General features: G+C 47.3%; 2 protein-coding genes across 7 annotated transcripts; one reads left to right on the top strand and one right to left on the bottom strand.

Moving 5' to 3' along the window:
- Positions 1 to 829: 829 nt before the first annotated feature.
- Positions 830 to 74503, bottom strand: ARHGAP17 (Rho GTPase activating protein 17). 6 transcript variants are annotated; one of them, XM_063143152.1, is made up of 21 exons: positions 74421 to 74497; positions 43918 to 43957; positions 31383 to 31487; positions 30165 to 30241; positions 28698 to 28809; positions 28481 to 28557; positions 25281 to 25392; positions 23831 to 23899; positions 23618 to 23699; positions 19536 to 19663; positions 18466 to 18577; positions 15780 to 15861; positions 15157 to 15237; positions 13517 to 13630; positions 12932 to 13023; positions 12322 to 12475; positions 9450 to 9692; positions 7516 to 7676; positions 5760 to 6392; positions 4191 to 4233; positions 1682 to 1769 (listed from the first exon to the last, which is right to left on the bottom strand). In XM_063143152.1, the coding sequence occupies exons 1-20, from the start codon at positions 74471 to 74473 to the stop codon at positions 4226 to 4228; spliced, it is 2535 nt and encodes an 844-aa protein (XP_062999222.1). In that variant the 5' UTR covers positions 74474 to 74497; the 3' UTR covers positions 1682 to 1769; positions 4191 to 4225. The 6 variants fall into 6 exon arrangements, with proteins under 6 accessions (XP_062999220.1, XP_062999221.1, XP_062999223.1 ...); XM_063143150.1 differs by lacking the exon at positions 4191 to 4233 and having other exon boundaries at positions 830 to 1769; XM_063143151.1 differs by lacking the exon at positions 4191 to 4233 and having other exon boundaries at positions 830 to 1769; positions 7516 to 7673.
- Positions 74504 to 77581: 3078 nt separating this feature from the next.
- LCMT1 (leucine carboxyl methyltransferase 1) lies at positions 77582 to 98846 on the top strand. The gene is made up of 11 exons (XM_063143100.1): positions 77582 to 77745; positions 79036 to 79127; positions 79307 to 79428; positions 79939 to 80015; positions 84406 to 84467; positions 88983 to 89085; positions 91622 to 91742; positions 93379 to 93480; positions 93845 to 93936; positions 96069 to 96166; positions 98127 to 98846. Exons 1-11 carry the CDS (start codon positions 77657 to 77659, stop codon positions 98147 to 98149), a joined length of 981 nt encoding a protein of 326 aa, XP_062999170.1. The 5' UTR covers positions 77582 to 77656; the 3' UTR covers positions 98150 to 98846.
- Positions 98847 to 121896: the final 23050 nt, after the last annotated feature.

Raw genomic sequence — 121896 nt, 5'->3', positions numbered from 1 at the left:
TTGGAACCCCATTTCCATCTTTTCCTGCCTCCTCCCCCCCCCCCCAAATACACCCTAGAAGCTTACAAGTTCTTGCCAGGCTGCTTTTATGGAGTGTTCACCCCTCCCCCAATGGCTTTTCAACGACACCCATATAGTTCTTGTACTGAGAAAGACTCCTGGGTATGTAGAAACAACTCCAATTTTTAGGTGGCCCCCTTTCTTCCAAACTAATAGGCAACCAAACACCTGGATTTGTTATAACAGGAAATGATGGGTCTTGAATAGGGCAGTTGTTCTGGCTGGAGACTAAGGGCATGTCTAGACCAGGTGATATCCCAGGGATCGCCCTGGGATCATCCCTGTGCGTCCAACATGATGCAGAGGGGATCCCAGGGGCAGAGAGGAATGATCCCTCCCTTTCCCTGGGATAGTCGGGACGGCTTTAATTCTGACTTTTCCTACGGTCTCGGGATCGTCCCGGGACTGCGGGATGTGTGGGCAGCCATCCCGGTTTCTTCCTGGCTCCTCGCAAGTAAATGCAAGGAGCCAGGAATCGGGCATGGGGCATGGAACTCTTCAGGAGCTCCGTGCCCATTGGGGGTGGGGTAGGAGGAACGGGATCTTTTTTTTAAAAAACAACTTACGGTAGTGATGGAGCGCTCATGCGCTCATTTTCGATAAAAACAAACGAACCCAAAATGGCAGGTGCAACGTCCTCTTCCTCCCAGGACATCGCGCACCGCATGTAGACTGAGGGGGAGGATCTCGCAATATGGTGACATCTCCCCCTCCCTTCCCTAGGTCTAGACGTGCCCTAAGTAGGTAGAATAATTTTTTCTTACAGCAATGAAAGTGAGAATAGTTTTACTCAGTAGATGAATCTAAACAAAGGTTCAAAATAACTTTCAAATTTCAACTCATTTTATAACAACTGAAAGCAATAAACATTTTCCAACGTTTTCAGCTTCGCATCAGCTGTCTATGGATGTTACAGAAACCAAAGCAGGATGGTTAATACAAATAACTATGAAAAATAAAGGTGTAAATAACAATACTTTAAAAAAAGAGTAGCACTGAAATGGTTAGAGAGACAGTATGTTTCCTTCTACAGTATAACAGTCCATCAAGGCACAAGGGATACATCCACCGTTTGGAGAAGTGACCGATAACCAGCAGTCACTCCCTGCATATGTGGCGATTATTTGGTTCATACTTTAACAAAAAGTCTGCAGCATGTCGGAGACGGGAGTGTCTCTTGCGAGCCACCTCCTTGGTAAGAGCAAAGAATGAAGAAGAAGAGTTCAGCAGAGGCCTTTAAAAGGAGGTTATTTCCATTATACATGCATTGCTTTGGATTCTCTTGGAATTTTTCGGCGAATGCCATCTTGGTTAACAGCAGCAATTAAGCTTCCTATACAAGTTTCAGCAACAGCCAGATCATCATAGCCTCCACGTAGGCACCTTTGTCAAGACACAGATCATTAAACTTCTCCCGATATGGGTCAGGGTTCTTTTCTGGAGACACAAGTGGAGATGGTTACCTTCCCTGCCATATCTTTTTTTTTCTCTCTCTTTAAAGCTTCTCACTGTTGAGACTTGACTAGTTCGGTTCCCACTGTGTCTTGGAGTGGTTTCTTTCTTTTACAAAGCAGTGCTTTCAGAATCATGATCAATGTCGAGCACTAGGTGGTTGTGTGAATTCTGATTCGGCAAAGTCGCCGACTCTGTTGTAGGAAGCTCCATGCCAGGGAGGCCTCGTGGCTGCTCTTGGACAGTGGAATTGGAGTCTGTGCAGAAAAGACATTAAAAAGACACAATGCAAATGTTGAAACGGCACTCCCGTGGAAACACACACAGAGAGAGGAAAGCAACCAGACCGAAGCTTATGCACAGGACTCTGCATTTAGTAAACCCTTCTCCTCTCCAACACTATGCCAAGACAACACTGGATTCTGCAAATTAAACTTCTTTGGGGGGTAATTTTCTCTTCTAGTCATACAAGGGGAGTTGCTGGGGCACGGATCCATAGGAAGTCTGGCTCTGCACTTCCCATCTCTGACAAAAAAATGCCACCATTGCACACTTTTAAAATGTATCTTTGTAGCCATATGGACTAGAAACTAGTTCTTCATGGAACAAACCAGAAAATTCTCAGGATGATGGGAGTTTGCCCTGATCCTAATTTCATACTTGCACAGTTTAAGTATGGAAAAGCATACAGGCCTATTCCTGGGCTTATACAAGAAAAGAGAAGCCGATAGAAAGCCATTGGCTAGAGACACTGAGCTGCCATACATGTCGACTGCAAGATACTCCACCTATCTGGGGTCCCGTTATTGCCAACTAAGAGGTTACCCAAAAGGCACAGACCGTTTTGGCATGAGAAGCAGCTCCCCTGTCTGTGGAAGCAGGGCTCCGTTTATTCTTCTGGATGTGCTCATGCTTAGGGAAAAGCTGGCTGGCTTATGGAGTCACAATGCGGGGCCCTTGTGCTGCGGGTGGCGACTCTACCAGTACCTGGAAGCAGGCAGAGTTGGAACTGCCAAAGCAATAACAAACACATCCCTAACCTTCTATGGCACAGAAAGACAGTTTTACACCAGCAAATGTCATCTTTGTCCAGTGAAAAGCTGGGAGGACATCAGGCGTCTGTCTCATAAGTAAGCAGCACTTGTTTTCACAAATGCGAAGGCCTGCGTCACACGTTAAAAAAGGTGTCATGCCCCTTTAAACGTTGTTCTTTTAAAAATAATTTTAGTATGTTTTTATTCTTTTATTCTGTTTGTTGTTCACTGCTCTGAAATCTTCTGGATGGGGAGCGGAATATAAATATTGAAAATAAATGTAAAACCCTTGCCTGAAGGTGACAGAACAAGGCCCTTATGCAAACACGCTGTGGTGAGTAGTACCATAAACCTGGCTCTGCCTGCACCTCCGGATTTCCATGCCAGCGGAGGCACAAGTGCAGCCTCCCCTTGTTCTACTACGACCGGCCGCAGCTGCCTGGCCATCTCCTCGTGAGCACTACAGCATAGAGGGGCAGGGCTTGACATCGCACGTGACTGTTGCTCAGTTACGTCAACCGGAATTCATTCACTCCTATTGGAGTACGTTCCACAGACACTGCTTTCCACGCAATTAGCTGAGTGGCCGTGGCCCCCAAAACATGGAAATGCACAAGCGGAAACACTGCCTCAAAGGGATGTGAAGCTGCTCCAGCGACTCGGCTGGACTGAATAAGTACTGAGCCTGGAGATCAGAGTGACCAACCTACAGTTGCCAATTTCTCTGGAGCTGCTTTGGCAAGTGGCAAATCCAAAGCAGAAGACTTGTCCTGCGAAGAAGCACTCAGGAATTGGCTGCTTCATCTTCTCTATTGCACCAGAACGGTTCTAAGGCATGCGACGACCTCCTCTCTGTCTGCTTGGGCCACAGCATTAGCTGAGGAGAGGCGGCGGCAGAGGCTATACAGAGCAATGCTACTGTAGCTGCACTTAGAGCTCTCCTCCCTTAAAAGGTTTGAGTCCAAAAGTCAGAGTGCTCTCTTGCACTCTCTTCCAGGAGAAGGGGCGCCCACACCTGCCCACTCCGCTGCTTACTGGGGGCAAAGATCTTCTTGCTGCTCAAGAACTTTCAGTTCATGTCATCTTTCAATTCATACAAGCAGCCTCTTTCTGAGCCTCCCTGCAACCCCGTGCTGCATTCTGGGGTCTTGAATAAGGGGAACAGCATCAAGTCTAGTTAATGGAGTACAAGTTAACACACATAGATCTTCAGTGCTGCCTTTTGAGCCCTGAGAGGTTGGGCCTTTATTTCCACCGGACAAGAGATCACCCCAAATACCCGACCCCAGTAAAGAATGGAGAAAGGGAAGGGATGCCATGTGTGTGCATGCGCATTGTGACCTATGAGAAATTTGTTCCATATTCCAGAGGGGATGGAGACATCCCCACCCCCCGCTGCCAATGACAGAAGGGGCAAAACATGGATGGGGCAGTATCCTGGAATATATCCAGTGAGTGCGTTAAGATTGGGGGGGGGGAGAGGAAAGAACCACAAGAGAAGCGTCACTCCTTTCACATGCAGGATTAGTCCAGGTGCAAGCAAGCCATGTTACCACGGTGACCAGTTAGTAAGGAACAAAGCTGCATCCATGATTATGCATTTGCAACATTTCTGGCCAATCGGTAGGCCTCATTTCTTCTTACCATTTCCAATCTCAGTTCTTACTGAATAATGCTGGTCAAACATCTAGATTATTTAATAAAATTCTCAATTAGAATATTATATTCAGTTGTGTTACCACCTAGAGGGGATTCAAAGGGTTATTTGTGCAGCTAAATATCTCATCCAGCAGCCCGTTAAGGTTCAGCACTGAGTTAGAGGTCTGCTAAAATTAAGAGAGGGCCATGAGCTGCTCCAGCCTGCAAGAAGTCCAGCTTTTATTACAATAGTGTTATTTAAGATTAAGCACAAGGAAGACTAAATCCAGTCTAAGAATTAGCATAGAAGTGAGCATGTGGAAATGGATGCAATTTGCCTTCCAAATGTACGACACGTGATTGCATCAACACGGAAACTGTTGTGTTAGCTAGCAAGGGTGGGTGTGCTCCGAAGGACACGTCAGCCTCCTCCTCTATACGCACGGAAGGGGAATCCAGCCCCAACCTGACGGCAATGGAACTCTTCCAGCTTTCTTAATGTCCATATAATTGCATGGAATGTTTCTGGATGCAAGTTTACATTTCTGAAATGGTCATTGGCTGGGGAGCTTAAAGTCTGACACAGTGGAATGAGCAACTCATGTGATACAGCAAAAACGGACCCTGCCTATTTGTGAGCTTCATGACTAGCAGAGTTGCTGTGATGTCACAGAATGCTGAAACATTCTGAATATTGAGAAGAAAGAGTCAAGTCATAGAATGCTGCTATTCAATGCAGATGTTGTGAAGGAGTGCAGTCTTGATGCAGGGGGCCGGGGAAAAGGAAGGGTTGTGCAGTGTTGGTGGGAAGTAGGAATGGAGAGAAGTGAAGAATGGTATGTAAAAAAAACCCCAAACCACACACCAGAAATGTTGCTGCAGTTGTCCGGCAGTTAAAAATTTCTCAGTTTTCCAATAATGGGAACCATTACCTCTGAATGTCAAAACTCAGGACAGCATTTGCTGATTTATGCTGAAATCTGCAATCTAGCTGATAGCTAAAAATGCTTGGTGTCGGCTTCTAAAGATCTACACCTTTGGCATTTCTGTCATCACATTTAAAATGTGTATGTTTTAAATTTCATAAGGCCGCCTTGAGGCCCAGTATTGGGCAAAAGCCGGGATACTACTACTACTACTACTACCAATAATAATAATGAGAACTAGAAACTTGAGTAATTGCAATTCCATCAGACTTTTGGCAGCTACTGTCACCCTTCCTCCTCTGAAGCCAGAGTGCTGTCCTGATTTAAAGGCAGCTCTGGGTTGGCTTCCACAAAACATCAAAGGAGTTTTGTTTTTCTTTTTGGCCGTTTTGACTTGACTAATTAATCCCACCTGGATCAGAACTCATTTCCCCCCAGTTTGGAGCCTCTCTTCTTCTGGGGAAGCCCCCCCCCCCTCCTGCTGCTTTCCCCCTTGGCTTCCTCCACATGTTATTCGCATGCTTCCTTGAGCAATTATCAGCTTGGGGCCTCACAGCAGTGAGGACTGTGTGGCTACTCGAGCCGTATCCGGTCCCCTCCACACACGGTTTCTGCTTGTTAAGGGACGATATGTTCAGCAAGTCCTTACCAGTCACTACGCGGGATGCAGTCAACGGGGGTCCTCCCGGAAGAGCACTGTCTCCAGCCAGGTGAGGAGCGGGAGGGTGGGGCGGAGGGGGGACGGTGGGGCGGTTCCGCGGCTTGGGCACCGGCCTCGGCCTCGGCAGCGTGCCCGTCTGAGTCGGCGACTGAGCTGGTGGCGCGTCCTGGGTAGGAGGCTGGGGGGCCAGGGAGCCGGCGTTGTGCTTCTCAAGGGGCGGTGTGTCGGGGGGCGAGGGCGTGGCTGGAGGGGTGGGCGAGGGCTGCTCGGGTCCATGCTCAGAGCCAGGCGCTACAGAAGGGGGGGAGCCGGGGCTGCCGGTCTTCGCCTGCAGAGGAGGCGTTGCCGTCGCTTGGGTGGGTGGCTGCGGGGGTGGGTGGCTGGGGGCCTGGATTGGGGACAGGCTGCTGGAGTACCGCCGAGGGGCAGAGGCCTGGGAGGGAGCAGCAGGGACTGGGGGGCCACCTTGGTGTGGATGCTGGCTGGGCGGGGAAGGGCTTCTTGTGGGGGGCTTAGGAGACACTGACGGAGGCTGAGGGGCTGGGGGGGCACTTTGGCTGGCTGGCTGCCCGGGAGGTGGGTTAGCTGGCTTGGGAGGGGCAGGGGCAGGCTTCTTAACCGCTGCAAGAGATGCCAACAAGAACACGCATTAGCAGACGTGGCTGAAATCGCTCTCAAGCACAAGGCCTCCTCACGAGCGTCCTGCCGCCCCACAGACCAACATTAAGTAAACTTTTCAAAGCGTGCAGGTTCTCTGCCCGGGGGGTCCCGTGCCCTCGGGGACCCACCAAAAACACGCCGCTCATCTCCATCTCACTGCCCAGAGGGCTCATTCAGAAGAAGCATGCCACCCATGAAAAGGTTAGGTGGAAGTCACGGGGCGGCTACGTTATCACAGGCGGCAGCATGTGGGCTAAAACCAGCTGCCTCCGGGTTGTTCCCACCGCCTCCTCCTCCCCTTGCTAGGAACTGCAGTTGAAAGAGCGGGAAAGGGGGAAGAGGGGTTTTGGAGCAGGCACTTGCTGGGAACCGCTTTCAGAAGGGGGATGGTTGGTTGGTTGGTGTACCACCTTCCCTCAGACCCCCCCCCCCGCCCCCCATGGAGGAAGGGCTGCAGGAGAATGGGCCCCCTCCCGGCTCTCTGCCTCCGTTTCTCACACCTGCTGCCATGCTGGGCAAAGCCCCCTCCCTGCCCCCTCCATTTGCCACTCCCCAAGCCTGGCCTGAATCAGTCCAGCCTCATCACTCGTCCGCTCCTCTGCAGGGGCAGAGCTCCTCTCTGTGCCCTTCCCACCTGCCCTTCTCCTCTCTGCGCCCTTCCCACCTGCCCTCCTCCACTCTGCGCCCTTCCCACCCGCCCTCCTCCACCCTGCTTTATCCCCTAAAGAGTTGGTCAGCAAAATGAAAACACACGCACAAAACGAGCACATTAAAAACGCCTAACACGGCCCAAATATCGGTTTTCTATTGGTGCAGGATAATAAGCAGCTGTAGCAGCCACTGTCCTGCCAGACACTCCAGGAACCTCCTCCTGGGCAGCTGCCGTTGGAAGGAGGACCGCTGTCCGCGCTGGGGTCCCCCCTCCCTTCCCCTCCCACCCCCGCAGTGACGCTACTGTTGTGGAAGAGCAACGTCTTCACAGGTCCTTCCAAGGCAGAGCCTGGAGAAGTGGCAGCAGCTTGTTCTTAAGACACGGAGGCCTCCGCCAAGCCCTTCCCTGGAAAGAGGCCTGCTTGGCACCAACCTCGCCGGAGGGCATGTGGGCTCGGCCCAGCAGCGCTCTGCGACTGCCCGACGGAGAGCTGGCCGGCACTGCTGCCGGCAGGCGGCGCACTGCTTCCGGGTCCACCGTTTCTGGTGGGCGGAGGAGTCGTCGAGGGTGCGGAGTCCTTGGCCTTTGAGCTGCTGGAAAGAGAGAAAGGCCTAGGTCAGAGGCAAGAGCTGCGTCTTCTGTCCTCGAGCGCTCACACGTCTAGAAGTGGTGTTGATTCCTTTGATACTAATCAAACCCCTGTAGCAGGAGGAGACCTGCCGCCTTGGCGCTCAACGCAACGCACTGCTGGCCCTTTCAACACAGCTGGCTGGGGTTAGGGTCATCAATACAGGGTGGGTCTTCCTCAAGCTGAGCCTAAGGGGAAGCATCAGATCCGCTTGGCGCAGCAACACCGTAGCTCCAACAGGAGGGGAGGGGAGGGGAGGGGGACTTCAGCTCCGCAGTCTTCTGGATTTTGCCACAGCTGCCTGCAGCAGCAGTTCAAGGGCTGCTACCAACGGAGCAGAGAGAATTGCTAGGAGACATGCAAGCTCCTCCCCATCCTGCACTGCTGATGCCCATTCAGGCCTATGGAGCGTGGGCTCCGCCCCTGAGCTCTGGCTCCTGATGGACACAAATTACAGACATCAGTGCATCCACTCACTGTTCCCAATTATTTATTTATTATTTATTTATTGCATTTATATCCCAGCATTTTCTTCCAAGGAGCCCAAGGCGGCGTACATAATCCTCCTCCTCCCCATTTTATCCTCACAACAACAGCCACCCTGTGAGGTAGGCTGGGCTGAGAGTCTGGGACTGGCCCAAAGTCACCCAGTGGGCTTCCAGGAAGGCCGAGTGGGGGCTCAAACCCAGATCTCCCAGTCCAACACTTTAGCCAGTGCACCCCCTGGCTCTCCAGCGCTTGGTGAATTCTGCTTCACAATGAATGGGGCGGGGGGACTCCCTCCTTCGCCCCACCCCGCCCCACCCCGTTTTGCTTTTGACAGTCATAGGTGGGTAAAGCGAGTGGAGCGACCCTGTTTTCGCCCATCACCACAAAGCTGGGCCTGGGCTCAAGCACGAGGCCCCTGCTGACACTGTCCCGGAGAGCTCACTCAGAGGCTTGAGCCAAAACTCGACTTCGGAGTTGCTGGTTCCGCCTGCTCCCCAAAATGACATCTACACACTTTCCACACAGACATGCATCAGGGGTTGTGTGGACACAAAGGCGAACTACTGTAAGTATTCATGGGGGTGGGGTTGTTATTCAAGGGTACATACTTCACTACTGCGCTATTTGCAGCTACAAGAGCACACAGTCACAAACAGACAAAGGAGCAGAAGAGCACATTCCTCTTGAAAGAGCCCATGCCTCCAGTCAGACCTCCCTGCTTTCAGCATGAACGGAAGAGCTGAAGTGAAGCAAGGACTCCAGAACGCTGGCTGGGGAAGGCACACAGCCTGCACCACTCCGGCATAAACGACGTTATGCCTAAGCTACGGGGCCTAGCTACAGGGTCAGGAGAAGGAAGCTCTTAGCTGCTCAAGGCTGGGAGGGAGAAGCAATGACGGTTGCTTGATGCAGCTGCAGCCATCTGGTTTGCAGGTATTCAACTGGAACACACCTGCGCTCTGCTAGTGGCATACTATATAGCGTGGATCTATCTGCACTGACCTGTTGAGGGAAGAGCACGAGTCACACTAGGTGACCACAGATCTGTTTCAGTTCTGCCATGGTGTACACATTCACTCCTTTTGACAGAGACTAATTATGGGCCACACTTTGACCCAGAGGAATGTTATCGCTTGCAGGTACTGTCTGTATCAAGGGACTTTGGCACCACCCTTATCTAAGAGACTCAGGTGGACTCAGGACCGACACCTCCACTAGAGTTGCTCTGTCTGAACTCCATCCATCTTACCTGCTGTCCTCAGTGCCTTGGCTTTGGGACTGCTCTGCTGGGCCAGGAAGGGGGGCAGAGGCAGCACCTAAGAGGCCGGATTCAGCCCCCAGGCCCTGCGGGTGCTGCTCCACCAGGGCCTGAGCCAGCGGGCTAGCCTCAGTGGGCGGAAGTGGCGGCTGGAAAGCTGGGGCCGTGTGCTTTCTATTAACAGTGCCACCTCTCCGGGGGTTCGGCTGGAAGTCCATAACCTTGACACCAAAGCTACAGAGGAGAGAGAGAGTAAACACACCATGCAGACTGGCTACACAGAAAGACAAAAAAGGGGCAGTGCAGCTACAAGGGCTGGAGAAGAGGCTAGTCCCTGCTGCTTGTCAGGCGAAGAAGCAACAAGGGAAAACCCTCAAACTCGGTCTGAATGGCGCTGTTAGAATCAAGGCATGCAATGCCCCTTGGCTCAATCGCACAGGCGGGCCAGAAGGTGAGTGATGGCCAGCGAGACAGGCGATTCCACAGCCATTTCAACTGTGTATATATTTAGTTGCAGGAGCAGAGGAGAAAATGTCCATGCCAGAAAATATCATACAATTGTATCTCCTGACAAATACCAATGTATATCTGAGGGTTTTTCTCTTTTTCTTTTCTATTTAGCGGTGCAAAAGGATTCTGGTTTCCAAATGACTGGTAGGCTCATGCTGCCGCCACAATTAAGCCAAGGGTACTGCATTTGTACCTCTATAAATATTAATGGCAAGGCTGTGTGCGTTCTGCAATCCCATGCAATCCCAGGAAAAGCATGGGATGTGGCCCTGGCCACAGAATCTAGCTTCCTGAGAACCAGGACGTCCAGCTTCTAGCCTTTAGAGCTGGCTTTAAAACATGCAGGCAAAATGCACAGTGAAATCTTGGCAGTCCATTGGGGCGACTGACTGAGATCTCCAATGGCAAGGAGGTGGAACTCAGGTGCCATGCAGAATTCTTTGCCTCTCCTCATGCCTATCACAAGGAGAACGATGCAAAGCAAGCCTAAATAGGCAAATCTGCTTAATTTGCATATTCTAATATGAAGAATTCCAATCTTTTATCTCATTCATATATATATATATAGACACACACACAGAGTACACACAACCCTGATTAATTTGCAATGACAAAAGCATGAAAACAGAAGTTACGTTTACGTTTACTTAACTCTGGATAGATGGTGCATCCCCATTAACCCATTATAGCACTTCAAAATAACCTCCAGTATAGCCAGTAGTAAGCCAAGCCAACACTAAAAAGACCTGCGTTTTGAAACGGAAGCTCTTCCACTCTGCTAAGAGGAGGGAAGGCCTGTTAGGGTGGAATCGTGCCAGTATGAATTCAGGAAGTACAAAGAAAAGCAGCACATGCCTAACTATAGTGTGAATCTAGGTAGCAACAAATTCCTAGGAGCTTCTCAGAACCACACGTGGCTGGAGAAGTCCTCAGGAACTTGACTGACACGACAAGACAAGCTACAGAAGGGTTATTGGTAGTAGAGGTATTGTTATACACGGGTTCTTGGAGAGTTTTCGCCCATCAGATGTGGCCCCGCCCAATCATAGAATCATAGAATAGTAGAGTTGGAAGGGGCCGACAAGGCTCAATGCAGGAAGTCAGAACTGTGTTTATCAGGAAGGCTTGAACCCTTCCTTGGAGCACTCAGGCAAAAGTACAGTATTACGGGCACTGTGCAACTGCAAAGGCCATAAACTCTGGTGCCCGTTGCTTCAATGGCCGTGATTTGTCCCCTTGGCTGCTATCATGCATGAACACGAGAAGGAAATGCTACTACGTTACCTTTGGATCTTCCTCAGGCTGCAGCAACAAGGGGGAAAGGAACCACTAAGGGCTTGTTGGCAATCATCATACCACCCCCGGCCCCGTCCTCATCCTCCACCAGGGGCTTCCTGAGGAACTGTTGGCATGATCAGCCGCCCTAGGAAAACTGCCCCTTGACCCACATTAGGTTCCTATCCGTATGCATTAGCAGATGAATGGTGACATTTCAGGACTTTGAGGAATGCCGTCCTCTGGGAAATCCACTGGACCCCTTTCTCCCCCTTTCTTTTCAGATGGGTGTTAGAGTCTCATTTATTCAAGGAGGCTTTTAAAGTCTAGCGGGTGGCTCCTGGAAGCAACTCACGTTTGCTCTGCTGCTGTGGATGGGCATGCTGGCAGGAGCATAATCAAAACAGATCCACTGAGAAACAAGAGGAAGGGGCCAGCATGCCTGGGGAGAACCCCGAGGTTTGCAGAAGTACAAACCCTATTAGGAAGATAAACATTAAGGGGGCATTGACACCCCCCCCCACTCAGCCCAATGGTGACTGAGCATGTTCAGTGGCCACAGAGGAGAAGGAGCGGACTACTGTGGAAGAGGTTATGGCTGGATCTGTGAACAAAAGTACCCCTTGCTAACATTTTGTGGCAGATTCCACTGATGAACAGATAATGTGCACACGTGAATGTTGACAGACTCAGATGCGAAGGAATTTTGTGAGTGCTCCAGCATTCAAAGACTTGTCAACATTCACTGGATTCCAGATATTACACACACATTCAAGGAGAGTCTGAAATGGGGGCAAGCTGAAAGTGTAAAGCATGACCCACATGCTCTGGGATCTCAACTTGCTTCTCTCTGCTACAGGAATACAGACCTGCTGCCCTCCGTAGTCAGTGGAGTTGACAAAACAGATCCAGTTTCTTATTTAGGTAGACAGCAATTTCTGTTCCAGGGCAACACTGCTGGCTTAATGACTCTGAAACCATCTAGCCTTAACATGGCAGAATCCAACACCTGTCCAAAGGCGGGGGGGGGGGGAGGGGGAGGGGGAGGGGGAGGAAGAGGGGGCCATCGCTGCAGTACCTTTCCTTCCTCAGCAGCTCCCCATCCATCACAGCCATGCTAATGGGCCTCTTCCGCTCCAGCGTCCCAGAGTCATAGTCACTCCCCGTATGCAGGTGGTTTGAATTCACAGCAGGCTGCCCCACGAACGCTCCTGACACGTTGAAATCCATCTCTGGAGCCGAGAAAGATTGGTTTTAATCTGTTGCGTTGGTAATTTGCCTTTCTTTCAAGCAGTTCAAAGGCATCTCTTCATTTCATAGTAGGTAAGGAGTCATTACATAAATATGGTAAGACAATATATACATGATGAGTATTATCAAAGTACCTTACAGCTCATACTCATCAAGGAATATCCATTCCCTGTCTAAACGTTCAGACAAAACATAGCTCATGACGTCACAAAACACTGCGCAAACCTCTGGGTGTGGTAGGTAGGATGAGAGAACGACGGTCCCAAAGGGAGCTGTTCAGGGAGCTTCATGGCCCAGTGAGGGGCGTTAACCCATTTCCAATCTCACCGTCCCCCACTGGCTTCTTCAAGCCACAAAAGTATCAGCGCAGAGCACTAACCCACCCAGCGTGCCTCAGACATTTCATAGCAACACATTCAAAGACAAATGGTATTTACCTTCAGGAAAGAACCAGGCAGCGTGCTGGATTATGGGTTCAACAACCGCCACCACGTGCACGGAAGTTGCTGCTGCCATTTCTGCAAGAGAGCTGGGGAGAGATGGGAGGAAACGGTGCTGACGCCTTGAGGGGATTTTCAGCAAGCAAAATTTCCCCCTCCCTCAAACTCTCAACGTATCACCAGTTCCCTACTGGAGCAGGCAACTCACCCCCAAAATCAAATAAATGGGACAGAAATACTGGTGCAGGTTTCATCCAGTGTGATTGATTTGGGGCTGTGGTCAACCCACCAAAAACAACAACGGAGTCTTGTGTCACCTTAAAGACTAAGAAAATGTATTTTGGAAGGAGCTTTTCATGCACTAGGGTCCACTTCAGCAGGTGCCCATAGCCCATGAAAGGTTATGCCAAAATAAAGCTGCGCATCTTTAAGGTGACACAAGACTCTAAGTTGTTTGTGCTGGATCAGACTACCGTGGCTCAGCCTCTGGAAATTGCTACCCATGACAAATCTGTAACGGTTTTCTGAGTAAAGTGTTCGCAGCTGCAGCAAGGGGTTCACCCGCCCCGGTCAAGCACTTACCCTTCATTCTTGGCCCATAACAAGTTTGGGCCCAGCACGATGGCAATATTGCTGGGCGTCATCTTATTAACATCACTATACTGGGCGAGCTTTGCAAGGAATTTGATTAGGTACCTGCAAGGGATGATCACGGAGTTAGGGTCTGCATGGGACAAAAGGGTTGTTATGCAGGAAAAGCTCTCCGCTCATTCCCTGTGCTGTCTACTCCCAGGAAGAAGGGAAGGCACAGAAGTCCCACAAAGCATCTTGGGACTTGGATTTCTGTTGGGCTGTGCACAGACGGCAGCAGAAAACTTGTTTCAGGGCTCCCCCATAACATCTCAATGCCGGAGGCAAAAAAGGGAAGGGAAAAAGAGCCCCACTAATTAGCATGGGAGCCAGGTCCAAGCTCTTGCACAGCTCCCCTCCGTTTCAGTGGGGCTCCAGCAAGAGAACTTCTCGGTGGATTGTGCCACGGTGCCATGGTAGAGCCCCTGCTAGGCATGCAAGAAGTCCCTGGTTCAATGCTCAGCATCCCCACAGAGGGCTGGGAAAGACACCCCCCCCCCAAAAAAAAAAACCCTCCCAGAAAGCTGCTGCCAGTCACACTGTGGACTAGGGGCTGGCAACTGTGGGAGGCCGGGGTGGGGGTGGGGGCATTTTTGCCCTTTGGCACCCCCTTTCCCCCATGGAAAAGCAAGCTAAAATTGTTTGTTTGCGCGTTAAAAAAAGGTCTTTAAAACCTGAGGCCCCCACTGGGCAGCAGGGGCGGGGAGGCTGCGTGAGGCCCGTGCCTCGCCCACCCCTGCAGCAGACAAGGCTGGTGTAGAGGGACCCATCTGACTAGGAGCAGGGCAGCTGCCCATGTTTCTATGTCCTGGTGTGTCAGATCTGCTCTGCTCCTGGCTCTCCAAAACTACTGCCTGACACAGCCTCATCGCCACCCTTCTCACCGTAGGAATGCTCCTTAAAAAAACCATGAACACTCCTCAATAGCTTATATGCCTATTCTCTAATAAAACTTCAAAGTGATATACAATGCAAAATATAATATACAGACACCCTCCCACTCAAACAACCCAATGTTAAAACAAAGAGAAGCTGAAAGAACTGGGCATGTTTAGCCTGGAGAAGAGACGGCTGAGGGGAGACATGATAGCACTCTTCAAAGACTTGAAAGGTTGTCACACAGAGGAGGGCCAGGATCTCTTCTCGATCCTCCCAGAATGCAGGACACGGAATAACGGGCTCAAGTTAAAGGAAGCCAGATTCTGTCTGGACATGAGGAAAAACTTCCTGACTGTTAAAGCAGTATGACAATGAAACCAATAACCTAGGGAGGTCATGGGCTCTCCCACACTAGAGGCCTTCAACAGGCAGCTGGACAGCCATCTGTAAGGGATGCTTTAAGGTGTATTCCTGCATTGAGCAAGGGGTTGGACCTGATGGCCTTAGAGGCCCCTTTGATCTCTACTACGTTGTGATTCTATGAAATAACTACATTATTCTTCTAGCTTTCAAACCACACAGTACTCCAGTTGAAAAGCAAAAAGTGTACTCTGGAAAGAGACGGCTCTCAGGGCAGGGAGAGTGGACTGCTCTAAAGATGGCTGCCCTTCTGCGCAGGGAATCAAAACCTGCCACAGCCACTTGCCACCTACCTGAAGTTGGCCAGGTTATGCTTTGGCAATTTCTGACAAATCCTCCACAGGTCTTGCAGTTTCTTGTCCTGATCCTGTATACTGTGGAAGAGAAGAGGTTCAGTGCTATGCAAATGTGCAAGGTCTCATTCAGCTGCCACAGCTCATTCCCCCTCTGGGCTTGCAAGGGACCTCAGCTCATTTTACAGATCTTTCAGGATGAGACCAACATCACAGCTGCTATATACCGAAGGCCACACTGAGCTGTTTCATCACAACTGAACATGATGCCCCCAGATGTTATCCTTGCTGAGCACTGCAAGCTTTACTTGATGAAACTGAAAGGCAGGTACAAAATTGGAATCTTTCCTATTAATTAAGCACTTAAAATACTAAGCACTGTATAGAAAAATAATGCAAAGGCAGTCTCTGCCTGGAGACAGAGTAGCTAAGAGACCCAAAACAAAAGGGAATGGTGAACAGCAACTGGTCAAAGTAGGGTTGAGAGAAGAAGAGAGTCTTGGGACAGCTTTTAGAAACAGCAAAAGAAATGTGAAGCGCGTAGCAAGAGTGAGGGCACGCGTCCCAAGGCTTTGAGAACTCCCAACACCCACACCAGAAAGCCCTGCACGTGCTTTCCCTACTTTGCAACTTGCGTCCATTCTTCATACAGGGCGTAGGTCATTAATGGTTCCGGCAGCTCCCTCAGGTAAGACTTCAGGGCACCTGAAGAAACAACAGGGCAGAACAGTGTGCTTGAGCTCCATTCAAACCCGTCTTGACTTCCACCCTGTGACTGCACTCACTGCTTTGGACATGGCGTGCCTAAGACCGCTGCAGCAGTCTTTGTAGTTGTACCAAGCAGGGACTGCTTTTACGGTGAACGGCAGGGGCCCACTAACAAGCCCAGCGGTGGCAGCGGCATTCCCAGAAGATTTGAAGAAATGGGCCCATTGCCACCTTCTTTCAGCAATCGGACATTTAAGAAAAGAGCACCCTTCTGTTCATGTTCCCCAGCTATCGATATTCAGAGGCATTCAGCTGCTGATACTGGAGATAAAACACAGCTGCTGTTAGCTCGTCCCCCATGAATCTGTCTAACTTAAAGCCATACAAGTTGGTGGCCATGCCTACATCCTGTGCACCGTATGAGGGAGCCCTTCCTTCGATCTGCTCTGAATCTCTGGCTTCGTTGGGTACTGGAATTACGGGAGGGGGAGAAAACCTCCTCCTTAAGTCAATTTCTCCACACCATGAATACTTATATATGCCGCTATCATGATTCACTTGCTCACTGTTTTTCCTATGCTAAAAAGCCCCAAACAAACATTGCAACCTTCATAGGGTAGATGGTTTAGCTCCCATATCATTCTGTTTGCCTTTTTCTGCACCTTTTCCAGGTCTAAAATATCCTTTTTGAGGTGCAGAGGCCAGAACTGTACAGTCTTCCAAGTGTGGTCTTTGTCGGTGAGGTATAAATCTTTCAAAGTAAGGAAGGAAAGGAACCTCTCGTGCAAGCACTGAGTCATTCCTGAGTCTTGGAGGGACGCCAGCTTTCGCTGACGTTTTCTTGGCAGGCTTTATAGAGGGGTGGTTTGCTGTTGCCTTCCCTGGCCGTTATTACCTTTCCCCCAGTTAGCTGGGAACTCATTTTACCAACCTCGAGAGGATGGACGGCTGAGTCGACCTGAGCCGGCTGCTTGAAACCAGCTTCCGCTGGGATCGAACTCAGGCCGTGGGGAGAATTTTAAAAATAAACATTTATATATTTAAGGGAGGCTAAAAGGTAATGCGTGTGCATTTTTAATGATGCACCAGTACCCAGGCCATCCGCTAGGTGGCGCTCTAAGCAGCCTCCACACTTCCATTCAGTCCATGCATGAAGCTTCCATCTGCCACCAACCAGGTCCTAAAGGGGACAGCCGGCCAATGGCTTTTAAAATATGTGAAGAATGCACAAGGACTAATGTGTTTTTTTCACCCAGAGAAAAGAGGCATGCCCGCGTGATGGTGGTAAGTGGGCTGTGCTTGTGGAAACACATGCACATTTAAACAGCAAGGACTCTTGAGAAGCACATGTTTAACAACGAGGGGAGCTTGGCAAAGCACACGTGCCGGTGGGGCCTCCCCACCGCCTTCAGCCAAGGGCTCGCTGAATCAGGCCAGCGCCCTCCCGGCAGCAAACACCTTCAAAAGCAAGGCACAAGGGTGCACACATCTGAGCTGCCTTCGACAGCTGGTCCCTGCTAACCCTGTCCCTGGCTCAGCAGAGGAGCAGCAGCACCACCAGGCTCCCTGCGCCTGAACTAATTGCACTCTGCTTTGGCAGCACTCTGAATGCCTCCAAAGCCTGGTGTGAGGTCAGAGATGACCCTGGAACTCGGGAGATGAGCGGCAGCTTCTCCTGCACGTGGGCGGCGCGTCGGAGGCACTCAAAAGCACCCACACGTCTCGCTCTTGAGGTCAGTGCAAAATCAAGGAGGAGGGGGGGGGCATGCTTCCTGTCACACTGAGTGCTCACTCAATGTCAAGACACGGCTGCCACCAGAAATCTACCGTGCACATTTGTGGCTCCCCGATGGTGAATTATGCATGCTTACCACGTTGTGCAAATACTACGCAGTAAAGCAATGGAATAAATATTGCTTTTATTTCTACTCAAATAAGAACTGAACAGAATAGTTTATGCTAATTGAACTCTAAATTGTGGACTTGCAGCAACACACAGCACTGAATAAACTAAACACTTATAGTATTCCTAGCAATGCTGGCCTTTCCCTGTTTTTAATTAGAATCAGGGTCTGAATGACTAAAAACATCCATTTTAATGTTTTGTATAGAGAGCAAAAACACTCTCAGGGCAGCAGCAGAGTCAATAAGACCAGTTAAAAATAAGAAACATGTTGCAAGATTAGTGGGCTAAACTAAATTCAGCTGGCCTTTAAAAACGCTGGCCCATTTATTTATTTGCATCTGGAGCCTCTTGTGGGGCCAAACGCACAACAGCTTCAGTGAGATGTTTAATGTTGCTATGAAACCTGGACTCCTTCTGAAATGGAAAATACATTGCCGCGGCTCGCTTTGTTCCCTGAAAAGCCGCCCCATCCAGAGGCATAACGAGGGAGAGTCTTGCATTCAGAGCGCGCTCCACGGCCCGCCTGGCTCGGCCCATGAACAGCTGCGGGTGCTTCCTCACCCCCTCTGATACTAATTTCCATGAGGAAGCAGCAGCCCTCCCCCCCCACCCACAACCTCCCCATGTGCTACTCTGACTCGGGGAGGCCCAGAAGGACAAGGCAGGCCCAGCTCTCTGGGGACCGGCCAAATTACCTGCTACTGCGTGCGGGTCCGAGTAAAACTCGTCCAGATGCGATGTGGAGCAGTCCAGTGCTGCTTTCAACTTCTTTAGCTTGGAGGCTCCAGCAGCAATGCGGAATAAGCCCTGTGTTGGGACAGTCAACGCAGCATCCCCTTAACTCCCTGCATCATAATCAATGCTCTCAGCACTTACTGAAGTTGTACATTGTCACAGACGGCATCCAACAGCCCAGAGAACGATAAACTGGACCAATACGCCCCATTTATTGTTCTTGGTAAAAGGCTTTCAGGTTTCCTGATCCAGGAGGAGTGTTCTTACTCTCCTGGGACTGGAGCTCCAAAACCATAGTCCGCCCTGCATTTCCCATGAGGAGTCACAGCAGATGGATTCCGCTCATGCTCAAGGAAGCAGACGTCTTCCATGCAGAAGGCGTGTGCACTACTACACCACCTGTGCCAACAACACTGGCAACGTCTTCTCTTGCCCCCAGGGCTGATTACAGAATCAGTGATGAGAGGGGTGAAGAGACCACTGAGTGCAAGGTCTTGCTCCTCCCCGCCCGGTGATCAGCAGACACAATCCAGGCTGCAGGAGGTTCTGGCAGAGCAAATGAAAAAGCCAGGACAACTTACACAAGTGAGCCAAGCTGTACACTGCAGGGGAGAGGCAAGAGGCCCCTTTCCAGGCTTCTGGGGCTACTTTACCCACAAGGACACGGCCACATCAGGTCCCCTGTGTGAGCAACGCTGTCCACCAAGCCCTCCCAAGGAATTCGCTTTAATTTGGCCGACAAATCCACAGCATGACAGTTTCCTATTTCAAGTCCTGTGTGCCCAATGGGGCGCTTCAAGATAAGGACAGAGGACAAGCCCGTGCTCGCCCCAACCTCTCATTCTGGCTATCCTCGAGTGAGCCACCTGAAGGCGCACGAGGCCATCAGCACCTGTCCCAGTCCCTGCAACTGCAGTTGGGGAATGCCAGAGGAGATGTGATGGCAACCCCCAGCCCAGCAGTGTCACCTGTAGCACACAGAAGAGGAGAGCGAGCGAGCGAGCGACAGGAACGGGATGGGCAGCCTCACCTCCTCCTTCATGCCCGTTTCCAAGAGCATCATCACACACGCCTCGATTGGGAGGGCAATTTCTCGGCCACTGCGTTTGAGATGCTCCTCCAGGAGGGTTCCAAAAGCCGGCTTTTCTGTCCATTTATCTAGTGAGAGAGGCAGCATTAACTGTCAGCAGCACAACTGAGAAGTAACAATTTGGAAAGTGGGAGGTGGGAGACTTAAAGGTATGATAATTAGGAATCATTCAAGAAGATGGGGACCGTTTGATTGGCCAAGCCCTTAAATTTTGCCCTGGGTGAGAAGTTAGAATGCCAAGCCGGCAGAAGTTATTAAAAACAACAACGAAGAGCACAATTCCTGGCAGCCAATATATTGAATACTGGCCCTTCTGCACAGCAGGCTGATGCAGGTCTTTATGCCAGAGCTCACTTGATTCTGGGCCAAATTCACATGACTACCTGGGCGAACAGTGGAGCGCCATCATTCTGTGAGATGTGCGAGGCCACCTGAAATTGCTATTAGCAAAATCCAATGATCCGCCCGTGGTGGCTTGTACCTGCGTGCCACCTGTGTAGCTGCTTGTGAACAGGCTTCCTTCTATACGCCCTAATGCAATTCATGGAAACCAGGCTGTTTGGGGCTACAAATTAGAACAACGTAATGGTAAACTGCAGCAATGATATAGGAGCACTGATCAGGTGCCAGTGAATCACACGGTGAGGTTTTTTTTTTAAAAAAAAAACACAACACCCCCTTTTCCTTTCCATATGGATGGAGTTCTATGTAGGATCTGAGGCTTTTTATTTGGTGTCCACAACTCAAAGCCTTTCTGTTGAGTGATGCTCAGCAGAACTTCTTGCCCCTGGCACAGAAACAGGCCGCTCTGGAGGAAGAAAGGCTTAATCCACATTTGTTTCCAAATGACCTCCTGCACCCCTCCCCCTTAGTCAAGGAGATTCCCACACTCAGGTGGATGAACCAGCCTTTGGCAAGAACCGATCAGCAAACGGTCAAATGAGCACTCGCACTGGCGCCAGGAGGGAAGCATAGCCTGGCTTCACCTGGTTTACCGGCGGTAGGATTTGCCCACAGCCCCTTGCCCTTCTGGGCCAACATGAAACTATAATTTGGGCAGATTAAGCATTTAGAAAGCTAGTCAATAACCTCTCCAATGTGTCGCCATATTTACGAGGCTGCTGTCAGTCTAGCAATCTCAATTAGCCGTTGTCACCAATATAGTCTGGAGGAGAAATAAAAAGTGGTCCGTGCAAATGGTTTTACATAAGCCAACTCTTCTCTCTCCAATTTGTCCAGTAAATTCAATTGCTTTTTAACTCGGATTTGCTGTTCTAGTTGAAAAGAGTGGAACATACAAGCATTAGCAGACTGTTAGTTATTCAGGAAGTTCTGGAAAGGAAAGGTCTGGAAGCAGTCAGAGGTGCTCAGTGCTCTGGCCACCTTGTTTTGCCCATGGCACTGTATGCACAGACAGCACCCTCAACTGGACACTTTGCAAGGCCCTGCACGCCTTGTGGCAAAAAAGAACAGGACCAAAGGTCAGATCTTCTCCAGCCTCGTCCCTATACAACATGCAGCGTTCTGGCAGAGCTGCAAGAACTGGCCCAAGCAGCAGCAGCAGCGTCCCCTCCCACGCACACACATACACCCCTGGGTAAACTGCCACCACTTGTCCTTCTAGAGGCAAGAAGGTCCCCTCTCCTGAACATTCCAGCAGGATCTGTGGAAGGTTTGCAAGAGCCACTTGCAGCCCACAGGCTGAATCTGCCCCACTGCACCTTGGCTCACTCCTCTGACACCCACACTTTCTCTGCTAGCTCAAGGAGTGACTGGCCTTGCCTCCCGGGGCTCCCGGCTTCATGCACATGCAAGAAGCCTGATAATGGCACAGGGCAGCTGGGACGGGGGCACAGGGCAAGCGGCTGCCCTCAGGGGCTCTCTCCTTCGGTCGGCCACAGCTGAATCTCCCTTGTGAGGGCACCTCCAAGAACAGTCAGAGCTCCATACTGGTCTCCTGAAACTGACTTATGGAATTCACTGCCACGAGACGTGGGAGTGGCCTCTAAATGACAGTGTCTTTTAAAAAGGACAGGTCTGCCACAAGAGACTATTCAGCCACAGGAGACTATTCTGTGATTTCAGAGGGCTTATTTCAGCTTATAGGGCTTTTTCTTATAAGGATGTTTGGTTTTTATACATTTTGTTGAGCATTTATAACTCTTATTTGATTTTTAGATGATTTCATAATCATTGTTACATTGTTTTTTAAGTTACAATTTTATTAATACTTGCCTTGGGCATATTTTATGGAATTACATAACTAAATATAGTAAAATAGAATAAAAAGGATTGGGCATATTTAGCCAGGAGAAGAGAAGATTGAGGAGAGACATGATAGCACTCTTCAAATGCTTGAAAGGTTGCCACACAGAGGAGGGCCAGGATCTCTTCTCAATCATCCCAGAGTGCAGGACACGGAATAACGGGCTCAAGTTAAAGGAAGCCAGATTCCGGCTGGACATCAGGAAAAACTTCCTGACTGTTAGAGCAGTACGACAATGGAACAAATTGCCTAGGGAGGTGGTGGGCTCTCCCACACTAGAGGCCTTCAAGAGGCAGCTGGACAACCACCTGTCAGGGATGCTTTAGGGTGGATTCCTGCATTCAGCAGGGGGTTGGACTCGATGGCCTTAGAGGCCCCTTCCAGCTCTACTTATTCTATGATTCTATGACAGAATTTTAAAAAGTGTAACAAGGAGCTCCTGCAGCCAAACTGTGCTGCTGCACAGAGGGTGCTCCAGTTCAGGGTTCCACTCAGTCAGCCCCACCCTCTTCCCCAATACCCCCCTCCATCCCTGCCAACTGTCAGACAGTTTTCCTTGGATGCGGAGTCCAAACTGGGAAGGCTTTTGGGGTCCCCCCAATTAGGTTTCCCCCCCTAAATATTGTTTTGCTTTTGTTTTCTGTTTTTTAACTTCTGCAAACCACAGGGTTCCCCCAGGCCTCACAGATGGTGCTGTTTTGACTACATGAGGATTGGCACTCATCTGTGAACTTCAGAAATAGAAGGAATGATTTCAGCTACAGGGAACCTCCACATGCTGAAGCAGTCTACCCCTGAAGATCAGATGCTGGGACCAAAAACAGGGAATGGCCATCACCTTAATGACCTGGTTGTCAGCTTCCAGAGGTACTTGGCTGGACTGGGAGTCAGGAGATCCGGGTTCTAGTCCCCACTCGGCCATGGAAACCCACTGGGTGACTTTGGGCCAGTTACAGACTCTCAGCCCAGCCTACCTCACAGGAGAGGACGAGGAGGATTGTGTACGCCGCCTTGGGTTCCTTGGAGGAAAAAAGGCGGGATATAATAATAATAATAATAATAATAATGACGATGACCTTTGGTCCATTCCTCTGTTCATCGATAGGAGGCCTGCGGAGTCCTCTGAGTCAGCCGCTGAAGCCTCCGCTGCTTCTCCTCCCCCTCACTCTTTGCTACTGGACCTTGCCCAGCAGCTCCCAAGGGCACCTCGCTCCCGACAGCCATGCTGCTGAATGGCACCTTGCATGCGCAGCACCTTACGGAGGGCCAGAGTGCAAGGCCGCAGGCTCAGCCCTTGGCACCTCAAGGCTGGGAAAGACCTCGGAGAGCCTCCGCCACTGAGAGCAGATAATACTAGGCTGCATCACGTAAGGCAGCTTGATATATCCCTAAATACGGCCACCTGGAAAGCAACAGGTGCGCAAGGGAGGCGATGGCTCTGGTCAAGAGGCTTTGCTGGCACACCCAACCCATTCCATGGACTGGCTTTGCCCCAACGAGTTTCAGAGAAAGTCACCATGGTTGGTTAGTGTATTAATAGAGGCTTGGAAGGATGTCAGAAATGCAGTTGCAGAGGGGATGGGGGGTGGTAATTTTGGAAGATGTGCCATTGAGAAAGCTCCCCTGTACTTATTGAAGAAGGGCGGCATGCCAAAGGAGAGGAGGGGGGAATCAAAGGAGGAGGAAGAGGAGGAGGAGGAGGAGAGCGCAGAGGTGGCACAGGCAAAGCATGAGGCAGAGCACAGGTTTACTTTACCTTGATGGGCCTGGATTTCGGGGAGCACCTTTTCTAAGACTGCTAATGCTTTTCTATGGTAATCTGCTTGGGCTTCTAATAACTGAGAACAGAACCCACATTTTAAAACAAAAGTTAGCATTGGATGAACACAACAACACACAGACAGAAGGATCAAGCATGTGAAATGTATGTTTGAGAAAGGGAGCGTTGTAAAAGGAAGGGGATACTCACAGAGACAAAATATCTGGCATAGTCACCTTCTTTGGAAATGAAATTGTACATGTCTGCAGCAAGTTGATCCTTTCAGGTAGGATGGGGGTTGGGAGGGGGGAGAAAGACAAGCCGTAGGTTAGCAACAGCAGTGCCCATAGAATATTCAAGTAGAAGACATTTCTGTGAGGTCCACAAAAATCCAGCAGATGAAGGCGGGCCATTCCACCTGTTCATGAGCCATATGGGTACAGGGAGATCTCAAGTCAGGCCATGTACAGGGTAAAATGCACAATCCCATCATGCGGCGTGCATTTTGCACATTGATGATCACATTGGACATTTGCACACTCGAGTATCAGACATAGAATTCAGTAGCCCAACATGAATTTCCATTTCACTGAATCTAAAGTTTCTACCTAATAATAATAATAATAATAATAATAATAATAATAATAATATCATCATCATCATCTATTCAGATTATTATGGCTGCAAAAAAACAAGTGTGACAGCAGAATGTGCCACTGGCCATGCTGGCTGGGGAAGATAGGAGTTGTTGTCTAACACATTTGGAAGGCATCAGGTTGGGGAAGTCTGGCCTATCTCTGAAGTGGAGAACTGAAGTGGGTAAAACTCTGCATAACTCAATGGCTGCGTTCGGACAATACAATAGTCAATGGTGGGTTAATAGTCAACTCCACAGTTCATTATCGAGGCGGTACTCCCCACACGACATGATTATAATGGATTAAGGCCAACGTCTAGTTGACTATTAGTCAATGATGTGTTTGACACATCCCCTTCCCTGTCCCCACCTCAGTCCTCCCGCCGGTATCCCATCAGCCATTGCAAGTTCTGTCGGCTGGACTAGAGCGATAGCCACCACTTTGGTCACTGTTGCGAAGGGACTCTGTAGTCGCCGAAAATAACCAACTGTGTGCGACGAAATAGTCAATGGTGGCCAACACACGACACGATAACCAACAGTTGTTCAAATAATCAACTCTGCACAGTGTTGGTTATTTCAGCTGAATAACCAACTGTGGTGTGAAAAAGTCCCGACAGATAACACAATAACCCACTGTTGACTATTTAACCCACCATTGGTTATTGTGTTGTCTGAACCCAGTCAATGTCTCTTCCTGAGGCTAGCAGAAACTCAATAAATTATACAAAACTCATAATAAATACAAAAAGCAGGAGAATGTAATAATAATAGTAATTATATGCAGAGTGGCTTAATTCTGAGTGGGGGATTTGGCTTTTCTTAGCACAATTTTGGAGTGTGCATATATAAGCATAAATATTCATGGGGGAGAGGGGCTTTTCTGGACTGATGGCAAAATTGGCTCTGGTTAAGCAGATTGGGGTTGCATGTGAGCAGTGAGCATGACCACAGATCTGTGACCAAGATGGGAAGACAGGTACAGATCTTTTGCAGGTCAAGAGTTCCAAACATAAAACCTACCTTGCATTGCTCAACTTTATTTCCTGCTTCATCCATCTCCTCCTTAAGAGAATCTATCTTAGATGGAAGCCCTTGGAAGTTAGTAGCTGATGTTTTGTGGGCCTGGTTCCATCTGTACAAGAGAGCACAAAATTATCCTTCCTGCACAAAGAAGGGCACGAAGGAGGAAAACCATTAACCCTAACCATTAACCCTCACAATCAACTGCTCTTGCAGGATAAACCCCTCTGTTCACCATTCAGAAAAAGCAAAGTTAGCTATGTTGGTCCACAAGAAAACAACAACCGAAATCCAGAGTGTGTCCTTTATTAGGACACACCAAAGTGTCAAAAAAGAGAGTGTGCACATGTCTTGTGCATCTACCAACACTCCTTCCCACCAGTTACACTCTCTCATGACAATGCACATGGCGCACATGAGCATTGGTGGTCAGGACTGAGGGCCAGAAGACACCCTCGGCAGCAGAGGAAAGCAAGGAGACAAAGCCGATGGCAGCTTCTCCAAAGTTGGTGAGCAGGTTGGAAAAGTGGAAAGGGCTGGTGTGGCCTCAAGATCACTGAAGACTAGGTTTTGAACAGCTTCTGGGACTGGAAATGCTCCTAATGCTGGAACGTGTGGTGGCTTCACAACTCCAAGCCATTTTGGATGAAACTGATTACCTAGATCCATTCCAATCTGTTTTCAGGAAGGAATAAAGCACTAGGAATAGATGGTATATCAAGAGATGTTACAAGCTACTGAGATGGAATATATCCACACTGTGACAAAAAATTGTCAACAGATATGGAAAACTAAACAATGGTCCAGACACTGGAAGCATTCAATATACATCCCGATTCCAAAGAAAGGGAATTCTAGGGAGTGTAGTAACTACAGAACCATAGCATTAATTTCCCATGTTAGCAAAGTAATGCTGAAGATTTTACAACAAAGGTTTTTTATCATATATGGAGCAAGAAATGCCAGAAGTCCAAGCTGGATTCTGGAAAGGCAGAGGCACTAGAGATCGTATTGCAAATATACACTGGATAATGGAGCGGACTAAAGAAATCCAGAAGAAAGTCACCTTCATGGACTACAGCAAAGCACTTGATTAGTTATGGAATGTTTTAAAAGAAATAGGAGTGCCACAATAACTGATTGTACTGATGCGTAATTTATACTCTGGGCAAGAGGCCACAGTAAGGACAGAATCTGGAGAAACCAAATGATTTCATATTGGCAAGGGTGTGCGACAGGTGTATCTTATCACCCTTTTAGTTTAATCTATATGCAGAACATTTCATACGGAAAGCTGGTTTAGATCAAGATGAAGGGTGGGTGGGTTTAAAATCGGAGGGAGAAACAATAACAATTTAAGGTATGCTGACGACACCATATTATTGGCAGAAAACAGCAACCAGATTTGAAATGTATGCTGAAGGTTAAGGAAGAAAGCACAAAAGCAGGACTTCAACTGAATATCAAGAAGACTAAAGAGATAACAACAGAGAACTTATGTAATTTTAAAGTTGAAAATGAGGAAATCGAACTAGTCAAGGATTAGCAGAACCCTATGAAAAGAAACTGAAAGAAGGAGGGCCAGGATCTCTTCTCGATCCTCCCAGAGTGCAGGACACGGAATAACGGGCTCAAGTTAAAGGAAGCCAGATTCCAGCTGGACATCAGGAAAAACTTCCTGACTGTTAGAGCAGTATGGCAGTGGAACCATTGACCAAGGGAAGTTGTGGGCTCTCCCACACTAGAGGCCTTCAAGAGGCAGCTAGACAACCGTCTGTCAGGGATGCTTTAGGGTGGAGTCCTGCCTTGAGGAGGGGGCTGGACTCGATGGCCTTATAGGCCCCTTCCAACTCTACTATTCTATGATTCCATGATCATTATCTTGGCACAGTTATTAGATAAAATGGAGAGAATTGTCAAGAATTCAGAAGAAGGTTAGGATTGGAAAGGGGGGCTATGAGAGATGTGGGAAAAATCCTTAAAAGTAAAGTTATAACATTGGAAACCAACGTCAGGATTATTCAGACCATGATATTTCCGATCTCCATGTATGGATGCGAAAGTTGGACAATGACAAAAGTGGAAAGGGGGAAGATCAACTCATTTGAAATGTGTTGGAGGAGAGTTTTGCAGATTCCATTTCTGTGGACGGCAAAAAAACCCCAAATAAGTGGGTTCTAAAACAAATTAAGCTAGAACTCTCAGTAAAAGTGAAAATGCAGAAACTGAGACTAACATACTTTGGACATATAATGAGAAGAAATGACTCATTGGAAAAGCAATAATGCTAGGAAAAGCAGAAGGTAGAAGGAAATCAGGAAGACCAAAAGAGATGGATTGACTCCATAAAGGAAGATACGGACATGAAGTTCCAAGATCGCTGATTCATAGGGTCACCATAAGTTGAAGACACATAACTACTACTACTTTGGGATGGAAACAGCCGTGGGCGCCCTGGTTGATGACTGGTTGATGATCGGAGAATGGAGGGGGGGGGCGGGGAGTGCTGAACAAGCTGAGGCTTAATCCAGACAAGACGGAGGTACTGTGGGTTGGGAAACCAACTACTTTGGATGGAGGTTTACAACTAGTCTTAGATGGGGTTGCACTCCCCTTAAAAGACCAAATACACAGTTTGGGAGTCCTCATGGACTCTGAACTAACTAGGGAAGCCCAGGTGGCTGCTGTGTCCAGGAATGCATTCTACCAGCTTAGGCTGACTTTGAAGACAGTTTAGAAACTTCAGCTGGTGCAGAATGCGGCTGCTGCCCAAGTACTGGGAGAGGTGAGGTGAATTGATCACATAATGCCTATACTAAGCCAGCTGCACTGGCTACTGGTGTGTTTCTGAGCCCACTTCAAAGTGCTGGTTTTGACCTTTAAAGCTTTAAACGTTTTGGGACCTTGTTACTTTTTGGGACCTAGTTACTTGCTGCGATTGTCCTTGCTGGTATTGTTGCTATTGTTTTTGCTGGTTCTATTGTTTTAAATTGTTATTTTATGATTATGTTTTTATTGCTTTTAATATTTTAACTGTTTTTATGTATTTTATTGTTGTAAGCTACCTTGTGAGGACTTCTGCCCTGAAAGGCGGCCAAGAAATGTTCTAAACAAACAAACAAACAAACAAAGCAACAACCCAGTGACGGGAGTCTAGCATTTCCTGCACTCCAGAAGGAGCAGGAGCCTTCGTGCTTTACCTGGCTCTTGCAGAATCCCAGTCCAGCACCATCTTTGCAAGCTGCTTTCTCTGTTTCTGAATGTTGGGGATTTCCATCTGAAAGCACAGAGGGCAGGAAGCAGGCCTTTGAAAATGGTCGTGCACACAGCGATATTAAACTGAAAGGCACAGCATGGTGCTTCACCTACTGTTTTCTCTTGTACTGCAGTCAGTTGTGGCAGGCTGAAGCAACTTACCTCTGTCAGTTGGTTCAGTGGTTCTAAAATATCCTTTTCAACCTGGACCTCATGGTGAGAGAGTTCCATTGCAAGTTTGTTCTCTGCTTCACCGCACGTGTCCAGCATTTTCCTTAAAACAAAGAAGAAGCCCGCTCTATCTCACATGTCCAACCACCCAAAAACATTGCATGGGAGAAAGAAACAAAGAAGGGTAGCTCCTCTGTTTAAATAAGGAGGACAATCCGCGAGCAGAAGAAGCTGATGTTTTCTTCATTTTATTTCGTTTATATCCTGCCTTTCCTCCAAAGAGCTCAAGCAGACATACATGGTTCTGTCCATTCTCTTATCACCACCCATTTTATCCTCACAACCATCGGGTGAGATAGGGGAGGCCGAGAGAGAGAGAGACTGGCTGGCTGACTGCCCATGGTCACCCAGTGAGTCTTATGGCTGAGTGGGGATTTGAATCTTGGTTTCCCAACTCCACATGCTAAGCATACTGGCTCTCTTTTGCCCACTCCACTCCCAGTTTGTCTGGCTTTACCAGAAGATTAGGGGAAGCATTTTGTCCACCAATGACCCCAGATAGTTCAAAGGAAGCTCCTCTAGGTATCTCTAAGAGCTGAGCTGCAATCACACAAAGTAATGAGCATTGAATATTTCTGCAGGCAAGCTTTACTTCTGCAGTGCTCACACACTGTTTGCATTCCTCACAAAGAGGATCACTTTCAGTCATGCGAAGAACCGCACAAGCGTTACAACTTTAGCAGACTTTTTTTTTTAAGGTATTCAAATTTAATACTGTTCCAAAGAGCTGATTTAGGACTGCACAACATTTTGGGAATATCCAGTAGGGGTATTTTTTTTTTTTTACATTTCCACCCCATTGGAACAGATACCCCTATGCCAAATAATAAGCTATTTTTGAAAGCCCCCTCAGTTTCAAAAATGGCTTGCAATGAAGGTGGCCGGGGAAGAGATGGCTGCTGTTTAGGGGAAAAACACAAAACGTGCTGAGCTCCTTGCCCAGTTCTTTGGATCCCGCTGTCCTATATGTACATTTTCTTTTGTGCAGTATATTCTTGGGAGTGTTCCATCCAACTTGGCATCCCATAACAAATACGGCTTTCTCCTCTATAGTATCGATGGTAACAGTTTTTGTCAATCGACAAAAACAGCTGTGAAATGCTACAGCAGTTTTAAAAATAATTCAGTGACTATTCTTTCTGCAAACTGAGCTCTGCATTTATAAAGTTAGTTAAGCAGGTTTTTTTTTAAAAAAAGTTTCAGAATATGACAAAGATGCTACAAACATACTGGAGCAACAGAATTACCCCCAACATTGAGGCTTCATGCACACTGACGTATATCAGCCAGCAGCTAAATTGGATAATGACCACATGCAGTCTGCAGGGCCCTTTCCAAGACCCCAAATGGCAAATGCCCACGACCAGTCCAGGAAAGTAATAATAATACAAGCCTTACCCCAGTAAAGATTCGTCACTTAGCTGCAAAGCACCTTCTTGCATATTCTGAGCAAAAGCAGTGAGGGGGAGCTTTTTCTGCAGAGGAAAAGAAGTCCAGCTTAGGATATGTAACTCACCATCACTCAAAGCAGCTTAACTATCACTCATCATTGGAGGTCAAGAAACATGGGTTGGGCATCAGCAGTCCTAAGCATCAGGGAAAGATGAGGTGACAGTGGTGACGGCAGGCCGAGGGAAAGGAGGTAGAGGCTTGGTGATCAGACAGAGCTGATGCAAAGGGTTTTTAAAAAGAGAGGTTCTGGGAGGTCTCAGACTTGACAAGCGGACGTACCAAGATGCCTAAGCAGACCGTGTCATGTGAAGAAGTGCAAAGCAGCACCTCTTTCTTCTCATCTGTTAGTAAACATGCTTGTTTGTAAAATGGTTCAAAATGGCCATTTGCCTTTCAGTGGAAGTAAGATTACTGAAATGAGGGGTCAATATTAAGGACAAATAACTCTTTGTAGGGGTGTCTTTCTTCAGAGAAGCCCAAATACACATTGCAGGAAGCCAGCCAAGAGGACTGGAGGGAGGCCCACGAGGGCTGAGCCACCCTGCACCTCTAGATTGCAGAGGGGCTGAAGCAGGATCCCCCTAGATCAGAGGGTGCGTTTTGACCTCCCTGAAAGGAGCAGTGGGGGGGGGGGGAGGCACACCACGTGCAACCTCCCTTCCCCTGAGATCAGCCACTGTCTGCAGTGCTTGACCTTCCCACCCTCCCCACGGCAAAGGGAGCTGAGAAAGGGCACTTGGCATGTGTGGAATTGCAGAGCAGAGGGAAACTCTATGAAAGAAGCGTATGGGGGTGGGGGGATGATCTGTGGAAGGCACCCAGAGCCTTGTATGCAAGTTAGAATTGAAATCTACATCATGACGCATACAGAAATAATACGAGCGCACAGCATGATGCCAGGATGGTCCAGGCCAGAGGAACGCGGGAAATCTTGCCCAGCTATAAAGCTGCTGGGGGTGGGGGTGGGGTGGGGCATACTTGCTTGCCAGTATGGGCCAAGCATCCCTTGCTATTTCAACTGGAACCATAGCTGTGTGGTAGCACTTTTAAATGAGCTTGGAAGAGAACGAGCAGCTCGTTGGCACGGGGGGGGGGGGCCTTGGGCTGGAAATGGCGGCCCAGAGGAAGAGCGCTGAAGGGCTCTTAGAAGGAACCAGTACTCACATGTCTCTTTTCAGCATCGGTTCCATACTGCCCGTGCAAACACCCAGCTAGCCGCTTGCAGGAATTGTGGCACACGGACCTCACATTGTCAAGTCGCCGCTCAATCTGGCCAGGGAACAGATAGGGACGGGGAGAGAAAGGGAATAGCAGATTAGGCACTTGATGCCGGCCTTTCCATCGTCCTTCTACTGGTACTACATCCCTCCCCCCTCCCATGCTGAACGAACCTGTGCCCAACCTTCCTCCAGGTAGACTCCTGGAAACAAAGCAATGTCAGACCAGACTCATCCACGTTTATTTTTGGTTTTACTGTTTTTAAAAATGGTTATTGTTAACTGCCACAAATAGAGAGAACAGGTGGCTTGTACTTTTTAATGAACGCCACAGTTTGAGTGGTGGGGCTACTTACTAGGCTGATATTAACTTGGAAAATGGGTGCTTCCAGATGGATGGCTACTTGCAGAAAAGGGCATTTGTAGAGCGATTCCATCTTTCTCTCCCTTAAGGAATTTTCTTTGGTAAGAAAAGAGATGGAAGACGTGGTGGGATAACACGGGAACGAGGCAGGTCAATGGTGCGATAAAAGCACCTAAGTCATTGTAGTTACTTGCAAGGCATATTAGAGAAGCAGCAGAGATCCTTTCTGTAAAAGAATCTTAGTTTAAACGTCTGAGAGCAAAAAGAGGTCTGCCAAGTTCTGCTGGGAACCTCCACATAAAACAGCAAAAGAATGTGGTTTATCTGTGTTTTGATGAATCATGAAGGTTAAAAGGAGGCCTTCTGGAATGGTTTCTGTTTGAACAAAGCCAGCCAAAAAAGCATAACAAGATTCAACTGTAGGAGGCATGTAATGGATAGGAATCCTCGAGTCTTTTAAAATGTGAGTGTTAAAAGAAGAAGAATTAAGCCCAACACCACCAGATCGCTGACCATTTCATCAGCTCAAGCAAGCTCTGGCTGACAGGTCTGTGCAACCCTTTGATGATTAATTATATTTGCTTTTACAAAACTGGACCTCATTTTAGCAGCTGCTCTAGCATGCAATGAAACGTCAAGGGTAATTGCCACATTTTTACCTCTTAACAGTGCCTGCCTGCTTGCCGCTGCCACTATTATCATCACCTCTACTGCACTCCTCCTGTGGACATCTGCCTGGCAGACGATTACTCCTACAAGACTAGGCTCCTGGGTGCTGAGCCAGCTGTTGTTGACATGCTCTACCTGTCCTCCTTCCTGGAAGGGGATATGTAAGCTGGCTGGCTGAGGTGGCACATTTGCCACCTGCCCCTTTGGGGAGTGACAAGGGCAAGGGCCCTACCCACTTCTCGGGCAACTGTACATGTGTGTGTGTGTGTGAGAGAGAGAGAGAATGTGATGTGTGCATGAGCTATCCTAGGGTGAGAGTGTAGGATAGCTGGTGAGGCTGAAATCCAACCATCCCTTAGGTGGGTGGGTGGTGCAATTGGCTAGGGTGAGAGACTGGCCATAGCCTGGATAACAGCCTTGCTTGATTGTATAATTGTGGAATGTTGCGTGAGGAGGGAGGAGTATTAGGTCTGTTCTAACTTTAGGTTGGCTCTGCACTCTGCTACTGGCCCGGCTTAGTGGCTTACCTCTCTGATTGTACTGGCTTTTGTTTTTAATGTGCTCCAGGTGAATCCCAGGGAAGTGGGGAGGAATAGGGTGCCCCTATTGGTGTAATCTCAGGCAGAGGGAGATATGGGGTTGGGGGTTGGACACGTCAGGTAAGGGAAAGGCGGGACAGGTATTTGAAATCTGACCCAACTTTCGGTCCTTCCCCCATATCTCAAGATCCGGATTTCCCTATCAGCCCACCCTCTGGTTCTGCTGGTGCTGCTTCTGAATGCCAGGTCAGCCCACAATAAAACAATCACTGTCTATGACTTGATCGAAGGGCTGACCTGGTGCACATCACTGAGACCTGGCTGCCTCAGCTCTGTCCGCCTGGATACTTGGTGCAGCACCAGTTTAGATTGGAGGGCCAGGAGTGGGAGTTGCCATCATCCATAAGAATTCCATCTTTGTCACAAGGAAACCCAGCCCTCCTAGCACTGTTTTTGAGGGTTTGTACCTTATGGTAGGCCAAAGAGACAGAACAGGTATGCTGCTGGTGTACCGCCCACCTCACTGCCCAGAAGACTCCCGGCCCGAGCTGCCTGGGGTGATCTTGAAGGTGGTCTTGGAGAACCCTAGGACTGTGGTTTGGGGGGATTTCAATATCCGTGCTGAGGTTGTCCTGACAGGGGCTACTAAGGATTTCATGGCTACCATGACAACCATGGGGCTGCCTTAGTACATTGTTGCCCTGACACATGTGGCAGGGCATACCCTGGAGCTGATTTTTTACTGTTGGTCGGATGGGGGGGTGATATGGTTTTCGGGGTGGGTTCAACAACCCTGTTGTCATTTCCTTGTGAAATTTAATTTGCTGGTAGCAGAGCCTCTCTATAGGGGTGGGGGACCGATTAAGATGGCCCGCCCTGGAGACTTATGGAATCCAAAGGATTCCTGACTGCTCTGGGAGATTTTCTGGCTGATAGGGCTGGCAATTCGATTGAGGCCTTGGTCTCACTCTGGAATGGTGAGATGGGAAAGGCCATCAATATAATTGCTCCCAAGAGCCCACTCCAGTGCTGTGGAGCCCGTAATTCACCTTGCTTTGCAGAAGATTTACGGGCAATGAAACAGGATGGATGACAGCTAGAGTGCAGATGGTGGGGGTCTTGGAGCGAGTACAATCGAAGATTAGCAAAGACTCTTCAGCGTGCCTATTATGCGGCAGTAAGGATGGCAAATTTTTTTTTAAAAAAAATCTTATTATGCCTCTTTAATTCCATCCTCAAAATGTCGCCCAGAAGAACTATTCCGAGTGGTGAAGAGCATGTTGGGACGAGGCTCGCACTCAGAGAAACTGGGATTGGAACCCTCGGTCATCTGCGGTAATATATTATTATTATTATTATTATTTATTTATTTATTTATTTATTTATTTATATAGCACCATCAATGTACATGGTGCTGTACAGAGTAAAACAGTAAATAGCAAGACCCTGCCGCATAGGCTTACATTCTAATAAAATCGCTAGGCGCTTCGAGAATGTTGCTTGTATTCACTCAGAACCTGATGCCACAGTTATCACAGAGCTTGGGGAGGTGTCCAGTGCCCCATCTGGTCATGTTTCCTGGGACCAGTTCCAGTTGTTGCAGCCCGATGATGTGGACAAGACACTTGGATCAGTCTGTCCCACCATATGTAAGCTTGACCCTTGCCCATCTTGGCTAATACGATCTAGCAGAGGTGGATTGACTGGGTGGGTCCAGGGGGTTGCAAATGCCCTTTGTCGGAGTGTGGTAAATGCCCTCTCCCCTTTGTCGGGGGGTGGTCGTGGTGCCTGCTGCCTTGAAAGAGGCTGTAGTGCACCCTCTCCTGAAGAGGACCTCCCTGGACCCAGGTGTATATTAGAACTACTGACCTATCGCTAACATTCCCTTTTGGGGCAAGGTGCCTGAGCGTGTGGTGGCTGGGCAGCTTCAGCTGTTCTTGAAGGAAACTGATTATCTGGACCCATTTCAGTCTGGTTTCAGGCCAGGGCATGGCACTAAAACAGTCTTGGTTGCTCCAGGTGAAAGACAGGGGGGATGCTACCCTGTTGATCTTCCTGGAATCCTGGTGGCTTTTGCTACCATTGATCATGGTATCTTAATGGATTGGCTCTGCGAGATGGGAGTAGGAGGCGCTGCCATTAGGGGTTTGGGTGCTCTATTTCTCCTTGTCGTTGGAGTCAGCTGGAGCAGTGAAGCTGCTGGACCAATGCCTGGAGGCTTTAATGGGCTTTATGAGGGCCAATAAACTGATGCTGAATCCTGATAAACTGGCAGCTCTGTGGATTCCTTCTGAAGGAGGAGGTGCTTAGCTTGGGAGTACTGCTAGATCCATCCTTGTCACTGGAGACCAAGGTGGACTCCGTTGCCCAGAGTATATGGAGCCAAATTTGGCTGATCCGCCAGCTATGGCCTTTCCTGGAGAAGGACAACCCAGCCACAGCACTTGTGCATGCGCTGGCAACTTCCCGATTAGACTACTGCAATTCACTCTATGTGGGGCACTTGGAAGTTGCAGCTAGTGCAAAATGCAGCAGCTATTCTGCTGACCAGTACATCCCACAAAGACCACATGACACCATTCTTAAAGGAATTGCACTGGCTGCCTATACGCTTCTGGTCGGAATTCGAGGTGTTGGCAATGACATTTCAAGCCCTAAAGGGCTTTGGCCCTTGATATTTGAGGGAGCGCCTCTCCCTATATATGCCTGCCCAAGACTTGAGATCTGATGGAGGAGCCCTCCTCTGCATCCCACCGATGCAAGACAGATGCTATGGTGGGACACGGGACAGGGCTTTCTCTGTGGTGGAAACCCAGCTGTGGAATGCCTCCCCTTGGAGGTCCAACTGGCGCCGGCACTTGCCTCATTTCAGCACCAAGTTAACACATGGCTTTTTAACAAAGCGGTGCAGAGTGGTAAGCGGCAGTTACTGCAGCCGAAACTCTCCCCACGGCCTGAGTTCGATCCCAGCGGAAGCTGGTTTTCAGGCAGCTGGCTCAGGTCGACTCAGTCTTCCATCTTTCCGAGGTCGGTAAAATGAATACCCAGCTAGCTGGGGGAAAGGTAACTGTGACTGGGGAAGGCAATGGCAAACCACCCTGCTACAAAGTCTGCCAAGAAAACGTCAGCGAAAGCAGGCATCCCTCTAGGAGTCAGCAATCACTCAAGTGCTTGCACGAGAGGTTCCTTTCCTTTCCTTCCTTTATGGCTAAATTTACCAAGGGCACACATAGTTTTAATGGTCTTATTTGTTTCTACTGCTTTTAAATTCTATACCGTTGGATACCATTGTTTTTATACTGTTGTTTTTGTTTTTGATGGTTTAAAATTTTGTATACTTTTTAATGTTCACTGTTTTTAACTTTTGGAAACCGCCCAGAGAGCTTCGGCTAAGGGGTGGTATATAAATGTAATAAATAAATAAAATATACTGGTTTTATCTTGATAAATGGTTTGTTTTTCGCTGTGTTTATTGTTTTATACTGTTTATATGATTTTATCTGTACACTGCCCTGATATTCCAGTGATTGAGGGTGGGATACAAATGTTTAACTAGGGTGAAACTCTGGCCAAAGTACCACCCTATGTTTTCAAATCCTGCCCACCACTGCTCTAGAAAATCATTAGGCAAAGATTGCATTGGAGACTAAAAAGTAAAGGCATTTTTAACCTGAAGCACACCCAACACAGAACACGCGATACACCAGGCCACACTTGCTCATGTGATAAAAAAGATCACATACGCACACCTGCTACACAAACGAGATGTCTCAAAAATGATTGCAAATAAGTGTTTTCCCCTAACTTTTATTTATTTGGATTCACTTATTTATTATCTTGCTTTTTAGCTGAAGTTCTTAAAGCAGCTCAAGCATTAAGACAATTTAAAGCCGTCGTCCAGCTGGAGCAGGAGCGTTGCCACGTCCTTTCTGCCTCTTGTTCTTTCTTGCTGGTAACGGCCTGCGCTGTTTTTGGGGGGGGGGAGGAGGAGGCCGCCTAATGTTTGCGGATTTAAACTTCAGACCTCCACTCAAATTGGGCACATATTTTATTAATCAGTTTGCAAAACAAAAGACAGGCATTTCCCTCATAACTGCAGGATAACCCAAATCTCCAGGGTTGTCCTATCTTCCCCCTTTTGTCCCAGTCAGGCCTCTGGGTAGGACTATTCTAGTGGTTACTTCTACTTTGCTTTGCTTTTATTTCTTGTATGGATTTTTAACTGCTGTTGTGCCCTCCCTCAACTACGGTTGAGAGACTGGATTCCCCACCCCCACCCCCAAAGTGTTCTTCCTGGACAATAGTCTGGGATTCCTCCATGCCCGTCAGCTGTTATATGCAGGGAATCCAGTGCCTGGCTGCGACAATGGACTGGATGAGGGCTAATAAACTGAGACTCAATCCAGACAAGGCTGAGATGCTGTTAGTAGGTGACTCCGCTGACAGGATGGGGTGTGTGTGTTCTACCGGTTCTGGATGAGATTGCACTCACCCAGAAGGAGCAGGTTCATAGCTTGGGGGTTCTTTTAGATCCATCATTGTCACTTGAGGCTCAGGTGACCTCAGTGGCACGGAGTGCCTTTTACAAACTCCGGTTGGTGGCCCAGCTACGCCCCTATCTGGACAGGGATAACCTGGCTTCAGTTGTCCATGCTCTGCTAACCTCCAAGTTAGATTACTGCAATGCACTCTATGTAGGGCTGCCTTTGAAGACGGTTTGGAAGCTGCAGCTCGTGCAAAATGCAGTGGCCAGACTGATTTTGGGAACCAGAAGGTTTGACCATGTAACACCTGCTCTGGTCTGCTTGCACTGGCTGCCTATATGTTTCCAAGCCCAATTCAAGGTGCTGGTTTTGACCTATAAAGCCTTACAAGGCTTGGGTAAATACCTGATGGAATGCCTCTCCCGACGTGAATATACCCGGTCACTACGTTCAACATCTAAGGTCCTCCTCCGGGTGCCTACTCCAAGAGAGGCTCAGAGTGTGGCAACGAGGGACAGGGCCTTTTTGGTGGTGGCCCCCAGACTGTGGAACAATCTCCCTGACGAGGCTCATTTTTTTAACAGTTTTTAATGCTTTATGTGTGTATGTTCTGTGTTTTAGAATTTTAAATTCTGTATACTCATTTTTGTCTTAAATTTTAGAATTTCTGTAAACCGCCCAGAGAGCCCTGGCTATGGGGGTGGTATATAAGTGTAATAAATAAATTAAATAATTAAATAAATAAATCCTAGCATGTCCTTTCTCCCTGAGGAGGAAAGTCTTCAAAGCCCTTGCACAAAGAGACCGGGCCGGGGGGTGGGGGGGAGCCAACGCCACATAGGGGCTGCAGGGCCTTTTGCTCTTTCCTGAACAAACTGACTATGACCCAGAACTGTGCAAGCTGCTGCTGCTGCTGCTGCTGCTGGGGACCCCCCCTCCCCCAGCTATGCATGCTGTGCTTGCGGGGGCTTGGCTCAGTGTTGCAAGACTTGCTACAAACAGGATTTTCAATCCACTGCTTCTAGCTGGGTAAGCTGACGCATCTGTTGAACAGACTGGAACATAGTGTGTTTTCTCCTCAGAAGGCCGGAACATGATCCAAATACATCTGGCTCAGCCCTTTTCCCCCCCATGGCCAAAAGGCATTTTTCAATTGAACAAAACTATTAAACTCAGAATATTTGACCTTTTGTCTGGTTAATACAGCTCATTCTTCCACACAACCACCTGATATTTAAGGGACAAAGGAGGACCCCTTTCTCTCTCTCCTTTTTAACAGCCCAAACTGTTCAATGCAAGCACAAATCCACAACAGCAGAGTACGGCTGCATGCTCTTTAGGGCCCCTCTCAATGGATTTGGGTATCAATCCTCCAGCTTTGCACATTTTAGCTTTAACTGCCCTGGCCCCAAAGATCCTCTGAGACAGGGCTTGTGAGCTCAAATTCAGGAAGGGTAAGATTGGCAGGCTCCAGAGCAAGGGGCTGTACCCTGCAGTGGTGACCAAAAACAAATAAACACTGCCTTTTTTCCAATAAAAAAAGGTGGCTTTAGTGCTAAGGAGGGCTAAAAGGGTCAAATTTAGCCAGCCACTTTCACAGCTTTAGAGCCTCCATTACTTTTAGAAACACTTATAGCAGCTGAACAGGCATGTTGACCTATGATCCATATATATAAGCATTTAGCATAATAAATATGATACCCATGGTCTAAGACAGGAATGGAATAGAGAACTGGAGTGCCCTATTTTGCATAATCAATGGATTTTTGTCTTAGCATCTGTATCTGAAGTTTCTACTGATCTTCGGCTATGCCTTATTCAGCTAAACTTTTTGTTTTGGATTTATTGGACCCCGCAACACTTTCTTAATAAGGGTTTGTCTAACTTGCGTAATTGTTGGAGATGCACCTAATACCTCTTTAATTCATATGGTTTGGCAGTGCCCAATAGTTGCCCCCTTTTGGGAGGAGGTTATAATAAGGATAAACTTTGTACTGAAACAGTCTTTAATATGGAACGATGTGCATGTCCTCTTAAATTACCTACAGGCTTCTTGGAAGTTAATGCATGGTCAGTGCAAATGGATTTTCAGAGCCCTTATGACAGCTAAAGGACTTATATCATTATGTTGGAAGGATACATGTTTGCCTCCCATAACACAATGGACTGAGGACTTAAGAACGCTATCAACATTTGAACGGGTGTTATATAGATGCCACTTGCAAGTGGATAAATACATGGATATTTGCTTTACTTGAAAGCAATGCAAAACTTTTGTTTTGTTAAGAATGGTGTATCCGTTGGGGGAAAATGATGACATGCCTACGTATGTAATGTTTACTCCAGAGACAGGGCCTTTTCAGTTTTACGCAGCCCTTTGGGCAGCTTCTCAACCACCCCAACAACTCACATTCTCTGGGTTCACACATAAAGGAAAGCTATGGAGTGCTCCCGCTGGGGCACAAATATTCAAAATGGCTCCTGCTGCCACAACAAGGAAATTCACCAACAGCATCATCTTGTTACATGCAAACCAGGTCTTTCCCTCCTAGACATGGACATAAGACCCCAAATGGATGACTTTTAAATGGGCTTTGAGGACTTATTGATTCCAAATTGCTTAACTGATATATATGTTTGGTATTTAACAAGCTACCCAGAATCCATGGGCTGTTCTTAGGTTTTGGAGTGGCTTGTTAACCATGGTAACAAGCCACTCTTCCCAGTTTTGCACAACACGATAAGCCATGGTAGGCCTGAATATTCAAAATGGTGGCTGACACCCATGGGAAACCATTATGGCCTACTTAAGCCATGTTGCTTGTGTCAGGTTTTCAGTCCCTTGGCCAAGCACACATTCTGGCTAACTGACACAGGACACCCAAAATCCCACAGCCAAAGCTTGATGGTTACACACTCCAGAAATCATATAGCTGATGGTCAGTACCTATAGGCTCCAAGGAATCCAGAACAGTCAAAAGCTAATTACTACTACTGTGATGAGATGCTCATCGAAGTGGTTTCCCCATTGTCATCTCCACAGTTCTGCACGCAAGGGAAGGTCAGTCCATACACGGGTTCCAAACCCAGCAAAGGGAGGGGGATGATCCCTGACATGATCCCTCAGGCAATCAAAGGAGCAAATTCTTAAAAGGCCTAACAATCCATCCAACCTCGGATCATATGTTGGTAACTCAAAGGCAATACGGTCAAAGATTACACAAGATCACGGGAAAGGTGAACCCTCAGATGCAAGGAGCTTTCACACGAGCAACTCCTCACCACATGAGTCGAGGCAGAGGAAAGAAGGTCCAACAGTCACTGATGAAGCCCAGTCTGCCAATGCACTGAGCTGACGACAAGCAAAGACACACAATCCACAGCAAACGAGTGTTCAAGTCTATGAAAAGCCTCGCAGTGCTTTTCATGGCAAGTCCTTAGTATCCAAAGATCCACTAAGGAGGGAGCATGCGCAGAGTGCCCCCAGAGTCTCAGACGATGATGGATCCAAACGGATGCAGAGCAGGAATGCAGAGCAGATGTTCCTAGCAAAGGCTCCTCACCTTCGCAGCAGCTTAAAAAGGGGGGCATAGGCCTCTTCCAGACCACTTGGCAGACAGGGGCTTTGGCCTTTCAGCAATGCCCCTGTCCAAACAGGGTGGCACTGCTCAGCCCACCAAGATGATGCTTCAATCTGGGAAGCCCTTTTGCAAACCTCTGTCCTTTCTCTATCAGTTTCTCACAGACAGCTTCTCCGCCAAGGCCGAGAGAAGCAGGTGCCTTGCGGGGAGTAAGGGCACTCCCACATCCCTGTTTGAAAACACTGACAGAGATCAACTCATACAGACTGTAACATTCCAGAGGCCAAGGAGGCCCAAAGCCTTCCAGACTACTTCTAATTAAAACTTAGCTGAATCTAGAAGACCTCACAACCAGTGCCTTAACTATCCCTGACAGCTGGCTGTCGATTGTGTGAATCAGCCCATATATTGTAAACTGCTTGGAGAGGAATAACCTGCAAATAAAGAAACAGAAATAAACTTTTCAATTTTCCCTGGTTGTTGCCCTTCCACCAACTCAATCAAATGACCACATTTCACATTCCAGGACAACTGTAGGCAAACTCTGCTTACATTCAATGTGTGTTTTTAACATTTACAATTTTTTTTCAAGTGTTTGTGATTCAAAAACAGCGTAATAACCTAATTCCTGGATATCTTCCAGGGAGACCTTCCTCTGAGGTGCTTTCTTTGTTTTGTTTTGTTTTTGAAATGCAATTTCTAGTGGTGTATATGGCAGGGCCTTCTCTAGTGGCACCACCACCAGTGTGGAATAGCTGCCCTGGGAAGCCTATCAGGCCACAACATCTATGAACTTTAAGCATGATCTCAAAACTTCAGAAGTATGCCCCCTCCCATTCTTGTTGGACGTCTATAAGTTTTTATATATTTGTACAGCTATTTCACGTGTTGTGTTTTTGTACATTTCTTTGCACGTCTGTAGATAGAAAACCATGCAGTTCTGTATGTCACAAGGTGGTGGATTCAAGGGCAAAAAGTTAGTTCAGCAAGCTCTTCGTAATGCCATCCCTGCTAAATCAGCAAACAGCTCATCTTAAAAGTTTCTACATAGTTCCCAAAGCCTCTCCTTCACAGCTCATCTGCACAGCTTGATAATCAATTTGACATTTAATTGTGTCTACAACAACATATAGAATGTTTCCTTCTGTCAGAATGGCACTTCTTTGTCTTTGGAAATGAGTATGTTTGAAGGAGCATATTCTGAAGTCCAGAAACATTTCTGCCATATGGTAAAAAATACATGGAACTTCACATAAAGCGACGTACACAAAACACGTTCAGAAGGATTCTGTTCAGCAACAAAGCAAAGCAAGCAAATGAGTAAGCAATTCCATTCGGGGAGAACAGGGCAAGAATTTTGCCTGGGAAAACCATGCTTGCAAAATGGCCTGCCAACAGTTGGCCTGAAGAGTTTCTGGCTTCTCTCCACCCAAGCCCCCCCCCCCCAAATATTTCATATGGTCACCAAGGCAACAAAATACGAGAGCCAAAGACATATTTTTTAAAAAAAACCATACTGCAGATATTTACTCAGGAGTGCTTTCAAATCTCCTTAATTTCCCCACCCTTCTGATTCAGAAAAACCATAACCCTATTTAGTCACAAGAAAAAAGCTGGAATCTCTCTCTCTCTCTCTCTCTCTCTAACACACACACACACACACACACACACACACACACAGAGCAAAGAAAAAGCTTTTATATCCAGAACCTATCAAGTGAACTTCTGAGTCCCAAGACTGGAAGTTGAAGCAGAGCCTTAGAAACAGAGAGCAAGAACACGTCACTGGGAAAGGGCCTAGTTTGAAGCTTCCAGGTTACCTTCCTGAATAGCTTCCAGTCCTTTTTTCCAAACAAAAACCTCCCACAGATGCGCAGTATAAGTATTTTACAGTTATTTATTTATTTATTACATTTTTATACCGCCCAATAGCCGAAGCTCTCTGGGCGGTTCACAAAAAACCACAATAAAACAACATCAGTTATAATAACAGAAATAGTAAATGGCATTTCATTGCTTTCACTCACTTCCCAATCATTTTTTTTAAAAAAGCCCCATCTTTCCATCCCACTGTGATGTAAGTTCAGCAGTTTGCAGATCTCAGCTTCCATTTCTCTTTTGTCTAAGCACATCTCCTTCATGGCTGGGACAGAAAACTTTGAGATATACAGGCAGTGCTGAATGGTGACTCATTTGCCAGAACAGGGCAGGGGTCAAGAATGTTCTGCATAGCTCATTGTCCCTGCTCTGGTTAGGAAAAGGAAAATATAAAAGGCACCAGAGGCAGGAAACGAAGAGAAGAAGCCTTGAGGTGCACAGAAGTACATTTATAAAACTTTCTTTGGGGGCACCCTTAGGCCTAACCCACTTGAATCAATCTGCAAAAGAGTGCCTGTGAAGGATTTCTATTCGAAATGTGGACACCTGGAGGCTTCCTTCCTTCTCTCCCTGCCCTGGTTAGCTAGATTAATTCTGTAAAACAATAGATTCTCATTTATTCCATCTATACAATTTGCAGAGATAATTTTTGTTAAAATAAAGCAAGTGCTGCAGATGGGCTTTGCTATAACCATGCACCACAACCATGATTTCCCACACTCCAGTAAGCACAGTGAGTTTGAAAACTGCCATTTCTCTCTTCTTATTTCACTTTCAACCGCACTACTTCTTTTTAAAACTGCCTGTCAGCTAGTGTGCACACTGCTGTGCAATTTCTCCTCTTTTGCCTGAAGCTATCCTGCAGCTTTCCCATGCACCACACAAGAAGTAGCAGCCACTAAACCCCCGCCCCCAAAGGCAGCCTTAGCACAGAAATTAAGATACAGCCATTAATTAATTAAAATACCTGCAGCAGATCATCACTGAGGACTTCAGTTTTCTCAGCTCTGTTAAGGAAGAAAGAAAAGGCATTAGACCAATTGGTACAGAGATTAAAGAAGGGCAGCATGAACATGTTTTTTTGTATCTAGAAGAAGCAGATCCTCTTCTTAGAGCTACTTACTGCATCCTATTGCAGTGGCCACAGCTGTAGTGTGTCGCTCCCACCACAACACAGTTGATAACATGCCTCAAGTAGCCAGCAGATTGCTACGGACTCCTAGTCTTTTACTGCCTGTTTAGCTGTACAAATCAGCCAGGGAGCAATTCTTCACACTGCTTAAGGGCTGGGCTTAACACACACTAATCCATACCAGGCAACGTGACTTACTGTGGAGTGGCTGTACATGGAGGGGTCAAAAAGCAGCTCTGCTATTTCATGCCTCCGCATGCATGGCCATCGCAAACTACTTCCCTGTGTGGAAGCACTGATCAAATTGCAAGGTGACCCATTCGACCCTGCCTCCAGTTCTGGCCACACTGTCTTCTGATAACAGCATATGCATACAGCATACATGTGCATACTGTGCATGATAGTTTGAGCAAACAAGGTGGATGGAGCTGGGACACCAGCAGCCACTGTAACAAGCATCGGGCAGCAGTGATGTCCAAGAAGGAGATGGGGAGCAGACGTTCACACGGCTGTTTCCGCTGGAGTGTCCTTTGTCCCTAAGTTCACAATACTGGCAGCTGCAAGAGGGGGCAGGGGAGGTAATGACATGGTGTGGCTTAGAAGCTCACCATGATGGCTATGCTGTACTTTTGAGCATCCCCAGGCACCTTGTTTAAAGTACCCAAAAAGGTCGCCATAGAGCATGAGGCTTGCAAGCAGCCAGGAGCAAGAGAGTCCTAGGAGAGGTGCAGACCATCAGCATCACACTGAATTCTGTGGCGTCTGCCCAGTTGCCCTCATGGGTGTAGGCAAACAATGGGAACTCCGGATAACGAGTTGCTTGTGGTTAACAAACCCTGGTTTGTTGGTGCAGCTGGGTTCAGACATGATAACCCACATTTCAACCCTTGAGTGGGTTAGTGTGTTGCCTGAACCCTGTCACTGTGATCACAGTACCTAGCCATACAAATTCTCTGCTGTGCAGTCCTATGATTCTCCTGAGGTATACGTGCTATGCTGTCTGCACCTCATGAGCTAGCATTATCCCTCATTCTAGAGCTGAACCCACTTTTGAGTTTCAGACCATTCCTCTCTTCTTTGTGCTCCTCTTGCTTTCTTGTTTTCCCAGATAGATCTGCTGCCTTGAATACCCAAGATTGCGGTCTTCAACCTGTACCCATTTCAGCTGTCTAGCTGGAGGCTAAGTCCTTCCACCCCAGCAGTGGCACAGTTTCACCCATTGACAACATTGCAGCAGCTGGATTTAAACTTCCACAATATTCCAATGTGAGGCGAGAGGTGTGGGGTAAAGTACAGGGGTTTAATTCAGCACTTCCAGCATCAGCCTGGCAAGGGGATGGTGGCTCTAAAAACCACTGGAAGTTTGCAGGATCGGGACCAAACTTCATACAGAGCAATCCCTGGCTGGGATACACACAAGGCAAAATGACAACCCCATGCAGCTGCCACCACTCAACCTTGACATTGGGTCTGTTCAGACAACACGCTAAGCCATGTTTAGGCTGCTAACCCCTTTGCAGCAAATGGTTAGTGAGCGTGTTTAACCCATGGTTCTATAGCCACCATGGTTAGGAATGGTTCACACGACATGCTAAGCCGTAATATTTAGCTCAAAATGCTTAACCACTGTGGCTTAGCATGTCTTCTGAACAACACAGGCGTGCAGACAGGGTGTGCCCAGGCACACCCTAATATCTTCAGGGGGGAGGGCTCTAGTTCCCTCCCCTCATTGCTCCCATCCGCGACGGCACACTTTCCAGAAATAAAGCAGGCACAGAGCCTCCTGCTCCCATCCCTGCCGGCCGCTAGCTGACTTTCCTTAGCCGGCTAGCGTGCCTTTCCCTCCTCCTGTGGGCCTGGTGCCTCAAACAGCAGCCCCAGCAACACGTGGGCAAAGGACGTGGAGCACGTGGGCGGGCAGAGCGGATGCGCCCATTGCTGGACTTCGGCATGGGGGGCACAGGAACCCCAGGGGCGCGCCACGCCACGGCCAAGAGATGCCCGGCCCAGTGCCCTTCTCATCTTTCCTGTGGATAGGAAAGCGGAGGCAGGGAGCCACTGGTTGAAGTACTGAACGTTTCCTGTTTGGAGGGGGGGCTGTCTTGGAGTGAGGGAGCTTCACAGAAAATCGGCAGCCTCTCAGTTTTGGTTGAAGATCTTATTTTTCATAACAGCCCGCCCCCCGAACTTGGGGAATGATCTGACTGCTCTCTCTCCCCCACATCCAGCCTGACTGAGATGGAGATTGGGAAGGGGGTGGGGAGGATTTGCAAGGTTTTCCCTACAAAAGAGATCTCCGAGGGGGAAATGCCACCAGAAACCACCATAGGTGCCTCTATAAAGCACCTTCCCATGTGCGGCCTTGGAGTCTGGAGTGGTGGCGGCAGCGTGTCCTCTTCCCTGGCAGCGTGTGTGTATGAAACAGGCCCATGAAAGGCACTGGCCAAGCAACTAACTTTTCCACTGCGCCTCTCCAGCATGCAGCTCCGGATCCTGGAGCTGCGCAGTGGGAAAGTAAGTTGCCTGGCAGTGGGCAGGCAGGATCGAGAGGCGAGACAAGGCGTGGCACCCACTTCAAGTGGCTGCATCTTTCTTCAGGGAGTGCAAGGAAGGGACGGAGGAGGCTGTGCAGGGAGGGGGCTGTTTCTGGAGGCCCTGGATGGGAAACGCTCTTCCCTGCCGCCCCGCTTTCCCTTCCTCCACTCCAAACCCAATCAGGGCCATTAGTGTCCCAGGGGAGGGAATGACGTGCTTTTCTACACCCTCCCCGCCCCCTGTTCCAATCGGGGGCATAGGGGTAGGAAAAGTCCTGAATGGATCAGGGAGGGCTGGAAATTGTGATCTCCCCTACTTCGCTCCAATCAGAAAGAATATTCAATAAATGTTTACCTTTTTAAAAGAAACCCCTATGGGCACAACCTAATGAAATGTGCTGCGCATGCCTTTGCTGAACAGGGTCAATGTTTGACATTGGGGTGGGTGGGTTGCAGAGTGTACTGCCGGGGGAAGTGTTAGAGCAGGGTCAGTGCAAACAGTTGCTAGGCTAATCATGGAAACAGAGAGGAGGGGTGGGGCAGCAGTGCTTTCAACTGCTCTTGCCCAGCAACTCTGTAGGTGACCAAAATTACCCACTCTGACTGACAGACAACATGATAAGCCATGATGGATTAAATAACCAACTCTGCAGACTGTGGGTTATCAGAGTGGGTCATTTTGGCCAAATAAGCCATTGTGGGTTAAAAAAACTTCCTGACAGCAAGATAACCCATGATGATTTAAATAAGCTATCACAGGTTATTGTGGCATCTGAACCCAGTCACAGGTTGCAGTCCCAGTAACAACGGATATGCAGTCTGTTCCACTAAATGACATGGCTAGGGGAGGTGATACACACGAGTTCTCATGTCAAATGAAATCCTCAGCTCATAACTCTATAGAGCCAGTGTGGTGGTGGTAACAGAATGCCAGGCTAGGACCGGGGACAATTCCCTATGAGGCCACAAAGCTCACTGGGTTCTTCAGCCACACTCCCTCCTCCAACCTGGTGTTCCTTACAGCATCATTGTCAGGATAAAAAAAAAGTATGCCAGCTAAGCTTTCTAGAGGAAGAGGAGGATAAAATTGTCATATTGGGCAACTTTAGGAGGATTAGATATAGAGCCCTAGTGAAGAAGCGTTATCTGCAGCATCCCAGAGGTGGAACACATTTTCCTTACGCTGATGTGAAATTCTACCTGGTCTGCGGCAACCTTTGGCAGCAAGTTTTAAAAGCATTTTCCCACAAGCTTACCAGACAGCTGCCTACCAGAGTTATTTATTCACAGGCTTCATAACTTCCCTGGGAACTGGCAGATTTCTCAGAGCCCTGCGAACTGTGGTTGTGCGCCTTCTTGTTCCCAGACACATCACCCCTCCCAATGCGAGAGAGAGAGAGAGAGACAGAGGGAGGCTGAGAAGCACAACACTTTCAGACTACCTGATCAGACTGCTCCCTATCTCTGTTCAATAGCAGCCTTTGCCTCCTCCTCCTGCCTCCGGACAGTGGTGGCTTGTGTCGGTCCCAATGACATTTTAACATTTAAGAAAAGGCTGCCCCTGCCCTTGACCCTTGCATGGCATGCATAGAGTTGCTTTTGGACCTCCCTCCAATGCATTCTGAGTGTCCTGTCAAGATAGATCACAGTCAGGAGTGAACTGGGAGTTGACAAGACTTTCAGGTTCCCAATTGTTTAACAGTAGCAGCAGCAACAGCCGCTCTGACCATGTCACTCCACTTCTGAAATCTCTTCATTGGCTTCCAATTCACTCCAGAATCCAATATAAACTTCTCCTGTTGACCTTCAAAGCTTTTCACGGTCTAGCTCCTGCCTATCTCTCCTCTTTCATCTCACACTATTGCCCCGCTCGTGCTCTCCGCTCCTCTGATGCCATGCTTCTCGCCTGCCCAAGGACCTCCACTTCCCTTACTCGGCTTCGTCCTTTTTCTTCTGCTGCCCCTTACGCCTAGAACGCTCTTCCAGAACACTTGAGAACTACAAACTCAATCACAGCTTTTAAAACTCAGCTAAAAACTTTTCTTTTCCCTATAGCTTTTAAATATTGAGTTTGTTCTGACTCTATACTGTTAGCTTCACCCTACCCGGTGCCTATTTACACTTCCCTGTGCCTGTTTGCATTCTCCTTCCCTCCTTATTGTTTACTACAACTTTATTAGATTGTAAGCCTATGCGGCAGGGTCTTGCTATTTACTGTGTAATCTGTACAGCACCATGTACATTGATGGTGCTATATAAATAAATAAATAATAATAATAATCTTACACTGCTGAAACAAGGAAAGCTTGGGCTGGTGGGGGAGGGGAAACCAGGAGTGGATTTTTGTGTGGAAGGACTGGGCATGCTCAGAAGCACTCTGTTACTTCACCCTAACTATTGCATATGACAATAAAAATGGGGAAAGAGAGGGGGATGTAAAAAAAAAATCCCTGCAAAAAAGCTTGGTGAACACTGGCTCCAAGTTGGTGGGAAAGAAAAGGAATGGATTTGTGAGTGGAGCAGATCAGAATATGTCCTTTGGTTGTGCAGGTCACCCAAGCGTAGGGTTCATGCAGCACAGCAGGTAAACGACTCCAGGCACTAAAAGCCATCTCCTTGCATCTAGCTTAGCCCTGCCAAAGCCCCATGGGTTAGGTTTACACAACATGGTAACCCACCCAGTGTGGGAATATGTTTGAGTTGCGGATTATCGTATTGTGGAAAATGAGCTGCATTCAGACAGAGTGGGTTATCGTGTTGTCTGAACGCAGTGCATTTTTCACAAGGTTGCTCATAAACCTTGGGAAATTTTGGAGCAGATTATACCAGCTGGAATCTGGCTTCCTGTAACCTGAGCCCATTATTCCATGTCCTGCACTCTGGGATGATCGAGAAGAGATCCTGGCCCTCCTCTGTGTGACAACCTTTTAAGTATTTGAAGAGAGCTATCATGACTCCCCTCAGGCTTCTCTTCTCCAGACTACACATGCCCAGTTCTTTTAGTCTCTCCTCATAGGGTTTTATTTCCAGACCCCTGATCATCCTGCTTGCCCTCTCTGAACACGCTCCAGCTTGTCTGCGTCCTTCTTGAAGTGTGGTGCCTAGAACTGGACACAATACTCAAGGTGAGGCCTAGCCAATGCTGAATAGAAAGGAACCAGTACCTCACAGGATTTGGTAGCTCTACTTCGATTAATGCAGCCCAAAATAGCATTTGCTTTTTCTGCAGCCGCATCACACTGTTGGCTCATATTCAGCTTGTGATCTACAACAATTGCAAGATCGTTCTCGCTTGTAGTATTAATGAGTCAAATATCCCCCATCTTGTAATTGTGCATTTGGTTTCTTTTTCCTAGGTGTAGAATCTGGCATTTATCCCTATTAAATTTCATTCTGTTGTTTTCAGCCTATCAAGATCACGTTGAAGTTTGCTTCTGTCTTCCAGGGTATTAGCTATCCCATCCAATTTTGTGTCATCTGTAAATTTGATAAACATTCCATGCACCTCCTTGTCCAAGTCATTAATAAAAATGTTGAACAGCACTGGGCCCAGGACTGAGCCCTGTGGTACCCTGCTTGTTACCTCCCCCCAGTTTGAGAATGTACCGATAAGCATTTATTGAGTCTGATTCTGTGGCCAACTGTGGATCCACCTAATAGTTGTTCCATCTAGCCCACTAATCATAATGTCATATAGTACTTTGTCACAAGCTTTGCTGAAGTCAAGGTATAATATGTCCACAGCATTCCCACAGTCCACAAGGGAGATTACGTGATCAAAGAATGAGATCAGATTAGTCTGGCAGGATTTGTTCTTGACAAATCCATGCTGCCTTCTAGTAATCACTGCATTGTTTTCAAGGTGTTTACAGATTGACTTCTTTTTAACCTGCTCCAAAATTTTCCCAGGGATGGATGTGAGACTGACTGGTCTGTAGTTCCCAGGTTCCTCCTTTTTGCCCTTTTTGAAGATAGGGACAACGTCAGCCCTCCTCCAGTCATCCAGCACTTCAGCTGTCTGGAAGCACAACCAAACATTTAGTACCATAATAATGAAGACCTAAGCATGATTATTTAGAAGCCTCACTGAATTCAATGGGTCTTATTTACTCCCTAGTTAAGTGTGCTTACAATTACAACCTAAGGGTAAAAACCAAAGTAGACTTACTTATTGAAACCACTTAGGGGTTACCTGAGTAAACATGTTTAGGAGTATAGATTTCACTGCAATGACAATACAGGACAATGTTTTCGAATTCCATTGTATGACTAACCAAAGAAACATGCAGCCCCCAAATCATCTTACAATGGGCTGGACAGCGCAAGCAGCATCAATACAGAATTTAATAGGATGCATTTGGGAAACAGATAAGCTGTTAAAACTGAGGAAGTTCCTGACATATTTTGCAACAATGAAAGAGAGGGCATGCTATAACGCTTAATGGCAGGGCTAAAGAGGAAGAGGAGCCCTTTCTCAAAATGTGAACTGGCTTCCCCCAGCAGAAGTGCAGATTTGGCTACTCAGCGATTTATATGGTGGAGGAAAAGACCAGCTGCTGAACTGGCAGATGCCCACAAAACCAGCAAAGTTTACCAGAAACAAATGTATGACTATCCTGTGCAGAGAGTGGGAACATGGCCCAGTGTTGGTTATTCTGACAGGCTTCATTTCTCTCCAAGGATGGGTATCAGAGAGTATGCAGAGTAAACCTAGGATTCTGGGCATACACATTACATGCTCTACCATTCAGCTATAGCATTGACCATACTATATGATCAATCTCTTCTGTACTTCCTCCCCAAACTCCATTTTATGGTCAACAGCGGGGTTCAAAGAAGCTGGTGTTCTGAGCTGTCACTCTTAAAACAAAACACACAAACAACCAGGGAAATAGCATTCATTAAGTACAATCATATGTCAAGACTTCAATTCTAATAGATTTTGTAGATTAACGATATTTAACTAAGGCTATCATAGGAAGCAGCAATACTTGGAAGACATTGTTCTGCTGAGCTTTTAATAGTTAATGCCGCCCTCTACTGCTATTATTATTATTACCCTGATTTTATCGTATAAAAAGTTGTTTAGTTTTTTGGAGCTTATGCATTTGAGGGTGCAATCCTATGGCCACTAGACATCGTCTAGAGCAGTGGTCTTCAACTGGTGGGTTGTGACCCAAACGTGGTTCATGAGATCAGCCCAGATGGGTCATGCCAAAGCAACTGTGAAAGTGGGTCCCATATTGCATGTTGGGAGTCCGAAGTGGATCTCAGGTCTGGACTAGTTGAAGACCACTGGTCTATAGAGCCAAAGGATTGTTTAGTTTCTGGGAACCAAGGCTGTAGCCAGGGCTCCAGCCTCAGTTCCCAGAAGCCATGCTCCCCTCTCCCACCCCTTCCTCTTGTAGCTGTGTGGTTCTGACAGTGCCGCCAGCATCTCCACAGTCAGAAATGGAGTGCAGAGGGCAAAGATGGGTCGGTCCCAGGGGCAGGGAGGGGAGCAGACTGCGGAAGTGACTTTACACAGATTCCGATCAGGTCTCCAGGCTCCTCCCCTCCCCTGCCCTGAGGCAGCTCCTAGATGGGCAAAATCACCCATCTAGGCAAAAACACAGGGGAGCAGGAGCACGGAGGAGAGGCTAGTCGGCATTGCAGCCGGTCTGTTTTCATTTGTACATCACTTGAGTACTCACTGAGTGGAGGGGCGATCCAAAAATATTCTACCTAAGAGTTGCAAACCAGGTTAATCTAACTTGCTCTAAGCCACGCATGGGCAACCTTTGGCCTATGGGCTAAATCCTGCCCATCAGGTGGCCCCATCTAGACCACAGAGGCCTCTAGCAAAGCCCAAGATCATCAACTAGGATTGGAAGTGAGATGGGAGAAATAACAGATCAGCTGCAGAGACAATTTTATAACTATAATTCCAAGTCCTGTCCTGATTGCAGATAAACTACTGCAAAAGCGAGGAAAAGAAGCACTACCAAACAGAGAAAAAAGTGGAGAGCAAAGCTCTGGTGCTTCGAATCTTTATTTTTATTTTCAAATCAGTTCTTCAATGTACTCACTCTTCGTGTTTCGGACAGTGTCCTTCGTCAGGAGCTACATATGAAATAAGTAAAACTGCCAATTAGACACAGATTGACTTGAAAATGAAACATCAATTGTCTTGATACAAAACCTTAGCTGGCATCCGACATTAGAAACAAAACATTTGCCCATTAGCCTGAAAACACAAGAAATGAACTGACCTGAAGAAGGAAATAGAGGAGAAACATTAAACAGTAGTTCCTCGGGTCAAAGTCATATAGCCCAAACAATAATGAAAAATGATATGACTTAATTATAAAAGAAACTCTTGGCTTGTTTTATTTTTATTTATTTTAATCATTTTTCATTTTTTTATTGTTAATCTTAAACTATTCAATGTTTCCTTTTTAAAATGTTTTATGTATTTAATTGTCAGTTATACTTGTTTTACACATTCAACCTTGAACCATTTTATGTTTCATTTTCAAGTCAATGTGTGTCTATTTGGCAGTTTTATTTATGTCATATGTAGCTCCTGATGAAGGACACTGTCAGAAACACGTAGCGTGAGCACACTGAGGAACTGATTTGAAAATAAAAATAAAGATTCGAAGCACTAGAGCTTCGCTCTCCACTTTTTTTCTCTGCAGATAAACTAAGCCAAGAGGTGCAGAGAAGGCAGAAACTGGTCACTGATGGCCACAAGGAAGTAGAAAGAAAATCTGGTCCCGATACATACTTCAGAAGAGGCCATGAATTAAATTAGGGCACAAGCCAGAGTGGCAATGAGTCAGTTCTGCTGTCAAACTGGAAACAGAAACCTTGGCTGAGGTTCAACGCAGGGAATCTTGATTGAGGGCTTAAAGGTGATGAAAGGCAGGAAAACTCTGAAATTTAAGAGCAGTGAATATGCAAAATCCACATTCTAAACCACAGATTTCCGTGCCTTGGATTTTCTTCAGCAGAGGAAGTATTATGTTTTCAGCCTCAAAACAGCTCAGAAAGGCTTTCCCAGCCTTGGGAAAGTAAGTTTTTCATGAGCCAACAAAGGAGAGACGGCATTACCAACACATCCTGCTCACCTTCCACAGCACAATGACTGGACTTGCTGCCAGGACTGGGGAGGGGAAGACATGGAAAAAGCTGCAGCTTTGTGCAGAAGCCAAGCCAAGTACTCAGTAACTCAAAAGGCCAGTTCCCCTCTCCAGCAAATGTTACAAATCTAGTAAAACCGCAGCTTTAAAAAACGTGAGCCCTGGTGTTCATTACATAAGTTTATCAATCCCTTACTGCTGCAGGCGTTTTGGTCATAAGACCTGAGTGCACCATATCAAATGCCACTGTCTAGGGATGCTGCCATTTGGATTTTGCATCCTGTAACTGGGGTGCAGGGCTGGTCCCCCTCCCACCTTCTGGCTAACCATCAGCCCCTTGCATTTCTCTGAATCAGTAAGATTGGGAGTCCTTACAATTCTGAATAGGCTTTACAGTTTATTTATTTATTTATTTTTTACATTTCTATACCGCCCAATAGCCGGAGCTCTCTGGCATAGGAATTAAGAACATCTCATATATTATACATTTAAAATGACCTTGTTATTCCTTTTGTTTTAAAGGACTGCCATTTGCAGAAACCATTAGGCACTTTACAATTATAAAACCATCCATAAAATAAAAACTAAGATAAAATGGCAGCATCAGATCTCCTTGTTGAGTACTTGACAGGTGGGCGAAAGTGCTCAACACTTAGCAAAGGGACGCTTAGGATTTAAAAGGTGGCCCCGACCCCTTGGGGGTGACCACCTCACAATGCACACGCACCCCTGAATCAGCAACACCTCTTTTTCACAGTGAAGCGTGCGCCACCCCCATTTGTGTTGCTGCTTGCAGTAGCTGCCTCTCGTTTGACAGCTGTCAAATTCAACACAGTTACTGTGATTGGAAGCGGGGGGGGGGAAGGGGGGCGCTTTTCTATGAAAAACAGTTCCTGGGAACTTGGGCAAGTGGGGACTCAAAGCAGGGGATTCACCCACATGGTTGAGGGCAGCCCTTTGAACCCGGGGGAAAACCCTTGCTAAGGGGGTGACCTACACCCCCCCTTTCCCCATCGGTCAATTGTCAAAAGCTGTCAAACCAGCCCACCTACAATGTAGTCTTGACTGTTACATTGTACGTTTCACAGCTCAAAAACACAAGGCTCCAGGCCAGGCCTGCATGTTTATGACAGTCAGAACTGCACTGGTGTGCAACTCCCCAAACCCAATAATATGTGGGCCATTTGCACGCATTCTCTGAGGCCAGAAAAACGCTACAAAATTATTTCAGCCCCGTTTTGCACAAATAAGTTAAAATTAGAAAAGGCTCCAACTGTGACCAGGATTGCATATGGAGTGGGAACAGGGGGCTTGGCAGGAGCTAGGGAGCTAGGGCGGTATAGAAATGTAAAAACCCTGACAGCTCCTCCAAAGTACTTTGGGCACAGTTGGATGGGCACCAGGAAGGGGCACCGGAAGCAGCTCGGCCATGATCGCAAAGAGCGATTTCAGCTGCACTTGGGAAGGGCGGGAGGGATTTCTGGCACTCCTGCCAAGCAGCACACTGCTGGATGCCCGCAGCCCATGATGTGTTGGCATGTCCAGTTTTGAATGACATGCCAACCCAACAAGAATCCCAAGAACAAGCCATGGGTTGTTGAGATGGTTTGCTGCCCACACACAAGCCATCCTGCAGGAATCGGTTTAGGTTCGGACAGCATGACCACCCAGTGTGGCTTGTAACTCATGATGGGTTGTCTTGTTGTGTAGACTCAGTCAATCATGAAGGTGCTACTCGAGCCTCCACAAGGAAACCTGGAACCACAAGGTCCTCCAAACAGCATCCAGAAGAGCTTCCTGATCTTTAAGGGCAGTGGAATCTGATCCAGAACTGTTTATAAACACCATCACTCTCACCCACCCACAGTTCCTCTGACTTGTCTGGATTGAGCCTCAGTTTACTAGTAGCCTTCCTTCAGTACACTGCCAACTCCATGTACTTCTTCAGGACATCTGTAGCTTCACTTGAGACCAGATCAAAATGAAAAGCATTTGGATGTCATCAGAATATTGACAACTCACTGGAATTAACCCTCATCCAGTGGTTTCATGTACAATATGATTTGGAAAATTAATTTCCCCTTCCAGTCTGAAACTCAGATTTGAATTCCAGATATGAACAAAAAACCAAGGCAGCTGTGAGCAAATAACTAAGTGAACAAACATGAACAAAACGTAGAGAACATTTAGTAACCCAACCCTGATATACTTGTGGCTGTTGAAAATATCTCTAACAGTAAAAATTATGTTTAGAAATTAATTTCTAGGACATAACAGTTTGTGGATGTGGAGACATTGCTGATCTATTTTTTCTATCCTTTCACAGTAAACAAGGGCCAAACAATGACCAGGGGTGGGCAACTTGTACAGCCCCCAAGGGCCATAGGTCGCATTGGCTGGGCTGGAGAAGGCCATTCACATGCATCCCCTCAACATAATACTGGTGAGGGTGGGGGAATAGGCCTATCAAGCCATATCTTGTGGACTCACTGCTAGGTTAATGGACATGCATGCAAACAGATACAGAACAACCATTTCTGACAAACATTCTAAGAGTTTTCAGTGGAGGATGACGACCAAATCTGTCATCCAGTTCAAGAGAGTTACCTTTCAACATCACCCCAAAATTACATCCACGCTCTAAACAATTAACTCTTTTTCAAACTGACTGCCAAGAAGCAAGTTGAGAGCTTCGGCTATTGGGCGGTATAAAAATGTAATAAATAAATAAATAAAAATAAATAAGTGAGCAAGGTACCATTTTTAATATGGCTTAACATTTCTGTCCCAACCTCAGTAACTGCACATACAGTAAAGCCTTGTCTAATCTCCATGCTGCTTTAAAAGCTATTCAACATCCCCCATGTACTCTCAGCTATGTGATCACAGCATTACTCACGTCATTATCTGAATGTTTTGTTATGTCAGCCAAATCCTTTGAAAATGGAACGCAGAAGTATTTTTCAGTCATAGGTGAGTTATTTGGAGACACATTATTATTTAGCACTACAGTCACAAACCTGAGTACTTTCTAACTATGCAGTTAGGGACATGTAAGCTCTAGGGGTGGAAAAGCCCCCTCCCCTTTAGGATACTTATAAGCTATCATGGCTTTGAGCAGATCCCTCTTGCCTGTTTTTATTTTTAAAACTTAGTAGTTGCATCTTCTGCAGTAATAGCTCACAAAGAGACACACAAAAGTAATGGAGAAGCCTTTATCATTTAGACCTCTCTATTCTGGCTTAGCCACTTAGCAGAGGCGGCCCCCACTCCTTGCTTCTCCTGGGAGCAAGGCTGCACTGAGGCCAGGGGACTATTACCTGCCTCTACCTGTTCCTCTATAGCCCCCGGGATTCTTGGTGATGTGCCATTTGTCTGCATTTATATTCTGCCTTTCAGCATACCAGGCACTCTGACTTAAAACTGACAGTCTCCACTGATGATAAAATGTAGACAACATGGACAGAAAGCACCAGACCATCTAGGTCTAGGAAATGGCCTTACATACAATCAATTTTCATTTATACTAAGACAACCATTGGGAATGGAGTCTTTGTGGCCTATTCGGTCTGAAACAGGGCCCCTGCCAGGGTTGGAGAATCTCATCCAGGAAATTCCACTTTGCTTCAAGCTTGCTCATCTGGTCCCAGCATTCTGCGTCACTGGGAGCTCCCGTCTGTTTTTACACTGCTTAGCAACAGGACAGACACAAGCGCGCCACTACTGTGTACACCCTGTAGAGTTCTGGCAGGAAGGAGAGCACATGCATCATACAGCTCAGAGCTGGACACTAGCCTTGCCTGGATTAAGACCCCCAATAGCGAAATGCTGAGCTGCAAGAAATAATCTAGTTAAAGCGACCCAGTCACATGATACTGTTTTAATTCCAACAGCAGCTGCAAATAACACTGGGCACAACACTGTTGCTTGCTCAACACTGCATTATCTACATGCATTTTGTTCAAAGTTGCGATAATGTATATATAATTTCGTGCTTTACAAACTTTGTCTATCGTCACAGTGAAGTAGGTTGCCACCACTGCAACATCGCAGACAAGCAGCAGTGTGATATGTTTACGGCCATCACTGAAAATACGTTACTATTTATATCACATCTGCAGTGTACAAAGCACTTTAGAGAGTAAGATAAGGCAGGTTCTTACACCAAAATGTTTGTAGTCGAACTCTATGGCATAGAGCTGAATCAACCTTGCCCAGGTCCTAAAGAAAGCGAACATTTCGCCTGGTTCATTCGAGCCTAATGCTTCTTTCTTCGTTACCTCGTTTGCGTGCACCCTGCAGACTGCATCAAGGCAGCGCGGCCCCTCAGACCAGCTGCCAGGCCTCTTCCCTCCAACCTCTTCCTCCCCTTTGAGTTCCAGTGCTGATTTCCATTATATACATACGTGTACATGTGTTTTAAAAATTAAGTACACTTTGCTCACAGACATTTATTTTTACACACACACACTGCAAAGAATACGAAGTATTCTTTCCTCATATTTCAAAAGGTCTGGGTATGCCCTTTCGGAATCTACTTTTATGACTGGTCATTTGATCAGCCAAAATAGTTCAGTCACAATCCAGAGAACTGTACAACTCCATGCTCCTAACACGGCTTTTGACTTGATTCGCAGCCTCTCTACTGTATGACAAGCTACTTTTGAAATCCAGAGTAAATTGCAGCAGCCTACTTTCTTTGACCATAGGCTGGTCCTGCTCCTAGGACAGGTGCACACCTGTGATTCCTGACCCACACATGGAAGGAAGGGCTGTCTTGTGGCCAAGTTTATTATAATATACAGAGCAAGAGAGGCTTTACATTTACTTCTTTATTCATTTGACTTTTAACCCACCTTTCTACCAAAAATAGCACTCAAGGTGGCTTACAGGTATAATTAAAATTAAGTAAACAATAAAATTATGAACTGTTAACCATTAGAAAAGCTATTAACAATTCTTAGCAGGTAAAGTGTTAAAACTTCAAAAGGTTCCTGGAGCTATTTCCAGCTCCATAGCTCAGCAGGACCGCCTACGTTTTGCATGCAGGAGATCCCATGCGCAACCCCTGGCATCTCCAGGCCGTGGCCTAGGAAAGATCCCTGTTGAAACCCTGCAGAGCTGCAGCCAGGCAGTGCGGGCAATTTGGAGTTCGGTGGACCAAAGGTCGTCTGACTCAAAAGGAAGCTCTCCATCCCTCCTCTGCAAACTCCAACAGGCCAGTAAAAAGGTGGTGTGTGTTTTTGCAAGCTCGCAAGCTTTGTAAGCTTATTTACAAGGCTAATTTAATACTAAAGCCAGTAATGTTACGTCTGCATTATTTATTGATTCCATTGATTCCATTTCTAATCTGCCCTATAACCAATGTTCTGTTATGAGAATAATAATAATAACAACAACAAATTTATTTCTTATCCACCTCTCCATTTTGATCGAGGTGGGGAACATCAATAAATCATAGGTATCCAGAATGCATGGTTACTGTTAGAGCTTCCAGAAAATCTGGCAAACAAAATTTACACATTGACCCTGTTCAGACAACACGCTAAGCCACAGTGGCTAAGTATTTTGAGCTAAACGTTATGGCTTAGCGTGTCGTGTGAACCATGATTTAACATGTCGTGTGAATCATTCCTAACCGTGGGGGCTACATAAGCACGGTTTAATGACATTAACTAAACATTTGCTGCAAAAGGTTTAGCATGTTGTCTGAACACAGCAGACTGAAAGATTTCTGGAAGGAGAGGAAAAGTAAAGGGGATGGACAGCAAGTAGCCCCAAGGCCAGGAAAATATTCTGGAACCAAATCCAATTTCTCATATTCCCTGGTACCAGCATGAACTGTTCTGAGTGTCTGCAATCTGTATTCAAACAGAGCACCCAGAATATCTGAAAGGGAAATGCAAAACCTTTTGTCTGACGCTGCAGCACCCAAACAGGGCAGGAGCAGTTCAGGCTCCAGCTGAGGGGCGTTAACGTTCTGCAGAGGGCCAACTGGTTTCTCCTCCGAGCCATATTGCAACCCATGAAAGTATCCCAAGACCTAAAACCTACCAACTCTGTGTTTTATTTTAACTACACCTCTACTGCAATACAACTAATTTCACACAGAAAACTTCTCCTTGCTTCGAAGCCTATGATCTCATGCAGTCTGGGGGCTCTTTTTGACAATGACAGACCAATGCTCTGATATTTATCTAAAATGATTTTTAGGCTGCCTTTAAGAATAAAACTCTCTTAATCCTGATATCCTGAGAAACAAGTATCGTGGAATTCACCACTCCAACGGAAGGTGCAGAAATTCTGCCCTGGCTTAATAGCCAAACATTATTTCTACTAGCCAGGAGGAATATGGCAAGAGTGCCTGCAAACATATGTTGTGAACCACCCAGAGAGTGTTGTCTATTGGACAGTGTAGAAATGTAATAAATAAAATAAAAATATGCAGTGTGCCTTTCCTTTTCCAACCAACAAGTAGAGCCGGGCACCCCTTCTGCAGAATCAACAAGAAGGGCTAATACTGCAGATGACCCTGAATCCTTTGCAAGTCTATTTCTAAAACTTAAATGTTGCCTCCACTTCTCTGGAAAGCTCCAGCACAGCAAGTATCTATTTTCAAAACGAGGGTTAAAAATGCTAAGAGCAGTGCCTAGCAGCAAATTATGGGTTAATTGACAAGCCATGGGCTAACGGGGTTATTTAACCCACAAACAACTCCAAATGCCCCTAGTCGGATGTCACGGAAACAACCCTAGAAACAAGCAGAACTTGAGTGCAATAGAAACTTCCCATTCGTGTTCCCCGGCAACTGGGCTATCAATAATTTACAAAGCAAACCTTTTTTTATTATTTATTTTAAAAAATCTACTTGCAAGTAGAATTGATGGGGATGTATTTAGAAGGGATATATTTTGAGGGTGAGGGGTAGGGTCTGGGACTGCAGGTGGAGCTGAGTTCCAGGAGGAGGGTAGCACTGCGGTAAGGGAACAAAAAAGACTCTGTGGGGTAATCAGCTTTACACATGGAGAGAGATAAACGAAGACCCAATGCTAAGCGGATCGGCAGCATTTCCAGAAAGGGAAGAGAGGGGAAAGGAAGAAACATGAGAATGAGAGATCTCCCTCTCTCCCCAAACAAATCTACTGGCAGCCTAACTGAGCTCCTGCAGTGCAGCTCCCAGATCCTCCTGGAGAACGCTTGCTGGCCAAGACTAAATATTTTCCTTCCCTTGGCCTGTTGGTGAGTGAGTCTGATTCCAATGCACTTTGAGAAGGGAATTTCACAGTCTCAAGGGTAAAGAGCTGTTAATATGATCAATGAGAATGCGCTGCAGACAAACTGAGGATGCACTGGAAGCTTGACTAGTTTATCCAAAACTTTAATAAATGGAGGTTTCAGCAAGACCACTTCAGGCTGCAGCAGAGGGAGTGAAGGAGACCTATTCCATTTGCTCTGCAGAGAGCCCAGCAGCTTTTAGCATTCCTTCAACAGCCACCTAGCAGCAGCCATTACACCAGGCTGTACCTAACTGTTTCCAATGCTGCTGTTCATTACAAGAACTGTACCTTTAAGAACTGGTGCATGAGTTTGCTTTCCCCCCTCCTCCCTCCCCAATCACATTTTTGTGTTTCTGTCTTTTAGATTGCATGCCTAAGGGCTGGGACTGCCTCGCTTTTTTATTGATCTCTAAGCTCTGAGCCTTTTGGGCAGAAAATTGCTTTAAATGAAATAAAAATTTCAGTGTGGTGTAGTGGCTAAGGTGTTGGACTAGGAGTCGGGAGATCCGGGTTCTAGTCCCCACTCGGCCATGGAAACCCACTGGGTGACTTTGGGACAGTCACAGACTCTCAGCCCAACCTACCTCACAGGGTTGTTGTTGTGAGGATAAAATGGAGAGGAGGATTATGTACGCTACCTTGGGTTCCTTGGAGGGAAAAAGGCAGGATATAAATGTATAAACAAATAAAAGGGCAGTGTTGCTTGCTAAAAGCTCAATAATTTCTGGACACAGCTTTAACCCACAAGCTCCTTGGTAGGTGGATTTTGATAGCACAGAGCACAGGAATCACCTTGCTGGATCAGAACAAAGGTTCAAATAGCCTAGACTTTGTTTCCAACATAGGCCACTTAGACCACAGGAACCCCACAAGCCAGACATGATGGAGAGAAGCATCTCAACATACCACTAGTCACCAGCACGTGCCTTAAGGTAAAAAGAAGAAGCAACCCACAGCACACTGGGCACAAATTGCAAAACCAGAACCCGCACAGAAAAATAGCTCATTCTGGGGTTCAGAAACATTCCTCAGAATTCACGCAACCAGAATTCACGCAGAGAGCCTCTACTCTGTAATGCTAGATGTTGTAAAGTCCAAGCGTTTGCCGTGGTACTCTTTCCTGCAGAATTGCTTAGCACTAATAGTTCTTTTAGCAGATGAAGTCATTTCTATTTTTAGATTGTAGGTGCAAGTTTGAGCTGGTATGGTAGGTACTAGCTTTGAAAAAAAAAATCACACTCAGATGAGCTTGGCAACAGAGGTGCTGTGGTTTGATACTTTCTAAGCCACCCCACACATTCAAGTTTGCTTTCAAGTCTACAACTTTTAAAAACCACCCAAACAGGTAAGCTTTTAAAGGCAGTTCTAGTTTTGTGATTTTAATTCTAACAAGAATTTTAGCTTGCCTCACCACTGGTCCCCTCACCTGGCCTACCACTTGAATGTAGGAAGATGCAGTTAACTCAATTCAAATATAAATGTTTGCTGTACTGAAGTAGGGGTGGAGTGATAGCTTAAGAGCTTTCATACCAAAGTTGGATTTCACAATATCAATACTCGACCTGGTCTTCTTTCACTAAAATTCAACAGTAATTTTTATGTCAGTAAGTCAGTCAAGACCTTTACTAAGGACTCTGGACTTGTCACAGGCAACTAAATGCTGGATCCAATTATTAAGTAAGAGAGCAGGTGAATTATGTAGGGTGATCTGTGGGAGGATGGTTCTACCATTACAGGACTTCTTCATTTGCAGTTACTGTACTAGAAAGGATTACATACCTAATTTTTAAGTACAGCAGATTATTCACCACTTGACACACCAAAATTATTGGAGCAAGTATTTATCAAGCTAAATGGCAAGGTCACCTGATATGCTGAAATGTTTAGTTTCATTGCAATCAGCACTGGGATCAAATGGAACTACAGCCCAATTCTCCAGAAACTGAACTCCCCACTGACAGAGCTGCTCCTATCAATAGAACCCAAAGAGGGGCAATTTTCCCTCCCTGTGCAGTCCTCGTGCGCCTTTAAAAGGGTTGAGGGACTCTCTGGAGAAGATTTAGGTGGTGGCTGCAAGGTGCAGAAGAGACAGGGAGAAAGTCTAATTCAGCGGGCAGACTTCCACTCATGCAATGTTTGTTATGGTTTTATTTTATTTTTAGCATGAACTTCTAAAAATAACGGGAGTAAGATATTGTTATGAAAATCAGTAATATAAATACAGAGGCAAAGATCCAAAGAACGACTCTGTTATTATTTTTATTGATTCATATCCTGCATTTCTACCCAAAATAACCCACTCTGAGTGCAGGATTCATTGAGCCAGTTCTCATGTCATAGTGGCAAAACACCAACAAATTAATTATCCCACAATTAGCCGGGATGTGCACTGTGTGCAAGCAGCTGCCGCATACTGTAAAAATCGGCCTGGCTGGAGGTTGTGTGTAACATACTTGAACCTACAACAAACTGTGGGTTAACTGCTGGGTTATTTAGCTCACAAGCCACCCCACACCACATTTACAACCTCTGATCAGAGGTGGGTTTTTTTTTTTTTTTTACATAAACCACATGCGGCTCGCATCCCCCCGAATCTTGGGCTAGATAACCTACGATTTGCTGCCATGATGTGTGAACTGGGTCAGTCTGTTGAGAAGTCAAAAAGTCAGTTGTTTTAGACATTCTTAATGATAGTTGTTCCTTACTTAAGGTCCCATGCCACACTTTTTATATCTACATGAAACTGCTGGGAAAGACAGAGTAATAAAAAATTATAATTATGAATTATTGACTCAAGAGCAAATTACAAAGATCAGACGGTAAAAGGTCACTCAAATGGAACCGTGAACGACACATGAAGTGACTTGCAGGTACCTAGGCACTAGTATCAAGCTATAATATTACATGAACTGTTGTGTTGTACGACGACTGACAAAGTTGTTTTCCCCACAGTTTCCTTTACAAAGAAAAGTAGCCTTTCATAAACTCTGCTTTAAGAGATATTGAGTCAGATTTTACCCCTGGTGGCGCATTTTACTTAAGAGCTGGAATAAATGAAACTGGACCCTTACATGTCCTGACTTGTGAAATGGAGCTTGTGGTTGGGTTTAAACACCTGGTTAAGTGAAGTGGTGAACTTAGAAAGGCTGTTTGCACATCACGTGAACCCACACTCAGTAGTTGAGTGTGAGTTGTTTTGAACCATGGGTTAGTGTGTTGTCTGAATGTAATGCAGTTTCCACAGGGTGGCTTGTTAACCATGCAGTGTGGCTTGTTAACCACCCTGAACAACCCCAAAACAAACCATAGATTCCCAAGGTGGCTTGTTCGAGGAAAAATATGCCACCCTGCTTGGTTAACAAGCCACCCTGCAGAAAATGTCATGGGTAAATACTTGTCATATTGATTTCAAAGGAACCTAAATCCAATTAAGCTTGGTTGTTATACACACTTACTTGGAAATCCTATTGAACACAATGGAATTCATTTCTGAGTAGACATGCATAGGATTGTGTTGTTAGTCGGGGCACACCAAGCAGAGGATGTCTCTTCATTAGCGTTTTGGTGCTTTTGAAACATTTCAATTCACCGTTAAAAGGACTCTTCTTAAACAGTATTAATACATGTGTGGATTCTTCCCCTATATGGCTTGGGACAAAACTACCTTCTCCCATAAAAATGTCCCTGGGTTTTAAGACCTTCTGGAGAGGCGCTTCTCGGAAAAGACCCCCTCGAGCGCCCTCCTGCCTCTTAACACCCCCCTGCCTCTTAACACCCCCCCTATGCAATCCCGTCACCCCCAAGGGGGCGGTACCGCCCACTTTGGGAACCACTGGTCTAGATCCACTCCTAGATTTTTGCATCAAATTCAGATTTCGTCTCAAAACGTTTATATTTAAAAGAGTGTTGTTGTTTATATTTAAAAGAGTGTTTATTTGAAGAAAAACATTTTTTTTAATCTAGGATGCTTTGAGCAGATCTAAAAGTACTGATATGAAATAGTTTTGTCCCCAAAAGCACTAAATTGTTGTGTCCAAACACATTATTGTCGTTTAGTTTCTGCTTTCAGCATTTTACTCTGTAAAAGAATGTCAACTGAAAGTTTGCTTTCAGCCATTTAATAAAAAGCTAGTCCATACCAAGGGACTTGGCAGGCATGAATCAGGACAGAAATCAGTGGCATGCAATCATCATTAGACAGAGTCTAAACAACTTATTAGCTGGAAATTTAATGACGCAATAAGTACGGCACTGAACACACCCACCCTATGGACGTATTAAGTAGCCTTAAATAGTCAGATTGACATCACTCCCATATCCTTTGTTAAAGCCAATTGTGGAAATTGCTAAACCCAGCATAGGCAGTTTTCACATGATACAGTGACATGTTGAAGTGTTCAAAACACCTGTCAAGCTCAACAATCCTATCCTCATAATGTACACAGGGAAGTGGAAGCAGAGATAACAGTGATCTGTCTTAGACCACTTGGTAAGTTTGCATCTGAGATTAGAGTTGGACCAGGAACTACAAAATGGGTCAAATATAAATTTGCCTAACTTCAGTTGGAGCAGGAATAAGCAAACATTTGAGTCATTTGGGGCTCATCAAATCAGGGCTTGCATTCAACAATAAGCAGTCTAACAAAACCAGGTACTTTTAACTTCTATAACAACTTCTCTGGAAATGCAACCACTGCTTATGGCTAATCTCTGTGATGAAGAAAAGCTTTCCAAATCAAATACTGAATTCTTTACTATTGGACATAAAAGAAGGATTATAAATAAAATTCAGAAAATGGAAAACAATGTACATTTAAAGGGGAAGCTGCCTAAACAAGACTGACAACACCATTTTATACATGTCTAAGGTGGAAGTCCCATTGAGTTTCATGGGGCTTACTCCCAGCTAAGTGGGCTAGTTTTTTTGTGTGTGCGCGCAAAGGCAAGGAAGTACCTTGTGAAGCCATGGCCAAGTAGAATGTGTGCTAGATAGGATTTGTAGTTAAAATTGTGTGTATGAGAGGTATAGACTTCAAGACAAAGACTGTTGCAAGAAAAAGATTGTGTACAAAGGACAACTCAGAGGACTAACACAGAATGTTACAGAGATAGCATTAGGAGACGCTCCATGGACAGAACATCCCGAATAAGCATGGCTGACAGCCCAAGGCGTAAGGAAGATGCATGAAGAGGCTTATGAACAAGTCCAGGGGGAGCAGGGCCTCTTGGGCTGGCCACCCAAAGTAGCATACATATAGGAATGTACAAGAATGCTTAGGGAATAGCATTTTCTCTTAATAATGTAACATAACTTGTGCCTCAACTGTGAATGGTGCTGTTGGTGTATCACTTGCTGTCGTAAGACTCATAAATTCCACATAAGTGGGACCCGCAACAAAATGTTGTGATGTGGAGCAGTCCTGTTGACTCTGTTCAGACGACAAGCTAAGCCACAGTGGTTAAGCATTTTGAGCTGAACATTATGGCTAAGCATGTCGTGGGAACCATTCCTAACCATAGTCTCTATATAACCATGGGTTAAACATGCTCATTAACCATTTGCTGCAAAAAGGTTAGCGGCCTAAATATGGCTTAGCGTATTGACTGAACAGGCGCATTCACTGCTTCAGTCAGAAACCCCACAAGCCAAACATGACCATCGCAACCTACTGTTGGTCCCAGGCTCTTTTTATCAAACGCCTGTCTTAAGATAAAATACAGCACACTCGGCACATCTTGCAAAACCAGAACCTGCACAGAGAAGTAGCTCATTCTGGGGGTCAGAAACAACCCATATAGAAAAGTATATCCAACTATACACAAATGAAACTTGTGGAACACACATTTTACATTTGAAGAAGTTTTGGTTGATAACTTCAGTTCCCTTTGCTACAGCAAGTACAGTCCTGTCTCCAAATGGAAGTGAGGATAATATGCAAGAAAAAAGTAGTAGTTTCATTTTTGATAGAGCTGAATGAGAGGTACAATAAAAGTCCAATAAAGTAGCTTATTATTATTATTATTATTATTATTATTATTATTTATATAGACTCGATAATCCAACTCTAAGGAATTTCCAGGACAAAACCACTAAAGCAACTCAATAGTTCTGAACTTCTTCCTGCCCAATATCCAGATTGTCCATTGTCAAGAAAATTTAGAGCTGGGGGAAAAAAGTAAGGGGAGGAAGACACACAGAGGATCTGATTTCAGACTGTACTACAGCCAAACCCTACAAGCTCAGCAGTTTCTACTGGAAGGAATCGCAAAATATTCTTGAAGCTGAGCCTGGGAAAGATTAGTGAACATATCAACTTCAATTTTCCCTTGCCTTGCTGAAGATTTTAACAAGTTGCAATAATTAATTTAGAACTTGCACAATGCCTGAAAATCACACAATACAAGCATGAAAACAAGGCAGCAAAATACAATACAATGCAGGAATCTAAAGCAATGTTCTTTTCTGATGTTTTAATCAGGCAGAATTAAAGCTTATACAGAAAATGTGATGTCTTCAGTTAAAGGTTGGGCTCACTTGACATGCTAACCCACGTTGGTTTATTTTCTGGAACAACACATGATGGGCTAGTGTGTTGCCTGTATGAAGGTTCCCCCTCCCACAGTGGTTTACTTAGAATCATAGAATAGCAGAGTTGGAATGGGCCTACAAGGCCATCGAGTCCAATCCCCTGCTCAATGCAGGAATACACCTCAAAGCACCCCCAAACAACCCACTCTTTGAGAACCCACAGTCTGCAAAAGAGGTTGTTCATATCTACAGTGGGTAGGTGTGTTGTAGGTTACAGATATGGCCTACAGAGCTGCCCGGCAAAAGCAGTCAAAAACGCCGCCACTCTGCTTGTCTCAAGTAATCTCTATTCCTCTTGCAAAGGAAGCTGAGATACCTGCCTGGCTGGGTGGGAGTACTATTGGGGGGGGGGAGGAGGAGAGGCAAGGGGTGTGTGTGTGTGTGTGTGTGTGTGTGTGTGTGTGAGAGAGATAAGCTAACTCTGTGTGGTTTGTTCGCCTGATCCTCTGACCGGAGCATAGTGTGTTGTTTGCATAACCACCTACCCAGCACAGCTTGCCATCCCCATGTTGACGTGTGAACCTAGCCACTGATTGCAATCAACAATGACACCTGTAAATCTTGCAGGCATTATGCCTGGCCAACCCTTGGTTCCATTCTCAAATCATGGATAGAATGAGGTGGGTTGGGGAAACTAACCCACTTGCTCAAACCCAGGGAACGGGAGAAGTTTCCCCCCACTTCTCTTATAATACTAGTATCCATGAAGTTGGTTGGTAGGAGATTCAAGACAGATAAAAGAACTTATTCACATAGTTAAGCTATAGAATTCACCTCCACATGATGTAGAGATGGCTGCCACCTTGGATGGCTTTAAAGGGAGATTGGAACAACCTTTAAAACAAAAATGAGATAGAAGCAAGGCAGGTTGTTACATTGCAGGAAACCCACAAGGAATGTTTCAAATGCCACACTTTTATACATGTCTACTTATTTATTTATTTATTTATTTATTACATTTTTATACCGCCCAATAGCCAAAGCTCTCTGGGCGGTTCACAAAAGTTAACACCATCATAAAACAACCAACAAGTTAAAATACAAATACAAAATACAATATAAAAAGCACAACCAGGATAAAACCACCTATTGATTTCAAGGGAGCATAATTCCATCATGCCTGGCTCCAGCTCCAGCTGAGAGCCCCCTCCCTCCTCCTACCAACTGTCTCTGCAGAGGCCACCACTGAGGGAGGAAGTAGCAGCCAGGCACCTCTCCATCCTGCCTGGGTCCAGCTCCAGCTAAGAGCCCCCTCCCTGCTGCTGCCAACTGTCACTGCTGAACTTTGCAACTAAGATTGTAGTGCCTGAATTTGCTTTCCTTTCTTCCCTCCTCCTCCTCCCTCCCAATCCCCTTTCCTTTTGTGTCATGTCTTTTAGATTGTAAGCCTGTGGGCAGGGACTGTCAAGAAATACTTTTGTAAGTTGCCATGAGAGCCTTTTTTGGCTGAATTGCGGCATAAAAATGCTTAAATAAATAAAATAAAATAAAATAAAATAAAATAAAATAAAATAAATAAATAATCCCAGATAAGTGGGCACAGAATTGCATAACCTAGGTGACTCCTGTTACAGGAAAGTCTAGCTGTACTTTTTAAACCCTTCCTAATGTGGTGAGGGGAAACAAAGTAGCAGTCCCTATTCAAAAAGCCCAAACATAGACAAAGTTACAGCCTGAAAAAAGCACAACAGCTCCCAATTACTATGTTGTCAGCTATGAAGCATGTCAGGCCAACACCCTTTTACCTCATCTTCCACACACCAAATTACACGAGCAGTGCCACTTCCTGTAATTCTGGAGGCAATTCATGTAGTCCTCGCGAATGTGCGTCACATGCTCAAGTCACTCCCCAAATTCTGAGCTTTTCCACAGCAGTGGGAGCACCTTCACCTCTCCTTTACAGCCCACCCTATTTTAAGACAGGTATAATACCTGTATCACATGTTAAATTCTCTAGCACCCATCAAGCACACCTTCTTAGTAACACCATTCGGACATTAGCTTACAATAACAAAAGCAGATAAAAAGGTCATTTCAATTGCTGCCCTAAGGATGCAAAACTCTTTTCCTGTAAAGAATTGCCAAAGCATACTTCAGAAGCATTATAATTTAAAAAAAAAGAAAATATTCAGGCTAGCTAGAAGCAGAGTTGTGATAGGTGTTTCAAATTTATCTTTTTTAGACAGACAAATTAATATTACATATATTATTTGTTTTATTTATTTATTTTATTTATTACATTTATATACCGCCCCATAGCTGAAGCTCTCTGGGAGGTTTTTAAATTGTCCTGTACTCTAAGTATTTTGGATACTGCTGGTTACAAATTTCAGGAAGAAGTTTTACCATGAAACAACTGAAGCCAGGAATATTCAGTTCTATTTGATACAACAGCATTCTGGTCTTACTACAAGCAGCCTGAAGCAGGGTGCATAAGTCTCCACAGATAATCCCCTATTCAAGGTACTGCCTAGCCTACAGAAATATAGATGATCTGACTTGAAGAAGACTCACCACTTTTAGGGGTGGGTGGGCAATTGCTTCTGTAAACTTTAGTATGCTAGGTGAGCCTAAGGAAGAGCACCTCCTTAAGTGCCTTCCTTCAAGCCATTTAACCTGAAATTAGAAATATCTTGATAATTTGCATGAGTATATGCACAAGCTTTTTAAAGTGCACTCCATTCTTCTGGGCAGGAGGCATTAATGCTCTATCTGGCAGAGGAATGCAAAGTGATAGCTATTGCTAAGTGCCTGCAATAAACTAAACTGATAGCAGAAGTTCCTCTGTGACTGTAGCAAAGGTTTCCCTAACCCCACCCTAACTACACACTGCTGTAGTAAAAGGTCACCTTCAACCTTGTACTCACATTCACCCCAAATTCAAGCAAATTCTCCACAAGTTTCTCACAAAGGAGAACTTTTTGTGCCCTTTTCTGAGCCTAAAGGGTACAAAGTTTATTTGAAGCACACAGAAATTGGCAATGGCTGGGTTCAAACAACACAATAATCCACATTCAAGGGCTGAGTATGGGCTGAATGTGGGTTGTCGTTGAACTGTGAGGTTTTGTTGAAACGTGTGCTATGTTGTCTGAACCAAGTCATGCTAACAAACCATGGTTTGTTAACCACGAACAACCCATGAAGAGAACCCATGGTTTCTTGTTGGGCTGTGAACTGTGGGATGTTTGTGATTAACAAGTCAAGGTGTGTTAGTGTGGCAGGTCTCAGACAACATAACCCATGTTTCAACAACAATCCATGGTTCAATGACAACCACACTTAACCACTGAGTGTTGGTTATCAATGTTGTTTCAACCAGTCATTGGGACCATCTTACCTCAACAGGTAATACAGCTATAGTGCTACAAAAGTAGAACTAGTGTTCCACACCAGCTAAGGGACTGAACCATAGGATGGAAATACCTGGCACAAATCTCACCTCTGCTACAAATTCAGTGGAAGCATAGGCAAGCTGTTATTATTGCAGCCTTTATCTGTAGTACAGGAATAAGAATAATGCTTACTACTTTTTGAGAACTACTGAAAGTATATGTGAAGTCCCACAACACTCAAAATTGCTTTATTAATAACTTGCTTACAAATAAATCACAAGTTGACATCGCTGACATAATACTAATGTTTACTAACAAGACACAATACTAATACATAATCAGCATTGATATAGCACTTGGGAACATTCAAATCTCTTCATATACATTATTTTGTTCTAATCCTTACAACAACCCTGTAAGGTAGATCAGCATTATTGTTCCCCTGTTGGAGATGGAGCTGAGAGAGAGGTTGCAAGAGCCTTAGACCCTAAAGTCTCCTAGTAATTTCATGGCAGAAGCAAGATTTAAATTGGGAACTTCCTGATTCATAGCTTAGCATCTTCTCCAAAATATTACCAACACAGGGACAAATCAAAGCATTATGGCCTAACATATTTTCTCCTCCTTCTAATTTAGATTTCTATTATCTAACAACTTATCAACTGAGATATTTGAAGGAGGGAATGCACACCACGCCCTGCAGTGCTACAGGAAACAAAACAAGGAAGAGGAAAATAAGATGTTCTGCACTACAACGTATCAGCAATTCAGAAATAGTATTAACTCCCTACCTGAGAGCACTAGTTTCCCCATTTGAGCTTGACATGTATTTACTGAAATAACTGATGTCATGTCACCAAATAAGAGTCTATTTATCAAGTCAAAGAGTGAATTTGATGTACCAACACTTAAGGATCCAATGTACTGCACTACCCTTGCAAAGTATGCAGTATGGTGGCTCTTCCGGACCCAGTGCTACTTTGGATGGACCTTTTACCAGTTTCAACTAACTCGTCAACTGCAACCCTATCTAAAGAAGGACATAGCCTCAGTCACTCGTGAACGGATTGCATCCAAGTTGGACTACTGCAATCCTCTCTATGTGGAGCTGCTTTTATAAACAGTTTGGACTACAATTGGTGAGAATGCTGGTAGAAACATTCCACAATGCTGGTAGGAGAAAAGTGGCTAGCTCATATTATACAAAATCCTACATCAATGGCACTGGTTACCAATACTGTTCCCACGCTCAATATAGTGCTGGTACTGACCTTTAAAGCCCTAAATGGCCTAAGAACAGGTTTATCCAGTTACACCCATATGGATCTAGCTCATCTTCAGAAACCCTGCTGTCTGACCTGTCATTAGTTAAGATCACAGCAGCAGGTATCAGGGTGAGGGCCTGCTCAGAGGTGGCTCCATTGTTGTGAAACTCCCATCTGATACCTTTCTTTTCCACAACACTTTAAGTCTTACAGCCTCTACTTTTATTTGTTTATTTAATAGATTTATATACCACTGGATGTATTTAAAAATATCTCTAAACAGTTCACTAAAACATTAAAATCAATTAAAACACTGTAATTACAAACAGGGTGGGCAGCACATTCACTAAGGAAAGGCCTGGGTAAAGGAATGGGTCTTTAATTGGTGCCTAAAGCATGATAAGGCTGGCGTCTTACAAACACCGGAGAGAAGATCGTTCCATGAACTGGGTGCTACCACAAAGAAGGCTCACTTCCTGGTTGCTGTGAGATGGCAGTCTGCAAGTCACGGTACCACCAGCAAGACCTCCTCTGATTATCGTAAGGATTACACAGGTCTGCACTGGGGAAGACGATTTGCCAGGTAACCTCATCCCAAGCTGTCCAGAGCTTTATATGCTAATAGGAAGACCTTGTAGGTGGCTTGGTAGCTAATAGGTAGCCACTGCAGTTGCCTTATCACTGGCATAGTATGTGCATGGCCAGGCACTCGATGCCGCTTCTGGCCCAAGCATGAGGGTAGCCATACACATGTTGACTCATAGGTATTGTTTTAAAACTTTTGTGCAGATACATTCTCAAATGTACTTTCAGTTGTTCTTTATTACTGTTTTACTCATATTGTAAGCTGCCTTGGAAAGATTTTTTCTTGAAAGGCAGGATATAAATAAAATAAAAAGCATATTCTTAAATGCATATCCCACCTTTCAGTCTGCCAGAGCCATTAACCAGGTACCAAACCATATTATTTTGAAGTAATAGATGTAGGCCTTCTAGTGCAACTGGTTAAAATAAATTTTGCATAAGACAAGTTGAAGAGCTTTAACAGCAAACCATGGAACTTTCTACTTTCACTTCTTTTTTTGACAGAGATACAAACTTGTAAGATGTATCCCACACAGATTGGGCCGGCTCAGAAATACTTTGTTAGAAAGAAGTACTTTTTTGGCAATATTTTCAGAATAATCACCCATCCTACTCCAGAGATTAAAGGCAGGTAGCAAAACTGGCTCCCCCCCCCCTGCGATTTTGGCAACATCCTGGTTGAGCATCCTTTCATTAGCCCAATTATAGGTGAAATGTCATGACTAATTGTAACTTAAAACCAGCCTATCTGTGGCTCAGCAAAAATACCTGGTCTTCCAAATCCAAGTTCAAATGCACAATTAAGTCAGAAACTCCAAAAAGCAAACCACTTGAAAAAAACATGAGCTGAGCAACCAAGCAAATGACTAGAATAATGATGGCAAACTCCTTTGTTTACAAACTGCTCTACTTAATCTGACGTAGGTCAGCCCCAGCATCTGTGGGCTCTAATGAAGAGCCCGCCCTCGCCGCACACAGTTGCAGACTGCAAAGACACAGAAAGCAGGAGCCACTGTTTAACGACAACCACAACCGCTGAGACGAGTAAGAGAAGCTGCTTAGAGCCTGAAACGACGACCCTCATCACCCCACCCCATCACAGTGTGTGGCATCCTCCTCTGCTCCCCCGTACCCTTCTCCAACTTGGAGCCCTCCAGATGTTCCCCACTGCGACTCCCAGAATTCCTGGCTGGGGCTGATTTGAGCTGAAGTCCTGATCCCCTGGAGCAGGGTGGCCCAAGTATCCTCCCCTGTGCTTCCCCTCGGCAGCCGCCGCCGTGGCCATTCCTAAATTGTAAGCTTCCCGGGCAGAGACTTGTGTCCGTACACGGGGGTGGACGGACGCGCTTCAGGAGTCGCTGCTTTGGGCGGGGGTGTTAGTCTGCGGCGCACCCAGGAGGCGCCTGGCGAGGGAGGGGCGCGGTGCTGGGCTCCGAATCCCACCGGCACCGAGAGGAGGGGGGAGGGCTCCGGAGGGGGGGACGGAGGGCTGGACCCCCCCGCCTCCTCCTCCGCCTCCTCCTCGGGAGGGTCCTGCCTGCCCTGGGCGGGGGCCAGGAGAGCAAGAGCGCGCGCCCGTCGCCATGGGAACTGGTGATTCCCCCCCCCCCGGCCTGCCTCTCGCTCGCTCACCTGCCCACCGTCTGGTTGGCCAGCTGCTTCATGCGGTTGAACTGCTTCTTCATGATGGCGGCGGCGCTGCTCCCTCTGCCTGCCTGCTGCTGCTCCCGCCGGCACAGCCGAGCCCCCTCCTCGCCCGCCCCCCGCCGACTCCTCCGCCCCCCGCCGCTGCTCGCCCGGGCCCGGCTTCCCACCTCACCGCCCACCGGAAGCCGCCGCCACTTCCGGCTTCCCGGTCACGTCAGGGCCCCTCCCCGGCTGACTCGGAATGCAGGGCGGCGGCGGCGGCCACGTGATGCCCGCCAGAGCCATAGAGCGCGAGCGGCTAGAAAGGCCGAGTATGGCCTGACTGCCCCCTTGACTGGGGAGGTTCATGCAACGCGGCGTGGATATTCATAGAGATAGGAAAGGGCGAGAAGAACACGCAGGCTGAAGGGTTTCCGCAGAGAGAGGGCGACATCTGCAGCCCCCGCCCGACCCGGCCCTGCTCCGGGGCCAGCTGGCCTCTGCCTGCCCCCAGGTGGGAGGAGGAAGAGGAGGAGGAGGAAGAAGAGGAGGAGGAGCAGCAGCAGCAGCAGCAGCAGCCGCCGGGCGGCTCCGCGCAGAGCCTTTGCTGTGGTGCTCCTCGCAAGGCGCCTGGTCACAGCCCGGAAGGACGCCTGCGGAGAGCTGGAATGAAGCGCGCTACCGCCCGCTCGTCAACAGCCAGAAACAACAGGCGGCCGCTGGCGCGCTTCCCTCCCCGCGGCGCTGACGGCCGTGCGAGGCGGGAGATGCTGAGGGGACGGGACGACTGGAGCCGGGGCCGTCCGCGTGCGAGACGGGGGCTCCGGCCCCTCTCCTGCAGGGCGTTCGCCCAGGCACCCACGGTGCCCCCTGGTGCCGCTTTCAGCGCGTAAGACGAGCCAGGAGGGCCCTGATGCTCCAGGGCCCTCCTGTACACACAGTGGCCGGTCAGCTGCCCACGGAAAACCCGCGAGCAGCAGCACCCTCCCCGCCCATGTTCCCCAGCAAATGGTGCACATAGGCTTACTGGCTCTGATGCTTGAGTTGGACACATCGCGCCCCAGGACTAGTAGCCATTGATAACCTCCTCTTCCTCCGTGAATTACTCCAATCCCCTTTTAGAGCCATCCAAATTGGTGGCCATCACTACATCTTGTGGAAGTGTTATCCATAGTTCCATAGAAGAGAAGAGAATATTTATTTCTTACCCACCTCTCCCTCTGGATCGAGGCGGGGATCAACAAAATCACCATAAAATGCATAAAACTGATTAAAATATATAAAAATGATACAATATTAAGATAAAATCATCTGGATAGAACTGCCAGAAGAGATCAGTCTTTATAGCTTTCTTACATTCGGAAAGACTGCTAAGTCGACAAATCTCTCCCGGCAAGCCATTCCACAGTGTTGGGGTGGCAGAAGAGAAGGTCCTCTGAGTAATGGTTGTCAGCCTAGTTTTTGCTGACTGAAGTAGATTCTTCCCAGAGGACCTGAGTATGTGGGGAGGATTGTACGGGAGAAGGTGATCCGGCAGGTAGCCTGGACCCAAACCATGTATTATTTTTATTTATTTATTTATTTATTTATATAGCACCATCAATGTACATGGTAAAACAGTAAATAGCAAGACCCTGCCGCATGGGCTTACATTCTAATAAAATCATAATAAAACAATAAGGAGGGGAAGAGAATGCACCAAACAGGCACAGGGTAGGGTAAAACTAACAGTATAAAGTCAGAGCAAAATCAAGTTTTAAAAGCTTTAGGAAAAAGAAAGGTTTTTAGCTGAGCTTTAACAGCAATCTTTGGGAATAGTACTTACAAAGCAAAACAACAAAGTTGACTAGACCTGACTAACCATACCAAGGCACTGGTCTTCAAAAGAATAGACCTCAGATTCCAGCAAACTTTAGCAGACAAAAGAAAGCACTGAACAAACTCTGACAAGGACAATGGGCAGCCCCCCATTTTATACCCCAAAACCTTTAGTAAACCTAAGGCCATTCTTATTAGCCAATCATAAGCTAACTGAAACAGTTTTCTCAGACTTTTTTTTGGGGGGGGGGCAGAAAGTTCAAGCATTCAGCTGAATTCGTACAGCCCTGTTAGTGAGCGTAATCACGCTAGAGATGGCGTCATGAATGCATGCTGTCTCAGCCTCACGGAATGGAACTTTATAGGCTGCTGAAACAAAAGGAAAATGGATTTCTTGACATACATATTCAAACTTCCTTCTTGAATTGCCTTTCTATTAATGGTATTACTTATTACAAAACTCTTATACTTATGTCTTTGGTACTTAGGATCATTTATTTCTTTAGACGTTGCCTAGTAATACTAATACTAATTTCATTTATATCCTGCCTTTCATCCAAAGAATTCAAATCAACATGCATATTTTCCTACACATGCACACTTTTTTCTTCCTCATGAATGGGTAGTGAAACATTATGTAGTGCTTTTTTTTAATCCATCCACCCACTTAAGTGGGAAGTATATAAAATGCTTTTAAAAATAATAATAATAATAATCTTGTATATCTTTCAAACTCAGTATTTCTGGGGATCACTAACTGCTAGCATGTCTGAGCAACCAAGCCCTGTTCTGTGCAGAACAACACTGCCCGAACTCGTAGATTATGACTGCAATGCACAATTACTTGGGAGCGGAGTCTCATTGTACCTAGTGTGGCTTACACCTGAGTAGGCAGATATAGGACTGCAGTGTTGGGGCGATGAGGTTTCACTCCCAGTATCTTCCCCGCGCTGCCAGAACAGGCCGCCCCCTTCATTGTACTCCAGCTGCGCACGTTGGATCCCTAGCCCGGGGAATCGCTATCCCTGGTAATAAAGGACAAACTACAATTCCCATAATACCCTGGCCGCTGTCGTCACTGGCTGCGTCGGCCGTATAGTTGTCAAAACATACCTTGACATACTCAGCGAGAGGCCGCAATTCCCAGAGTGTCGTCTCTGGCTCGTCTTGCCCCTGATTGGGTCCAGCTTGGAGTTGACAACGCCACTGGCCAGTAGAAGGAGAAGGCGTCAAGGGGGGCGGGCGGACGACCGCTGCCGCCCAATAGATGCGCTCTCGGCCCGGCCAATGGGCGGGGGCGTTGTTAGCCGGCGGGGCGGCGAGGGGAAGCTGCGCCGTTAGGGGCGGCTGAGGCGCCTGCATGGGCGGCCCGCGCTGCTCTCCCTCGTCCCGCCGCTGACCCCCGCCTCGCTCTCCGCCGGGCCATGGCCGGCACCTCCCGGGACCCGCTCGGCGCCGACGTCTTCGACGAGGCCGTGAGGGGCACCTGCGACGACGCCTCCCAGTGCAAGCGGTGAGGGCCCGGCGGCGGCGGCGGCGGCAGGGACCGACAGCAGCAGCAGCAGCAGCAGCAGCCCCTCCTCTCCTCGGGCCGGCCAGGCGCCTGCCTGCTCGCTGTGGAGCTCCAGCCGGAGCTGCTCTGAGGAAGGAGCCGCCCACGGCGGATTTGTAATTCCCCGAGAGCGCCCCGGCGGGATCGGACCCAAAGGTCCCGCTGCTGCTTTCTTTCATTTATAATCCCACCTCTGCTCCCAAGCAGCTCAAGGCTGTGTCTGCTAACCCCGTCCCATGTCATCCTCACAACAACCCTGCGAGGTAGGCTAGGCTGACAGAGTTACTGGCCCAGTGTCAACCAAGCCCATTGCTGAGTGGGGGATTTGAAGCTGGGTCTCCCCAGCCTTAGTCCAACGCCTCCACAGGAGGTGTCCGCATCCATGGCCAACCAGCTGCCTGCAAGCCAAGCAGGAAGCCAACAGCTCGCTCCCCCTTGCCCCCTGCTCCCATTGTTTGTCCCCAACATTTGGCATTCAGAGGTATAGTGCCCCTGAATGTGGAGTGCCCATTCATAGCTCTCCCTGGTAAATAGCTGGTGATAGGCTGTTGACCACAAACTTCTTTAAGTAGTCCTTTGCTGCATCAAACCAGAAGTTCTTCTAGTTCAGCTCTCTGGGCTTTGTAAACTGCCTGGAGCACTTTTGCTATTGGGCAGTATAGAAATGGAATGAGTAAACGAATTCTGCCTCATACAGGGGCCATCCAGATGCTCCATAGAAGCCCACAAACAGACCCCCTCTTTTGTTTGCTCCCAGCATCTGGTGCCCAGAGAAAGGGTACCTCTGAGCATGGAGTTTCCATTTAGCTTTCCCAAGAAGAGCTCTACTGGATCAGCAAGGGTTCCTCTAGTCCAGCCTTCCTCAACCTGGAATCCTCCTGATGCTTTGTACTACAACTCCCAGCATTCCCCATCAGCCCCAGCTGATGAAGTCCAAAATATTTGGAGGGCACCAGATTGGGGAACTAGTCCAGCTTTTTGCTTAACAGAAGTGGTCAGCGAGATGTCTCTGTGAGGTTCACAGGTAAGACCTGAAGATGCTGGCCCTTCCCTGCCAGATCAGTCCTTGAGTCTATCCATCCAACATCTTCAGCAGATACCTCCAGGAGGCTTGCAAGCCTGGCATGAAGGTCCTGTTTGCATGTACAGGTTATGGCAGCCACTGTGAACTTCTCTAATTCTTTGTAAGCACATAAGAATCCCCTTTCTGGTTAGCCTTGTTCAGATCATCTTTTTCTCCCCTTCGGTCAGATATGCTGTAAACATTGGGTACTGGAACGATCCTTACATTGAACATTTTGTGAGACAGCCGAAGGAAAGGAAGGCGCCTGAAATCAGTCGTGGTAAGTTTGTAAGCAAATAATGAGTCAAACTGTATATGTTCTTCATGAGCAGTGGGGTGGGGTGGGGTGGGGGGCAGAGTCTCTAATCTTTCTAAGAAAATTTTGAAGATGTACTAAGAATTGAAGTACATGCTACCTAATCATTATTATGCAATTCTGAAAATATTGTTTTTCTTTAGGATATTATGCCCGTGTCCAGGGAGTTGGGCACTTACTTAAGGCTTTCTTGCAGAAGACCGAATGCAACTGCCAAATTATAAACCTTGGTGCTGGCCTAGATACCCTGTTCTGGAAATTAAAGGTGAAATTACTTATAGTGGCAACCCAAGTGCAAACAAGGATTTCATGGCTCCGGGATGACCTCTACTGGTCACTTGAAAACATTTTTGTTTCTTGCCTTGTATTGATTGATCTAGGGGCAGTGTTTTTTCCCATTTCCATTGTGGGTTGTTCTGGGTTTCTTGGAAGTTTCTCGTTGAAGAGTTCAGTCATGGAGGATACATTCCTGAAATATGACCCATGCTAATATCCTTCCCTTGCATTTGCAGCTACAGGCAAGTTTAGCTCACGTGGGTACAGTTGAGGCCCAGTATTTTTGGCTTGCATCCTGCATGCATTGTCAGGATTCTACAGTTTAGAATATGTCCCAGAATCCTTTGCAGCATACAGACCTTCCTAGCATGGGTCCACATGGAAAGGGTTTCAAGAAAGTATAAAGCCTGCAAAACTAGACCTAGAGCAAAGCTGAAGAGCTGACTTGTTTGCATCCACTAGCTGCATCTTAAGCTGAAAGTCTGGATTTTTTTTTCAGGATGAGAATCTGCTTCCTAGGAAATATTTTGAAGTTGATTTTCCATCTATAGTTGCAAGGAAAATCCACTACATCAAGTAAGTGCATAGGTGTTTGTTGCATTTGACTGACTATGATTTCTTTGGCACTCAAAAATAGTCTTGAGTTCTGAAAAATTGTATGGCAACTTGAACTGGACTTCGAAGCATGACAGGAATATCTTTCTCGTGTTTTTAGCAGTAGGTTCTTGGAACAAAGTTCCAGCTCCTCTAGTGTTTGCTAGACTACAAATACATGCACAACACTTGTAAGGTTTAGTCCTGATAATAAGAGTCTTGTCTATTTAAAACAATTCCTACCAGCTGCTTTGTCAATTGCACTCTTACAGTGTAACCCTGTGCATGTCTGTTCCTAAATAGTGTGTAGTGTATGTAGGATTTCAGACCTAACCATTTGGTAAAGGGCTCCTTGTAAGTTTATTTATTTATTGTATTTTTATACTGCCCAATAGCCGAAGCTCTCTGGGCAATTCACGAAAATTAAAACCATTCAAAGAATAAAACAACTAGTATAAAAACATAATATAAAATACAATATAAAAGCACAACCAGCATAAAATCATCAGCAGTGCAGAAATACAAATTTAAAATACAAATTTAAAACAGCCAAGTTAAAATTAAATTTATAGACTGTTAAAATACCAAGAGAATAAAAAGGTCTTCATCTGGCGTCTGAAAGAATATCATGTAGGTGCCAGGCGAACCTCCTTAGGGAACTCATTCCCTAGCCGAAGGCCCTCCTCCTGGTAGCCACCTGCCTCCCTTCCTTTCGCAGGGGCTCATGGAGAAGGACCCCTGAGGATGACCTTAGGGTCCGGGCAGGTACATATGGGAGGAGGTGTTCCTTCAGATAACCTGGCCCCAAGCCGTTTAGGGCTTTAAATGTTAAAACCAGCACTTTGAATTGGGCCCGGACCTGGGCTGGCAGCCAATGAAGCTGGAAAAGGACTGGCGTGATGTGGTCTTGTTGTCCAGACCCTGTTAGTAAATGTGCTGCCCTGTTTTGTACCAGTTGAAGTTTCCGGACTCTTTTCAAAGGCAGCCCCGTGTATAACGCATTGCAGTAATCCAGGTTATGAGAGCATGGATAACTGTAGCTAGGCTGTCTCTGTCCAGATAAGGGCGCAGTTGGTATATCAGCCTAAGCTGATAAAAGGTGCTCTTTGCCACTGAGTTCACCTGTGTCTCAAGTGCTTCTGGATCCAAGACCACCCCCAAACTACGAACCTGATCCTAGCAACCCCAACCAGAACAGGGTGAACATCACCTACCTGGACAGACGAACCACCTGCTAACAGTATCTCCATCTTGTCTGGATTGAGTCTCAGTTTATTGGCCCTCATCCAATCCATTACCGTGCTCAGGCACTGATTCAGAACAGCCACTGCCTCACCTGGGTTTGATGAAAAGGAGAGGTAGAGCGGGGTGTCATCCGCATATTGATGACACCTCAACCCACATCTCCGGATAACCTCTCCCAGCAGTTTCATGTAAATGTTAAACAGCATCAGGAATAAAATAGAACCCTGTAGAACCCCATGGCCTAAATGCCATGACACAGAGCAATAATCACCCAGCACCACCTTCTGGAATCGGCCATCCAAGTAGGAGCGGAACCACTGCAACGCAGTACCTCCAACTCCCAGCCCAGACAACCTATCCAGAAGGATACCATGGTCGATGGTATCGAAAGCCGCTGAGAGGTCGAAGAGAATCAACGCTCCCCCTGTCCCTCTCCCAGCAAAGGTCATCCCACAGGGCAACCAAGGCAGTTTCCATTCCAAAACCAGGCCTGAAACCTGATTGAAATGGATGTAGATAATCCGTTTAATTCAAGAGTGCCTGGAGTTGTCCCGCAACCACCCACTCAAGCACCTTGCCCAGGAAGGGGATATTAGCCACTGGTCTATAATTAATAACATCCTCCAAGTCCAGGTTAGGCTTCTTCAGGAGTGGTCTGATTGCCGCCTCTTTTAAAGAGGCCGGCACCACTCCCTCTCTCAGGGAGGCATTTACAACCTTCTGGACCCAGCCAGTGATCTCTTCCTTATTTGATGTAATGAGCCATGAGGGGCGATGGGCAAATGCACAGGTAGGTGACCGGACTTGGCCAAGCACCTTGTCCACATCCTCAGGCCTCAGTAACTGAAACTCATCCAATAAAACTTGACCAGATGGCACTCTGAACGCCTCTACTAGTGGAGCTGCATTAAACATGGTGTCCAATTCATGGCGAATCTGAGCGACTTTATCTTCAAAGTGCCGTGCAAATTTGTTGCAGCATGCTACCGAGGGTTCCACCATCTCTTGCCCTGGCCCAGAGTGTAACAGGCCACGAAGCACCTGGGAAAGCTCCGCTGGACAACACTGAGAAGATGCAATGCTGGTGGAAAAAAGCTGTCTCTTTGCCACCCTCATCGCCACAGAGTAGGCTCGATAATGAGCTCTAACCCATGTTCGATCAGACTCAGCACGAGTTTTCCTCCACCTGCGTTCTAGCCGTCTCCCCTCTTGCTTCATTGCCTTCAGCTCAAGTGTATGCTAAGGAGCTGGCCGGGCTCTGCTCAGAGGGAGAGGGTGCTTGGGCGCGATCATGTCAACCGCCCGAGTCATCTCTGCATTCCACAGAGCGACCTGGGCTTTGACAGGAGCACCAGCCATACCAGCAGGAAAAATCCCCCAGAGCCCTCTGGAATCCATTGGAGTCCATTAGTCTCCAGAGACGGACCATTTTAATAGCCCCCCCCCCCCTTTGCAGAGGGGAAAGGCTGCTGGAAGTCTAAACCTCAATAGAAAGTGATGTAACCATGACAAGGGGGTAGATGTTCATTCCCCCACTTTCAGATCACCATCCTCCTGCCCAGTCGAGAAAACCAAATCAAGTGTGTGTCCCTTTGCATGCGTTGGGCTGATGACATGTTGAGACAGCCCCATGGTTGTCATGGTAGCCAAGAAGTTCTGAGCTGCCCCAGATACAGGAGCCTTAGCATGGAAGTTGAGATCCCCCAGAACCATCATCCTGGGGTTCCTCAACACCAGATCCAAGACAACTTCTGTCAGCTCAAGCAGGGAGACAGTTGGGCAGCGGGATGGGCGGTACACCAGCAGAATCCCTAATCTGTCTCGAGAACCCAACACAAAATAGAGACACTCAAGACCAGCCCTCGACGGATCAGGAAGCTTAGAGAGGGAGATTGTATTTCTATAGACCACGGCTGCCCTCCCTCCCCAGCCCTCAAGTCGGTGCTGATGCTGCACCGAGCACCCAGGAGGGCAAAGCTGGGTGAGAGTAGCCCCTTTCAGTTCACCCACCCAGGTTTCAGTGATACCAGGTCAGCCCCCTCATCCACAATCAAATCATGGATGAGGGAGATTTTATTTTGGACTGACCCAGCGTTCAGCAGAACCACCACCAAACCCGAGGGCAAGCTGGGAAGGCCGCCAGGAACCATCTAGTTGGGGGAAGAACCAGAAGAGGGGGTAGCTGTAAGAAATCTAGCCCCTCTTTCTGCCTTTGGAATTTGTTGTTTGTTCTGGGGCCAGAGTGCTGCAAAGTACGGATGGCTTTATCAAAGCAAGAAACCATGCCTTCCGTTTGTCGGTATGTTGGGCGAGTTCACATGTTATAGACTTGAGGTTGTCTACCTTGTAAAACTGAAGTGCACTGGGCTTTTTCGTTTTTGTTCTCGCATCATCCCAGAAATAAGGATCAATTGCACTTCTCTACAGTGTGTAATTTTAGTTGTAATTTCATAGTGAGGTGCTTCAAAAGCCCACTGTGAGATAGTAAATGGACTAAAAATCTTTAGATTAAGTAAAAACCTGGCAGGTCTGCAAAGCAAGTTTATAACTTGTGAAACAGCCCTTAATTGCTTTTATTGTTGCTTAATAAAGCAGGAACAATGCTTCACCTTAAGACATTGGCTGCACTGAAAAAGATGTCTGAACAGATGGTAGCATTCATTTTAAGCAAAACATTTTTACTTGATGCTAATGTGTAGAAATGGCTTCTGGGTTCCGTGTGGTCCAGGGGCTGCTTCTCATTAGTTTCAGACAGAGATTTCACTAGCTCAACACCATGCCTCTCTTAGAAGCTGGGAACGGAAATGTTTCTATGCCCCTTGAAGCCCTTCCCTGCTTGCCCGGCCTTTCCTGGCCAGCCAGCGCCACCTGTACAGGCTTCTCTTCTCTTTCTCCTGTTCTGCAGATGGTTGGCTCGGGGGAAATCCCTTCTCCGTTGACCGACACGGCACTGGAGTTCAGCTAGTTCTTTTTCTTTGCTGCACCTGCTCACTTAACATGCTCTGCAGTCAGGTCTAGTGGTCTCTTTCCAGTAGAGGGCAGGCACAACCACCTGATCTTTGCATGTTTCGTGAAAGATGATTCACAGTCTTTTTCTCCTTTCTTTTTTCTTCTTTCTCTCCCACAGATCAAAACCTCCCCTGTCAAAACCAATTATGGAAAGCCATTCAGGGGAGTCTCTCCTGCTAGGTGAGTCATCTGTAAAGCTGGCATTTCCAAAGCCTCTTACACTTCCTTGCTCCATTCTGCTATGTGGGCATGTTCTTAATATTTCAAGTAACATGCTGGGGAGGAAGAGGAGACTCTGTAGCCTCTTTTTTTGCCTTTCAACGTTTGCCCCTCCCTGAAATGTACTCGCACTCTCTTGATAAGGAACATTCGGGTTCTATTTACAACCACAAGTCTTTGCTGCTGTTTATGTGTTGCTTGGAAAGGGAAACCGCTGAGTGTAAAAACAGCACTTGGCCACGAGAGCTGTTGCCTTCCTCTGTTTCTTTTAACAACACAAGCCTTTTCCTGCATGCTGGTTGGGGATCCACTGTGGTGTCTTGGTGCAGTCCATCGGTTGCTACAGCTGCTTTATCTGCTGTTTTAATGACTAAAATCTGGCTTGTGATGCTAAATGACAGAAATGTGGAGAAATGGTCAATGGTATTAAAAGCCGCCGAGGGATCCAGGTAGATCAACAGGGTAGCTCACACCCCGTCTTTCACCCGGAGTATGTCGTCGGTCAGAGCAACCAAGGCTGTTTCAGTGCCATGCCCTGACCTGAAACCAGACTGAAATGGGTCCAGATAACCAGTTTCCTCCAAGAATGTCTGACGCTGCCCAGCCACCACATGCTCAAGCACCTTGCCCAAAAAGCTGATATTTGCGATGGGGCGGTAGTTCTCACAAAGCTCTAGGTCCAGGGAGGTCCTCTTCAGGAGAGGGCGCACTACAGCCTTTTTCAAGGCAGCAGGCACCACCCCCTGACAGTGAGGCATTTACCACCCCTTGAACCCACCAAGTCAATCCACTTCTGCTGGATCATTAGCCAAGATGGGCAAGGGTCAAGCTTACATGTGGTGGGACGGACTGATCCAAACATCTTGTCCACATCATCAGGCTGGAACAACTGGAACTGATCCCAGGAAACATGACCAGATGGGGCACTGGACACCTCCCCAAGCTCTGTGATAACTGAGGCATCAAGTTCTGAGTGAATACAAGTGATTTTTTTCCTCGAAGTGCCTAGCGAATTTATTACAGCAGATAATTGAAAGTTCCAATCCCAGTTTCTCTAAACCTGTGCCTGGTTCCAAGAGGTCTTAATCACTCGGAATAATTCTGCTGGGTGACATCTCGAGGATGAGATAACAGAGGCAAAGCAAGTTTTTTTCCCATCCTCACTGCCGCATAATAGGCACACTGAAGAGTTTTTGAGATCTTCAATCATACTCGCTCCAAGACCTGTGCCACCTGCAGTCTAGCTGTCATCTAGCCTGTTTCATTACCTGTACATCTTCTGTAAACCAAGGGGACTTACGGGCTCCACAGCACTGGATTCGGCGCTCAAGAGTAATTGTATCAATGAGTTTTCCCATCTCACCATTCTATAGTGAAACCAAGGTCTCGACCGAATCACCAGCCCTATCAACTGGAAAATCCTTTGGATTCCATAAGTCTCTGGGGGCGGACCATCTTAATTGGTCCCCCACCACTGCAGGAAGGATCTGCTACTAGCAAACCAAATTTCACAAGGAAATGATCTGCCCGTGACAACAGGGATGATGAAAGCCCCCCCCCAACCAGATCACCTCCCCCCATCCGACCAACAGTAAAAAAACAGCTCCAAGGTATGCCCTGCCACATGTGTCAGGGCAATGATGTACTGAGACAGCCCCGTGGTTGTCATGGTAGCCATGGTCCCGAGCGGCCCCTGTCAGGACAGCCTCAGTGCAGATATTGAGGTACCCCAAAACCACAGTCCACCACCTCTGAGACAACCCCAGGCAGCTCAGGCAGGGAGTCTGCTGGGCATTGGGGTGGGCGGTGCACCAACAGCATTCCTGTTCTGTTTCTTTGGCCCAGCACAAGGTACAAACCCTCGAAACTGGTGCTAAGACAGATGACTTTCCTTGTGAGAAATGGATGATGGCAACTCCTACCCCTGCCCCCACCCCCCGGCCCTCCAATCTAGGCTGGTGCTGCACCGAGTATCCAGGTGGACAGAGCTGAGGCAGATCCACTCTGCCCAGCTCTCATCCACCCAGGTCTCAGTAATGCACACTGCCTCCCCCCCTTTTTTTAGCTTAATTGTTCACTAAATACAAGTACAATAAAAAAAATTAAATTAGATTCTCTCTAGGGCATTTTCCAATGCAAACACATTTTTCCTATGTAATGAGCATAATTTGCATTGGAACATTTTCCAGAGCTTCGGTTCATAGGTGCTTTATATACCACCCCATAGCCGAAGCTCTCTGGGTGGTTTACAAAAGTTAAAAACAGTAAACATTAAAAATATTCAAAATGTAAAACCATCGAAACCATAAAACCCAACAGTGTAAAACTACATTCCAGGTTCTAATCGACTGCCACTTTAGGGTTGTGACAGAATGCAACTTGCCAGTTGGCCTGGTCCTTGACTCAGGCTTCTGCATGCCCTTTGGACACAGGGCTCAATATCCCAAGCCTCGTCTTTTTCACCAAAAGCTGATTGGCATCCTGGTCAGTGAGTAGGCTCTCTTTGGGGGTATGGGGTGGCTGACTGAGAGTAACCCCTCTAAAGTGTGCAGGAGTTGTATTTGGGAATTGTATTTGATGGTTTTAATTTTTGTGAACCGCCCAGAGAGCTTTGGCTATTTGGTGGTATAGAGATGCAATAAATAAATAAATAAATAATAAGCGGCCCTGCTCCTGTTTGTCTTCCCATCAGACTGGTAGAATACATCTTTTGCTCACCCTTGTCTCCAAGGTGGAGGTGGTCAGGGCGTGCTGAGGCTTCTTGATGTGGCTGTAGGAAATCAACATGTCTCTGTCTTCCTTGGCTAGACATACCTGGTGTGTTAGCAAGTGCTGGCTGTTCTTCCTTTTAGTTTCCTAAGAGGAAGCAAAAGCAAGCACATTTTTCCAGTAAATGTACATGATTCCTGCATTCATTTCAGACACACACACACACAGTCCTGTCTATTTGACTGCATAACAGGAGTTCTGTGCACAGACTCGATAGTCTAACATCGTCTCATGGGAAGTGACAAGATGAGGATGTTGCATTTCACCAAGCTCAAGCTTCAGTGTTGTTGCTGTTGTTTAGGCTGCCTCCCTGCCTCTTTTGAACACCCCCTCTCTTGACATGTCTGCTCTGCTATCTGCTGCTTCAGCTGATGGAATCTCCTCTGACATCCTTCTTGCCTTGGAGCATCTTTCTGTCCCACAAGCACCAAACTGTTTGGTTTCTTCCTGCTTCTAGGGCAGCATTCTCCCTTCGTCAGTCTAGAGTTGAGGCAGTTGGGGAACTAACTATCCTCAAAAGAACACCATGGTTCACATGTTACAGTTGCAGATTGTGGGTTAATTAACCCACAATTTGCCAGGTTGTGTACTGTGGACGATATGCTTCCACTTTGTCTAAGCAGCCTCTGATTGGCCCAGTCATAAGTTGCTGCGTGATGTGTGAACCAGGACACTTTGGGTTGTTTGTGGGTTAAACAACGCAAAGTTAACGTAAAAACAAATTATAGGTTAACCTTGGTTTGTTTAACCTACAGACAATCCAAAGTGTCTGGATCTGTATGTCATGCAGCAACCTATGACTGTCCCATTTGGAGGCTGCTTATGCAAAGAGGAAGGTTCATGAGGAGCATGGAACCTGGCAAATCGTGGATTAGGTAATTAATCCACAATTTGCCGTTGTTATGTGCGGATTGGGTCATTGTGTCTGCAGAGAAAGGACGACGTTAGTTTTCTCTTTGCTTTGCTGGTAATTCCCTTGGTGGGAACTCCTTCAGATTGAAGATCTATTGATACCTTGACCCTCTTTGGATAAGTGTTTTATGTTGGATGGCTTTTGGTAGCTGGGGCTAACTTGGTATTTGTATTTTTGTCTGTTTGATTTATTTTATATACACACATGTACTTTTAAGTGTTTAACAACCTTTGAGTTGGGGTGGGCAACAAATTGTTGGTAAATGGCTACCAGTTGTGGTGTGGACTAAGAGCTAACCCAATGTCAGCACATAATATAAGACAAGAGAGGGGGAATCCCGGGGGCTTGAAATCTAGGCTCTTGGGAATTTGATATTTTCGAGCCCTGCTAGAAGTGGAGTGCGCCAAATGTTGGGTTAATGAAACCATGTTTTTTAACATTCCTTTAAATGCCATCACCAGCATATATGACTTTTCAGGTGTCAACAAGATGGGCTTCTATAAAATAAGGGAAATGTTATGTTATTGCCATAATTCTGCCTGCCCACCTCTTTAAATTAAGCAATTCTGACATTGGGTTTAGAGCTTTCTCCTTTGAGAAATAAGGACGTTAAATTAGCCATTTAAATAGTTCTTCCAAAGTAATTAGTCCACAAAAGGTGCTAGCCTGTGTGCCCATATTTGATTTAGACACTAGTGGTAAATTTTCCCTATCGGGTTCCCTAGATGTGATTCTTACTAACCTCAAGTGAGTAAGCTTCAACAAAAAATGTTTAACTGCTAATTCTTCTGCAGATGCTTACAGCCTAGACTCCAGCCGATATGCCATAATTGGTGCAGATCTCCGAGACCTGCCAAAGCTAGAGGAAAACCTGAAGAAGTGTAACATGGATCCACAGTAAGATGGGTTTTCAGAGATGCTGTTTTTAAAACCTCTTAACTATTAATGTTCTTCCGAGCACAGAGGAGGAGAATTTTCATTAAACTTGGCTGCAAAGTCAAATAGAACATCTTTATGTTTCCGCTGGTCTAGTTTTGGGCCTTCAGGAAATTGCCTTTATTTTTCCTGCCTTGAGCAGGGGATTGGACTCGATGGCCTTATAGGCCCCTTCTAACTCTACTATTCTATGATTCTTGAAGGTTTTGAAGAGTATTGTGTTGTGGGAATGCAAGTGGCCAGATTGCCTTGATCATACTCAGCAGCACTCAGAAGATGGCATCTCTTTCTCGACTATATTTTGTAGAGTTTTATTTTTGTCTGTGTTAGTTATTGCTATAAGTTGCCCTCCCATAAGGGTGAGCAAGGAATCAAATCCTCCTTCTCAGTGCCGTTCCCCTGGAGAGATGTGCCCTGACTTCCAAAGTGCCAGTCCAAGGCTTGGGTTCCTGTGTTCTCTCTGAGGGCCCTGAGCAGTGTGGCGAGATTGTGCTTCCAATGGGTGCGCAAGCAACACACTGGTGGGGAGCGGGGTGTGTAGAGTACACAAGGGGTGCAGATCTGCATTGATTTGCCAAGGCTTTCATCCCACCAGATCTTTCTTGACTGGCCCACACAGCTTCCTTTAGTTTCTGGTCCTCCGTTTCCCTCTTTGCTCTCAATATTTAAAAGCAGCCCTGCAGGCAAAATCACTCAGGTGTCTGTGTCATGTCAATGGGGTTGGGGAGGGAGGGGAGGTCCTGGATTCCAGGGCTCATGAAGAGAGCAGGTCCAGCTGACCCGGACCCTTTCCATTGCTGCTTCAGCGTGTTCTCGGCTGCTGGCCCCTTGTGCTGAATGGCTCCATTGCTCTTGGAAAGGAACTGTTTTTTGTGCGTTTGGGTGCATTCTGGTTTGTGTGTAAAAGATTCCAGTTTCAGTTCTTGTTGTGCTGGGAGAAACTTGATCACTGAGTGAATGCTGCCGTCTGTGATGGTCAAGCCAATAGTCTGATTCAAGAGAGGGCAGCTCTTCTCTCTACTGCCCCCCCCCCCCCCGTATGCATATCCCTTATCACACTCCTGTACAATTCCAGGGTTAGGGTTAGTACCACCCCCACCCCACCCACCCTGGAAGGCTGCCCTTCATGTGTGGGAAAGCTTGTTGGAATGTCCACCGTTATTTTTCATGGTGGGGAGCAAAGCTCAAATTGCACCCATCTTTCCTTCTGGCACACCTGGAGCCCTTTGGTGTGACTTGTTCATCACTGGGTTGTTGCTGGTCCCTGAGTAGTGTGTTGTAGACAGTTCTGCTAGGCCCTGAAAGCCACTGACCCAATGATTCAGTGGTGGGGTTGTCAGTTTCAGATGCATTGGGCCTGTTCAGACAACATGCTAAGCCATGGTTAGGCCAGTAACCCTTTTGCAGCAAATGCTTAGTGAGCATGTTTATTCTGTGGTTATGTAGCCGCCATGGTTAGGGATGGTTCATACAACATGCATAATGTTTAGCTCCAAATGCGTAAACACCGTGGTTGAGTGTGTCGTCTGAACAGGGTAGCTTCCATTCACTATGCCCAGAACCCCTCACAGCAACTTCCCCAACCTGGCGACCTTCAGAAGTGCTTGACAGCAACTCCTATAATCCCCAGCCAGCATGGCCAATGGCCACAATGACTGGAAATTATGGGAGTTGCAGTTCCCAATACAACTGGAGGGTGCCAGGTTGGGGAAGGCCGCCTCACAGTTTCTTTTGTTAAAAAAGATTCATCCTCAGAAAGCAGTAAGCAAGATGGACACAAAATAATACCAAGTCTGCATCATAGCAAAAAAGAAAACGTGTCTTCTTGTCCCTAGTGATAAGAACATGCTTCTGTTTCCTTGGGTGTGTTTTCTTGGGTATTTTAGTGTTCCCCACTTTGAGAATTCATTTGCGTTGACAAATGAACAAGGAAACAAATGCAGTCAATAATGTATGGTGAATTCTGTGAGCTGGATAGGGATCTCTTGCCCATAAGCAGTTGAAGTTGAATAAGTTGCCTAAAGAGAAAAGCCAAAGATCTCTGCCTGAGGCAGACAGAGCTGTAGTATTTGTTTTCCAGAGCCCGGCTACAGAGGCTCTTTGCTAGGCAGGTGGTCGCTTCATGAGGTGATGCATAAGTGCTAGCGATGGGCATCTCAGCTTGCCAACTGCATTTTGAAAAAACACACTCAAGGGCCTTTTACATGTCCCAGCTGGGCCATAAGAGCCACTTTTCAGTGGGTTTCTCCTGTCATGCTTGTTGTCTGGAGTGCCAATGCCGAAGGAAAGGCCTTTACATGTTAGAGCAATGCTGTGGCATGAACTGGTGGAAAGCAGCTCCTCCAATGTGCTGCTGTAATGTGTCAAGAGGATCTGTGCCTGTACAAAGCCATCTTTCCCTTCCATGGACTTCATGACATTTTGGGTGCCGGAAGAAAATGAAAGCGCTCTGACCTTGTTCTCTGTTCCCCTACCGCTTTTCTTCCCAATTTAAAAGTTTGCCCACTCTCCTGATGGCAGAATGTGTGCTAATCTACATGACCCGAGAACATTCAGCGCGCCTCCTCAAGTGGGTGGCAGGCATGTTCCAGGCCGCCATGTTTATAAACTACGAGCAGGTAAGCTGCGATTCCTGGAGTGACAGGCGTTCCAGGTACAGATTCCCCCACATGAAATTCGCAAGGCTGCTCTTCTGGCCAGAATGACAACCGTTCAGTCACGTAGCTGCTTTGGATTTAGGGTTGTCTCTTGTCAATTTGCAGGTTAATCCCAAGAACAATGAGAGATCAGGGCTGCTTATGCTTGGTGAGGTTTTGTGTGTGTGTCCTCCTCCCCACCACCACAATACAACCGTGGTTCCTTCTGAGTGGGGTTAATAATTTTTTATGGAGAAGAATAGCTGCTGACTCAGAGGTGGTTGAACTCAAGGAAAGGGCATTGTGAGCAGTCTTATGTAAGCTTATGATATGTTAATCGCTTGACGCTTAGACATCGTTGGCAGCTTGAATGGAGTTGCAGGCCAAGTCCGCATGAAACGGAGAAACTGCTGGTTGCTGGGCGGGGGCGGAAATGCAGATGAGAGATTTGATACCCCAATTTTGTGCATGAATCCAGGCAGAGGCGGAAAAAGAAGCAGTGGGATAGGTTTCTGGTGATCCACTGGAACAAGCTGTTTCTGATCAGATTTCTAGCATTTTAGTGAAGTTTCCTTCACAGTTTCAGATCACAATTTCAGATCACTAAACTGACCCCTTTGGAGATATTAGTGGAGCGGCCAGCAATTCAGGGATTGCACTCTGCTGTTCTATGGACTTTATTTATTTATTTATTTATTTATTTAAAAAAAGCCAATTCTATAATTTATATCCAACCTGTAAGACAGAGCTTGAGACAGTATACCTAGGACAGGCAATGATTCCTCAATGGTGTCGTGGGTCCCACCAGTGCAGATTATATTTGGGGTAGGAAGAAACTAGACATCTCAGTCTTAAAACTGTCCATATTCTGCAGCCTGATGGAGTTAAGCAAATATGCCAGAGCTCTGCTTATTTCAGTTGTGCTAGGTGTGGGGAGGGTTGTAGAACTGAGCCCCCTGCCCCTCCCCTTTGTTGGAAGCCCTGTTTATTCCCACTCCAGTGCACGGTTCCCTCCTAGTGGTGCCTGAGATTTTGGAGGTCCAGTCCACTCGTGTCACAGTGACTGCTCGCTGGAGCTTGCTATCACTACAGATTAGGCAGGTGGCCGCCCTCCTGGCTTCCTGGCATCTATTGAACCGTTCCTTTTTCAACAGGCTTTACCTGGAAGGTAATCTAGTCCTCTGTATGAAGACTTGCTTTTGTACATCACTTAGAGATCTCTTTAAGTGATTCATAAATATTGCTAAATAAATAATCTCTCATTAGATGCCACTCAGGTGTTACTAAGCTTATATCCCCCACAGAGGGCTAGAACCTTATTATTTTATTTTATTTTTTAAAAAAGTGAAATGGAAATGGACAGTCTCAGGCTGCCCCAGATACCAAACCCTAGGCTTGCAAACCTCAAATGGGAATGGCAAAGATCATGTGGTAGGAAAAATGCTGCATGTAGATTTAAGGACAAAAGACTTCTGGGTCTGAAGTACTTTCTGAGCAAAAATAAAGGAGCGTGTGTGTCCGTGCGTGTGGATGCTCCCTGAGTAGGAAGCTAGTGAAATACCGGCCTTTCCAGCTCTGGTGCGGCTCCCTTTCAGCCACTTTTCTGCATCCTCTCCAGGTGAACATGGCTGATCGCTTTGGGCAGATCATGATTGAGAATTTGCAGAGCAGGCAATGCAACCTGGTTGGAGTGGACGACTGCCGATCTCTGGATACACAGGTTAGACAATTCTGGGTGGGAAGGGCTCCTCTTGGCTAGTCTTCCAGAGTGTGTGTGTGTGGGGGGGGGGTTGCGGGGGGGAGTTGGCTCAGATGGTAGGGCTTGCATCCACACTTGACTATGTCATTTCAGACCTTTTCCCCACACTTGTTAAGATTAAATCCTACAGTGAACTGTGTATTGCATTGTCCCTTTGCTGGGGAGAAGGAAATTGTTCCTGCTCCCTTAGTTTCAAGGCTATATAAGTACACTTTAAATTCAGGCTGGTTTCTGTTGGAAGGTGAGTGCTTCTGGGATTCAGAGCTGCAACCTTCCCCATCTCACCTGTCCTTTGTTGACTCTTCTCAATGTATTCCATTCGCAGAAGGAACGGTTCTTACTAAATGGCTGGGAAACAGTGAATGCCATTGATATGGTGAAAGTCTACAATCGCTTGCCACCAGATGATGTCAGAAGGTAAGCTCCACCTCAGTCTTACACCAGTGACAGCTTGCAACGCTTGCCTGTTAATTTTATCTATTTCTAACCTGCCGTTACGAAACAGCTTATACATTAAAAATTGAATGAATGTAGCTTCACGTAAGGGGACCAGCAAATACAATGAAATGAAAAAAATCAATGAAAAGCTTGGCAGATTAGGAAGGTCTTGAGGGGCTGCTTAAAGGTCACAAGAGAGGGGGTCTATCACAGTTCTTGAGGGAGGGAATTTCACAAGTTTGGAGCTACCACTGAAAAGGCCCTGATCCACCTTAGTGGTGGGCCTGATCTTAGTTCCAAGCAGGTTCATAGGGGTGTAGGTGGCCCTTCAATAAGCTGGTCCCAGACTATTCAGGGTTTTAAAGGTTAGAACTAGTACGTTAAATTGAGCCTGGAAACACGGGTAAGCAATGCAGCTGATGCTAATTTGGTGTGATATGATCAAACCACCAAGCCCCCTACAAATATTCTGGCGACGTTGACGTTCCAGGACTATTTTCAAAGGCATCCCAGTGCAGAGAGCATTACAATAGTTTTGGCCAGATATAGCCAGTGTGCCCCCAAAGCATTGGATTGAGTATTACCCCCAAACTGGAAGCGGAGCCCCTCCCAAAATCTGTTGCAAACCTCTAGCCAAATCACCAGTCTCCCCAAGCAGCTGTACTTCTGTCTTATCTGGTTATGTGTCATGTTGTTTGCCCTCATCCATCCCAGAATTGCCTCCAGACCCCCCGTTTAAGGTTTTCACTGCCACACTGGGATTAATAGGTGGAAATGAAAGGTGAAGTTGTGTGTTGATTATATGCTGTGACAGCTCAGCCCAAACCTCTGTGTGACATCTCCCAGCAATTTCATGTAGGTGTTAAAAGGCATGTGAGACAGACTGGAACCCTGAGGGTCTAGGGCCGTAGGACGGAATAGCAGGCCCCAAAGAATACCTTCTGGACTTGCCCCTCCAGAGAGGACTGAAGCCATTGCAGCAATGTGCCTCCTGCTAGGCAGCCCAGAAGAATATGGTGGCCAATAGTATTGAAAACTGCTGAGAGGTCCTGGGAACCAGCAGGATTGTACTACCTCAGCTGAATTGTCCACCACATAAGCTCTTAATGGTAGCATGTAGTAGCCATATGCAGCGCATCTGTATGCCTTCAGTGTTGCTTGTCATTGGTAGCCCTTTTTCAAGGCAATTCGCTTTCCTAGGGCTCTTGCCAAGTGCCTTTCTAGGGCAGCCACCAATCCTGGGAGTTGTAGTGGCTTGGACTTGTGGCTTTTCCTTTCTCTGACTATAGAAGTAAGAGCAGTTTATTTATCACATCTATGTCCTGACCATCCAAAGAGCGCAAGTGGGCAGGATACAAGAGGTTCTGGTTTTATTCTACCAGTTAGGTTCTGGGCAAAGTACAAAGTGTTGGTCATTACCTTTAAAGCCCTACAAGGTTTGGGTCGAGGTTACCTACTGGATCACCTTCCCCCATATAATCCGCCCTGCACACTCAAGTCCTCTGGGGAGAATTTACTTCCGTCAGCCAAAACTAGGCTGACAACTGTTACCCAGAGGACCTTTTCTGCCACCCCCAGACTGTGGAATGGCCTGCCAGAGGAGATTTGCCAGCTTAAAGCTCTCTCTGAGTTTAAGAGAGCTGTAAAGACTAGCCTCTTCTGGCAGGCCTACCCGGATGAATTTTAAATCTAAGAATTTTAAGATTTCCTGGTTGTTATTTTAATATTGTATCAGTTTTATATGCTCTTTTAATCAGTTGTATACATTTGATATATATTGTATTGTTGTACTTAATGTTCCCTGCCTCGATCCAAAGGGAGAGGCGGGTAAGAAATAATAACAACAACAACAACAACAACAATAATAATAATTGCAACAACCTTCCAAGGTAGGCTAAGATGAGTGAAGGTGCCTGGATCAGTACTGCCCAGTGAGCTTCATGGTTGAGTAGGGATTTGAACCCAGATCGCCGTGGTTCCAGTCAAGCACTCTAGCTACTTTGCTCTGCTCCATGGGCACGCTGCCTTGAAGGTGGTTCTCTGCAGGGGGTGTGTGTGTGTTTGTATTAGTGTCCGCTGCAGTCCTTCCTTTCTGCTGTCTTTCCTTCCAGGATAGAGGCGCTTGAGTTCCTCGATGAGAAGGAACTGCTTGAACAGCTCATGCAACACTACTGCCTGTGTTGGGCTACCAGGGACTCCCGGAATCTGGGTATGGACTCGTTGGCCGTCTTGTAAGCTGCTTGAGGGCTTGGCCATGCCTGTCTTGTGAGATCTTGGACATGCCCCTTACCTGCTGCGCTGGCGCGGGGTGGGTGGGGAGTGCCAACCCCACCCTTCCAGTTTGTCTCTCTGTCTGCTTTCCCAGCTGCCCCTCTGTGGAAGGGAGGGTGCTTGCCTACACAGCCACTGAAAGCCTGGCTCCTTATGTGGTGCTCAAGATCCACAGGATTGCCGACTGGCTGTGTGGGTCTGGGGAGATGCTGGGCTCTTTTACTCAAATGGTCATTGCCAGGAGCCTGCAGTGCAAAGGCGAAGCCGATGCTGTCTGGGCCTGTCATACAAGTTGGTGGTTGCTCTTCCGTTTTAAGCTCTACCCGCATTTGTGGGACATTCAAGAAGCAGCTAAGCCCCAGGATTGGTGGCCTCTGTGACCTTGTTCCATCAGAGACCACCTGATAAAAGATGTTCATTTCTGGGGCAGTGCTAATGTATTACTGGGTTCCTCTGAGAACAGGCAGGTGATCTTGGAAGAATATTCAGCTATTCCCTTCCTTCCTCCCCGTCTCTGGCAAATCCAGTTTGTTTTAGAGGCTCTCCGTATCTGGCTTATTAAAATGTTCAGTGTGCTTGATCACAAACACTCTGGATTGGGAGAAAGAGCAGATCCTGGCTTTGGGGTGGGGGTGCATGGAAACGGGGCTGCTCTTCCTCCTCCCCGTGGCCTTTCAACCGAGTGGCTCGCCCTGGCAGTGGGCCTGCCCTTTTGGCTCTGCAAGGTGAAGGTCCTGGCTGAATCCTCTATCAGCACTCTGAGCTGCTTGCAGCTAAACAGACCCCGGGGAGGGGGGGAGTGTTAGGAAGAGTTGCTGCTTCCACTCTGGCTGCGTTCAAAAGTGGAGCGATAAATCCCATTGGAACTGGGCTTATGGGAAGCTGAGCTTCCACATCAGGTCTTTCTCAGCAGTCCTGTCTGAAGTCTGTCATTACCTCTGCCAAACCACACTCTCATTTAGCAAGGCCTTGGAGCTGCTTCTGTGCCTCCGGTCCTTGGCTTTCAGCGAATGCTGTACCCAGAAGATGGAGGGGAGAGTGGGAGAAGGGGCAGCTGCTGCTGCTGCTGCTGCTGCTGCTTGGGGGTAAGCAGGCAACAGTGGCTCTGAGCGGCTCCAGAATGGCTCCACTGAAGGGGCCTTCGTGTAGCAGTTTTCAGAGGCAGCAATGGCTGCCTGTCACCACGAGCACTCTGTGCCGGTGCTTCCTGTGCTATTCTGGCTAGACTTGGGAGTGGCGCCGATGCGCTACCATTTGCTCATGGGCAGGGGGAAGCCCCGCCTGCACTCTAGGCTGCCAGGCGTGTGTTGCTTGGATGCTCACCGCCTTTCACTAGCTGCCACCTTTGCCTGTGACCTGGGGATTGAGCTGTGATTCTTGACGATAATAAAAAGGCACCCAGAGGGCGTGTTGTCATCCAAAAGGTGCTCGCTGGGCTGGTTCTTCTCCTCTGGAAGGGTCTGGAGGTCTAGAAGTCAGTGTCTTGGCCCTTAGTATGCCTCTTTGTTCAGAAGTTGGGAGTGCTGGAGACAGGGGTGCTCTGGATCTCTCTCTTCCTTACCCTGATGCCATTGGAGACCTCTTTAGTTTTCCTGCATAGTCTGCACAGCCTGCCTTTACAGCAAGGTAGGCAACTTCGGCAGCACTGGAAAATTAAAGTTAAAATAGTGGTGGCCGGAGTGGCTACAGAGCAGTACTAAAAGGGTCAAAAAGTCTTCAAAATGGCTGCTCCAGACATCATTTTCTTTTTAAAAATTAAAATAAAGCTTTTTTCTATTGGGGGTGGGATAGTAGGGGCCCACCGTGACCCAGCCCTGCTCTACATCTTGAGACTACTGATCTATCTCTTCCTGCATCCTGTTGCACCATTGTCTTTCCTCCTTTCTGTCTTCCAACAGGTCTTGCGGAGATTACTCTCTAATGCATTTGCTCTGGTGGAGCTCAGGGTGAGCCTGCTGCCCCTTGCTGGTGGGGCTCTGCATGCATCCACTCCCCGTCGATGGCGGCATCTTCCTCAAGAGAATGTGAGCAGTGGAGCATTTGCAGGAGCGGCCCTCTCCTCTCTCCTCCCTCCACTCCTGGCATCTTCCAACCTTTTGAATAAATGGTTTCCTTTTGTGAGCAGCTGAATAATGAGAGAGCTCTTCCCCTTTTCCAGGGACCTTCTTTTTGGGAATTGTTACGAACAGAAATGATTCGTGTTTCTCATGTGAGTGGATGTCTGATGTGCCTGACTTGCCTGTCCTCACTGGGGGCTGAGCACTGGACAGGGGGGCTGGCGGTGGGGGTGGCAGCAGGTACGTCTTGTGCTCAGCGGAGGCTGGAGGCTCTTCCTCCTCCTCCCCCCCCCCCCTCCCGGTCGTCTTGTGTCTCTTTTATCCTGTGGAATGTCGCCCCTGGTGTTTCTCCAGCCTCTGCTGCAGGGATGATTTTGTACCTTCCGTGTGAATCTGCTCCGCTGTGCCAAGGGAGAGCTGGCTGCCTTCCAGGAGGAGACTGCTGCTTGCCAGGGCTGAGACCAGGAGCCCTGCTGTGTGGCTCCTCCCGCTCCTGGGCTAGTCTGAACCGCCCTCTTACCTTGGCTACAGCAAGGGTTAATAAATGGTGGGTTTTTGTAATGACGACGCGTGTCCCGCCTTATTTCGACTTGATTAGCAAGGAGTTGGGAATGTGCTTAATCCATCAGACCACATCTCCTGTTTGGCCAGTTGCCGTCATCTAACAGGCCATGATTTATTCAGTTCCTGAGTAGAAGGAATAGGTGCAAACCCAAGTGGCTTTTATTTATTATTTATCCTTAGCAGTTATATACTGCCTTACTGGCTAAAAAGCCATCAAGGTGGTGTACAATTGATTACAATAAAAACAAGAACATTAAAAACAGTAAAACAGCGACATCACTTAAAAGGCTAAATAATGGTGCAGATTTTAACAACAGAGCAGGTTTGTAATGAGGCCGGTCGTCCCTTCGGCAGCCAGGTTTCGTTCGGGTGCCGGATGTGCCGGTTGTGTAGGTCCAGTCTCTGCAGTCCACGTGGGGAGTGTTTCCGCCTCCATTTGCTCCAACCCAGGGAGAGGGACAATTACAGGGGGAGGTTTCAGTATGGGGGAACAGAGGGGCCTACCGTACTGTGCAGGTCGAGTAAGTCTGCTTTCAATATCGGGGCGGGGGGGGGGGGGGGCGGGAGAGGTTTCAAATAACAATTCTCTTAGTTGGTATAATCACGTTTCTGCTTTCTGCCACTTTCTGTTTAGATTATGGTGCTTTAAAAAAGATGTTTTAATTAGTATTTAACAAATTATGTCCCAGTTTGTCTAGTAAATAAACTAGCTAATACATTCAATAAAACAATACAGTACCCAACATAATATTATCTTCATTCGGCCATGGAAACTCACTGGGTGACTTTGGGCCTGTCACAGACTCTCAGCCCAACCCACCTCACAGGGCTGTTGTTGTGAGGATAAAACGGAGAGGAGGAGGATTATGTATGCCGCCTAGGGTTCCTTGGGAGGAAAAAAGGCAGGATATAAATGCAATAATAAAATAAATAATAAAAATGCAGCACAAAGCTGTGAGCTGGCCAGTCTTGCTGCTGCCATCGCCCAGCTGTTAGCAAAGGAGGCGATCCTCTTGGTAAGTGCAGCATCGACCTGTTTGCCTTCCCAACTTAAAACAGTGGCTTTGTCTCACACTGAGCCAAAGCTAATCTCGGGCCGTGCTGGCAGCAGGCCTGGACTCGGCCTGTGGCTTAGCTGTGCTCAGTGTGTGCTTCCCTAGTAGAAGTCTTTTACATCAGGCCCCACGACTGGGTTTAGGTTAGCCCCGACCCTTTGTCCTGATCTCTGGTGGGATTGAGCTGAGAGGCCCTCTCAGCCGTAGAGCATTGATTGCTGAGTGCTGTGTGGGCAGTGGCTGTTCATCACTCTGTTGTGCTCCAGTCCTTCCCTGGTTGGGGTAGGGAGTAAGAGAACAATGGTGCCTTTCACCAGGCGCATTCCACAGACCAGCTTCTTTGTGCATTTTGGCCCGTGTTTCCTGGGCTTGGGCTAGCTGAGGCACACCTTTTTTTCCTGTTTCAGTCTGACACCCCAAAAGGTTTGGATTTAGATGGAAGACTCCCTCAGAGGACCCTATTCCCTTTGTTGCAAACTATCTTCTGAGTGAAGAGCCACGGTGTCTCATGCAGAGATGCTGCAGGCAGCCTCCTTTTCTGGGTGGGTGGAGGGATGGGAATCTTCTGCACCCGAAGTGAGTCAGTGATCCAATTGCACCCAGTGCTGCAGACCTGTCCTCCCTGGTGCTGATGAGAAGGAGGCCAGGCCTGAGTGATGAGTCATACCAAACTGCCGCAGGCAGCCGCTGCATCTGTGGGTGGCCCTCGTGGAAAGCACGGCTTCTTTCCTCTAAGGCACCGTTCAGGCATATATCAGCAGTTCCCCAAGGACAGCCGTGGAGCACCTCTGCCACCAAAGGTGTTTCCTTGGGGGTGGGGAAATCCAGCTGTTGCTGAAGGGCAGTTGGCTCTCAGGGGCTATTGAGGTGTGAGGGCTCCATAGAACCTACAGGCTCAGGGGCTGAGAACAACAGCAAGGGGAAGGCCGTGGCCTTGCGGGCTTCCCTGTTAGGCCACCGTTGGGAGTAGGAGGATGGACTATAGCAGGGGTGTTGAAGCCCTTAGCCTGTGGTTCTAATTAGGTGCACTGGAGTTCCAGTCTGGGCCCCAGAGTTTCTCATGCGTGGGCCTCCCCAGGCGCTACCTCCTTCACGGCCCAGTTGCGGAAAAAACACGTCCAGGTCTTCAGCCGGCTTGTCGGCGCAAGCCAGGAGATGTCACAGGGTGAGGCCATGCCCACTGATGTATTTTGGCTCGTGAAGAGCTTGGTGGTGGGTCGCTGAAGAGATGTCGTGGGCCAGATGGATTTTTGGTCTGCCCCATCAGGGCTCTCGGCAGCAGCTCACGTTCCCTGCAAGTGACGTGTTTCCTTTGGGGATCCTCACCTACAGGTCGGGAACCGCGGCCCTCTGTGGATGTTTCTTCACACACACTTCTGTGGGCTCTGCAGGCTCAGTTCAGGATGATCCATGCTCAAAGCAAGCGGGCTGATCCTTTGTGACTTGCTTAGAATGGGGTGAAGGGAGGGGAATGAGGGGGATGCAAACCTTGCTTAAAGTGGAGCAGAAATCCATAGCGGTGGGAAGCAGTGTCCCTGCTTCCATTTTTCTAAACGCTGTGCAGGGTGGGAGGGATGCAGCTGAGTGACTGAGACGTCCAGCATCTATTCTAATCCCAGGGTGTGGTTTTCCAGGGGCTCCAAACACGGCGAGGTGGTCCATTCCTCCAGTGCCGCCACTGCGGCTCACCATGAAAATGCCTTGAATTGTTTTTCAAGCTTCATAACCGCCTCGCCCCTGCACCTCTCTCTGCAGCTCTGTAGGTGTCTTGCCTTGGGGACACCTCAGTGCTATGTACCATTTTCATACAAATCAACCCCAAAAGGATATATATCCATCTGCCGCCAAATGGGAGGACTCTCGCCTCCTGCACGAGCCTGTGCACTTAAGCCTTCTGAAACTTCGCAGGTTTCTCACTTAGGGACACCTTTAGGCTGCTTGTAGTTTTCAGAACAATGCTTGACGATGAATAAACGTAGGTGGATTAAAAGGTACCCTCTTTTGAAGACCCTCAGAATGTCAAGGCTACCCTTGCATAAAAATCCTGTGGATATTGTTCTGAAACTTGGCAGGCGGGATCCCCACAAAAGGAATTCTGCAGTTTTCATCCAATTCTGCTAAGATTTTTTTTTTAAAAAAATATATCTTCAGTTTGCTTGTTTTAATTTTAAAAAATGAAATACGAAGATGAGTAACACAGCCTTGCCCCCCCCCCCTTTACACCTATGCTTCTGACATTTGGCATAATCCGCTCCTAAGTGCCTGTGACTGTGATCCAATTCTGACCAAAAGAAATGAAGTTAGAGCCATTTTAAAAATTCCCTATAATAAAGCCTAGATTTTCTGAACCTCAACTTGGGTTCATTACAGAATTGAAGTACTGAATCGGTTCCAGCAGAAGCAGTATGTTTTCTGAAGGGCCAAATTGGGGCCCGAGTCAAAGCAGGGAGGTGGTGCACACCTCTACTACAGGGTATCTTCAGCTTGGTCTGCATGTGAGAAGTGTCGCCTGCAGGGAGAAAGCTTTGAAAATTGCTCTTGAGGAGGGCGGGGTTGTGCAACGTCCAGCAGCAGAGAGCAAAATGTCTTTGGCCCAGGTCTGTTTCCACTATGGAGAGGCAGGATGGTGGAGGTGCTGGGCAAATTCTCAACTTGCTTGCTGCAGGTTGAGCAGACGTACATAAAATGCCGAAGACGTGGAAGACCACCGCCTCCCATGTGGCCCTGCCCAGATCCAGGGACCTTTAGGAGAGGCCCTTCTTTCGAGACTCCCAGCTTCGGAGCTGCATTTGGTGGCTTCCTGACAGATATATTTTCAGTAGCTGCTCTCAGGCTATGAAACATTCTCCCAAAGGAGGAAAGTTTCTCTACAGCCTGGAGGTTTTTAAATATATATTTTTGTAATTGTTATTTTTTTTTATTGTATCTTAATGCATTGTTTTAATCAGTTTTAATTGGTTCTATAAGCAACCTTGAGTGCCATCGTTTGATAGTAAGGCGATGTACAAATCAAATAAATAAATAAAGCAGTTGAATTTTGGGTGCAGTGCGAGCAACACACTTGCATTGCACTCAAAATGCTCATGTGCGTGCGTGCGTGCATACGTCTGTGTCTGTGTGTGGCACTAAACACTCATGCTCACCCGGCTGGTTTGGACATGGATTTTGTGTATTCAGTGGCTCCTGTTGGGCCGTCCTTACTCATGCATTAGATAATCCCACTCATCTGAGTCATCCCTTGGGGAAAGGCAGAGGGGATGAGATGCAGGGCCAGCCATGCCGTTCTCATGGGGCAGGTGTAAAGGAGCTAGCCCTCAGGAGCAATTCATGCACAGGACAATTACAGCAGTGCTGGCATTTCCGTTTGTTGTTTATTATTAAACAGCAGCGTGTCCGTCTGGCTTTGGGTCTGATCCCACCCCCATCGTTTCTTTATAAAGACTAAACACCTGCCACTTCCCATCTACAATCTGGCCTTCATTATCTGTCTTTTCAGTTCAAAATTCTACAGGAAGTTGGTCTTCAATCAGCATTGTTCTTGAAGTGATATTTTGCAAATGGTTTGCATGCTGGTAACCCCTTTTTTATTTTAACAGTTCAGCTGCTGCCAAATTCTTCAGACTTTTATCTGCGCCAGAGTGTGGCTTGCACATTTTTGATTTTCTCCTTACTTTCCCATCTTTTTACCTTGGAGGTGCTGAACTCGCTTTGGGCAGGAGCTGGATGACCCCCCCCCAGCCCCAGCCCTTCACAAGCCAGATGACATCCAAATGAGTCTATGCCACTGGACAAACTTATTTTCTCCATCCAGATCGGGGTGGGGAGAATTCTGCATCCTATAAAGGTGAGAAAGACACCCCCCCAATACACACACTTTGCCCAACCAGGTCTGCTTGATGCACGCCAGGCCCGAATGCTCACTCCTTTTCAGCTCCAGGGTGGCTGTTTTTCTATTAATTGATCCAGCATTTAGGAGTGAAACTTTAGACCAAGGCAAGTCGGAACTTTTGGTTGTGAGGCTGACTGGAAGAAGGAGTGACCCGGAAGGCCTCCTTCCCACGGAAGAGCCTGGCCATCTCCCACCGCTCCATCTCCATAGCCATATGCCCCTTTAGGCATTTTGGAACGTTTCTTTCTGATAGTGGGTGCCTGGGACAAAGGAGTGACCCAACCACCCCACTCCCCAATGGCCTCCCTGCCTGAGCTATCCAGGGCAGGGTCTTGGAGCCCTTTGAACTGGTTGTGTTGGGGACTTGGACATTTATGCCCATGCCCTCCTCTGTTGGGTGTGACTCAGGATTTCGTGGCTGCCATGGCAACCAGGGTCTGACCCACAGGGTTTCTGACTACACTCAATGGTGACCTGAGAGTCAGGGAATTTGAAATGCCTCCTTTGTCACGGACGGATCATGATACATGTTTGTGTGCAGAGCCATTCAGCCCCCAGCTTCCTTTATGGGAGATTCGTTTCCAGTTTCTTAGTGGCATCAAAATCTAGCACTGGGAACTCCAATGGGCTGGGAGATGTCATTTTGAAATTTAAATACATTTAAACATGTGTTTTTATTCTGTTTTTATTCTATTTGTTCACCTCTCTGAAATTCTTCAATGGGGAGTGGTATATAAATATTGTAAATTAATTAAATAAAATTGTTAGTTTTGCCAGGAAGGACACAGAAAACCACAATCCCCCTGAACGTTGCAGATAGCCACACGGCAAGGAGGGCAGGCAGGCAAGAAAGAAAAGCCGGTCCCAGCAAAGCACACAGCCCATTATGCCATTGTTCTTGAAGTTTGGGGGTTCCCTAGTGCTAAGCAAAGGCAAACTGGAATTTTGGTTGCCATGGCAAAGTGTGGAGGCCCTTGGTGTGCACTAGCTTTGGCTTTTGAGCCGCCTATTGCAAATTCATCCTGACAGCTTTTGTCTGAGAGTCCCCCTGTACACTGCGCTGAAGCCAATGGCATAATGTGCCGTGTGCTTTGCTGGGGCCGGCCTGCCTGCCTGCCTGCCTTGCCTCGCCTCCTTCCCGTGTGGCTATCTGCAATGTTCAACGGGATTGCAGTTTTCTGTGTCCTTCCTGACAAAAGTACCGAATAGAATGCTTGAGTGTTGCAGGCACTCTCCAGCTGTTCTGGTGTTTTGGGAGCACATCTGCCGCTTCATGCATTCCTCAAGCGCTGCTGCCCATCAGCCCGCCCCAATGGTGCTGCTAAGTAGCAGCTTGCGGGATGTGACGGCGGTTCCTCACGCATCTCTCTTGCTGCTGCTCCTTTCTGCTGGGAGCCCCCCGTCCTTATCAGTGACTAAAATAGCTACACTGCAGAGAGCCGCACGCCCAACAAAGCGCTGCCTCCTGTAAGCCAAAAATTACATAATTTCTGGGAAAACGGCAGCGACTCTTGTGGCATCTTAAGGCCAACAAATGTATTATGCAGACATTATTCTCAAAGACTAGAGTCCACTTCATCAGATGCATGTAGCGTTGTCCTTGGTGAGCAGGTATAAAATGCATATGATGGGTGGGTGGGAGGGTTGTGAGATCAGTGGGAAATGAAATGCAAAAAGTAGAGATTGCTACGATTACCCGAAAGCTTAAATGTATGTTCAGCTGTTATAGTGACCCATTCATAAAGCAGTGTTGATAGCAAGACAAACATCCTGACAGTGGCACCTCTAATGGGTCAGAAATCCATAATCTTGATTCAGGCCCCAGGTAATAGCACCAAACTTCTTAACAAGGCTGTAAGTCAGCACTTCCATGCTGGAGAGTGTCCCTCGGAAGTTCCTTTGTTCAAAAATGGCCATTTTAAGATCAGTCACAGGGTCCTGGGAGGCTGATGATTATTCCTAGTGCAGGAGTAGGGAGCTCTTTCAGGGTGGCGGTGGGGTGGGGGCAGCGGGGGGCCTAGTTTCCCAGCAGAATGGTGCTGCCCACAGCCTGCCAAAGAGCTGTTTGTCGGGCTGTGGGGAGCGCTGTTCCACAGAGAAGCTGAGAGCACAACCCCTGCACACCCTCTTTCTCTGCAGGAACAGGGATTCTGCTGGGAAGCCAGATGCATGTGGGGAGCACCCACCTTGCTTCCCAGCGGAGCCTCTGTGGGGCAGCAGGGGCAACTGAGGATGCTGCATCGGTGGCTGCAGTGGGCCACGGGTTGCTCACTCCTGCACGCAACCCTGATTGCGCCAAAGAAAATGGAGAACACAAAGTGACGGAACCAGCTCAGGATTCCTGGGAAGAATCGAAACGGTGGCTGAGATAGTGGCAGTTGACGATAGGGCCTTCTCAAGGCTCTCCATTGCCTGCTTGGCTCCTACCACTGGACTCAACGGTGGACGTAGGACACAGACAACAAGGTCCCAAAGATGGAGGCCTGCATTATGCGTGGAACCCGGCTTTGGGCCCAAGCCTACGGTCCCTGCAAGGGTGTTGCCAGGGCCCCGGGGGAAAGCAGAGCTCCCTCTTTGTCGCAGTGGTGGAAACCTCTGTGGCAGTCCCTCCACCAATTCCAGTGGCAGAGGGCTCTTCGGGGAGCAGGTTGAGGGAGGCTTTTGATGCATGAACCCAAAGCCCTCCCGTTCCCTCAGCGTGTCCCTGTCATGGCAGGAAAAGCAGACTCGACCCTGGAGCTGGTGTGCTTATTTTCCTTCAAATGGCTCCCCCTTCCATCCTGGTTAGCTTCATCCTAGCAGGGCTTTGGCAGTGGTGGCGCCTTCACTACAGATTCCCCATCTCCCACCCCTGTAGGATTGGTCTGTTAAATAAATAAAGCAAAGCACAATCTGCTAGGAAATTCTTCCGTACAATGAATGGGAGCTGAACAAGCGAACCTGAGACTCGTTATCAAAGCATGCACTCTGTCCGCCATGCATTTGCTTCCACAGGGGCCATGCCATTCCTGTTGATCTGATCGCTGCACTCAAGGTTGTCGTGTTTCCTATCAAATTCAGAGACAGTCCAAACTCTCTTAAGCCCACTCCTCCCTGGAGATGTTTTCCACGTTTTTGTGCACATTGTCTTGGGGCAAATGGCCATGGACTCTAGCAGGATTCCTTTGGAAATTTCCATCTGTATTTGTGTAGCTCTGTAAAAATCAATTGGTTTCATAATAGCACCTGTAAATGTTCATAGGGCTCATATAAAACCAGCATACTTGCTAATTGATATATTTCTGAGTGTTCTCACTCAACAACTGTTGTGTAACCTTCAGAGTGTTGGTCCTGGACCAGCCCATAACTGTGCTCAAAATCACTGTACATGAAGATAAGGCGGTGTCAGCCGAGTTCTGCATTCTTTATTGCCTTTTAAAGCAAACTCTTTAAAGGGAATATGTCAGCTATTATGCTAATGTTGGAGTCTGGAATTTAGACTGCACGCTTGAAGAAGAGAAGATGTTCACAAGAATGTAAGGGGCGCAGCCACCCAGGTGGAAGAATGGTATCTCTCCCGCGAGCAGCGGCCTTCAGACTTTCAGCTGCCCACATAAACCCAAGAACACCTAGGCAGAGCAGAAGGTTCTGGGCGCACGCTGCGGACCTTCACGTGGCGTGGCATGCTGGCCGGGCCTTTGGGCCTCACTGTCGCTCCCACGTGAGCAGAGCGGGCACCTGAAAGCACACGGGACGCTCCTTTGGAGTTGCACATGGCAGGGAAACGCTGCTCCCGGTGGGCCAGCTGGCTTGTTCAGTGCCTCATAGGGGAGACCCTGCTAAGGAGCCCCAGAGTCCCCGCAACACACACACACTGCTGTCGTTGAAAGCCATTGCCTTTGGTCTGCCCTCTGCAAGCAGGCTGAATAGCCATTGACTCTCTCCTTTCGGAGCTAAAAGTTTTCACACGATCCTTGTCCTTAATCTCCTTTTCTGTAGGCTGAACGCTGCCCGGGGTTGCCTTAAAACAGCATAATCCACAATAATCTAAACATGCTCAGGGCTTGTTCCCTGTCCTCACTCGATCTGCCTTCTGGAATGTCAGAGGAACCCTGCTGGATCACACCAAAGGCCTGCCTAGTCCAGCTTCCTGTTCACACAGTGGATAATCAGACTAATTAAGTAAGTAAGTACACTTCTATACTGCCCTCTGGGTTCACACCCAGATGCCTCTGTGATGTCCACAAGCAGGACATGAGCACAAGCAGCACCATCCCGCCCATGCTCCCCAGCTGCTAGTGCTGTGAGCCATCCTGCCTCTGATTCAATGGGGGACGGGTAGCATCTACCCATGAGGACTAGCAGCCCTTGATAGTAGGCCTCCATGAAACCTTGACATTCCAAATGCCTTCCCCAACCTGGCACCTTCTGCTCATTGACCATGCTGGCTGAGGATGATGGGGGTTGTAAGCAACATGTCTTGAAGGTTCCCGATTAGAGAAGGCTGTTCTAAAACTTTGATATTCCTTGCAACTCTCCTCCAACTCCTTTTCAATGCTCTGAGCATCTTTTTCTGAACTGTGAGGCCCGGAACTGAACACGGGACTCCGCACAAGGCCTTTCAAGTGCTGTGTATCATAAGCGTAAGTAACCAGGCTGCTGTAGAATTTAAAATGGCAGCAGTAACATTTCAAGGGTGTTCTACAAGTCATACACTGAACAGTATCTACATTTCTTATGTGTGCGTGAGAGAGACAGAAAATGAAAGAATAAATCAAAATAACCCCTTTGATCAGAGCTTTTTAAAAATGTCCTTTCGTAGCTTTTTCTTTCTGACGAGTTGGAACCGGAAAGGTGCTCTTAACGTTGCTGGTGAAAACTCCCAGGAGGGATCTACACCTATTGGGTTTGGAATGTCTTAGAAGCCCCAGAGGTAGGAAATCAAACAGTGGCCATGTGGGAATGAAAATGATCACGTGCCAAAGGCTCCTCAACTCTTCAGGAAAGACTTAAGTTCATTTCATTCTAAACAATGATGCTAAAACTCAGCTCCCCACCCCAATCCCAGAGGGAACGGCACGTTACGAAGGAGCAGCTGCACACCGGCTCCCGAGAGAGCTGGCAACAGGAGCCCTGTTGGTGACATGAAGCAAAACCCTAATTAAGCCGTCCCCATTAACTGAGGTCTTGGTGACATTCTGCTGGCTTCTGATTCCATATTCCGCGCTGGAGAGGAGGCATCGAGGGTCTTCTAACGTGCTGGTGGAATGGCTTCCATCCGGATTTAACTTCTTCATCAGGCAAAAGGCCGGCAGGACGGAGTCCATGAACTGCTGCTTGGAACCCCCCCCCCAAAAAAAGGGGGCTTGAGTGGGCAGCTAGGGTGGGATGCCACCGGGAGACACATGGGAAAAGGAGGCGAGGAACATGATGCTCAGAAGGGTGAGAAGAGGTTGGTCAAGAGAAAGGAGAAAGCTTGCAAGGAGTCTGTAGGGAGGAGCAAGCCAGGAGTTAAGAAGGCCAAGAGAGCAGCCAGTGACTACCAGGGGGAGGGGAGGGGAGGGGAGGGGAGGCAGCTGGCTGGCTGGCTGGCTGGGGGTGCTTTGCTGCCCAAAGGGCGAGCCCCGTCCTTCTCTCCGCCATTAGTGACCCTGAGGGCTTCTGATCGGTGCAGGTGCTTTGAGGCTGGGAGCGTTTCTCAGGCATGGGGAGGAGCGGGAGCACCTACCAAACCTCCCTACCTGTGAAAAACATCACCTGGTCATTTCTGCACATCGAGTTGCTGTTACAAAAGCAGGCCAGGGGCATTTTCTGGGAGAGTTGGCCACCTCTGCTAGAGCCCAAGGCCACCTTATCAAGGGTGGTGGTGGTGAAGGGGTGTTGAGGGTGGCTGTCAGCTGCTGGGCAGGGAGGGCTCCTCCAGGTGCTGGACTCCCAGGCCCGGCAAAGGCGAGAGCGCGCCCAGCCCCCTCTCGGCTCTTCTTCCCTTGTTGGGTGCGTTCAACTATTCCGACTGGCAAGCATCAACGCCCTGGCAAAGTCTCGGAGAGCCCTTATTATTATTATTATTATTTATTTATATAGCACCATCAATGTACATGGTGCTGTACAGAGTAAAACAGTAAATAGCAAGACCCTGCCGCATAGGCTTACAATCTAATAGTGTGCCCTGAGTTGCACGCTGCTGCTCAATGTTCTCCTGGGGCAAAGTGAAGATCATTTTGGTAGCTTGCTCAGTATCTCATGGCCTCTGATGGCTTGTGGAAACTAGCAGCTGGAAAGTATCCCCTAGTAAGCTTTTCACTGTCTAGCTCCTTCCTATCTCTCCTCTCTCATCTCACACTATTGCCCCGCTCGTGCTCTTTGCTCCTCTGATGCCATGTTTCTCGCCTGCCCAAGGGTCTCTACTTCCCTTGCTCAGCTTCGTCCATTTTCTTCTGCTGCCCCTTACGCCTGGAACGCTCTTCCAGAACATTTGAGAACTACAAGTTCAACCGCAGCTTTTAAAGCTCAGCTAAAAACTTTTCTTTTTCCTAAAGCTTTTAAAACTTGATTTTGTTCTGACTTTATACTGTTAGTTTTACCCTACCCAGTGCCTGTTTACCCTACCCTGTGCCTGTTTGCTTTCCCTTCCCCTCCTTATTGTTTTATCATGGTTTTATTAGAATGTAAGCCTATGCGGCAGGGTCTCGCTATTTACTGTTTTACTCTGTACAGCACCATGTATATTGACGGTGCTAAATAAATAAATAAATAAATAAATAAATAATAATAGTTTTCTGGGGGGTGGGAGAGGGTTGGGAGGCGGTTGGGGGAAATCAGTTGCCTGTGGAAATGTAGCTGGCAAAGAAGACAGACGTCCACGTTTTTGCAGCTGGCTGGCAATGGCGCCAGGGTGGGGATGGGGAGGTCCCAAGGGCTTGTGGTTTGCTTTGAGCGGGGGACGGCTCTGTTTGAAAGACTTTCATTGTTTGAGACCCCCTCCTCCATACTGGCCAGTTATCAAGGGAGGAGGAGAGCTGGCTGGATTTTCATGCTCAGGCACAGAAGTGTCTTGGGCTGGCCCTGGTGTCATTTCCATGGGAATGGGACTATTCTTTAGGCTTACAGAAGGTCAATCTTGGGGTTTTAATTGTTCAGATTAACTTTTTATGTTTAAAAGGCAGACACTACATAAACTGGAGTTCTCTTTTTTTGTGCCCTGTTACATCATGTCAGAATGTTCTGACCCTCTGAATTTTAGCTCATTACTGGGTGAAAACCTGTTGTAGGGGTGACCATGTTTCTGTAGAGGGCAGGCAGTCCCCTGACCTTCAGATTGGTGGGACGAAGGCAAGTAGGGTGGCCCTATGGAAAGGAGGACCGGGGGAGGGGGGGCGGCGGCTCCTGTATCTTTAACAGGTATTGAAAAGGGCATTTCAGCAGGTGTCATTTGCACAGGGGAACCTGGTGAAATTCCCTCTTCATCACCACAGTTAAAGCTGCAGGTGCCTTGCCCTCTTTTAAATCTGGTCACTCTAGTATAGCTCCTGCAGCTTTAACTGTGGTGATGAAGAGGGAGTTTCACCAGGTTGCCCATATATACAAAGGACACCTGCTGAAATCCCCTTTTCAATGCAACTGTTAAAGATACAGGAGCCCTGTCCTCCTTTTCATAGGGTCACCCTAAAGGCAAGTGACACGTTGCAAGGTTGACCAAGGCAGGAGACAGAAGGCCCGGTAGAGGCCCCAGCAGTGTGTAGCAGGGCGCATGTGTTTGCAGGGTGGGTGGGGGCTGACAATTGGGGTTGGCTGGTGCATCCATGGCTCTCTGTTTTCATCTGTAGAATTTGGGAGGAGTGGAGGCTTTATTTATTCTTACATTTATATCCCACCTTTCCTCCAAAGAGTCCGAGGCGGCATACATGGTCCTCCTCCTCTGTATTATCCACACAACAACCCTGTGAGGTAGGTTAGGCTGAGAATCAGCGGCTGGCCCAATGTCACCCAGTGAGCTTCGTGGCCCAGTCGGGACTAGAACCCGGGCCTTCAAGTCCCAGTCCACTACACCCCCCTGCCCAAGCAACACCTCTTCTCCCTTGTTATTTTATTTATATCCTGCCTTTCCTTCAAGGAGCTCCAGGTAGCCTGCATGGCTCTTCCCCACAACCGCCTTGTGGGGCAGGCTGAGAACATGGGGTCTGGCCCAAAGTCATCATGTCCGCTTCATGGCAGAGGAGGGGTTCAGTCCAGGGTTTCCCCAGCCCAAGCCCCGCACAGGAACCACGGCACCACACCAACTCCTCACGGGGCCTTTAGGGCTCCCACCTTACAGGAAAGGGGCTGAGGAGGTGCCAGTCAGCGTGTGGCGGGAACGTCCTGGGCTGAACCACTGGAAACGCCCAGCAGGACTGCCATGTCTTTGAACGCACCCCTGAACTAAAAGCCTCCCTGCATGTACTAGACCACACCTGAGGGAAAGGTCTAATGCACCGCTCTCCTTGAAGCGTTCGTTTTCTTCCATAATGGAGCATTTGTGAAGGTGAACGCCCCTCCCCCAGCCAGAAGTGGCATTGTTCAGTTGGCCACCTCCAAGCTCCACCCCCTCATGCTCCGTCACGGTTGGCCAGTCCAGGCAGAAGGGGCCTAAGTGGCGAAGACCATGCCACCCCAAAGCTTGCAATGGTGCAAATAGCTAGCTGGGCATTTCAGCAGCTGCTCTCAACTGTGCCTTGAAGTTCAGGCCAGGCGTGGAGAGCAGCGCTGACCAAGCTTGCTTCCTGCCACCGGTCCTCATCCTCCTCATCCCAGGCGCTCTCGGACCCCTTGCATCATGCAACCTGTGTGACGGTTTGTGCTGATACGAGCAAGTGGAAATTTCCTTTTGTCCCTGGAGTCTTGTGAAAACATCATAAAAACATCTGCGGGAATCTTTACCTTCAGCCAACAGAGAAAAACAGCAGCTATAAACAAGGGCTCTTAATTACCCAACACAGAAATAAAGCAGGACGAAGAATTGCTCAAGCAGCTGCTGTGCAAAGCGGCTCACGTTTCGGACAAATGGTCCTGTTCTTGTCCTGTCCCAAAGTGCTGCTGACTCGAACTGTCCAGTCCCGGCCCGGCCCAGGCGATGTTGCAATGGCACCACTGGATCATGGGCTGCCTGGCACTCCACCTCCCAGCGGGCCACTTGACATCCTTCATCCCTCTGCCCAGTGAAATCAACTGGCACTATGACCAGGGCAGGTAACAAGCACATACAAACCTTTGGAACTCATTGCCACAGGACAGGATGATAGCTCATTTTTCAAGAGAACTGCCTTGCTGGATGAGATGAAAAGGTGCAGGATGAGAGCATGGTCCTGGGAAGGCCACAAGCTGGGTGTGAAGGTGATGGCCAGCCCTCTCTGATGTTTGAACCCTGTGTGTGGTATTCCAAGGGGACAGACTCTGCCTGTGTTGGTTCCATGTAGCTGTTATGGCAGATCCTCTGTAAATGGGTCTAATCCTGTTCTGAGTTCCTATTGCCACATCCAGTAGTGATCGTGGTGGCACTGAACTTTACAGTAGCATGTTGGGGGATTGGTCTACCTGTAACTATTAGCCATGTTAGCCCAAACGGGGACTTTCCTGTCCAGAGGGAGTCTGAGGAGGTGGTGCCACCCATTGCTGACATCACCTTCATGCCCGGCTGCTTCCAGGGGACTCCCACAAATCCTCGTGCCACAACATAGTCAGAGGTGAGGGGGCAACTCCTTGACTGAAGCCCCTTCGAGGGACTGGAGCAAATGACTCTTGCCTTTGCCAGAGGAGGACAAAGCCGTCTGTGGCTTCCATACACCATCCAGAGAGCTTTGGTTATTGGGCTCTAGAAGTGATATTATTATTAATCAGAGGAACTTAGGACTTTATGGCCATGCTGTTGCTAAAACCCACCATCTCTGATCAGTTTTGAAAGACAGTCCTCGGGTTTGCTTTGTCTCTTCTTTGCTAGTCAGGTGCACTCAATTTGACCAGCAAGTGCCAGTGCAGGATCTTTTCAGCAGCTGGGAACACCCACATGTTGAAGAGCAAGAAATGCATTTTTCAAAAGCATACAGAAGTGCACAAACTCTTCTATTGTCCATCGCTTGAAATGTTTGCCGTCTTGTCTAAACTGAGATATACGTCGTTTAGTTCAGATGTAAAGAGCATTTGCAAATTGATGTTCCAAGTTGATTTAATATTTCCAAATCAAATGTAACCATGTAAGGTGTCCAGTTTGGGTGCTTTTTCACCCCTCCCCTCCCTCCCTCCCTCCCTCCCTCCCTCCCTCCCTCCCTCCCTCCTTTCTTTCTTTCTTTCTTTCTTTCTTTCTTTCTTGTTTTCTAATACCCAGCTAGCTTTATCTTCCCTATGGGAGCAATTCTCTTGGTTTGCTCATTATTGAAGATAAACCCTGCTATTCAAAATGCATTACAATAAAGGCAAAGCCGGTAGAAATCCATTTCCAGGTTTACAAAAGTCTAGAGGAAAAAAGCAGGGGAAAAGTTAATTGAAGGAAGGCTTGTCAATCCTGCATGAAGGCTCACCAGCTTGTTCAAGGAAAGGGTCCATCCATCGCTACAGCCATTGCGGTGAATTTGGTTATCAGATATTGCGGAGAGCCAAGTGACTAGAACCAGAACCTGAGGCCAGTGCAACGGAGTCAGCAGCAGCATAGGCATGCACAGCACATTTCACGAGGGTTTGCACCCAGATAAAAAAAAATCTAACGTGAGCATTTAATGAATACTTAATCATAAACAGCATTATTTTTATTCATTTGTTTATTAAACAGTGTAGACATGGATGCCGCAGCCCACATTCAGCTTGCCTGACTTTGCGAGGGCCCTTGCAGGTGGGGGTGCAGGGTGGAATGAGGACATGCACCCCAAGCCCCAGCATTGGTGGGGCTTTGTGGTGACACTGGTTGGAGGAGGGGTTACGAGGTGATATTAGCATTCAGGGGCCTCCTCCTGGCCTCTTTGAAGCTTGGCTCCCAGCAGAGAGATTCCTGGCAGAGCTATTCTTTTTCACTCCTGCTGCCAGTGTGTGCTGTCGGTGGCAGCAGCAACGGAACAGCTGGAGGGCAGCTAAGGACTGTTCTGCTGCATCTGAGTTTACATCTGGATCACTAGTCAATGGTCCTCTCAATTTGGTGCTTATTGCTTGAGACATTAGGGTGTGCCTGGGCACATCCAGCACAGCTCTTGTGCATTCCTATGCTCATTTCCTAAGTTGGACAGTCCTTATCTCTCTAAAAGTTCTTAAAGAACTCAAATGTTAAATTGCTGATTTTCTAACAAAAGTGTGTAATATGTCCCTAAGATTCCTGCATTGAGTGGGGGGTTGGACTTGATGGCCTTATAGGCCCCTTCCAACTCTACTATTCTATGATTCTATGATAAGTCTCAGGGGACTGGAGAGTGGCCAATGTAACACCAATTTTTAGAAAGAGGTCCAGGGAAGATCTGGGAAATCACAGACTGGTTAGCTTAACATTGGTTCCAGGTAAATTAGTGGAAAGCATTATTAGAGATAAAATTATCAAGCATATAGAAGAACAAGTCTTGCTGGAAAAGGATCAGCATGGCTCCCACAAAGGTAAGTTGTGTCTCACTAACCTCACAGAATTCTTTGAGAGCATCAATAGACATGTGAATAGGATGATCCAGTCGGCATTATTTGCTTGGATTTCCAAAGGCTTTTGTCAAAGTCCCTTATCAAAGACTCTTGAGCAAACTTACAAATCATGAGATGATGGGAGGTTCCCATATGGATAGGCAGCTGGTTAAAGAACAGAAAGCAGAGAGTAAGGCAGCTGATTCTATGGAGAGTAGTTTATTCTCCTGTGTTTCCAGCAGGAATAAATTGTACGTTTTTGCAGTGGAGGGAACTAAACAGCGTGGTTCCACACTTTCTAACTTAGTGTTTTGAAACTACCCTTGAACTAACCCAAATGTAGAGGGAGTTGCAAGACTTCTTGGAATCAAATAACTACGAGCTATCTATCTGAGGGGGGAGGGGAGAGAGAGAAAGCCTTTTAGTAGTGATGGATAAACTTTGAAATAATTGTATTTAATCTTTCAGTTAACATTGCTACTTAGGGTGTTTGAAAGCTCCATCACACCGGGGGTTAACATGCTCCCTACGTTTGAGTTTTCATTCCTCAGTTAATTCCTCTTTTCAAAAGAGGAAGTACACAAGGAGCATGAGGACCATTGAATCCGCTGTTCTAATGGCGCTACTTCTCCTGCATGCAGCAGGAGAGAGCAGCAATTCCGAGTTTAAAAAAAATCGGACTTAAAGAGGGGTCTTTTTGTCGTGCAAGGAAGGCCAGAAGGGACGGAAGGGGCATGGGAGGCAGGTGTTGTCATGTGAGGGACCTGAGCAAACGCCGTGAGTGCCCAGTAATGAGCGTGCAATAAAACGCTTGGAGGATGGAGCTTAGAATCTTGGTTTAGTAATGATATTGGATGATAAAGTGTGGACCTTTGTTATCATCCAGCTTCATGCCATGTTTCAGGCATTTTACTCTCTCTCAAACGTATCCCTGACCATGGAGGCTTCTGAGATTCCGATGCCTCGTTGGCCTGAATCTAATAGGATGTGAGGAGCAGCAGAGGTGATCTCTGCCTCCTCATCCCCCGACCAATTTTATTTTTGCTAGATGGGCTTTTCTGCCCATCTAGCAAGGTCGCTTTGGAGGGAGAAGGAAGGAGGCCAGAGGAGGCTCAGGATAAATTGTATCCTGGCCTCTCTGGCTTTCTCCCCTCCCCACCCATCAGAACGCCTCCTTACCCCCCCCTCCAAGGCTATTTTTCCAACTGTGGAGAGGCAGCCAGGCAGATCTTTGACTCCCTTGTCCAAAGCTGGAGCAACTTCTCTGACCTCTGAAAGGATTTTCTGAGCCATGCTATGATCCCTGGGATGGTTGGCCAGGAACCATAGGATTGTGCTCTAAAGTCTTGTACTGGCTGGGGAATGCTGGGAGTTTGTTTGTTTGTTTGTTTGTTTGTTTATTTATTTATTACATTTTTATACCGCCCAATAACCAAAGCTCTCTGGGAGGTTCACAAAAATTAGGACTCCCCACCCCCCGCATCTAATCATGCATAGGATTGTGCCTCCTAAATATTTGATAAAACTCAGCTGGCAATTCAGCTGGGCCTATTTCTTTAGGTGCATTTAGACCAATTTTGCCTTCTTATGTGTGCACAGTGAGATGACACAAAATATCCAGTAAAAATACAGATCTTGTACTTTGGCTGGTCTATAAAGAGTTTTATAAAGGATACACAACTTTCCAAATATGCTGAATTGTTTACAATGTTAGTTTCTCTTTGTCTAGCACTGCAAACCTAGAGGTCTCCTTGGATGGAAGCCCCTACAAGACTCCCTGATAAGTGTGTGCAAAATTGCAGCTTAACTAGATCAAGCAAATCAGCCAATTTTTTCTTTTTCTTTTTCGCTCCCCTCTTAATTTGTCAGCTGACATCTTACATCTGTTTCTCAAAATAACCTGTTCGGTAAAAGCTAATGATTTTTCAGCCATAAATGTTCTGCAGATCTAACAGATTTTTTTTAAAAAAAAGTTATTCAACTCTTCCCACACCTTTTCAGCTAATGTACTTTTATGGATTGTCTCTAACTTTGGAAGGGAGCAATCCTATGTCCACTTGACAGCATCTGGGAGACATTTTGGATTGCTGGATCCAAGGCTGGAGACAGCGCTCTGACCTCAGATCCAGGACCTTTCTCCTCCCACTTGTAACTGGCATGGAGATAATTGTGCTGGCAAATGTGACCTCGTAGAGGCGTGCCAGGGGGCGTGCCAGTGGGTGGGGAGGGGGAGGTGACTGAGGATGTGGGGATGTGAGCTCTCCCCAGCCCTTCCCGGCCTCCTTCCCTCCCCCTCCCCAAACCCTCTGCTAGATGGGCATTTTCACTTTCACCCATTCAACTAAAATGCAGAGTGGATGGCACAACATGCCTCCCTCTCTACGTTGAAGACTGGCTAGTTCTACCCTCTTGCTTTATTGAAGTGCCCTGATAACTGTCGGGGCACGATCCACACTGCGCCTTCATAGTGTTGTTTCCTGCTTTTTATTCCACATTCGTAATGATTTGACACAAGTTCAGGGACTTACGGGTACCCAGGGTGGATCAAATAGGACTGTACCTCACAACTCTTCTTCAGTGACATTCTTTTTGAATTTATTGTAGTAGGCCAAGCCATTCACAAATATGCCTCTTACTGTATATACATTTTGGTTGTGTAACAAACATTTCTCAAAGTATGCTGCAAGTGTATTGCAATAAAAAAAATAAAAAAGCAACTGTGTGTTATAAATGCACACCACCACCTCCTTAGTAAAAAGGTTTTAATCTTGCAGCTTGTTTTATTGTGCCTCATGACTGTTTTTCCTCAATCCATAAAGATTAACATGTGGGTCCTCGGCCCAATGTTTATTTTCCACCCTTCCTCCTAATCAAAGCCTGGGTTAGTTGGAACAATGCTTATGAAATCATATAATTAAACAATTTAAACCCTACTAAATTCATAGTCAAATTCATACTACAGCAGAAATGACCACCACATAGTATTTCAGCAGCACTAACCAACAAAGGCCTGATAAAATAGAAATATTTAAGTTGATACGGAACGGAAAACTTGTCAGATCACAACCAGGAGCGAGTTCCACAACCTAGGGGCCCTGCTCCATGCCACTGGTCCCAGGCTTTACCCAGCAGCAGCAGCAGCAGGCCTCCCCACACAGATTTTAGAACATGAGTTGGCCTCTCTTTTAGTGCTTGGGTATAAAGCCCTGTCTCTTCTTTCAAATCATTTTATGGTTTTGTTGCCTTTGTTGTTTTATTGTTATATGAAGGATGATAAGTTGTACTTTTATTACTCTGGAATCTGTGAGGATGGAAGATTGATTAGAAATGCTAGAAATAAATTAAAGACATGACAGGTATCTCAAACCAGGTAAAAGAAATCAAGGATGGGGGTTGGTGAGCAGCAGCCGTCCTGTGAGTCCCCTGCTACCCCAGTGGGGAGGCCTCTGCCTCAGGGGAAGGTCTTGAGGGGAGGCTAGAAGAGATGGAGTGGGCTGGCGGGGGAAGGTTCGTTTACCATTTTCCTCCTCCGCAACTGCCTGAGAAGCCTGCAGAGGACCACAGCTCTAACTGAAGGCTGGACGAAGCCCTGAACATGTACACTCCAAATCCTCTTACAGGTTGGGGATATGCAGCTGCAACTAGTCTTTCCCCAAAGAGGAAAATGTGGTGAAAAAGAATGCTGGAAACTCTGCCAGCCAGAGTCACTCACAGAACTGTTCATCTCTCCTTCACATCAGGAAGCTGCAGTGCAGTCCTTGGGCCACCATTCTTGCTACAATGCGGTGAAGACCATAAGTACAGGAGCCCCAGTGATGAATTAGGAGGGGAAAAAATGCATTCGGCAGACTATCCTGTTACAACAGGAGCTCCTCACCAAAGGGCTACTTAAGTGTTTTATTCTGAGTTCCACGATGACGACGAGGAGCCGTTCAAGAAGAAAAAGCCAGAGGGAAGGGCCCACGCCACATGGTCTATGGGACCATGGACATGTCTGCGCAAAGGGTTTGTCCCAGGGTGGCTTTGCAGCAGCAGCACATCATCTACACGACGCAGCTGCCATTGCGAAGCCATCCAGGGGCAAACCCTGGAAATTCCGCTCCAAAAAAGGCAGGAACTTACCCCGATTTTGGGGGCAACAGAGCCCATGGCACCTCCTAATTGGTTGCTATGGGTGGCCCCGTGCGTCTAGAAAAGTAAAATAAAAATAAAAAAGGGTTCTTCCCCCCCCTTTTTAATTTTGTTATCTGTATCTGTGCAGCTGGTGGGGGTGGGGGGTGGGGAGGAACAGGCAACCCAAGGGAGGAGATGTGGTTTGCCCAGTACCTCTCCTCACATCCTCCCCTGGCTGCCTTGTTCCTTCCCCACCCTGGTATTTTATTATCTGTATCTGTGCAGCTGTGCAGATACAGATAATAACATTTTAAAAAAGAAAGGGGGAGGAACGGCTCTGTTCTGTTCCTCCCCATTTTTAAAAAACTTTTTGAGAGCCAGAAAATTCACACTTGCGTTCCTTCCCGTGCAGATGCTGGGAAGGAATGCAAGTGCGAGAGCAAGGCGCCTCACAGCACCAAAGTGCCACCATAAAGGTGGGGCCAAGAAAAAAAGCCTCTAGAAGTGGCCCAGCATTCAAATGGGTCTGGAACCAGCCAAAGCCAGAGAAAGCAGAGGCCCTTCCATCAGAACCTGTGAGACAGAAGCGCTGAGAGAGGGACGAGGCTAAGCTGAGCAGCTGCCCCCCCTCCTCCTGTGAAGGAGAGCCCCTAGTCCCCATGACAGAATGGATAGATGCTGTGCATGGAGAAGGTTCCAAGTTCAACCCATTGAAAGAGCCCTTCTCCCAATTCCTTTTTGTGCTGTCCAACTAGTTGCTGGCTCTTGACAGTGGGTAACTGGGGAAATCCTGGGGCCTGTACAGCAACCCCTGACTGCTCCTTGTCAGCTTCAGCTTCATGGCCCTGGTCCAGGTCCTGCACAGCCTCTCCTGATCTAGATGTAAAGGAGAAATAGAGCTCTGTCTCATCAGCATACTGGTGTTCTCTTGCTCCCATGGTTTCATGTATCTGTTAAATAGCACTGGAGACAAAAGGGTACGTTGCAGTAGCCCACAGCATAACTGCCAGGGGGTTGAGGGACAGTCACCGGAGGCTACGTGCTGCTCCTGTTCTGCAAACAGGTGTGAGGGCCCCCAACTCCCAGGCACAGAGTTGGTCCTGCAGGGCCCCATTTAAAGCATTCTCACACCTCTCCTCAGCCAAAGAGGCTCCTGCAGCAGCTAACAAACATTCAGTTCAACAAGACGGTTCCTGCTCACAGGCTTGCAGTCTAAAAGGATCTTGGAATTGTTGTAGATCGCAAGCTGAATATGAGCCAACAGTGCGATATGGCTGCAAGAAAGGCAAATGCTATTTTGGGCTGCATTAATAGAAGTGTAGCTTCCAAATCACGTGAGGTACTGGTTCCTCTCTATTCGGCCCTGGTTAGGCCTCATCTAGAGTATTGCTTCCAGTTCTGGGCTCCACAATTCAAGAAGGACGCAGACAAGCTGGAGCGTGTTCAGAGGAGGGAAACCAGGATGATCAGGGGTCTGGAAACAAAGCCCTATGAAGAGAGACTGAAAGAACTGGGCATGTTTAGCCTGGAGAAGGGAAGATTGAGGGGAGACATGAGAGCCCTCTTCAAATACTTGAAAGGTTGTCACACAGAGGAGGGCCAGGATCTCTTCTCGATCCTCCCAGTGTGCAGGACACGGAATAATGGGCTCAAGTTACAGGAAGCCAGATTCCAGCTGGACATCAGGAAAAACTTCCTGACTGTTAGAGCAGTGGGACAATGGAATCAGTTACCTAGGGAGGTTGTGGGCTCTCCCACCCTAGAGGCCTTCAAGAGGCAGCTGGACAACCATCTGCCAGGGATGCTTTAGGGTGTATTCCTGCATTGAGCAGGGGGTTGGACTCGATGGCCTTTTAGGCCCCTTCCAACTCTGCTATTCTATGGTTCCATATGATTCTAAGGACATGACACACAAGGCAAAGGCGATGGGCAGGGAAGAGGAGAAAAAAACATTCTTTCGGCAGTGCTCATGGTCTTGCTTGCTCATGCATCTCCCTCGTCTCCAACTGCTGGAATGGCCGTTGGTGGTGACAGCTGAGAGCGGGAGCCCCACGGAGCAGCTCTTGCAGAGGGAAAAGTGTACGTGGCATACAGAGGTTTGAGGGTGCTCTGGGCTAGTGCCCTCTGGTGGCTATTAATGGGCCTCTTTGGCCAGTGGGGTGGGGGGGGTTAACTGGCAGTGGAAGCAGCTGGTTTCCAAACCACCATTTTAATTCCTCACTGTGCCCCCGATGCAATATCACTCAAAATGGCATTTCAGAGCCATGGGGAGACCAAGGGGCAGTGGAATGAAATTGCTTCAAAAGTCTTCTTCTTTTAAATTAAAACCCCATGTATGTATGTATGAAATCTTTATTGCTAAAAGTGATAAGCCATCACAAAACCCCAT

This window comes from Elgaria multicarinata, chromosome 17 (genome assembly GCF_023053635.1).
Source record: "Elgaria multicarinata webbii isolate HBS135686 ecotype San Diego chromosome 17, rElgMul1.1.pri, whole genome shotgun sequence".
In the NCBI taxonomy this organism is placed as follows: Eukaryota; Metazoa; Chordata; class Lepidosauria; order Squamata; family Anguidae; genus Elgaria; species Elgaria multicarinata.
The sequence above is the reverse complement of the archived record's forward strand: the minus strand, read 5'-3'. Positions and strand labels throughout refer to the sequence as shown.

Coding starts and splice junctions, on each gene's coding strand:
- ARHGAP17 (XM_063143150.1), bottom strand. CDS start 74,473: ATGAAGAAGCAGTTCAACCGCATGAAGCAGCTGGCCAACCAGACGGTG. Junction 23,700..23,830: donor ATGCCAGATATTTTGTCTCT/GTGAGTATCCCC, acceptor TTCTGTTCTCAG/TTATTAGAAGCCCAAGCAGA. Junction 6,393..7,515: donor CCCACATGCCCTCCGGCGAG/GTTGGTGCCAAG, acceptor CATCTCTTGCAG/CGGTTAAGAAGCCTGCCCCT.
- LCMT1 (XM_063143100.1), top strand. CDS start 77,657: ATGGCCGGCACCTCCCGGGACCCGCTCGGCGCCGACGTCTTCGACGAG. Junction 77,746..79,035: donor GACGCCTCCCAGTGCAAGCG/GTGAGGGCCCGG, acceptor CCCTTCGGTCAG/ATATGCTGTAAACATTGGGT. Junction 89,086..91,621: donor AAGTGTAACATGGATCCACA/GTAAGATGGGTT, acceptor CCAATTTAAAAG/TTTGCCCACTCTCCTGATGG.